The 135331-nt window shown below is 40.7% G+C and overlaps 5 protein-coding genes and 1 long non-coding RNA gene across 12 annotated transcripts in view; 4 read left to right on the plus strand and 2 right to left on the minus strand.

The window, feature by feature from the left end:
- Poglut2 (protein O-glucosyltransferase 2) overlaps window positions 1-9404 on the plus strand; it is an 11395-nt gene extending 1991 nt beyond the window's left edge. Inside the window, exons 3-10 of the mRNA XM_050159148.1 lie at window positions 332-537; window positions 714-791; window positions 2877-3049; window positions 3170-3407; window positions 5253-5462; window positions 6042-6131; window positions 8329-8436; window positions 9174-9404. Coding sequence (XP_050015105.1) covers window positions 332-537; window positions 714-791; window positions 2877-3049; window positions 3170-3407; window positions 5253-5462; window positions 6042-6131; window positions 8329-8436; window positions 9174-9191 — 1121 coding nt within the window. The 3' untranslated portion in view covers window positions 9192-9404. The remainder of the gene's footprint in view (window positions 1-331; window positions 538-713; window positions 792-2876; window positions 3050-3169; window positions 3408-5252; window positions 5463-6041; window positions 6132-8328; window positions 8437-9173) is intronic.
- A 4311-nt stretch (window positions 9405-13715) lies between these two features.
- Window positions 13716-22951, plus strand: Tex30 (testis expressed 30). Of its 4 annotated transcripts, XM_050159353.1 has the most exons (7): window positions 13757-13845; window positions 14681-14811; window positions 17517-17590; window positions 17981-18211; window positions 20909-20960; window positions 21569-21774; window positions 22501-22951. In XM_050159353.1, the coding sequence occupies exons 3-7, from the start codon at window positions 17576-17578 to the stop codon at window positions 22672-22674; spliced, it is 678 nt and encodes a 225-aa protein (XP_050015310.1). In that variant the 5' UTR covers window positions 13757-13845; window positions 14681-14811; window positions 17517-17575; the 3' UTR covers window positions 22675-22951. The 4 variants fall into 4 exon arrangements, with proteins under 4 accessions (XP_050015309.1, XP_050015312.1, XP_050015310.1 ...); XM_050159352.1 differs by lacking the exon at window positions 14681-14811 and having other exon boundaries at window positions 13716-13845; XM_050159354.1 differs by lacking the exon at window positions 14681-14811 and having other exon boundaries at window positions 13768-13845; window positions 17503-17590.
- Window positions 22952-31059: 8108 nt separating this feature from the next.
- Ccdc168 (coiled-coil domain containing 168) lies at window positions 31060-53606 on the plus strand. The gene is given in 5 exon segments (XM_050159169.1): window positions 31060-31290; window positions 31412-31448; window positions 31958-32000; window positions 36087-44094; window positions 44155-53606. Coding segments are annotated over 5 exon segments (17757 nt in total). The 3' UTR covers window positions 53593-53606.
- A 4742-nt stretch (window positions 53607-58348) lies between these two features.
- LOC126511832 (uncharacterized) lies at window positions 58349-59612 on the minus strand. Its single transcript, XR_007594788.1, has 2 exons — window positions 59466-59612; window positions 58349-58922 (listed from the first exon to the last, which is right to left on the minus strand). It is a non-coding gene; the product is annotated as an uncharacterized lncRNA (long non-coding RNA).
- A 163-nt stretch (window positions 59613-59775) lies between these two features.
- Window positions 59776-120876, plus strand: Tpp2 (tripeptidyl peptidase 2). 3 transcript variants are annotated; one of them, XM_050159207.1, is made up of 30 exons: window positions 59778-60016; window positions 67562-67690; window positions 73830-73925; window positions 75844-75948; window positions 77918-78042; window positions 78887-79050; window positions 80786-80940; window positions 81788-81864; window positions 84942-85069; window positions 85763-85862; window positions 88515-88663; window positions 90011-90126; window positions 90522-90690; window positions 91114-91271; window positions 91703-91779; window positions 93938-94044; window positions 95819-95973; window positions 97371-97487; window positions 97697-97797; window positions 98685-98781; window positions 99687-99824; window positions 101129-101373; window positions 101588-101666; window positions 103597-103635; window positions 108976-109127; window positions 111226-111322; window positions 112269-112399; window positions 116080-116287; window positions 118913-119032; window positions 119780-120876. In XM_050159207.1, exons 1-30 carry the CDS (start codon window positions 59852-59854, stop codon window positions 119867-119869), a joined length of 3789 nt encoding a protein of 1262 aa, XP_050015164.1. In that variant the 5' UTR covers window positions 59778-59851; the 3' UTR covers window positions 119870-120876. The 3 variants fall into 3 exon arrangements, with proteins under 3 accessions (XP_050015166.1, XP_050015164.1, XP_050015165.1); XM_050159208.1 differs by lacking the exon at window positions 103597-103635; XM_050159209.1 differs by lacking the exons at window positions 118913-119032; window positions 119780-120876 and having other exon boundaries at window positions 59776-60016; window positions 112269-112410; window positions 116080-116249.
- A 4345-nt stretch (window positions 120877-125221) lies between these two features.
- Mettl21c (methyltransferase 21C, AARS1 lysine) overlaps window positions 125222-135331 on the minus strand; it is a 24941-nt gene continuing 14831 nt past the window's right edge. Inside the window, exons 2-5 of one of the 2 annotated variants that reach the window (XM_050159393.1) lie at window positions 134072-134162; window positions 131559-131710; window positions 128060-128177; window positions 125222-127627 (exon numbers count right to left, since the gene is read on the minus strand). In XM_050159393.1, the coding sequence (XP_050015350.1) occupies window positions 127233-127627; window positions 128060-128177; window positions 131559-131710; window positions 134072-134162 (756 nt within the window). In that variant the 3' untranslated portion in view covers window positions 125222-127232. The remainder of the gene's footprint in view (window positions 127628-128059; window positions 128178-131558; window positions 131711-134071; window positions 134163-135331) is intronic. The other variant, XM_050159392.1, reaches the window with a different exon arrangement.

Raw genomic sequence — 135331 nt, forward strand, 5'->3', positions numbered from 1 at the left:
GCCACCTGGAACTCTAGCTTCAGGGAAGAGGGTATCTGTCCAAAGGCACCTGCATCCATAGACACATAATTTGTAATAATAAGTGTTTTGCCATTAGAAAGGTTTTTATTTATTTATTTATTGGATTTTCGAGACTGGGTTTCTCCGTAGCTTTTGGTTCCTGTCCTGGAACTAGCTCTTGTAGACCAGCCTGGCCTCGAACTCACAGAGATCCGCCTGCCTCTGCCTCCCTAGTGCTGGGATTAAAGGCGTGCGCCACCACCGCCCGGCTAGAGGGGTTTTTAACGCATAATGTGCAACGAGATTTTATGTGTTGTTTATGCACAAACAGGGCCAGTTTATCATGAGAACTGTGACTGCCCTTTGGAAGACAGCGCCGCCTGGCTACGGGAGATGAACTGTCCAGAAAACATCACCCAGATTCAGAAAGATCTGGCACATTTCCCTACTGTTGATCCTGAGAAGATTGCAGCAGAAATCCCAAAACGATTCGGACAGAGGCAGAGCCTGTGTCACTATACCTTAAAGGACAATAAGGTACAGTATGCTCAAAGTGTGCTTGTTTTTCTGGACTCTGTATGTCTTGAGCATCTGCTTACACATGGCTACTTTGGTTAAACATCATCCTATGTACAGCTTTTCACAAGTCTTCTCTTCAGCGACGTCTGCTGGGGCTCTTACACTCACATAGTAAATGTCCAATTCTCTTCTAGGTTTATATCAAGACTCACGGTGAGCATGTCGGCTTTAGGATTTTCATGGATGCCATACTGCTCTCATTGACTAGGAAGGTTAGTAGGTCTTCTCCGCATTATGATAGACAATGTCAATCTATATTTTGCAGTTTGATTTTTCAGGCATCATTAACATCAATATTAGGGGTGTTCTATTCTGGAGCCTTCTATTCTGCTATCCTAAAGTTCTGGTTTGTTTTTTGTTGTATTTTTTTTCTTGGAACATGTGTTAGTTATTAAGGGCTGCTATAGTAGCTTAAAACAGCAGAGAATAATTTCTGAGGCCACGAGTCTGAAATCAAATTGTTGAAGGGTCATACTCCTAAGACTCTGGCAGTCCTTCTCGCCTCTTCCTAGCTTCCGGTGATCCTCTAGTCTTGGCCTTCCCTTCTCTGCCTCTTGTCACATGGCCTTCTGCCCTCAAGAATCTGAGTCTCGAGGCCAGCCTAGTCTAGAAGAGCTAGTTCCAGGACAGGAGAAACCCTGTCTCGAAAATCCGAAAAAAAAAAAAAAAAAAAAAGAATCTGAGTCTCTGCATCTCCTCCCATCCCTCTTCCTTCTTCTCTCCCAAAGATGCCAATCGCATTGGTTTAACAGTTTGTTAGGGGCCAGCCTCGACAAAAATACCTTTCTCCAGAGTGGAGGAATGGGAATTTAGAAACATAGTGAAGAGGGCTGGAGAGATGGCTCAGAGGTTAAGAGCACTGGCTGCTCTTCCAGAGGTCCTGAGTTCAACTCCCAGCAACCACATGGTGGCTCACAACCATCTGTAATGAGATCTGGCACTGTATCCTGGGAAGTGTATATATAATAAATAAATAAATTTAAAAAAAAGAAATATAGTAAAGAATATGAAGACGTGAACGAAAATGATAAAACGCAGAAACATATAGGATACTATCGGGAGGGAATTTCTCAGTGAGTACTGAAAATTCACCCGTCTCTGACTTCCAACTGGCTAATATACCCCTGACCCCAAAAGGTAGGAAACGACTAAAGCAAACGACTGTATTAACATACGAATTAAAAGTCACTGGCTACATTCACCACTAGACCAAACACTCTGTAGGCAAACCACTCCCTGGGTGGAATCCCAAGAGATTTCCATTAAGGGAACTGTTGGGAACCTTAGACTTTTGTTTTAGGTAGGAACCAACTACTTTCCTGCTTCAGGAACTGGAGGTCTGGCAAGTAGCCACACCTGTTGACAACAGCCTTGAGGCGGAACTCTGATTTACTCCTAGGTGAGACCTTTGTTTGAGTTAGAAGCACAGTAACCTTGAATGAACCTGAAACAAGTTCCTAACTCTCTGACTTTTGGCCTCTATGGGCCTCTACTACAGCCAACAGACATTCTTGTGGAGCCTCATCTAAACTAATTAAATCAACAATGTCTGATTTCCAAATAAGGTCATTCTAAGGCACTGGGGTTTAGGACTTAAGCATGTCTTGTGGGGCTAAGACAACCTATAGCAATGGCACTTGGAAAGAAAATGTCTCAGCCTTAAGAGTTGTGTTTCCCAACAACTCTCCCTCCCTCCCTCCCTCCACTCTCCTCTCTCTTATTCCCCCCCCCCATATCATTAGAGTCTCTTGGCAGTATTGGAACAATAGAAAAATTAACTTTGCCAGCTTCTTGGTTTTATAGTAAGTCTACAGGCCAACATGGACACCACAGAAAGCAAACTGAAGCTATTTATCCACGTGACCATTTTCTGACCAGTTTTCTGTTCATTTAATCTGAAGTCATTGTCCTTGCCTACAGTTGGAAAGATAGGCATTTTAGTTGTACACTGACTAATTTTGTTAAATCAACATACCGAATGATGGGTTTCATTGTGACATTTTCGTATATGTGCATCGTGTGCTTATAGGTACGCACAGTAAATGCCTCTGTCCTTTCCTTTCTCCATTTTTAGAAGCAGTGTCTTGCCCAGGCTGGCCCTGAACTCATTGTGTAACCCAGACTGGCCTCACATTAACTGTATAGCACACTGGCCTCCAGTTCATGTTCCTCCGGCCGCCTCTGTATTACAACTGCGAGGATTACAGAGAAGCACCATCTACTGTTGTTAACCGATGAGTGTGTGATCGTGTGCCCTACAAATACTGTGAATAAGCTCTTGTCCTCCCCACCCCCAGGTGAGAATGCCAGATGTGGAGTTTTTTGTCAACCTGGGGGACTGGCCTTTGGAAAAAAAGAAATCAAATCCGAACATCCAGCCCATCTTTTCTTGGTGTGGCTCCACAGACTCCAGGGATATCGTGATGCCTACCTACGACCTGACTGACTCTGTCCTCGAAACCATGGGCCGGTGAGACATGGTCAGGGTGGACCCCGGGCCTTGGTTTGCTCGCTTTAGGGAGTCCTTTTCTGTCTGATCGCGTGAATTGACAGTTTGGGAGGAAGACATGTTCCGCTTCCTGTCTTTTAGAGTCAGTCTGGACATGATGTCGGTGCAAGCTAACACGGGGCCTCCCTGGGAAAGGAAGAACGCCACAGCTGTCTGGAGGGGCCGTGACAGCCGCAAAGAGAGACTGGAGCTGGTCAAACTCAGCAGGAAACACCCAGAGCTCATCGACGCTGCTTTCACCAATTTCTTCTTCTTTAAGCATGACGAGAGCCTGTATGGGCCCATTGTGAAACACATTTCGTTTTTCGATTTCTTCAAGGTATGACATCATCCGCGGGATCCCTTTCTGCTTCCCAATTTTATATGTATAAATGACACCTTGGGGAAGGGAACTAGAGTCTACAAGTTCCAGGGGATGAGGAAGTGTCACAAAACACAATGAGTACCGAGACGTGGGAAAGGGGCCTGAATCTGGGTTCACCACATAACATTGATGCTGAGTAAGCATTAGTGGAATTTAAGAGCCTGCCAAAAAGCTATATTGTGGGGCTGGAGAGATGGCTCAGAGGTTAAGAACATTGCCTGCTCTTCCAAAGGTCCTGAGTTCAATTCACAGCAACCACAGGGTGGCTCACAACCATCTGTAATGAGGTCTGGTGCCCTCTTCTGGCCTGCAGGCGTATACACAGACAGAATATTGTATACATAACAAATATTAAAAAAAAAAAAAGCTATATTGTTTCCCAGCCATCCCTTAAGATAAATGCATGTTGGGTCAAATGTATGCAAGTCACTTTAGAAATACGTCTTCCCCCAAATGACAGCATCATAAGAAGATATAAGACAGGTAACCAGGTGAAACCCATCCACATGCTCTGGGCCTTCGGGAGATGGCAAGTGGTTTTCTGTGCCTTGGGTGTAGATTCCCCACGAAAAGAAGCTGCCAGAAAGAGGGTTACTCCCTGGGAAACGTGTGTTCATGCCTGTTTCTGTGTTCATAGGTGCGTGTGTGTGTGTGTGTGCGTATAAATACCAAAAGATCTTGACTGTCATTCCTCAGCAGCTATACACCCTGAGTTTTATTTTGTTTTTTAAAGATTTATTTATTAATTAGGTATACAGGGTTCTTCCTGCACATATCCCTGTAGGCCAGAAGAGGACACCAGATCTCATTACAGATAGTTGTGAGCCACCATGTGGTTGCTGGGAATTGAACTCAGAACCTCTGGAAGAACAGTCAGTGCTCTTAACCTCTGAGCCATCTCTCTAGCCCCAGCACCCTGAGTTTTTATACAGGGTTTCTTCCTAGGCCCGGAGTGTGTCGAGTAAGCTAGACTGGTAGGCCCACAGGCTCCAGAGACCCACCTGTGTCTCCCTCCCTAGCGCTGACATTACAAGCTTGCGCCACCATCCCAGCTGTTGTCCAGAGGTGCTGGTCATCCTCTGGTCCTCATGCTTTCAAGACAAGCACTTTACAGCCTGTGCCTTCTCCCAGCCCCAGAGGCAGGATTTCATCGCTTGGTTTTATTCTTGGCCTGGTGAATGTTCCACCTCTAGGGCTATTGGTTTTCATAGTTCTGCGCATAATATTATCCATAGATGTCCCTAACCCACAACTTATTAAGTCACTTACTATATATATGTAGCCCTGACGTATCCTAAAAATACTGTTGACGTGGCACAGAACATGCTGTCATAGATGCACGTGTTAATGAACAAAGTAGCAGAGTATTTGCAAAAACCACACCGCTACCTTTCCTTATGGTGTAGCCTCAGGGCGTCCATATTATTAATTAGCTAGCTGCTTCACTGTTAGATCTGTAGCTGTTTTATATCTGGGCAGTGGTGGTGGTGTACGCCTTTAATCCCAGCACTCCGGAGTCAGGGGCGCGTGGATCTCTGTGAGTTCAAGGCCAGCCTGGTCTCTACAAGAGCTAGTTCCAGGACAGGCTCCAAAGCTACATAGATCTGTAGCCGTGTTTGGGAAATTTGGGCCTGTATCAAATGAATCTTTCGCTCTAGGTCAACATAGTATATGATAAGAACACTCATTAAATGTTAATGGGAAAGTCTGTCTGAGGATGGCAAAGTGATGCATAGGACGGGGAAGACAAAAGTAGAAATGGGAACAGAGTGAAGTCTCTTATACGCTCTTGCTTTGCAGCACAAGTATCAAATAAACATCGACGGTACCGTGGCCGCCTACCGCTTGCCCTACCTCCTGGTAGGCGACAGCGTGGTTCTCAAGCAGGACTCCATCTACTACGAACACTTTTACAACGAACTGCAGCCCTGGAAGCACTACATTCCGGTCAAAAGCAACCTGAGCGACCTGCTGGAGAAGCTGAAGTGGGCAAAAGATCATGATGCCGAGGTAAGGCCATTCTCTGAGCAGGCTTGCTCCTCCTTGCAGAACCGCCGCATGGGAGGGTTGGAAACAAGCCTGAAGTCTCATGCTTAGATACAGCTTCTACCTATACATGGGGTGCTGCCTGAGCAAGGGTCGTCCGCAGGTCCCCTCAAGGGGAATGTAACCACAACACTTTAGATTAGCTGACCATTCTGCTGAACTCCGGTGTTGACAGTATGGGGGCATAAGCAGCGTGCATCTGGCAATAGATGTCAGTAACCACTAAGCGTGAGGCTTAGTGTCTGCTGAAAACTGAAGGGAGCGAGAACACGCAACTCTGTCCTTGATAAGTTATTGTTATTTTGCTGGCGTCTAGTGCCTCTTACCAAGGCAGGCTTATCTCTAAGGCTTCCCACATGACAACTTGGACTTCAAATCTTGCAAACCTCTCTGGGTTGAACAAACGTACACTGTGAAATGTGCCTTTGCTACTTAGGGCTACTCCCAAAGATAAGTTTTCTGTCTCATCTTCCTGTGTGGTCTGAAGGTCTGTTTGCGTGTAGGAGTCAGCTCCGTTAAAGGGTGTTCTTTTAATTCCCACAGGCAAAGAAGATAGCAAAAACAGGACAAGAATTTGCAAGAAATAATCTAATGGGTGATGATATATTCTGTTATTACTTCAAACTTTTACAGGTTAGTATTTTCACTCACTCACACACACACATACACACACACTCACACACACCTTTCATATTGCTTGTGACTAGATATGTTAGATAAGTTATAGTCAAGCAATAGTTCATGTAAAATTGTCTAAAAGTATATTAATATAAAGGCATATGTGTGCCACGTTAATAAGAATTAGACACAAATACTAAGCAAGAAGTATCTGAAGCTTGGAGTGTAGCTTAACTATACCGCACACATCTATTATGTATGAGGCATTGGGTTGAGTTCCAGGTACTGTAAGGGAAAATTTAAAAAAAACAATGTTGAATACTAACAATGTAACAGCATCAAGTGAAAAGCTTTGATATTAGGCCTGAGGGCCTAGGCTCAGGGGGTGGGGCTTGAGCAGGAAAAGGCCTATGGCCTGACAGGTTGAGAGTTCAAGGGGTCTATGACCGTACTCCCTCAAACAATCCCAGGCTCATCTAATTTGAGGGTTAGGCAGGGTCAAACCTCTTTAGTACTTGCGTGGGGGAACTGCTTGACAATACTGGGTACTGTAGGTAACCAAGCAGTAAAACCATGAAAAGGTCTTCATTAAACAAAGTACAAAGCGTAATCTTGGCTCCAAATAACATACCCTTTCTAGAAAATTATTTTCATGGACCAGAAGTTTATAAATTGTTATTGCAACAAATCTGATGATTTAAAAGGCTTGTCTTAAAAAAGAATGCGGAAGTAAACGATAACAGTGGAGCTGAATTGAGATTCTTATCTTAGAAGTACAAATATCGAACATCATATCCTAGGCTCTGCTACAGAGGAAAGTTGGACTGTCTCTGGTTTGTACTGGTCTATCTTATAACCTTCCATAGAGGGTAGTCAAGGGATTCAGAGAGAGTAAAGCCAGTGAGCTAGACTAGGGGGTTACAGCCTGAACATCTACAGATCCATTGGGTTGTGCCATTTACTTGGCTAATGTGTGGCATCCACGCCTAGCACAGTGCCCGTTGCCGAGTAGGAATATAATCAAGAAAGGTGATGACTCAGACTTGTGCAGCCTTGGTGGGAAAGGAAGAAGTGGACTGTGTTCTTCTAGGGAGGCTTCTGTGCAACGTTATCTTCACTTAAAGCAGAAGGTAGTTACAAAGAAATATTTAGTCATACAAATTTGCGATTTCGGGCTAGAGAGATGGCTCAGCAGTTAAGAGCACGTACTGTTCTTGCTGAGAACCCATCACCCATGTCGGACAGATCATAACAGCCTGTAACTCTTAGCTTGAGGACACCTGACCCCTTGGCCTCTGTGGGCATCCATACTCATACACATACTCACACTCAGACGCATAATTAAAAACAAAGCAATGTGGGGTTTTTTGTTTTGTTTTTTTGTTTGTTTGTTTGTTTGTTTTTCGAGACAGGGTTTCTCTGTAGCTTTGGTGCCTGTCTTGGAACTAGCTCTTGTAGACCAGGCTGGCCTTGAACTCCCAGAGATCCGCCTGCCTCTGCCTCCCGAGTGCTGGGATTAAAGGCGTGCGCCACCATCGCCCGGCTGCAATGTTTTTTTTTTTTATATATGTGAATATGCTAGATGTAGTGGTGCACACCTGTAATCCTAGCACTCAGGAGATGAAGACGGAGGATTGCTGCAAGTTTGATACCGGTGTGATCTACATATCAATGGGCCAACAGTAGTGATATCCTGTCTCAAAAACTACAAAACTAGATAGGGCTGAATGATAGCTCCCAGCAGCCCTGTGGGGATCTATTTGTGGCAGGACTTATCTGTATTCCCAGCATTGGGAATACAGAGACAAGAAGAGGCTCATGGCTAGCCAATCTAGTCCATCAGTGAGCCCCAGGTTCAGTGACCCTCCCTGCCCCTAAAAATAATGTGGAGAGAGACTAAGAGAGACATTTGATGTCCTCCTGTGACTTTCACATTACACACACACACACACTCACACACACACACACTCACACACACACACACTCACAGAGTTGTCTGTCTCATAAGGGGTACATTTGGAATGGGCAGCCAGTGTTCACTATACAATCAGGAATGTATTGGGCATTTAGGATAGATGAGGAGGCCACTGTAGGTAACAGTTAAGTAATATGCATTAAAAGAATGCTTTACTTGTAAGTTCATGTGTGTCTCCTTCGGGGAATATACTTGAAGAGCTGCTTACGGAATGCTTTTCACATTGCTGTTGGACAGGGCTATGCCAACCTACAAGTGAACAAGCCCCAAATCCGAGAGGGTATGCAGCGGGTCGAGCCACAGTCTGAGGATGACCTCTTCCCTTGCACGTGCCATAGGAGAAAGGTAACAAGACGAATCTTCTGTCTCCAGTGGCGTGACAGAGCCGGTCTGTGTGATAGCTTCACCGCCTGTTCCGAATGCACAAGTTCCGAATGCTGCTCTTTAAACTTTTGGTGGCTTATTGTGGGCCTGGTGGGGACTCTGTACACCGTGGCCGTCTAGGAGGAGAAATTCTGGTTCTTTGCAGTTTTGTGTGTCTGTTTTGAGAAATGACTCGCCACTAACTCACTGGCCCCCGCGGTGGTACATCAATCTATGCTACTTCCTGTCTGTGCTGTATGAGTCACCAGAGCCAGTGATGAAACGGATTCAACGCCACGCCACACGGTTTCTCTTGGCTCTGCAAGAGATGAGGCCATTTCATTTCCTTTCTATTTCTTATGTGATTTAGTTAGAATTGGTACCAGATCATCATCTTCCCCCAACTATTGGAAGTTTGAGTCGTTCTCTGTCTAGGCCATCTCTTCACACGCAGTATCTGTAACACAGGTGTAGCGGTGACACAGACCCCTGGGTATTGAAGATCTCCATCACTCACTCCCATGAAGCCGAGTGTGATTTTATACCTGGTGGGTGATTCTGGCCATTCAGAAATAGTCCTGAGTCCTTAAGACACCTAAAAGAAAATTTGGAGTTTTGTGTGTGTGTGTGTGTGTGTGTGTGTGTTTCAGTTGTCTGGTGTGAGTATTCTTGATTCTAAGATTTCTTAGTGGCTCTTAAATTTTTCTTCTTAATTACAGACCAAAGATGAACTCTGATGCGCAAAATATCTTCTATTCAAACGATGGTGCTCCAAAGACACTTCTTAACTGTAAAAGAAGATTATTTTTAAGTATTAGTCAGAAAACAGTGTAAAATCTATCGGTGACTGTTTGTGTTCTCAGAGTGTTTCTTCTTAAATGCAGTATTCCCATGACTGCCTTTTACAAAACATTTTTAAATTTTTTATAATAAAACCACCTTTATTGTAAGGGCCTATTTTGCGCCAATTATTAACTCTGAGTAGAAGAAGGAAAGTCTGGGCCCTTGATTCTGAACCAGACAGACCTCCAAAACCAGAACAAAACCCACCTAACTGTGGTGGTTCATGCCCGTAGTTCCAGCACTCTGGAGACTGAGGCAAGAGAACCGCCATGAGTTCAAGACCAGTCTGAGTTGCACGTCAGGCTCGCCCGGAAGACGTGTGACTCTCTCCCTTAAAATACCAACCACCCTTGTCTCTTTTGAACTGCTTCATCTTGGAGTGGCTATTCATTCAGTCACGGCCAAACCCCACAGCAATAAAACATGGTAGAACTGCCTTTTATCTGGCCTCTGCCTCAGCTGTAGTCAGATCTGCTAACCACCAACCAACATGAACCCTGTCACCGTCCACCCAATGCTTGCTTCCTTCCTGCCCTGGAATTTGCATTGGGAAGCCAGGATCCGTTCTTCTTTGTCCAGCTCATTTCAGAAAAGTCGCGCCCCTGTCACCATCCTTTGCCGTAATCGCCTGTAAACTCTCCCTTCCACCCCAGATTTAAGCATCTTGAGTACAGAGACCGTTCTTTTTCGGGTCTGACAGACTTCGCTGGACCTGGAAGGGGCAACAGATTTAAATGGGTAAAGGAATAATTACTTTAAAATGCAATTAATGTAGCAGCTGGAGGCCAGGCATACTAGTACTTGCCTTTAGTCCCACCACACATGTTTCTCCTCTAATTAGACAAGTGCCACCCACATCCTAACAGTCAATCTCCAAGTCTACTGATTTAAATGTTGTTCTCATTGAAAACTGCCCTGGCAGAATCTCCAGAATGTTTGACCTTATGCCAGGGTATGGCCCGACCAAGTTAAACCATCACTAATGGGAATTCTCACAATGCATGTTTATCGAGCACCTACTATGTCTTCAGATAGTGTATTAAGGTCCAAAGATAGATTTGGGAATAGTTTCTGTCTCTTCTTGAAAAAGAATGGAAACTTAAAATCAATAAAATAATTAAGTATGGGCTGGAGAGATGGCTCAGTGGTTAAGAGCTTGGCTTGTTCTTCCAAAGGTCCTGAGTTCAATTCCCAGCAACTACATGGTAGCTCACAGCCATCTGTCATGAGAGTTGGTGCCCTCTTTGGGCCTGCACTGTATACATAATAAATAAATCTTTTTTAAAAAATAATTAAGTATGGGTTGTGGCTAAAAGTGGTATCACAGGAATGCCTAGAAGAGTCTACTTAGCACTAATCTACATATGCTAATTGATATTGACTGTTGCTATAAATTATGATAAGCCACTGCTAAAAAATTAAAAATTTACTAATTTATTAAAGTTTATCAACCAGAAGAACTTTAAATAGCAATTTTTTCGGGTATCTATTGGAACTGTTCATTTTTTTAAAATATTTTTTAAATTTTTTTATGGTTTATTTATCTTTATTTTATGTGCATTGGTGTGAAGGTATCAGATCCGCTGCAACTGGATCTTTAGACAGTTGTGAGCTGCCATGTGGGTGCTGGGAATTGAACCCAGGTCCTTTGGAAGAGCAGTCAGTGCTCTTAACCACTGAGCCATCTCTCCAGCCCCCATATTCTATTTTCCTGGTTTTGTTGCATTCACTTTTTCATGAACTACAGTAATAGCATTTTGATTTTGAAGCAGTGTAAAAAGCCATGATCATTATTTATTTGGTCATGCTGAATTAATTGGTACGGTAATTGATTTAGATGTTCAATTTTTTTCTAATTTTTTACTTCTTGAGACTTTTATACCATGTGGTTATTTAATTTGCTTTAACTTCTTTTCTTTTTTAAGACATGGTCTTAGTAGGTAATCATGGTTGGCTTGGAATTCACTATGTATAGCAAAATGACTTCAAACTCATAGAGATCTACCTGTCTCTGCCCCCTGAGTGCTGGGATTAAAGAAGTGGGCCACCATGCCTGGCTTTGACTTAGAACATTTTAAACTACCCACAGAGCAAATCTGGCCCACTACCCATGTTTGTAAAGCTTCTAAGATAAGAATAATTTCAAGAAAATATATATTCCAGTACATGCAGAACTCAAATTTTGGTCCATAAATAAGGTTTTATATTAGTTTCCTATTCTGTGAAGAGGAAAAAAAAAACTATCACATACTTAGTCATCTAAAACAATGTACATGTGTTGTTACAATTCTGGAAGTCGCAGTCTGAGATGAATTTCCCTGGGCTAATGTTTAAGGGGTGGGGCACTTGCCTTTTTTTCTTCTAATGCTGCCTTCGTAACATTTCTTGCCTTGGGAACCCTCCCTCCAGCTTCCTAGCCTGCAGCCGGACATCTTAAAGTCTTGCTCTGCTTCTCTCAACACAGCTCTGCAGCCTCTGAACACTGCAACAGTCTGGTTCACAATACACCACATGTCCGTGGACTGGTAAATCGATCCATACAGCTCTTGCATTGGGATTCAGTGATAAGTTGGTAGGAAGAAGCAGAGTACCCTTGCACGTGCTACGTGCAAGGTGACAGATGAAAGATCTCATTCCGTGACTCGATTTACATGAATTTTACATCCAGAAAAGGTAAGTCTATACACACAAATCATGTTAGGGGTTCTCTGGTGTCCAAGGTGGGAAAGGGGAGTGGCAAGTTTCTTCTAGAAATGAAGATATGGACTTAGAACTTGATGGACGGCTGCAAATGACTGTATAGTTACCGGACATCACCAAATTGTGCACTTGAATTGAAACTCAGGGCAGACACAGAAAGCCAATAAAGCATAGCTAGAATAGCAGACATGAACTAGCAATGTAGCTTAGTGGTAGCGTGTCTGCATGGACAAAGCCTGGGGTTCCATCCCCCACAACCCAAAGAAGTGAGGAGAGAGGCTTGGGGCGGGGGAGGAAGGAAAGGAATGGATGGAGAGAAGGAAGGAAGAGAGATTAGCAGACAGCAAGGAAGTGTTAACTGAAAGTATTAAGACTCTAACTTGAGAAAGCCCTTGTGATAAGCAATTTCAGCCAATTGCTTCTTAGTATGTACTGTGCCAGGAAAGAGGGCCGTTGAGGAACCTGTCTGACTCCATTTTAAAGGCAGGAGCCATTATGCTGTATTTTTTTAAAATAAGTTTCTTTTTACTGTGAGAGTTGAGTAGCTCTGTTCCTGGAACCTGACCTTCTCCACCCCATGACCTTGATATATTTTTGAGCGTACCAGGACCGTGACCCTCCGTGACCCCTCCTAATCACTTGGTGATCACATATTTTTAAAGGTTTTTTTTTTCCATTTTGTTCCTTGTTTTTTTTAATTCCCATATTGCTCCATTGTCTCCCCTCTGTAAAACTACTCACTGGCCAGCTCTTGGGTGCAGCCTAATAAAAATCAAGTTTGCCTCAAATTGGGCTCAGATTGTGGTAGTGTTTTTATTCTCGAAGTTGGGATTAACCTAGGTACCAAAATCACTGTGCCTGAGGGGGATTCATTCAGGAAACATTTGCCTGGCATTATCCTATACCAGGAGTTTCGGTCAAATTACACACACACACACACACACACACACACACACACACACCACTAAACTATCTTTTCATTAAGGAAGTTTAAACTGAAAAAAAAAAAAAAGACAGAAAAAGACGTGAGTGAAGACCTAAGTAAAAGGGGCAATCTGATGAGTTGGAACAGGTTAGGGTGAGGAGTCTGAAGAAGGAGGTGTGGAGGTACTGGGTGGTCGGTCCTAAAGCCTCAGGATCATCCAGCTGCTGTGAGGGCACAAAGTTGGTAGCGGCACAGCCTTCGGGTGACCGTTTAGGCAGTCAGTGTTAGCGGGGGAGCCTTAGCCTAGTCTGGCACAGGTGAGGAGCATCCAATCTTTCGACTCTGTTTAGACTTTCCCATCTACAAAGCTCACATTGACCCACGCAGTCAAGCTGCCAAAAGGAAAGCAAGTCGCAGTAATACCACCAATAATAAATTAATTAGGAAATATATTTTAAGTGCACGATTTTGTCTGGGGTCGCACGCATAGCTGTCCTGTGCGCATGCGGCAGCGGGGTGGACGCGCCTGAAAGCCTAGCGGTAAGGAATCCCCGGCGGGGCGAGGGGAAAGGGCTAGTCCGGGCTGACACCACGTCTGACCGAAGGATGAACGGACCGGAAGAAGCCGAGGCGGCGACCCGAGCGGCTTTCCCGCGCTGCTCGGCTGCACCAGCGCCCCGACTCCCGCTCCCAGCTCCCCGCCTACAGGAGGCGGGGCCGAGCTCCGGGCGTCGAGAAAACTCTCCTTCCCGGCGTGCCGCGCGCGCATCCCACGAGCCGAGGGAGGCGGAGCCTGCGTACGCGTGCGCAGGAGCGGGCGGCGCTGAAGGGGGGGTGGCGAGGCGGTCGCTTCGAGCGTGTTAGTTCGCTCCCCGGAGAGAGTGAGGGCGGTTGGCGTCCGGCCGTGTCTCGTGCGCTCGCTGGTAAGCGCGGCGGCGGCGGCGGGAAGCGGGGGCAGCGGGGCCGCGCCGGGCGGGCCGCCCCTCGGGGGCTGTCCGTCGGGGGCCGCCCGAGGCGTCGGAGGAAGCCGGCCGCCGTCGGGCAGCAAGCCCCGGGAGGGCGGACACGGGGTGGGTACGGCGGCGGCGGGCAGGAGGGGGGCCGGGCCGCGGAGACTCGTCCGTCCGTGGGCTGCCGCGGGTGACCGGGAGCCGAGCCTCCCCGCCAGACGTGAGGGGCTCCCGCGGGAGGGCGCCTGCCCGGCCCCCCGGGGCTTCACGTCCGTTGAGCGAATCCACGACCATTCCCGTCGACCCCTGACCTCGGGTTTGGAGTATTATTTTTTTTTTTTTTTCTTTCTCGTTTGGTGAGTCGACCTCCGGTAAGACTCCCAGTTTTGTTCGACCGGTGACAGCCGACGTATTTGCTGCAGACGTAACAGACAATACTTAATTTTTTTTTTTAAACTGGAAGTCAGGTGGCCCGAGTGTTTTGACGGCTGAGTGGAAGGTAGGACCAAAAAAAAAAACAAACACGGCCTCGGAGTATAAGGAGCCCCTCCCCCCCCCAACTCTCCCCCTTGCTGATCAACGACGTTTGGAACCGGTACCCCGTCAACCGCATTTAAGGGTCAGCATTCGGTTGTCACCTTGCATCTACCGGGTTGGTAGCTGTTTTCTCCATCTGCTGGCTGTGGACGTTGAGGCGGAGCCGGGCTTCGGTCCTCCCTTATCCTTCCAGAAAAAAAAAAAAAAAATGCTAGCGATAAAATCGACACTCATCACTTGCTTTGAGCTGTTACCCTCGGGACGTTTTCAGGGTTACTGAAGCAGGCTAGAGCAAACGTGTGCAACAGTCGTGAAGAACAAGTTCATCGTGAACTCCGGAGGAGCGCAGAGTTTGTCCTTAAAAAACCCCAGGTTGCTCTGGAAGAGCCTTCTAGGTGGATGGTAAATGGAAAACCTGCTTCTAATTTTACTGATTTCTGAAATGTCATCGAAATTACAGGGAAGGATGTTTGGTTTTTTTGTTGTTTTGTTTTGTTTTGTGTTTGGTGTTTTTGAGACAGGGTCTTTTCTCAGCCTGGTCTCAAACTTGCAGTGATTTTTTTTTTTTTCCACGTACTGAGATTATAGGCATACCCACCCAACCTGGCTGCCCCTCTTTTTTATTTTTATTTATTTATTTATTTATTTTGGACACTGGGATAGAAACCTTGGGAAATAGAGAAGTTGAATAATGAACTCTTAAGAAGCAGTGGCTAAACCAGCAGTGAGGGACGCAATAAAACTCGTCAACTGGTGTGAATAAATCATACCGTTCAGAACACACAGAAACTGGCAGCACCAGATAGAGTTGGAAGTGCGTTGATGTGGGCAGAGGTGGAAGACTTAGGAAGTGTTAGGTTAAATTTTTTTAAGGAGCAGTCCTATATTTAGATTCCTTTTCCCCTTTCACACTCTTGAGTGCTTATGTCCCCCATGATTAGAAGACAGAAAGGAGGCTTATTTTGACAAAAATAAGGGGTTTTTTTTTTTGGGGGGGGGGAGGCAGGTTTTGGTGCAGGCCTTTAATCCCAGCCCTTCGGAAGCAGAGGCAGATGGCTCTCTGTGAGTTTGAGACCAGCATAGCCTACCAAGCTAGTTCCAGGACAGCCAGAGCTGTTTACACAGAGAAACCCTGACTCAAAATAACAAAACAAAACAAAACAAAAAAAAAACAATTTTTTTTTAACTAGAGAATCCAAGACAGGCATTTGTAAAGATATATTTATGAAAATGAGGGCCAAAGCCATAATTTCTTCATCTACTTTTTTCAACTTCTAAAACTTTAGTATCCAGATTAATAACTTCCAGACCCAAGACAGTGGGGCTGGGATGAACAAGGCAATGAGGAAACACACGCGCGCCAGCACACACACACACACACACACACACATACACACACCAGTTAATGGTTGCTCCTGGCAAATAGTAAGGAATTTAATGGTAAATTAAATGCAAAGAGACCTCACTATTTACATTTTTATTTTTTTTTAATTTTATACTGGGAGCTTGGGAGATGTTCTGACTGATAAAATACCAGTTGTAAAAGCTGGGAATATTGTTGTTTGATCCCCAGCATCCATTTAGAAACCAGGCCTAAACTGGATGAACCCAGAGTAACTAAAGCTTATTGGCTAGCCAACCAGCTTACCCAAATTGATGAGCTCCAAATTGAATGAGAGACCTTATCTTGATAAATAAGAGTAGCAGAAGACACCTGATGTGTACTTCTGGCTGACACGTGCAGGCACACGCATATGTGCGCTTGCACATACACACATGCAACACAAAAAATTGATAGATGTACGTGCTGCCTATTATTAAAATGAAAAGTATTTTTTTTAATTATGAACAGATTTGATGTAGCATTTCCCCGCCTGTGAAATTTTCTTACAAATATACCTATAAGTAGATATACCTGTAAGTATAATATCACCTAGAAAGAGTCACAGGAAGCAAGTAATACCGGTTTCCTTGAGAGGAGTTCTGAGTGCAAGGCAAAAGTGGAATGAGTCAATATATTCTTGGTGTCTTGTGAGCTTTGAGCAATATTACTATGTACCTAGTTAATAAACAAGTGCCAGTGAAGGCCTATGGATGATAATGGAAATTCTGGTGCAAAATGATGTGCTGAAAAATGAAAGCTCTCTTAAAATGCAAGGGACTGGGTACTGAACAGCAGTCACAAAAACTACAGTGGCTTGCACCCATTCATGCTTAATGGTTCTTCAGATCAGTTGTGATTTAGACTGATTTCCAGGCTTTAATTTGACTTCAGAATTGCTTAAGCTGTCTTCATTATGGAATTTTTGCTGAAAATGAAAAACTTCCTGGGATAGTTTTTCTCTATGGTTCAGGGTGAAATTCAGTGCTAAATTTCTAGAAATTTGCCATAGCTCAACACTGAAGTGGCACTTTGAAATGTTCCAGTAGCCAAACCCAAAGCCAGTAGGATCACATGACAAAGACTGTGGTTACATACTTCTGTTGCAAAGGGGGAATGAAATGATGAAAATGATTTCATAGCTGCAGGGAAATTAAAAATGGTCGAGATTATATGGAAAAAGGAATAATGAAGAAAATTATTTAGTACATATATAGAAAGTAAGTTGGAGTAAGAATGAATATTCTTTTTGGTTTTTTGAGACAGGGTTTCTCTGTGTAGCCCTGGCTGTCCTGGAACTAGCTCTTGTAGACCAGGCTGGCCTCGAACTCAGAGATCCGCCTGCCTCTGCCTCCCTAGTGCTGGGATTAAAGGCATGTGTCACCAACACCCAGCAAGAATGAAGATTCTTACAAATATATATTCTTATAAATATATTTCAAAAATATTTTTGTAAAGGTACAGCATCCTATTTGGAGTGAACTATTCTAAGGCCTCTGCATCAAAGTATCCCATTTGATTTATGTCTGCCAGCTCCTGTAATTAGTTTTGAGTACCCATAAAACTCTTGAAAGTGATACAAGAGTAAGTAATAAATATAGATACCAGTTTGTAGAAAACTAGTTTCTGGTTGTGTTTATTTCAGCTTTTGAATGTGCTCATTCATAGTTTGGGGGTCATTCCCATGTCTGACAACTCACCTTTCACAACAGAATCTTCTTTTCAGGGAGATGTCATTTGCTTCTTGGATGTAATGCACTTTGTGTTTATTATCCAACAGTGAAAATGAGTCATACGGAGGTAAGATAGTATCATGTGTTCTGTATCTTCAGATTAAACTTTTGGGGAGATGGGTTAATCATCAGTTCTGTGTAATAGTCTTATTTTCAGTTTGCATGGTGAGAGGCAGTACAGAATTAGAGTTGGGGAGTAAAAGCTATGTAACCTTGAGCAAGTTACTTAATCTGTTGTGCCTTATCTGGGAAGTAGCAATAGTACTTCCTTGTAGAATTATAAGGAATGCTTACAAGAGTTGATGCATAGCACTTAAAGCACCTGACAGTAAACAGTTCTTAAATATATCAGGACTTGTTTGGAGGCCATGAGTCTTACAAAACAAATACGTGTATTTATTCATTTGTCTAAATAGTCAAGGAAATAATTTGATCCTTTTATTCTCTTGAATTTTAGGTTAAATTAAAAATACCTTTTGGAAATAAATTACTGGATGCCGTTTGTTTGGTACCTAACAAGAACATAGCATATGGAATAATTCTTACACATGGAGCATCAGGAGATATGAATCTTCCTCATTTGATGTCACTGGCATCCCATCTTGCATCTCATGGGTTTTTTTGCCTAAGATTTACTTGCAAAGGCCTTAATATTGTACATAGAATTAAGGCATATAAAGCAGTTTTGGTAAGAAAAATATATTTACTTGTAATAAGGTTCTGCTTAAAATTCTTCATAAATTTAAGGTATTTTGTTATCTAATTTTTAGATAAAAATAATTTCTAATTTCCTTAGAAACGTGGCAGTGCACATAGGCTATTAGTGTTCATGTTTCTCTTTTTGTCATCGGTTTGTTTTCATGGAGATGAAGGCTCACATCGTCAGTGTTCCCTCATGCTGCTGCCAAAGAAGCTATGTAGAATTTTCTCACTGGGAAATGTGATCTTAGAATATAGTTGTGCCGATCTAGGTTATTAAACCTACTGTACTATTATGCATATACAAATATACCACCATTCTATGCTAGTATTTTCATCAGATTTGAAACTTCTACTAGCTTTTAAAATACAATTCTTTATCAAGTTAACTGTTTACCACTCTAGTTGGAGACACGCACTTGGGAGAGGGGAAACCTAAAAATGAGGTGGACTAAAGGCTCGTGCAGTTGCTCACTTTATTTAGAGTTTCAGACAATTTCAGAGTTAAGAATCGCATGAGTAAGGTGTTCGGTTACAAGGACAAGCCACATATGGCAAAAATAGGTTTTTCCATCTAGCGGCATAGAAGTAACAGCTGAAGTAAACTCCCTCCTAGCCAGTACAGCTGGGAGGAGCATAAAAACCCATTCCAGGAACAATTTTGTGTTTTGAAGAAACTGAGGTTACAAGAATCTAATCTTATTTTCTTGGCATTTTCTCACAAGCACTCAGAATTCTCATTTGACTCCATTCTTGGACTATGTTCCAACTTCTCCCCATTTTTATTTTAATAAAATAATATTAAATAGGATAATAAAATAATATTAATAATAGGATATTCAGAGTGGTTTTGATTTGAGATGTTTTAGGTAAATCTAACTGTCATTTGATTCATAAATTTATAAATTGTTAAATATCCTGTAAACAAACAATTTATAATAGAATGGTGGGAACATTGGAATTTTCTGCCACCAACAACAGAGATTCAAACTGGCCAGTACTATTAGTTACACTATCATATTGATCAGGAAATTATGAAGAATAGCTTGGAAGGAGGCCCATATGATTGTTTACATTGGGTCCTGCCTTTATTTACTAATTGAACTGGAACAATAAGGTAAGCAATATTTTATGGCCCTTATGGTGCAAATAATCCAAAGGATTATCCTCTTGTGCTGTAATAGCTGTAGGAGACAATTTAGTGGGGAAAATGAGTTTGAAGGCAGTGAAAGAATCCACTTGATAGATAAATGCTTTTTTGGTCTGGATTCAAATAGCTGTAGGTTCCTCCTTTGCTCTGGAAATAATGTGTGAGGACTGTCCAATGCCGTCTTTCCTTCTAGAGTCTTAATAGATTAGTTAGTGTGGAATTAGGTAAGAATTTTGATTTTGCTGAAATTGGCACAGGAAGTACCAAGCGACAGCTCATGAGGCCAGGGAGACGTCGATGGAGGAATTACTTTTCCCACCCGTGCCTGGGTTGTAAAGTTAGCTTTTACATGGGATCTCCTAAATTCTCACAAAAAGTAGAGACAATTCAAGATTAAATCAATTATCATATTCCTCACCCCATACTTCAAGGTCATTTTTCATACAATGGAGATAAGTGTTTAAAGGAGGATCCAGTAAGGGGGCTGAGGCAACAATTCCTGGCATAGGTGTCACCATTTCTGTTTTTTATTTTATTTATTTATTTTTACTGCACAGGGAAATTTCCCTTCTTGCCTCTATCAATTTTAAGGTCTAACTATTAAGGAATTATTTATCATGATTAATAAGTATTTTAATAACAGTTGAAATCAATGCCCAGGTGACCCCAAATTAAACAAGGATCTTTTACTCCTTGCTAAATGCCTTTATAATATTTTAGACTCTATCCCATACTACTTCATGTAAAATTCCTTCTTCTGAAAACCAGGATTATAATCATAACCAACTTGCAAGCAATCTAGTAGTTGTGATTTTGATACTTGTGGTCATTATTTCTTTAAGAAATTACGCACAATTTGGCATACAGCAAAGGCTTCCCTAGTTTCTGCTCCGTTTGGCTCTCTCATGGCTGAATTCAGGTCCTTCCCTGTTCGGGTGCCACTTGTTTACCACTATGGAGGTGGTGAGACCTGGGAGAAAGGAGCCAATAAATTTTAGACAGGCGAAAGCCTCGTGCAGTAACCAACTTTGTTTAGAGCATCAGATGATTTATATTCTGCATGTTAAGAAAAGTCGAATCATGTAAGATGTTCAATCACAAGAACAAGACACGTTGCAAAAACATGTATTTCAATAGAGGCGTGTGAATAACCACAGCTGAAGTAAATTCACTCCTGTCTGCTGCACCTGGGAGACCATAAAAACACAGGCCAAGAACAATTCTGATTTGAAGAAACTGAGGTCACAGTACTCGTTTTCTTTGAGTTTTCTCACAAGCACTCAGAATTCTCACATAACTCCATTCTTGGACTGTGTCCTAACAGTTTACTGCTTAAATATTTTTATGAAGGCAAATTGATTTTCCCTGACATATTAGCTGACATAAGGATTAATAGTGAACACATGACAAGAAGAGGAAAGAACTGTATCTTCGGTAAATTATGTCTTTGCATAAATTTGTATATATCAGTAATGACAAGAATATCCAGGGGAGTATGACATGAAAGGAACTGATCATTTGTTTTGATTTATCTAGAATTACCTAAAGACCTCAGGAGAGTACAAACTTGCTGGTGTTTTTCTTGGAGGTAAGTGTTAGTAATAACTTCATTATCAATATTAAGACTGATAGCAGGAGGTTAATTTAAGAATTTGTTTTAGCTGGGTGATAGCACACAACTTCAATTCCCACACTTGAGGCAGAGGCAAGCGAATCTCTGATTTGGGGGCCAAGCTAATTGATCTACAGAGTGAGTTTCAAGACAGCTAGGGCTGTTAAACAGAGAAACCCTGTCTTCAAAACAAAACAAATTATTTTGTTTTGATACATAACCTTGATACTTTATTAAGCTTTATATGCTTAAGGCATTTATGTGTTTAAATATAAAATAAGATTCTCTTACTCACTACATTTTATTACTCTTGCAAATGATTCATTGAGAGTTTCTTCACCTTTTAAGTATTGAGAAAAATAATTGTTTCTTTTTAAAATTTGGGGTAAGCTACATCCATTTTTAGCTTTTCATAAAGCTATAAGATTCCATTAAAAGCATTAGAATTTATTGCTTGCTGCTCTTTTTTGAGTTGTGATTTTTTTTCCCTCTGTAAGTATGAAGAACAGCAAAACTAATTTTACCATACCATTGCTACTATTGTATGTAAATATTTATTTCTAATTGAACTTAATTGGTTTTAGGTCGTTCGATGGGCTCAAGAGCAGCTGCTTCTGTAATGTGTCACACTGAGCTAGATGACACTGATGATTTTGTTCGAGGTCTCATTTGTATTTCTTACCCACTGCACCATCCAAAGCAGCAGCAGAAACTCAGGGACGAAGATCTCTTTCGTATAAAGGATCCTGTACTGTTTGTGTCAGGTTCAGCAGATGAAATGTGTGAAAAGGTGAATTGGAACTCTGTATTTGTATGAGTAAACTATATTAGAGGCAAGATTATTGCCTGCCATATTCAGCTTCTGGACCTGGTGACCCACACCCTTAATCCCAAACTCAGGAGACAGAGGCTGGTGGATCTCTGTTAGTTCAAGACCAGCCTTGAATATAGGGAGTTCCAGGTCGGCTGGGGCTATATCCACCCTGTCAGAAACAAGACAAAAAATGCTTATGTCTAGTTGTGTGTCTTTGTTCCCTGTAGCTTTGTAGCACATAAAACTAAAAGCATACTAATAAAATAGATCTCCCTAGAAAGGGATTTGGTAAATAGATTTCATCCTTATTTGAAGAATTAGTAATATCTGATTGTTATGATTTGGGAGATACCAGGGTATACATTTGGTTTATCATTTCAGCTTTGTGGCAGATTGTTATTGTCTCTCAAGTAAGCGTTAGCAGAATTCATATATCCCTGAATATTAGCTAAGTATTATGGACTACTGTTTTCCAGAACACACAGTTTTCTTGGGAGAAAGATTTTTGGGAAAACATTTGAATAACTCTGACCTGCCTACAAGTTTTCCTTGTCAGCAATGCTTGGTGTACTGTGTTATAGGGCTGACACTGCTGTAGTGCCTCGCTGTGTACTGCATTGTCTCTGAAGCTGCACTAGAGCAGGTGTGTAGTGAGGCCTCTGGAGGGAGTGCCCATCCAATCTTCTTCTTTTTCCTCTTTAGAACTTGCTGGAGAAGGTGGCGCAGAAGATGCAAGCTCCCAGTAAAATCCACTGGATTGAGAAGGCAAATCACTCCATGGCAGTGAAAGGACGGTCAACAAATGATGTCTTCAAAGAAATAAATACACAGATCTTGTTTTGGATCCAAGAAATCACTGAAATGGACAAGAAATAATTGTCTTTAAAAGCCATGTTATTTTGAATAAAAGTATGGTTAATTTGATAAAGAACAGTATACCTCTCAGCATTGTGAGATATATTTCAGACTAATGTTCTTTAATGTTGCCCTATTTTTGAAACATGGTATTGTGGAAATATCCTTTACAAGATGTCTTTTGAAAGCACTGTTATAGTTATATGAAGATAATGTACAAATATTGAAGGTTGTTTATAATTTATTTTCATTAGTATAGTTAAGTTTTGAAAAATTAAACATTTGCATTTTGTTAAAATGGTGCTTTGTCTTACTCTGAAATACTAAGAAAATGCTTCTCAAAAGAGAAAAAAGTGCTGGAGATATGGCTCAGTCCTAAAGGGCTTGTTATACAAGCATGAGTGCTTAAGTTTTTTAAAAGTTTGTTTTAATTTACTTACCTGGGGGAGGGGTGCAGGGGTCAAAGGTGAACTTGGGGCAGTTCTTTCCTTTCAAGCTTGGTGGCCAATGCCCTTCCCCTTAGCCATTTTGCCAGTCCCTGAATACAATTCCTATTACCGATGTAAAGAAGTGGGCACAACAGCATGCCCCTGTATACCTAGCTCTGGGATTAGATGGCCAGCCTCTCTGACCAAACCAGAATATTCTAAGGTCAGAAGCAGTGTCTTAAAGGCGGATGTGTTGGAATACTTGTTGATCAGAGGACTTGAAACCCTGGGCTCAACATAGTCAAAAGAAGCGGAAGGAACAATCGTGGAGGTGCAGTTCACACAACCCTGACTGACCTTAGAGTGAAGTAGCAACTTTGATAAAAAGTGTACTAAAGGTAAAGCTTTAGTAGTTCGTTGGCAAAAAATGAGTAAAATACTTGAGAGTTTCCAACATAGTTTATGAAATCAATAGATGATTCATTAAAGAGAAAAATGAAAATAGCTAAGTAGTTTGACTAATGTGTGCTCTATCCAGGCAGAATTAGGGGTTCTTAGGAAGTACATAAAATGAGACTAATGCTAAATTTGTAAATAATTTTAAAATAAATGATTCTATGCTAAATTCTCTTAGTAGCTTGCCTACTGCTCTTTCTAGGCACCAAACCTCGAAATGCCCATGTCCGTCATTCCTCCTACCCTGGTAGAGTAGATCAGTTTTATTTATTTCATTTTCCCACCATAGTTATGGCATTAAAAAAAATGAAAACCTAAATAACTTAGGTCATTTACATTATAGTAGAAAATCATATATAACTACTATTTCAAATTTTGGTTATCAGTATATATAATATTTGTTGATTAACTCACTTCCTGAACAAGATTTAAAGTTTTTTTTTTTTCCTTTGCTTTTTTCTAGACATGTTTTCTCTGTCTTGGAACTAACTTGTAGACCACACTGACCTTAACTCAGATCTGTCTGCTTCTGCCTCCCAAGTGCTGGGCATTTAAGGTGTGCCACACCACTTTGCCCAGCAAGATTTAAGTTTTTTAAATTGGTAAACAGAATGAATATTTAAATTTTTAAAATACTACAGGTGTAAAAACATTGTAAGCCCAAAACCAAGCTATCAGAATATAACTCGGTCCATTAGCAACTAACTAAAGTTCACTGACAAATAATACAAATTATAATTTAGTTAGAGCTAGTGATGTAGCTCAGTGGTAGAGCTCTTGCCTAGCGTGGATGAGGCCCTAGGTTCAGGCTGCACAGGAAAATTATAATAGGGGAAGAACGGACAGTACAAAAGGAAACAAAACCATCAGAATATAGAAGTGTAAGGATAAGGTGGGTTTAAAAGGTTAGTAATGAGGCTATGAAACTTCTTAAACTATAGGTAGGATATAGGCAACTGTACCCGACACAAGCTAGAGTTAATCTGGAAGAAAGGAAATACTGGGAAAATGCCTCCAGAAGATCCAGCTGTAAGGCATTTTCTTAATTAGTGATTATGGAGGAGGGCCCAGCATATTGTGGGTTTTACCACCACTAGGCTGATGGGTGCTGGGATGTGGGATATAGATGAAATGAAGAAGGAAGAAAGAAAAGTCTACTGAGCAAGCCAGGATCACGCCAGGAAGCATCACCCCTCTATGTCCTCTGCGTCAGTTCCTGCCCTGACTTCCCTCGGTGATGGACTATTAACCTGAAGTGTAAACTGAAATAAACCCTTTCCTCCCCAACCTTCTTTTGGTTCTGGTGTTTCATCACAGCAGGAGTAACCCTAAGACAGTAATCCAAGATACTACTTTAAACAGGAATAAAAATCATTCAAAAATGAATACCCCTAAGTTGTATATAAGAAACAACTATGCTGCTTTATGTAATTACTTGCCATTTGAAAGCCATGAACCTAATTATGATTGATAAAAAATTTGTAATTTAGCAATGAGCCATAGGTCTAGAGCTGAAATGAATATTGAAGGAAAGCTCCTGTAGCTTTGCAGCATTTAGTTGGAAAGTATACAGTCCCTTGTAGTTTGAACATTTTTTTTATTGAGCTACATATTTTTCTCTCCTCCCATCCTCTCCCCTCCCCTTCTATCTCTCGCATGCTCCCAATTTACTGAGGAGATCTTGTCTTTTTCTATTTCCCATGTAGATTAGATCCATGTATGTCTCTCTTAGGGTCCTCATTGTTGTCTAAGTTCTCTGGGATTGTGATTTGTGGACTGATTTTCTTTTGTTGTGTTTAAAAAACACTTATGAATGAGTACATGCGATAATTGTCTTTCTGGGTCTGGGTTACCTCACTCAATATGATGTTTTCTAGCTCCATCCATTTGCCTGCAAATTTCAAGGTGTCATTTTTTTTCCTGCTGTGTAGTACTCCATTATGTAAATGTACCACATTTTCCTTATCTATTCTTCAGTCAAGGGGCATTTAGGTTGTTTCCAGTTTCTGGCTGTGACAAACAGTGCTGCTATGAACATAGTTGAGCACATGCCCTTGTGGTACGATTGAGCATCCTTTGGGTATATACCCAAAAGTGGTATTGCTTGATCTTGAGGTAGGTTGTTTCCTAATTTTCTGAGAAATTGCCATACTGATATCCAAAGTGGCTGTACCAGTTTGCACTCGCATCAGCAATGGACGAGTGTTAACTTTACCCCACATCCTCTCCAGAATAAACTGTCATCAGTGTCTTTGATCTTGGCCATTCTTACAGGTGCAAGATAGAATCTCAGAGTTGTTTTGATTCGCATTTCTCTGCTGACTAAGGATGTTGATCATTTCCTTAAGTGTCTTTGAGCCTTTTTAGAGTCCTCTGTTGAGAGTTCTCTGTTTAGGTCTCTCCTTCTCTCTGCCTTTTGGTTAGTTTGGATAAACGTTTGTCTATTTTGTTGATTTCCTCAAAGAACCAACTCTTTGCCTTATTGATTCTTTGTGTTGTTTTCTTTGTTCCTATTTTGTTTTTTTCCAGGTTCTTTATGAAGGCATTTAGTGCTAGGAACTTTCCTCTTAACACTGGTTTTGTTGTGTCCCATAAACTTGGGTACGTTGTATGGTCATTTTCATTGAATTTTAGGAAGTCTTTAATTTCTCCCTTTATTTCTTCCTCGACCCATTGATGCTTCAGGTGAGCATTGTTTAATTTCCATGTGTTTATGGGCTTTCTGGAATTAGTGCTGCTGTTGAAACTCTAATTTTAAGCCATGGTGATGTGACAAGATACATGGGGTTATTCTTTTTTTTTTGTATCTGTTGCGGTTTGCTTTGTTACCTAGTATGTAGTGTTTTTGAGAAGGTTCCATGAGGTGTTGAGAAGGTATATTTTTTTATGTTTGGATGGAATGTTCTATAGATGTCTGTTAAGTCCATTTCAGTCATAACACCTGTAAGTTCCTTTATTTCTTGTTCAGTTCTGTCTGACAGACCTGTCCATTGGTGAGAGTGGGGTGTTGAAGTCTCCCACTGTTAGTGTGTGGGGTTTAATGTGTGTTTAAGCTTTAGAAGTGTTTCTTTTACAAATGTGAGTGCCCTTGTATTTGGGACACACATGTTCAGTATTGAGGTTTCAACTTGTTGGATTTTACTATGACTAATATGAAATGTCTCTTACGACTGATTTTAGTTTGAAGTCTATTTTGTTAGATATTAGGATAGCTACACCAGCTTGTTTCCTAGGTCCATTTGATTACTCTAAGGCGATGTCTGTCTTTGAGGTTGAGGTGTGTTTCTTGTATGCAGCAGAGGATGGATTCTGTTTTTGTATCAAATCTGTTAGCCTGTATCTTTTTATAGATGAGTCTATTTATATTAAAGGATATTAATTACCAGTGATTGCTAGTTCCTGTTATTTTAGTTTTTGTTGTTGGTAGTGTTATTGTGTCTCTTTTTCTCTTCTTTGGTATTTGCTGCTTGATCATCTATTTCCTGTGTTTTGAGGACGTAGCCAACTTCACTGGGTTGCAATTTCCCTTCTAGTACTTTCTGTAGGGCTGGGTGTGTGGCTAGGTATTGGTTAAATCTGGTTCTGTCATGGAATATCTTGTTTTGTCCATCTATGGTGATTGAAAGTTTTGCTGTGTATAGTATTCTGGGCTGCATCTGTGGTCTCTTAATGTCTGCATAAAGCTCTACTAGGACCTTCTGGCTTTCATTGTTTGCACTGAGAAGTAAGGTGTAATTCGGATAGGTCTACCTTTACATGTTACTTGACCTTTTTCCTTTGCAGCTCTTAATATTCTTTTCTTTATGCTGTATGTTTAGTGTTTTGATTATTATGTGGTGAGGGGGCATTTTTTTATCCAGTCTATTTGGTGTTCTCTAAGTTTCTTGTATCTTCATATGCACATCTTTTTTAGGTGGGAAAGTTTTCTTCTATAACCTTGTTGAATATATTTTCTGTGTTTTTGAGTTGGACTTCTAATTTTTTTTAGGTTTGGTCTTTTCATGGTGTTCCATATTTCCTGGATATTTTGTGTTAAGCTTTTGCTAGATTTAATGTTTCTTTGACCTGTTTCCTCTATCGAATCTTCAGCACTTGAGATTCTCTCTTCCATCTCTTGTATACTGCTGTTTATGCTTGCATTTGTGGTTCCTGATCTTTTCCTCATAATTTCAATTTCTATAATTCCCTTGGTTTGTGTTTTCTTTATTGTCTCTATTTCTGTTTTCAAGTCTTGAACAGTTTCTTTCACTGTTGATTGTTTTTTGTTTTGTTTTGTTTTTTGTTTTCTTTAAGGGATTTGTTGATTTCTTCCAATTTTTTGTTTGTCCTTTCCTCCATTTCTTTGAGGAAATTTTTCATTTCCTTTTTAAGGGCCTCAAACATTCTCCTAAAGTTATTTTTTAGGTCATTTTATTCTGCTTCATCTATATTTGGTTGCTCAAGTCTTACTGTTTTAAGACCACTAGTTTTTATTGGTGGTCTGTTGCTCTGCAATCCCGGGCATTTTCGGGCCTGCTCTCAGGGAGGTTGGTTGCTTGGGCCTGCTCCAGCAGAGGTTACTGGCTCAGGACTGCTCTGAAGGAAGTTGCTGGCTAGGGCCTGCTCCCTTGAAGTTTGCTGATTCATGCCTGGTCGTGCAGAAGTTTCTGTCTTGAGCCTGCTCTCTCAGTGGTGGCTTCTGTGGAGGTCACTGGCTCATGCTTATTCCTGTGGAGGTTGCTGCCTCAGGCCTGTTTCCACTGAAGTCACTGGCTCAGGCCCATTCCAGTGGAGATCGCTCAATTCAGACAATCTTAAGGATGAACTAGAAAGTTATATCCCATCAAACTGAAAAATTGCAGTGATTTTCCTCCTTCCTTGGATCAATGTTAGCTTCTTTGGTTTATTCATTGGGGCTGTAGCTCTTCCAGGTGTACACTCTTTTATTTTTATGTGAGTGTTATACTGCAACTAGGCATTCCAGGAAGAAACAGTTCTGTTCCGGATACTGTTAACAAAACCAAAATGTCTTCTTTGTCTATTTTAATGGTATTTTTTCCAATTTTTTCTTCAGGTTCACCCTGGGATCCCACATTCATCCTGAGCTGTGCTCCCTATGATGTCATCTGCTTCACTGTTTTCCAGAATCGTTTTGACAATAAAGATCAGGATTTTCTTAACTCAACCTCAATCTGAAATGGTGATCCTGCCTCCAGGAATCTCAAAACAGTCTCTTCCAGTAAACAATTACTTAGGGAGTGAAAAAAAAAAACAAAACCCTAGAAGCTGTTCCAAGCCTGTTTGGTTTGTATATAAGTATTTGTCAGTGAAGTACCTGCTAGGGATTCAGTCCCATAAAACTTGGGAACAGAGGATAATACTAAAATGAATTCCCTTTGAGTTACTTAGCATTAAGAGAATTAGAGAAAATTTGCCATCAAGAGAAATCAAGTTATTTGTTCAATTGCTTTGAATTTTACCAGAAAATCTACCACCACCACCACCACCCCAAAAACCTAAAGACTTAAATATCTAGGGAAAGGGATTCTTTCTAAAGTCACTGCCACAGCTGGGTGGTGGTGGTGCATGCTTTTATTGCCAGAACTCTGGAGGCAGAGGCAGGCTGGTCTCTGTGAGGTCAAGGCCAAGCTGGTCTACAAGAGCTAGTTCCAGGATAGCCAGGGCTGTTACACAGAGAATCCCTGTCTCAAATCGCCCTCTCTCCCCCACCGCCCAGAAAAAAAAAAAAATCACCCCTGCTGTGCTCGTGTAGAGGGAGAGAGTGAAAGCATACTTGAGGAATAGTGATTACAAAGGTTTCTTCAAGGATGGAATTCCTGCCATACACTCTGCAAAGTCAAAATACAAGATCAGAATGAACCCAAGGTAAACCCAAACATCTTTATTCTAATCAGAGGACAGAAGACTAGCAAATCCATTTAGGATGTGTTTCCCAGGATTGAGGAAAGTAAGAGCCCAGTAATTTTGATGTCCTCAGAGGAGGCCTGAGTAAATGTCTTTTTCCTCAACTCACCTTGAGTAAATAAAACCCAAGGAGTATTAATTACATCACCAGGGGAAAGAGGCCACACAGCCACAAATTGTGTTCTCACTGTCCTGTGACTAAAACTGTATTTGTTTAGGAAACTTCCAGGCCTATCTGCTTAGATTATCAGTCAAGATCTGCCTCTGACCTCCCTTAATTCTGATCTTAGGACAGCAAAAGGAAACTCACCCACAGGTCATTCAAAAGTCGGACTTTGGTTTTGAATGTATGAATAAGATTGTGAACGGGAAACTTGAAAACAGACTCTTGTAGCAAAAAGAAATGTTCCAAGAAGCCGGATCAACAGAAACAGTTTCTCATATGTTCTACACATTGGCAACAGTACATACTTGAACTAAAAAGCTATGTGGAATATGTCAAACTCAGGATAACTAGGGAAAACAGGTTTTTTTTTTTTTTTTTTTATGTCAAACTCAGGATAACTAGGGAAAACAGGTTTTTTTTTTTTAGTTGTTTCTGTTTTTGATACAAGATCTTACTATTAGCCCTTGGGGTCCTGGAACTCGCTATGTACTCAGGATAGTCCTTGAACTAACAGAGATCTGCCTGCCTCTGCCTCTTGAGTACTAGAATTAAAGGCAGATGCCATCATACCTCGCTACAACATCCAGTGTTTTTACTTGTTACACCTGTCAGTTAGCAATTACTCTAAGGCAGGGCTATAGTTTCTTGACTGCAAGGAAGCATAAAATACACTACTGTTGAGAAGAAGAGAAATTATTAAATGGACTTCTAACTTCAATTCTATTTGACATATTTTTCATTAGGGTAGATATTCAACTGTGTCAAGAGGTTGTGTCAAGAGTTTTGATTAAACTGATAGAACATTATTTGTTGAATTTAAAAATATATAAACTGAGTGTGGTAGTTCAAGCCTGTAATCCCAGTACTTGGAAGGCTCAGGCAAGGGATTTCCACGAGTTCCTAGGCAGCTTAGGCTGTATAAAGAGTTCAAGGCTTCGCTGTGTTATAGAAGATCCTATCTCAAGAAAAATAAAAGATTAACTACATAACAATGCCAACAGAGGTAGCACACACCTATGCTGGAGCTGGAGGATCTCTAGTTCAAAGACAGTCTGGACTACATAGGAGTCATTGGAGTTCTAGGCTAGCACAGGCTATGTAGTACAAGGCTTTGCCAATATACATATATACTCCAACACTAGTACCTAGTATGTAAGTAGCCTACATACTTCCCACACTAGTACCATACTTGGACTGTACATGTTTCACTCATGACCTTTTGCCACTGTAGGAGTGGCTGTGAGCTCAGTAAACACCCACTGTGACACGTACCTTACTTTACTCAGTCCCCAGGGCAAGCACTGCGCCATTGGGCACAGGCACTGCAGGGCTGTTTTATTTTTTCTGATAGAGCTTTGCATGTATGCACGTATGAGCTAGATGGACAAAGCAGCATTTTGTATCTGAGAGGCTTCTGAAATCAAGGCCGGATAAATGAGATCACAGGCCATTATGTCAAAAATATACCATTTCTTTAAACACATATCGAAGCCTATCTTAGATGGGAATACATTTTGCAAAATATGCGACTTTCTAAACTACTGGATTTTAAACAATGTTTGGATAGTAACCCTTATGATAATTTTTCTGGGAGTTACTTTTGAGATAGTCCTCCTAAGAACTTTTGAATTTTTTAAGAAGAAGCTTGAGCTATGGGAAAATGGTAGTTCGTGTTCTCAGAAGGTAAGAAATGATTGACCATTCTCTCCTATTTTTCAAAAGCACACATAATAATTTATAAAAAAATACATTTAACTTTCATGGTCGAACTATTTCTCTAACATTTTGATATTCTCCCTTGAAGCAGAATGAAGATATTTTCTCCAAAAAAATGACATATGGTAAGTATCACACAATTTCTTTGTGTGTGTGTGTGTGTCTGTGTGTCTGTCTGTGTGTGTGGTTTTTGTTTGTTTGTTTTTTAAATATTTATTTCTTTATTATGCATACAATATTCTGTCTGTGTGTCTGCCTGCAGGCCAGAAGAGGGCACCAGACCCCATTACAGATGGTTGTGAGCCACCATGTGGTTGCTGGGAATTGAACTCAGGACCTTTGGAAGAGCAGGCAATGCTCTTAACCTCTGAGCCATCTCTCCAGCTTTGTTTTTGTTTTTGTTTTGTTTTGTTTTGTTTTTTGAGATGGTTTCTCTGTGTAGTCTTGGTCTTGGCTGTCCTGGAACTAGCTCTGGAGATCAGGCTGGTCCCAAACTCATAGAGATTTGCCTGCTTCTGCCTATCAAGTGCTGGAATTAAAAGCATGAGCCAGGACTGCCCAGTTTACATTTTCATCTTTTGATATTAAACGTATTTAGCCAGATACTGATACTGTAACTTTTGTTCCCGTGTAGCTATGGAGAGCTGGTCGATTTCCCACACAACTTCCATGGAAAGGTGAGAAACAATATAACTTGTTTACATTCTATTCAAACTTGTACTGATTTCTGAAGCCCAGAAAAGCCTCTTCCTCAAAGGAAGGCACAGTACACGACAATTTGCTCCAATGTAGTTTTTAAGTGGCTGCCTTGTTCCAAGCTGTGAGAAGGGCTTTTCATATATTGGCAAAATTATCCTTGAAAAGTAGATAAAGCTTATAAAGTTTAACTCAGGTTCTTATGATAAAATGCCCCCACTGCTCACAAAGAAATAGTAACCACCATTTCTTATAATTCACTCGGTACAAATAAAAAAAAATACCGTCTTCTGTGGATGGAGCCAACAGTGAAGTGGGCCCTGTAAATCTGAGAGGTTCTCTGAAAGTCCGAATGTAATTCAGGATCTGTCAGACACCAACATCATCATTGCTCTTTGTTGCTATCTTAATTATTTCAACTAGAACTCATCCAGTGATGATTATCTATGCAGAGGGTGCTGTTGGATGCTAGGGTACAAACGCTTGAGCTAGTGTCTGATCTCAGACAAGTAGCTAAAGGGTACCAGCTAGTTCTTTTTTATAAGTTGAATTCTCTTGCTTTAGGGATAGCTGTTGTTAATTTCTCTCAAAAAATGACTGCAAGCTCTTTGTCCGGGTTCACTGTCTTCCCATAGTTTGTCAGTCTCATCATTATTAAAAGGTATTGTACTTTCTGCTGGGTCTATTCCTGCTAATTGATGAAATCTCAATTTTCCTTTTAGAATTATCTCAGAGACCTTTCCCACATAAGTTTTTAATTTTTTACTCAATTGTGTGGTGAAAAGGTCCATTCTAAGATATCTTCCCTCAGCACTAAATTTCTTGTAGGGGGTCATTGGGAGGGCAATATGAGCAGAATGCAGTTCAGATTCAGATCCACATGACTCGCATGTGCCTTCTGTAAATTTTCTTCACTCAAAGCCAATTCTCTCTTTGCATCAGCTGATCATTGTGGGAGTTTGTGTGTTTCCAGCTGCCAAGACTCCTGAAATAACCACACAGACACTATATTATTTATTTACAATACTGTTGTATTTTATTTAAGCTATTGACCAATAGCTTTAACATATTTCTGGCTAACTCTTATATCCTAAAAAAAACCCATCTCGATTAATCTGTGTATCTGCACGTGGCTGAGGTTTACCGGCAAAGTTTTGGCATGTCTGTCTCTGGAGGTGGCTCCATGACTTCTCCTTGACTCCACTATCTTTCTCCCAGTATTTAGTTTAATTTTCCCTGCCTAGCTCTACTCTTTTGCCCTATCGCAGGCCAAGACAGTTTCTTTATTAACCAATGGTATTCAAAGCATAGACAGGGGAATCCCATATCATATCATATTCCCTGGAACTATTTAAGTTCTTGTCACCATATAAAATTTTATTTAAATTAATAGGTCATGAGGACCTATCCCAATAGTGGGCCATAGCTTGGAAATGTTTCCTAGCAATCTTTGGAAGTCATTAAGAGTCTGCAATTGATCTCTCCTAATTTGCAACTTTTGGGGTCTAATTTTTTTTTTTTTTGGTTTTTCAAGACAGGGTTTCGCTGTGGTTTAGGAGCCTGTCCTGGAACTAGCCCTTGTAGACCAGGCTGGTCTCAAACTCACAGAGATCCGCCTGCCTCTGCCTCCCGAGTGCTGGGATTAAAGACGTGCGCCACCACCGCCCGGCTGGGGTCTAATTTTTTGTAAACCTATTTTATGCCATAAATAATTCATAGAATCTTCTGTTTATATTTTTTCAGGAGCAATTTGTAATACCCAACAAGGCAAAAATTTTTTACTTCTTCAAATATTTTTTTCTAAAGTGTCTACATTTGAATCAGATAGCAAGATGTTGTCCACGTTATGGTAAACTATAGTTGCTTTTAAAAAAGATTGTTTCTAGGAATGCCCTGTCAATAATTTCTTTTAAGGTGATCTTGTTTTCCACAATTATAACATTTGACATTTTGATTTTTCCTCGCATCTCTAGAAATAACTTCTCCTATCCAGGCATCATGACGTTCATCATGCTCATGATAATTGTGTCTCGGATCCGTCCTTCCAAAGGTGTTGACCCTGCCTTTAACAGGCTAATTATCCTTTTGAATAGAAAATTGGCATTTTCAAAAGCCAGAGATTCAATTATTATTTTTCAAACTTCTGAATTCTATTCAGAATCATTCTATTTACTGCTGAAGTCAGTCTTTGTAATAAATCTGTAAAGGCTTCCTTTGAGCCCTGTATATCTTTAAAATGACTCAATTTTATTTCCTATTTCTCTAGTTCTGTCCCAAGTATTCAAGGCTGCTGTGCATCATAAATTCAGGGTGTGGTCATCATAAACAGCCTGCCTTTCTGTCGTAGCCTAGTCTGCTTCTCCAATAATTTGATATTGGGAGTTTCCATACCTCTAGCTTTACTTTGTTGATCAATAATCTTAGCCTCTTACCTGAACCAGTCACTCCACTGTAATTGAGGCTCTAAAACACCGTTAGTCAACTCTATCCAGTCTTTAGGGATAATTCTATTACAAACCGACCATGAGTTTGATATTTGCTTCACAAAAGGTGAATGCATGCCATTTGAGATGATTGCTTCCTTGAATCTCTTTAAATATAACACTGCCATAAGATTCCAGTTAGCTGTAACAGAATCTCTGCCATTTGTAAATTGTTGTAAGGTTATTAGATAGATATATTAAGGTTGGTTGTGTGAAAACCTTAGGCTATTCCTCTCTGTTCTTATAATGCAATGCTGAAATTGGTTCTCCACTAAATTCTTCTGTCTGTATTTGAATATCTCTTGGATCTGTTTTATTAACTTTTTCTAAGGCCTGTATCTTAGCACTCTTATTAACCAGCTTTTTAGTGATAAGACAAAAATGACAAAGCTGATAATGTTTACATCTGACATTACATAAATTCCACCTAGATACCCTCTCATTTAACTGTTTCGTTTTCAAACTGTGCAGCATAGTATCATCCGGAGGTCCAAATCCTTCCACTGTAATGGTATTTCCCATTTGTAATATTGGGGGAAAAAAAACTCTCTCTTTTAACTAATTCCTCCCTTTAAGGAGTCCTAATTGTCTTACCAAATCTCCTGACAATGTTGATGAGGATATGAAGCTGATTCTTGCTGCACAGAACAGCGAAAGCCTGACTGGGTTTCAGGGCAGCTGCCTAGTTTGACAGCAGCCCGAGAAGGGGGATCAGGGAGAGCCTGCTACCCATGGTGGAGAGAGAGAGAGAGGGAGGGAGAGAAGAGAGCCCAGGGTGGCCTTGAACTTCCAGAGATCCATCTCTGCCTCTGCCTTCCAAATCTTGGGCTTCAGGGTGTATGACACCACTGCCTGGTCTCTAGTTGCTTACTTTTACTCTCTGATCATCAGGTAAGCTTTATTTATCAAAACATAAATAAAATATCACTGTAGTACTTCCCCCAAATGTAGCTTTTTTTCTTCCTCACAAATAGGTAGCAAGATTGACTATAGAAAACTACACTTGATATTATAGGATATTCTTCTGTTATACCTATAAAATTTCCATAAGACTGTTTATTTAAAAAATTATGTAAAGAGTAGAAATGTATTCTTTTTTTCTTTTCTTTTTTTTTTTTTTTTTTTTTAGTTTTTCGAGACAGGGTTTCTCTGTAGCTTTGGAGCCTGTCCTGGCACTAGCTCTTGTAGACCAGGCTGGCCTCGAACTCACAGAGATCCGCCTGCCTCTGCCTCCCGAGTGCTGGGATTAAAGGCGTGCGCCACCACCGCCTGGCTAAAAATGTATTCTTCATAAAAGTATATCACCTTTATTCATTGGGTCATTGCTGCTAAAAACAATTTTAGAGAGATTGAGGGAGAAATTATCTTAAATGTTTTTCTTCACTTTATCAACTGATTGGTCTACTACAGGAAATGCTGAGGTGGTGGCTTCCTTGGCATTGTGGATGGTACGTTCACCTTCATCTTTGTGTTTGTAAACAGACCTGGTTTCATCTATGATAGATTTTTCTTAAGTCTAGAGTAAGACCCTATAACATGCTTATTTTAAATTGCAACTCACAAGGACTGTTTTCTTATCTCCAGAGTTGAAACCTTTTCAAGAAGCATGCCAAGCAATCCTCCATCGGAGGAGATTAGATATAACACCATAGAAAGGACCATTTCATCCGATGAATGGGAACATCAAAGAAGCCATTTTTGTGAAAGTCACGCATCTTCAGGTGGGACCAATACACCTTTGTCAATGTTTCACTCAAAAGTAAAGGACATTTTCTCGAATTCCTTTCCCAGAAAAGATCCACCAAGTAAATATCAAACAGAACAATTTCCCCCCAATAATTTACATTCAACAATGAAAACCAGCGGCCCCAAAACTTCCCTTCCTGATGCTCTTAATTTGCAACGTACTTTGAGATTTACAAGAGCTAAGGATCTCCACGTGGCACCATCCCCTCCTGTTCATTTCTTTCTTTCTAGTGGGCAAATTAGACGAGTGGAAGAAAATATAAGAAGGAAAATCTCTATGAACCCCAAAGCTAGATCATGGAGAGGAGCTGAAGGTCTGCACCCCAGAGCTCAGAAGCCTTCAACTCATTCTTGTTATTCACATAATGAAGGGGTTATTCCCGGTGAAGCACGAACTACTTTCCCAGACCAAAGTGCTGTGAGGAATCAATTGATTCATGAAGCACAGTGTACTAGCCAAACCCAACAATTCATTCATGACCAGGATTCAGACAGCAGCCAACCTGCTTTCTCTGAGCCTGCATTCTTTCCGAGACCGCCGTTTTCTAGCAGTGCACAAAACTCTGTCCAGGCCCAACAAATAGCCCATGAAAATAAGGGCCACAGTTTCAATCACACCCTACGTATTGTTGAAACAGAATATTCAACCAAGGGCATAGAGTCTGCTGAACATTTCCGCGAGACTCAAAGTTTTGTGTGTTTTAAGGACCAAAGCAAGAGGAACAATTTAGGTAAAGGGCAAAATAGTGTTTTCCAGAATGCTGAATCTTTGTCTTTAAATTCAAGTTTATTGGCTGAAGCTGTGGCACAACACAAGACAGCTTCATTGGAATCAAAGCAGTGTGATGCGTACGGTTCCGTGCCTCTCTCACCTCCCATCACAAGGCAGAGAAACGGGAGAAAGACGCCAGACAGTGAAAGAAAACCCGGTCTTAGAGCTCTGCCTCCCAAAGCAAAGCAAACCTCTCCTTCCCGGGTGTTTCCGATCGGAGTGTGTCGGACTTCAGAAAACAAGATAGCGTTGAGATGCGGGAAGAAGAAAAGAGCGCATCAGAGGAAAATAATGTCAGCAATAGCTTCCCATCTCATCTCTGCCTCGACGCTTATCACTCCGCATGATAAAAAGTATTTCCCAACATGTCCAGTGGCCGTTATTCCAGACCTCGTAAAATGTGAACATTTTCTGCAGAAGTCACTAGATACAGAAAAAGTCAACGACACAAATTCTAATGGTACAGTAAGGCTGGGCACCATTGAAAACACAGAACACTCTTTCATGGTCAACACTCCTCAACTGGTGGCTCCTTGTTTATTTGACCTGAACATTCCAATACGTGAGGGGCTTTCGGGAGTGCTATCAGAATCTGCACAGAGAGATGCTTCCTTTCCCCAAATAGAATCAGACAGAGAAATGAAAGTACAGAAGGACGTCAAAAATACAGAGAATAGAGAGAAATCAGCAGTCGGTACCCCAGGCATACAAAAGTGCTTTTCAAATGATGGTGGACAGAACGCCAAAAATTCAGGGGAAATCATTCTGAACTTCCCAGGTGTCAATTTACTTATTTCACTGGGATCCCAAAAGCATGAGGAAAATGAATTCAAAGATATCAATGTCCGAGTGGTTATGGGAAGCAGAGATCTGAAGGAAGAGAAACCACTGACGGCTAATATTAGAGACTATGGTAACCCAAGTGAGAGCGAGAAGCCGGAATGCGACACCAGAAGCAATGAAACAAACAGACATCAGGAGGAAGGGATGTCAGATACCTACCATAATACCACGCAGGCGACCATTTCTCAATTCTTTGATATGGAAATGGGTAACAAATTGAAAGCCAACGCAGGCACAGCGACAATAAATTGTAGCCATACTGCACTCCAGCAAGAGGAACTACTAGATGGAAAGAAAATACAGGAAGTAAAGCACATTGATAAGCGCCCCGGCCTTAGAAAACCCCAAGAGTGGTGGGACAGTGAGGAAAAGGAAAACAGAGGAACAGTTGGACCTCTGCTAGAAGCCTTCAGAGTCGGCATCCGTCTGGAGCCAAAGGACGAATGTGCCCAGTTGGAAATGGGACCGATCCAATCAGGAAAAAGAAAAATGCAAAGGCCAAAGAAAGAAGTCCAGTCACAGACAACTTCTACAGAGACAGTGTGGGAAACTGGCCCATGTCCCTCGACAAATCCACTCCAAGTTGAGCAAGTAAAGCAAAGGACAGACAAACCTCCAGACAGAGACAAGGCTGCAAGTCCCGGGCACCCAGCTTTAATGCCAGAAAACTCACCTGCTGCTGAGGGTTTAATTGAAACTGCCGGACACAAGACCCCATTCTGGGGAAAGCCCACACAGACACCCGATGGTCATATTACAGAAGACAAAGAAAACTTGAAAGGGGACTTACGTGCAGTTGCCACAGGACCGTTCAAAGTCCGAAAAAAGTCATCAGGGCCAAGAAATGGACTCGGTGTCAAGAACAAAATTATTAAAGTGAAAAAACCTGCCTTTTCCTCGAGGCGTTCTGTCACTGCACGTGACACCCTGAACCATAAGAGAAAAGTGGGAGACAGCTTTGAAAGACTCATTAAACGAACACTGCGTGATGGAACACTGGCACCTGTGCGTCTGAATGTTCACCCTCCGGGGTCTAGTATTCACAGTAATAAAACAAGTATCAAGAGAACACCCCCAAAAACACAAGTTGAAAAGAAAGAAAAGAACCTGGATTCCCTTCATAAAGAAAGCAAAACTGTAGACACTCTCGACGTTCAGTTGTGCCACGGTGTGAAGTTGGTGGAGCGAGTCCTGCCGGAGACAGTGGCTCACGTTAAGGGGGACCACAGACGTGATGCACATCCAGTGAAGGAGAGGAAGATGGAGAAGGGATGGTTTCAAGGAGCGTCTTCCACTGAAGCAATTAGGGAATCGGTTGACTCACTGAGAATGGACTCGTCCTGTGTTGCAAATACAAACACTGGTACATCTATGCAAGCCGAGCTCCGGTATAGTGCAGAATTAGAGTTGGGTCCTCCACCATCGGGAGAATTACTGACGGGAGACCCCCTGATCCAATCAAGAGAAAGGAATGTTCCAAGTAGGAAGAATGACACAAGGGAAATCAGTTGTGGTTTTACCCAAAAAGCTTTCTCGTGCTCTTTAAATTACCGCATGTCTGTGTTGACTCATTCTAACAAGAAGAGAAACCCAACAAGATTCACAAATAAGAGCGCCGTGAGGCTCATGCATGTGAAGAAGGTGAAACCACCAGCCTCCAGAACACTCAGTACCACAGGCAATAAGAAGAATCTAAAATTGGACCTTAAGACCAAATTAAAAAGGATTAACCACGCTAAATCAGTTTTTCTTGAAAGCCAAAACACTCTTTGCTTATTCATCGGTAGAAGATTGCAAGGAGGGTTCTGTCGTGCCCAGCTCAAGCAAGGAGAACTAGCAAGCAAAATAGGCGTTGATAGTGTTGCTGAGAGTAGAACATTCTACAACAGAGAGCAAAAACGCCAAGAGAAACAAGAACCTTTTGTACAGGCAGCTCCGCAGCATGACCAACACCAGTGGGCTGCGGCCAACCAGAGGAACGACACTCTTCCAGATGAGCCAGACCCGTCACCGATCTCTTTAAGTCAAGAGCAACCTGCTAACCGTCAGGGTGTAAAGAGCCAAAAAGATTCCCTGAAAAGTGCTTCGGAGGACAGCCTACAAATGGCTCCCATCCAAGCTGAAGGATTTCGGCAAACTACCAGAACAGAAAATGGTGGAAACTTCCCTGTGGTTCCTAAAAATTTCTCTCTTGAGGCAGGGAATTCTTCATCTGGTGAATTGACAGACACAGCAGACAATGATTTAGAATCTGATGAAGAGTCTGAACAGGAACTAGATTTGTATCCTGTGGGGAAAGAGGCAGAGTCATCCAGAAGTCTGCAGGTGACGTTCCTACAGTCTTCTGATTCTGATACTAGATCCTTTGCTTCTAGACGGAAAGAGAAGAAATACGCACTAAGAAGATCAAAGAAGCAGACAACAGTGAGTCGTAAATACAGAAAGATGAGGGAAATAAAGACCTCAGATTCACAGACAGTTAACTTCAGATACATCAACAAACTAAACCACATGGAGATGAACGATCCCCAGCAGAGGGGTAGCATAGCAAGTGTCTGCTTGGAAACCATTCACTCTAAGGTATACATTTTGTTTAACAAAAAAAGGAGAAAGTCAAAATCACGGGCAGGTAAACAGAAAATAAGAAGACTTGGTTGTATGCAGCAAACGCGAGAGAAATCCCCAGATGGAGGAAACGCACAGTCTCTGGCTTCTGCTGACTTAAGCAGTTCCTCTAGCATGAAGAGCAATGAAGAGAAAGGGGAAGAGGAACCAGAACGTTTCCTGGTCACACAGAAGAGCCTTCCCCTTATACTTGATGTGCATCAAGAAAAAGACCATGACCTTGTTAAGTCAGATACCCAACTGAACCAAGTAGGAGCAATAATTACTCAGGTACAACCACAGACACCTACAGAAGTGACTTCTTGTTCTACTCTATGCGCCATCCCTGTTGAATTTCAATTAGGAAACCTAGAGGACAGTGTATTATCTGAAAGAGACAGGGACCTGTCTGGTGACAGACGACACAAGGGACAGGCTGCTGACGGTGAGAAGGAGGCACAGGGGTCACCTGCCTCACACACAAATCCAAAGCAGAGCGGGGGAAAGAATTGTGACGCCGCCCAAATGAACAGCAGGCATCAAGAGAAAAAACTTGCAGCCGAAACATCCTCCTTGACAAATGTCACACTGGATATTAATACGAGCAGCAAGGTAGACTCAGAAAAAGGCACACCAGGTGAAAAGACACCCTGTTCGATACAATGGAATCTAGAGAAAAGAAAGGTTCCTTTAGATGACATCAAAGAAAATGATTTTCAGGATAAAGAAGAAAAGGAAAATGATGATGACGCATTATTAAAGCCATTCTCACAGTATAGTCGAGATTTTGTATTGTGTCCACATCAAAGCAGGGATCCTAACTCTCAGAAATTAAGAGAACAAAGAGAGAAGAACATTCTGTTCGTTGTAGAACAGGACATTCCGCAGCAAAGTCAGCCAGCAGATCTAACCCAAAGAGAATGTGCTGTGTGCATATCAAGTCCAAAGGGGCCTACCATACAACCAGAGGAATCACGAATAGATGAAGTTAGCACCGATAGAGCAAAATATGACATCCCTGCTGATGGAACGCACGTTCACAAACGGTACAGTTGGGATGGATTGGAAAGAGAAGGGCTTAAAAATGATCTACAAGCAACCATCACAGAGTCTTCGAATCTCTTACCCCCTGAGGTACTAAGATCCAAAAGGAAAAGCAAGGTATCTACAGGCAAAGCCTTACAAGGTAAAATGTGGTCAACTGGTGTAACTATGAAAAGGAGGAAAGCATTTGCCTCAAAGACATTGACTATTCCACAGTGTGGTCATAGAAACAATCTTCTTCCAAAAACCTGGAAATCACTGATTTCTGAATTACTAATACAGTCTGCTCTCTTGCCTGATACTCTTAATATAATAATATCAAAAAATTCAACAGCAGAGAAAAATAAAAGACCACTAACCCAGGAACTGGCAGCAACAATGCTAGGGTCTTTGAGCTTCTCCACACCTACATCAAAAGAGAGAGAGAATTCAGAAACCTTGGACAAGGGAAATGAAATGATTAACAGCTCTCTAACTGTGAGTACCCCGCAAAGCAACACGGTGAGTGTAATGCCTCCACTTCTAAATACAGAGGGATCTGAGACTGGCTCCATACCCTGTGATGCCACCCGTGACGAAGGGCCCAGGAGAAAATGTGACTACGCTATTTCTGAACAAAAAACATGGGCTGAAAAGGACTTCACATCTTTGGAACCTTCACAGGAGCCCAGCCCTGTGTCATCTGAATCCAAATGCGAGGACGGCACATTAGAGTTTTCAGACAAAAAATATATAAGTCCCAAGGCAAGGCAAGCTTCAAGGCTGCTTCATATTGCAAGGCATTATACGAGAGTCCATAGAAAGAATAGGCACCATATGGGGAAACACCAGTTGAAAAGGGATAAATGTATGGAGGAAGCGCTGCTTTATGCTGTTGAAGATGCGGAGAGTTGTCCACTCAAACTCCCAACTGATGAACTTTCACTTGATACAGCAGCAGGAGCTGCTTTTTCTAGTAGAATACCTCAAAGATCTAACGCCAAGGAAAAGACAGAGTTACAAGCAAGCTTATCCACAACTTTCTTGAGACCTTTCGACTTTTTCATATCTGTTTTATCCGACTGTAAAAGCCAGGTGGACACAGGAAAATTGTCAGAAAATGAAATTACGTTGAATAGGAGATGTTCAGCCACGAAGAAAGAGAAGATATCAGTTTCGAAGATAATTAAAATCGATGGACACTTTATCACAAACCATAAGAAATTTAAAGTAAGAGCAAAAATGAAAGCAGTGTGGCTCAGTGAAAACACAACTGGTGTAATTCAAAACATCATCCGCTTTCTATTAACTAACTCTAATGTGGGAAATGTGTTCAAAACAGAGATAGGTTCGGGAGTATCAAAGTCTGCCCATACACGGCCAACGCATGGGGCATCACCGGCTGAAGGCACAGCAGAGTGTGATGATTCTGTTGCCAAAGTTGGTTCCAGCTTTTTAAAGGATGCTAAAGTGCATGTCGGGCAACGCGGGGGAGAGAAGCAGGAAGTGCTAACAGAACCTGCTCCATTTTATACGAAAAACTTAACAGCAAGTGCCCGTGTCATGAAGAAACCCAGTCTCGAGGAGCCAAAGGGAATACTTTTCAGAGAACCTTTGCCACAAACAAGGCAAACTTATGAGGCCAATTCAGAAAGTAATGTAAAAATGGAGACCAACAGCAAACAAGTAAGCCTCAAAGAAGCACTCACATATACGGAGAAACCTCACAATTGTCCCGAAGTCAGTGAATCAACCGGGACCACTACCAAACACGGAGTAAGGAACACTCACCAGTCTTCTTCCAAAGAAAAGTCTTCCTTTTATTTGACAGGAACTGTCACTTCTATTGACAGGCATTTAATTGCTTCCAAAGAATGTAAAAGGCATGTGGGCAGCATCAGAGCGCCCAACCTGTCAATGTATAAAGGTATACCTTCACAGATGAAGTCCGTGGAGTCACAGTCACCTCCTGAATACCATGCTGCTGTAAACATAAAGAAGACCCAGGATTCTAGAACCTTAGAGATAAAAGTAGATAATGGTGAGGTCAATACAGATACGAAATCCACCTACATGTGTATGCCAACTCAACAAGTAAATATGGAGTCCTCACAGCACGTATGGGATATGTGTGAGAAATCTTCGGAAGGAAACGGCCTGGACAAAGCCCAGATGAAGAGGAAAGAAGAGTTTGCACAGCCGCCATTTGGAGCAGATCAAAAGAGACAACCCGGTCCGGTCAAGTCAGACGTGCGTTCTGCCAACACGGTGCACTGCCAGGATATGCTTCGGAAGGCGGGTATTTATTTGATAGATCAAGAAGGAAATGTGAAAGTCGGGGAAGAGTTTACCCAAGAGGTTGTTCTTCCCTCTAATACCCACACTCTTCAGGTGGAAAAGCAGCGCAGTGAGGTAAAAACAGATTGGAAAACCAAGTCCAAGGCTTTTGCCCTGCCAAGGAAACAGAAAACGCTTAATGTCTTAGGACCTACGTGGAGCTCTGATGCCAGCGACACTACCTATCCTGAAACCACAAGACAGAAAGATGAGGCAAAAATAGCAAATGTGAAAATCGCTGTGGGTGCCAAACAAACAAAGCTGAAGGCAGAGAAAACATCGGTCCGTCTACTTCTCACTGTGGGTGCCAAACAAACAAAGCTGAAGGCAGAGAAAACATCGGTCCGTCTACTTCTCAGACGTGGCGACAGTGGCGATAAAAAAGACCTGGGGCGTGGCATGCCGCGCCAGCACCGGAACGCAATAGGGCTGAGGAGAAATGGACAAAACCTGGTTCTAAAAGCCAATTTGAGCTTGGGATGCTTTGTATCCCCAGTTACAAAGCTTACCAGTGTAAAACTGGAGGAAGGCAAGTTGGGAGGAAGAGAAAACATTCTTCCACGGGACATTATGGAGACACCATCCAACCAAAGGCGAAAGTCAGGATCAGGATGTGTTGATGTACCTAGGAAAGTAGAAGAAAATATGAAAGACGAGCATGATGACTGCGCTTTCAAGGACATTCACCGACAATTTATACAACAATTTTGGGTTAAGTCAGAAGAAACAAAAGAGCATCACTCTTGCAAATTCGACAATTTCCAAAGAAAGACAAACTCTGAGTTAACTTCCCAGAAAGATGAAACTGATAACATTGGGCTAGCTACCTCCAGAAGCAGAGGAGGAACAAAAGTCTCCACTGGCCCACAAGACACTCTACAACAGGGCTATCCACTGAAGCAAGGGGTGATTCTTCAGACGATGAAGGAATTTCCTCGTTTTGGAATGACAAACAAATTCATAAAAAAACAAGACACCAAAACATCAAGTCCACAGATGATAGGAGAAATAATGGAAAACCCATTAGATACAAACGAATCATTGCTTATTCCGAGACTTGTGGTACAGCAACAAAATATGTTCACAGACCCTCTTCCAGGATCCATTCCCTCCCAGGTACCATGCCAACCTCATACTGAAGAGCCAAAGGAAAACATGAAAAAAAGTGACAAACTATTCAAGAATTCAACCCCGCAGCTGAAGAAAGTCTCAAATGCAGAATATATTTCCGATATGGATCACGTTTCAAGAAGTATTGAAAAACTCCTCTTGCTTATTAAAGAACAGGGAAAGAGGAGAAAAAGAAGTAGAGGGGGTAACCATTTTGAAAAGGCAGAAGACATAAAAGCAACAATGATGAATCCCACTCCGTTTCCAAATAATTCACCACCCAGAACACAGTTTATCAACACAATGAACAGTGGTGTGTTCGGGCAAAGAGATGGGACAGAACCAAGCAGGGGTGTGGCCACATTGTGGACTCAGCAAAGGTGGTGTGTACAAGGGACAAGCCTGGACTACACGCAGGAGCTGACGTCTAAAGTTATATGTCACAACAAAAGAAGAGCAGCTTGCATGGAAGGCATCCTGTGTCACAAAACAATCAAAATGAAGCTGAGGAAGACAACCTCTAGAAAGTTCCTCAGCGTCACCAGATATGGAGCCCACAGCGACAGAAAGGAGCGAAGACACAGCATTAAGACCGAGAAGGAGCTCCCCCAGGGGAAAACTGTGGCAGACTTACTGTGGAAGGATTTTTGTGCTTCCGGCTACACTGTGTCTCAAATTAAAAAGCTTCAAGAAGTAAAAGAGGGGAAAGGCAAATCCCGAAGGCCGTTGAACGGAACTAATATGTTATCTATGCAGCCCACTGATAACAATTCAACATCAAGCACCATCAGAAAATCAGTACAGTATACTACTATGAAGCAAAAAGAACACCAAGTACTTTTACTAGATATTACCCCACAGAATAAAGATCAGTTAATGCCTGACCAACAAGTGGAGAAGCCTAGATATATCAACTGGAGTGTCCATTTAGAAAAAGAAGCATACCGTGTCGTGTTTCCAGAGACTGAAGACACTAATTCCAGTAGGCTTGCGGCTCAAAGACCCAGAGCAGATACAGAATGTGAATTCTCAACTGCGCAAAGAGTAGAGCAAGGAGTTAGGAAAGACTCCATCAAACACGCACTTTCAGCTCCACCCAGAAGAGGAGGACCCGAGCAGATGAATAGTTCAAGTTCCAAAGAACATGATGTATTTCTCGTGGAACTGGATACTTTCCAGAAAGAGACATGCAAGCTGCAAGAATTGTTTAAACGAGAGTCTTGGCCAGCAGGCTTGGAGAATGTCCCCTGCCCCTTTAGGGAACCCTTTCACTTGGAAAGCGCAAAGGTAGCTAAGGAAGTGGGTACGGATCATAAAATTAACAATATTTCCCATCTATTTGGATTAAGAGAAACTGACCCAGAACTAGGTTCCAAAGCACAGGCGTTTCTCTGCACGGATCTAGAGAATCTATACCAAACAGGTACAGTTCTGAGAGGCCATGCAAAGTCAGGTCACAGGCCTCGAATCCTTCTGAATTCTGTCCCTTGCCACAAGAGGGCTCCTCGTCACTCAAAACCAAGCTCTAGTACGACAAGGAAGGACAGCGGTGCCAGTGCCATAGGTGCCAAGATGAATCTCAAGGGCAAAGGAAAAGCCGAACCAACTGCCAGTCCACTAAAACTAAACAGACAGAAAGTGGAGATTTCAAAAAAAATCAGGGCAAAACAACTGACTATTTTTGCCCAGAACAAAGAACAAATTATGGAATTTTTTTTATCTTGCGTATTATACAAACTTCAGACTGAAAACGCACAGAAAGAAATCTCAGCAGAAGCAGCACTAGAGTCAAAGATTTTTAACCCGGCGCTAGAAAAAGCAGCAAGTGCAGGTAAGATTCTAGGAGGTCACTCTCCAAGTTCAGAAGGAGTTAACCTGCATGCTAAGGGTGGAGCTGAGCATCCAGAGGATGAGTGCGAGCCTATTCCAGCATCTGGCACTCACAGCTTGAGGGGTACGCATCAGATTACATCACCACAGGTAGAGAAAGAATTAAAAACAGTAGACAGTCTGGACTCTCATGCTTTAAATGCAGAAAAGGAAGAACATAACGACAGGACAAAGGAACAAAACCGTTACCGCCTGTCATTTTCCCTCAAGAGTTTGGAAGAACATCTATCATGTTCCCGATATGATTCCTATGTCCAGCCACATTTAGAACCTCACACAAAGGAAGCATTGTTAAAAGTAGGCAATGTGTCAAGCAAGGTAAAGGGACCAGATTTGTCATCTGAAGCTCAAGAAAGTACTGGGAGTGAATGTCAACCTGCGTGGATTTTGCCCTCAGTTATTCTAGAGCAAACAAAAGAACAAGATCCAGAGCTGCCTTTGGAGTCAGGCAGTAAAACTATAAACTGTCCAAGCCTTTTGCCATCAAAAAAATTATCTGCTGGGGTACAGAGAAGTAAGTCAGTGTCAAATGATAGCTCATGCATGCCAACAGTCAGCGAAAAGGAACTGTTACTTAGAGCATGTCAAAAGAAGCAAAAGGTGTGTCTGTCTAAGCTGTTCTTACACTGCTTTTCACTAAGCTTGAAGTTTTTGCATGAAAAACAGAAGGGTAACATAGAATACAGAGCTATGAATGACACAATACACCCTGAAAGAAAAACCCTAAACTCGAAGAAATTGGTACGTCCCAATGATTATACCCCAAGCAATAACTCAGAGCTACATTGTTACAAGAAAGAGAAAATGATATGGATAAAACATGGAAAGGATAAGCCAGGCTCCGTTGTAATAAAAGCACGTGATTCCATCCCTTTACCTCACTTAAACTTGAATAAAGAGACAAGTGATATAAGACAAGAAAAACATAACTCACAGGGAGAGAAGAATGACATAAAAGGAGCGGACATGCAGAGAATAATGGTCTCCAACATTACCTTCAAGACAGAGGAATTATCACTGTCTTATCCTTTCAGTGGAAAGAAGTTAACTCTACTGTTTGACAGTATAGAGCGACAGGGGAAGGTACGAGAAGGGTCGAGTAAATCAGACACGAAACTGAAGAACTCTTGTATTTCGTTACCACCTCTGTTGCATCCTAATTTGAATTCAAGAACAAAAGCCAAAAAACATAAGTCAGAGCAACTAAAGTGCTGCCTCCCACCTCTAAAGCCGCTGCTGTCGTTGAACGACAGAAAAGTGCCATTTTCAAAGGCATTTAGTAGAGATAAGTTATGCAAGTTGACAGAATTAAAGTGTGCTCCACAGAGGAAAGAATATAGAAATAATATCGTACATTTGAAAGATAGACTAAGCCTCATGGATATTGCTCAAAAGGGAAAGACACCCCCTTTTAAATACTTACCACAAGGAAAGGCAAAACGATGGAACAATAAAGAACCAACCCAGGAAGAAGGAAAAAATACAGTCAGAGAAGATGTGAGAGCCAAAGAGATCCCCAAATTAATAAATCAAAGTGTAAAGAAATTAGCACGATCCCATGCCCTCAGTATCAAGGAGTTGCAGAGAGAAACCCAGGAAGGAAAACTTGTCGATCAGATAAACACAGTTGTTGCATTGTCTATCTCACGATTACAACTCAATACGTTTTCAGATACACAAATAGTTGATAGAGAAGTTTACAGTGAGATAAACGCATTGGAGGAACACGCAGCACAGGAAGAAAAGGAAGGTCGGGAAAAGAATGGGACTGTAAACAACATAGTGCGTGCCGGGGATATATATTCAAAGGCGAAGAAATCGCCTACTTTACCTGTGCAGAATTTGAGTGACCTTCAGGGGAAAACTAGAGAGCAAGGGGGAGAGGTTAAAGAAGATGGAAGTAAGCCAGGTGTAACATTAACTCAGAAGTCGTCTAAGACTTCTGTTGCTACGTCTCCCCAACCTACCCTTACTGTGAGCGCCAGAATCAAGAAAGATTGTACAACAGTGTTAACAAGATCCTCTGTCTCCTTGGGATACGTCCAGAACCCATTAGTTTCGGAAGGAGGCATTCACAAACAGCAAATTGCTGGGGATACTTCAATTAGTCTACAAAATGAAAAACAGCCCACATCAGAGGAGAAGGAAGAAGCCGGAATGCAAATAGCAAAGATCATAACAACTCACACGTATCAAGAAACAATGGTGCAGGAACTGAAAGACAAGCAAGTCTTAGATCTGACTAAATCCTCTTCTTTGTTGCCAGATCAGTCTCATCCCAAACTGTCTGAGAAATTAGAATTCAGTGACACAAAACTAAGGCTTAGAAATTAGGCTTTGCAGAGGTCCTCAACCAAAGAAGAAACAGTACCTAGAGAGGCCATTGTTGGTGACACCATGAAAGATGTAAAAAAACAGCATGCATCTCCGAGAGAACAGACATATCACAAAGAAATAATAGACAGGCAAGGAGTCAATGTAACTTTGAGATTACACAAATTACTTCTGTCCCAGAAGCTCTACAGAACAGAACTCCATATACATATCAATGTGCCCAAACCAAAAGAACAAGATTTAAGAAAAATGCGTACTTCTCAACCTTCTCCAACCAATATTTCCTTGTGTAAAGGTGTGCAAGTAGATGAAGAAAGGCTAAGAAGTAAACTATCTTCCCCAGATGCAGAGAAAATAGTTGACAAAGAGGCCGTGTGTGGTCCTGTCAGAAAAGGAAAACAATATAAAAAACGGATAAAAATCACAGCAGGCTTGCCAGCTGGGGTGCATTGCAAAAGGACAAAGGTCTCACCAATTCCATATCTCCTTAACACCAAGGAAATTGTCCTGAATATGAAGTTTCTGGAGAAGAAAGTACACAACGGTAAAAGTGAGCTGGCTGTGGTTGCAACACGATCTTTCCTGTCCTTGCCACCACACCCTTCTGAGTATTCACAGGACAAAACACAGAGAGGCACAGCAAGAGGTACAGGACCCTCTTACCCACAGGGAAATTTCCAAGAAGCAGCAGATGCCCAGGAACCAGCAACCAAAGAGTCAGCTGCGGTTGAGAGTGACTGTATTGTTAAGACAACAGAATATAATGTGCGAGAGAAGTCAAAGTCCGTGACCAGGGTCAATCAAATAAGTGAGCATCCACAAGTTGAAATGGAAAATGAGTCAGACCCCCAAGATCATCAAATTTATCTCACGAGATTAGGTACCATTACAAAGGAAAAAATGCTGCACATGTCCTTCGAAGAGCAAAAGGGTCAGCCAGAAAAATGTGAAAAGGAAACTTCAACTAAAATTGGACATTGGGAGAAGGAAAATGAACTCAAAGATAATTTAAGTAACAAAACAAGTCCTAAGTTTTCAGTTTCTCCAACAAAAATATCACTCAAGGAAGCCCTGGTCACAAGTGATAACCTCGTGTGCTCAAAACGATCGGTGGCAGAGAGAAAACGGGAAACTGGTTCAGGTAGCTTCATGACATCAGAGAAAGGTAGACGGAGTAATGCTTCACTAAGCAAAATGTTAACTCCAGCAAAGATGTCTCAAAATAAGGAAGAACAGAATGTTAACCTGGAAGAACAAGCCATGCCTCAGTCCAAGTGTGGACAGATGATAAAGTCAAAGTCCTCCCCTCCTAATGGTCCAGTTCACAGCAAAAATCAGAGGATACCTTTACAAACAGATGTGGACAAGAAAACCTCAGTGAGTATCCACCTGCAAACGCAGTCAAGGGTACACATGAGTACTACAGAGTTTAATGCCACAAGAAGGAAAGAAGATTCCCTCTCAATTGTTCCGGAACAAGAGCAATGTGATGGAGCATTGCCTCCAAAGTCCCATGAGTCTCCGCTGCAATCTGAACACCTGGAAGAAACAAACACAGCCTCCAATGAAACTCTGAAGCAGACAAAACCAGATGTGGACAGCAACAATTCTGCGAGTCAGAAAGAAGGGGCGTTAAAAGCGGGTGGGAGCAGAGGGGTAGCCCTAGAAGAGGACGGAAGCGAAATGCAGCAGAGCTGTATTGTCCAGAGGGAGAACAAAGCCAGGGAGCCCACCAGCAGCCCTACAAGCCTTGCTCTTCCTCCAGCAACAGAGGAGCCCGAGATCGAGACTCAGGTAGGCACTTGCAGAGAGAATGGCTACCCACCCCAGGAAAAGCTTAAAAGGGAATTAGAGCTATCTACTGCAAAGCAAAACATTCAAGGACAAAAACTGCTTCAAACCCGCATGTCCAGTTCATTGTATGTTTATATTCCTGATGGTCCTGAAAGCCAGAAAAGCAGATTCGCAGAAACAAATCTGAAAAGAGAACTGAAACCCAAATATTTAACCATGAGAATCCCAAAGCACCCAATTTCAAAGACACTTGGTATCATAGGATGTGGTAGTTCAAGCAGGCAGAGGAAATTAAAATATGCCTTCAAGAAACCCAAAGCCATGGTTCCAAGTAGTCAACGTGCGGCAGGGATCACCGTCAGCAGCCTTTGTCTTTTCATGATAAGTCCACCTCACAATGAAGGAACAGTAGAATTGGAAACAAACCCAAGAAGGGAAAAGAGAGCCTGTCATTCTGAATTCCAGAAGAAATTATCAGATGCTAGAGACACGAAGGATGTCTTGACACGTGTAAAAGAACTAAGTAAGCTAAGTATGCATTTAGATTCTAAAGCAAGTGAGATAAAATTGAGTCAGATACCAGACATCGTGACCATATCTTGCCAGAAGTGTAACTCCCAGCCCCAAAGGACTACTTCAGAAGGTGACAGTTGCAGGCTTTACCTAAAACATGTAAAAATAAATTTTACGTCTCCAAAAGCTGGTACCATACACGATAACTTAGAAAACAATTACCGAAGAGATTTTCCTCCTGTTAGCTGTGTAAAGACAATGTATGTTTCAAATAGCAGCGAGGTCATGACAGAAGCAAAGGGCGTCAAAAAGCAAGAAAGTGTAACATCACCAGAAACTCAGAGTCACATTCTCCAGAAGTTCTCAGAGAAAGGAAGGGACAAATTTCTTTTGCACTTTGAAACAAAAGCACTGGAGATAAAAACAAACAACCTTCCCAGAACTGCAGCCCAATCTTATGCAATGGCCAGTGCCCAAGATAAATCAAAACCCCTATTTACGTGTATCCATTCTGCCACCAAAGAACAGAAACGAACAAACAGAGTTGTAGTACTTTTTGATGAAAAATCTTTTTGCAAAATCGACTGTGATCTGCAATGCAAATACCTCCGCTCAGTCCCTAGGCCTTCTGTCCCTGTGGTCTCTAAAGCAAATGTACTTCCCAAACACACGTACAAGTTAGATGTGGGTTCAGGCTCGGAATGTAAAACAGCAGAAGACAGAGAAGAAAGTAGTAGTCTTTTGTTGGACACGGACCTATTACAACATGTTCCTTTCCAAAAGAAAAACCCACAAGAAAGTTCGTTCTTCACCAGAAAATTCCAGGAGCCACACCATGCGCTTGCCTTTTCTGCTGCTCTACAAGGCACAAAACCGAATGATACGATGATTCCTTCAGAGTTAAAATTACAGATGACACCGGAAAAGAATAAACAGTGTCATTTATGCTTTCAAGAGACCCGTTTATACAAGCATTATATTATTTCAGGAACTCAGCAAAACACTGCTAATTTAGCCAGTTCACATTCATCTTGGATTTCTGATGACTGCACCAATGACGGTCCCCTAAATACTGAGACTTCAAGTGACCTGGCAGAATGTCCAGCTTCTGACCTGGCGGAAAGTCCAGCTTCTGACCTGGCGGAATATCCAGCCTCTGACCTGGCAGAATGTCCAGCCACTGACCTGGCGGAATGTCCAGCCACTGACCTGGCAGAATGTCCATCTTCTGAAGAAAGTGACAGTGAGGAATGTGTGTTTATAGGAAACAATTTTTACTTAATTAAGGGTTCACAAAAGTTTCTGTTTGAGGTACCCAAAGCAATTTCATTGGCGGATCTTCACGGAGTGGATGGAGCAACTCTTTTGAAATCGGTTTACCGTGACGATCCAAATGACCATCATACTAGAACCCAGAGAAAACACACCTCCCCTGTGACACAACCTTACTATCAGTCTGGAAATAGTAGAAAACACAGGTTAAACTCCAAGAAGCAGTCTCCTGATGGGCTGTGTCACGGCCCATCCAGTATTGTGGAAATAGAGTCGACAACATCTTCCATAACATTCAGTAAAGACAAGCACCAGGCCAGGACCACATGGAGCAGAACAAGCTACTCTTTAGCCTCCTCAGCAACTGAGCCAAATACTAAATTGCATCTTGCAAAAAAATATGGCAAGTTTCATGTGTACCCACAAGTCAAAGAAAGAAGGAAGGCTAAATCTCATTTGTGGAGAAAGTTCAATATCTTTCAGCGTTCAAAATATAGTCCTTCACACAGTGGAGAGAAGCACACAAGGAGGAAGAGTTTGTATCATTATGAATCAGAAGAATCAAACCCATCAACCCATCGGATGCCAGAGCCAACTGCTCATCAGCAGAATATCAAATTCTATCCAGAAAGAAGAGAAAACCAGCCCTTTTTTTATGCCTGTGTACCAGCAGATTCAGTGGATGTTATCCCCCAAACCATTCGCTGGCTTATCCCCTCCAAAATCTTACAGGAAAGCAACTTCCATATTCCTCAAGTGGCAAGTATTTCAAAATCTTGGAATCTATGCAGTTCATCCAAAAAGCTGTTGGGATTGCTTGCAGGGGCCTTTAATATAGTCCGTCATGGTTGATAGCAATTGTACGTGGATTCTTCTGAATTACAATTCTGCTTGCTACTGAGACATTCAATGAAAATAAAACAGCAGAATGTCATATTTCCTTGAGATGTGTTTACTCAACTTCTCTGCTTTATGTCTTGGTAGTTCCTGGAGGCTGGGGGAGGGGCATGGCTCTGTTCCATCCTACCGGGTAAGAGCTCTCCCTTCTGTTGACATTGCTTTTTCACAATCCTAATGGGAGAGTCCCACAGACCAGAAGTCTCTTTCCCACTCTACCCTTATGACTGAAGGGTGAGTGGGAGGAACGCTTGATTGTGAAAAAGGTAGCTGAGCTGAAAAGGAGATAAAGACGGCCCTTTGAGATAGCACTAAGAGGTCCACACTGTCAGACAGCACAAGACCCACAGCAAGGACAGAGTTCTGTCCAATGAGTTTAACAGCCAAGCTGAATACCTTTTTATAATAGAGAACTCTGAACACTCAAACACAAAGACCAGTGCCCATTAACTACATTGCAGACCAACAGCCTTTGGTGGAAACTATCCATATCTCACCAATGCCTCCACCATTAAGATTTTGGAACAAATCCTAGATACATCATTTGGTTCATAAATATTTTTATTATGTATTTGCATAAGGGCTTTTGTTTAGGGAGTGGGGCCCCTTTGTTCCAGCCACCCAGCTAGCTTACACCAGAAATAATCACACAGAAACTGTATTAATTAAAACACTGCTTGGCCATTAGCTCTAGCCTCTTATTGGCTAACTCTCTCATCTTGATTTAACCCATTTCTATTAATCTGTGTATCACCACGAGATTGTGGCTTACTAGGAAAGATTTAGCATGTCTGACCTGGCGTCTCCATGGCGACTCTCTCTCTGTCTCTCTCTCTGTCTCTCTCTCTCCCTCTGCTTTCTTTCTCCCAAAATTCAGTTCTGTCTTCTCTGTCTACCTAAGTTCTACCCTATCAGGCCAAGCAGTTTCTTTATTAATTAACCAATGAAAGCAACACATAAACAGAAGGCTTTTCAGATGACCACAATGTCATTTCACATCTAAAAATAACAGAACCTGTGTCTTAAAATCCAACCAAATTAAAGAAGTGACACATTTAAAAGAAAATATTTGCTTCAAACGACTACCTGTTACTTTTGGTGATACAAATCAGAGCTGTAATCTTGAGTTTAATTTCTAGTCATAAACGATAGGGAAGAAAGCGCACTGAGTGATTAGTTGCATTGTGGTTGCTATTCTCGGTTGTCATCTTGACTACATTTGGAAATAATTAAAACCCAAGTGGTTGGGTACACCTTTGAGGCATTTTTTTTCCTTAATTAAACCGTTATAAATGGGAAGTCTCATTTTTAAGATGGATCTTTTGAGGTAGGAAGATACGTTTAATCTGGGCCACACCTTCTCCTGGCAGCCTATATAAAGGGCATAGAAAGAAGCTTGCTCTCTTTGGATGCTTGCTCTTACCTTGCTGGTAAGTTCATTCCTTCATTGGCATTAAAAATTAACTTCTTGGTGATTCCAGTGTATACTGAAATCCCGTCTCAGGGACGGAGCAAATCTGGAGTCCTCTGTTGGTAGAAAGCCATTGTTGGACTAGCTGGACTACAGCCTGTAAGCCAATATAATAAACCCTTTCTAAAGAAAGAAAGAAAGAAAGAAGAAAGAAAGAAAGAAAGAAGAAAGAAAAAGAAAGAAAGAGAAAGAAAGATAGAATGATAGATAGATTCATTCTATTAGTTCTGTTCTTCTAGAGAAATCTTACTAGTACATGCATGATGTAGAATTGCCACAAAACTTAAAATATTGCAAAAAATTGAAAACAAAATTAGACACTAAAGACTGTATTTAGTCATAGAAAAATCACATTCCAATTTTTATAAAGATGATTGAAGCTCATAAGAATATCATCTTAGTTACCTGCTTGATGTATTTTTTTTCTATAGTTTTTCATGGTTAGTTTTAATTATCACTTTGACACAATCTAGAATCACCTGACAGGGCAAAATCTCAGTGAGAAATTTCCTAGATAAGGTTAGGTCACGGGATTGTCTTGATCACATTAGTTGATATGGGAAAAAGCAGCCTACTATGGGTGGCACCATTCCCTAGGGCTAGACCCTGGACTGAATACAATGGGGAGACTGAGCTGACACTGGCAATCATGCGTGCATGTCTTCCTCATTCTTGACTGTGGATGTGACATGACCAGAGGCTTTAAATTTCAGCTGCCTTGTTTTCCTAACAGTTCTGGACTATTACCTGAAACTGTGAGACAACCCCTTCTTTCCCCAAATTGCTGTTGCCAGGATGTTTTATCACGGCAACAGCCAGGGAAACTGAGAAACATCTATGCCATTAGTTACAGTGAATACATACATATTCTTCTGCGTGCAGTCTTATGAGAAGACTATACCCTTCTGTATTTCTCAGCTTGTGGCTCACACAAAATTTGACGGGTAAAGCGTCTTCCACAGCCCACTTCCCCCAAGCTGCAGCTTTCTCCCGTGTTTCTTTTCCATCACTCAAGTAAGCAAGATTCTCCTGAGTGAAGTGAAGTGTTATGTAGTCTAAAATCACATCCACACCTCTGGCAGAGGCATCAGCCTATGCTGTACACGTGACTTTGAGTCCAGCGGGAAAGAAGGTTGAGCTGTTGTATCCTAGATCATCATACTCACTGAGGAATACTTGACAAAGACTTTGGAGCGTCAAAGAAATCCCTCATCTCCCAGGAACCAGTTCCCTTGAGATCTCTACTGCAATCAGTCCTGGGCTGTGAGCCATCCACAGGGAGGTGTGGATTTGCAGCAAAGGTGGGCGACTTCAAAGCCTGGAGGGCCAGGGGGTGTTAAGTGCTTAGTCTCTACCTCTTTGAGGGAATCTGGTTATGAAATGTTCTGTAAATCATAAGGTGCAGAAATACTGTGGTGCAATGAGCTTGCATTGTCATGTGGGCAGGGGTTGGGAGAAAGCACAATACATCTGACTCAGCACTTCCTGCTTGAAACAATCCTCCCTGGGAATTGCTGGGCATCCAGTCTCTTACTTAACCTCACACAGCAAGATAGATGCTTTGGTTTAATGACCTCCTTGGCACAGCCTTCTCTTCCTCCTCTCACATCTTAAGTCTTATTTTGTTTACCGGTATTTTCATTGTTTCTCCTCACCCAAAATATTCTCTACTTATTTCCTTTCTCTATCCAATGTTCAGGTTGTCAAGTAGCACAAACTAACTCAACACCAAACAAACAAACAAACAAACAAAAACCCCTCTATCTAGGAATGCCATTGCACCAAAGGAAGAAAAAAATGTAAACGTGTGTATAAATGTGCAATACTACGGATAAATAATAGGTTTTGAGTTGAGTTAAAGTGGCTTCAGCTCTACATAAAATAGAGGGCTTCCAGCTATATTACAGCGCCACAGGCTGTTTTAGCACGATTTCCAGATGTTTCACATCTGGAACAATTTCTAAACTTAACTTCCTGAAAAAACGTGCCTATGATGGAAGGGCATGTCTCTTCTCCTCTGCACCTCCTATTTCATGACCGGGTCTTCCATTTTTTAAATGGGGGAGCCATGTAACCTGAATATTGTCTTTTATTACCTACAGGGGTAGTAGCCTTGGAAGCATACAGAATGAACAAACTGAAATACTTTAACATTTAAAAACGGAACTCCAATATTCTGTACCATAGAAAAAAATTTACAACAATAATAAGTTTTTTTTTTTGTGTGTGAGACAGAGTCTGGTTGTATAGCCCAGACTGGACTCCAGTTCAAAATCCTTTTGTTTCTACCTTCTACGAGCAAGGATTGTAGGTGTCACAACCAGGGACCACATTACATAAATAAATGTTAGTCTTTCAAACATACTCAAGGTCTCCTATGTGGATCAAGTGCTGGGGGATGGTCAGGATAACAACAGCATGTAGTGCTCTCTGGGGTGTTTTGTACTTAATTTTCAACATTTCATTATATCCCTCTTATCTCCAATTTATGCAAAGGTTATAGCCAAAGATGACATTTGTCATGGGTGGTTGGTTCAACAAAATGGGAGTAGTTGTACTCCCAGATCTTCTTNCTCTGGTTGGTGGGCACAACACAGTAGGCTAGATAGTACTGCAGGCAGACCATGAAGACAACTTAATTTCAGCAGAGAGTTGTTTTGTAACCCGGGGCCTCCAGTCACTTCCTCTATATGAAATGAAGTGGTGGCCAAGGCTCCCGTGAAGCTGCACATCAGTTCCTTCTGCCACTGCTGCATGCTCAGGACTGAAAGCCCCTGGAGAGTTTGTCATTCTCTTTCCTCTGCTGTTCAAATACTTAAGTGCTTTCCAATTCTGTCCTAAAGGTACTGAATCATGGTTGGGAATGAAGATAACATTGACCTTGCTGCCTTTCCCTCACCAGCAAGAGCAAACTCTCCGGGCCTTATAGAATGAACAATGAAGGCAATCAGCAGGAACTGCTGCCGACACCAGAGCAAAGTTCGAGGAGTCACTGGGAGGACTGTGGTTTGAAAAGTGACATATAAGGTATTCCATGCATCTGTCTCTTGCGCTGGAGTCCACAGAAATGCAAAGGGCCCGTGATTGCATAGGAAAAAGATTATTTTCCTCTTTGAAATTGTTTCTTTTTAATTATGAAAGTAGTTAACAACTACATACTGCTGTTTTGTTATCTGTGTGGTTTAGATATATTCAAATGTCACTTGCACTTGCTTTCTGATTTAGAAATCACGGTAGGCTTTATATTTATTTATTTATTTATTAGTTTTTCGAGACAGGATTTCTCTGTAGCTTTGGAGCCTGTCCTGGAACTAGCTCTTGTAGACCAGGCTAGGCTTTATTTTTTTATTTTTATTTTTTTGCTTTATAAATAATACCATTCAAAATTTCCACCTCCTCTCCCCCTCCCATTTCCCTCCCACTCACCCTTCCTCTCCGTCTCCAGTCCTAAGAGAAGTCAGGGTTCCCTGCCCTGTGGGAGCTCCAAGGCCCTCCCCGCCTCCATCCAGGTCTAGGAAGCTTTGCATTCAAATAGTCTAGGCTCCCAAAAAGCCGGTACATGCAGTAGAATCAAATCCCAGTGCCATTATCATTGGCTCCTCAGTCAGCCCTCATTGTCAGCCACATTCAGAGTCCGGTTTGACCACATGCTCCATCAGTCCCAGTCCAGCTGGCCTTGGTGAGCTTCCATTAGATCAGTCATACCGTCTCAGTGGGTGGACGAACCCCTCGCGGTCGTGACTTCCTTGCTCATCTTCTCCCGGTAGGCTTTATTTTTTTTTTAAGACTTTATTTATTAGCCTTGACGCCGACTCTTGTTATTTGATGCAAAACAAAGCACATACATAATTATTTGCATGTGAAGCTGTCAACAACAATTGGGTTGTCATAAATTGTATTTAATAGCTGTGAGAGGGTTTTACAAGATTGTCAGTGGGGCAATTAAGATTATCCTGGTAGGTATAGGCACAGCCAGCTCATTCAGAAACCACAGAACGCAGAAGCTGGTCACCCTCACTGGATATCTTAATGGGGGGAAAAAAAAGCACTATGGTTTAAGGACAGCGCTGAACCTGAAGGAGAAAACAGGAACGTCGATGCAGAAAAGCAGGCAGAAATTTTTCAGGAATCCCGGAGGCCAAGAGCAGGCCCCGAAGACAAGAGGGGCCCATTTGGGTCCCGTGCTTTGTTTCAAGATCACTGGCGACAGAATCGCCGACAAACCTCTTCCTGTTGACTAAGGCGCTGCCTCTCCCCACTCCATCCATCCACCTTAACCCCCCCCCCCCCCCCCCCCCCCCCCCCCCCCCCCCCCCCCCCCCCCCCCCCCAGAAAGCAGCAGCCACAGAGCCCGCACCGCTCAATCCGAGGCCTCCGAGCCCGAAGCAACCGGCGGGGATCCCGCTGCTAGGGCGGGCGGCCCGTTCTTCCGACGGCGTCTCCCAGCCAGTGACAGCTCGGACGCCGAGCCCCGGGCTCTCCGGGCTCCAGCCGGAAGCGTTCAGACTCCACCCCTGCGCCGCAGCCCAGCTACACGCCTACGTAGCGCCTCTCAGCGGCGCCGTTAGCTGACGTGGCGACACGTCATTGGCTCTGCCGCTCTGCCCGCACGCGATTGGGTCCCGGAGGCACGGCCCCGCCCCCTCCCCGCCTCGGGCCCGCCTCGCCGGCTGTCCCCGCGCCGCTGGTCCGCGAGCAGCCTGGCGGTTTGCCTTTTCCTCGCCCGTCCTCTAGACCGCGTCCATGGCCACCGCCGCGACCGAGGAGCCCTTCCCTTTCCACGGTCTTCTGCCGAAGAAGGAGACCGGGGCCGCCTCCTTCCTGTGCCGCTACCCGGAGTATGACGGGCGCGGGGTGCTCATCGCCGTCCTGGACACGGGGGTCGATCCCGGGGCGCCGGGCATGCAGGTGAGGCGGCGCCGAGGGCCCGGGACCGGAAGGGCCGAGCCGGAGGACGGGGCCGGACAGCTCCGGGCCACCGCAGGACCCTGTTCCTGCTCCACACAAAAGCGGCGTGGTCGGCGTGGCTGATCGGGATCGGGGGCCGCGGGGAAGCCCTGCTGGTCATCCGGGCGAGCAAGGCCCCACACCTCGTCAGGGTCCTCGCCCGGTCTCACCGAGCCAGGATTTTACAGTTTTTAACCTTGGGAGTGCGGGGAGTGGGGGGGGGGGTGATACTGATGGGGCAGCAGTTAGGGATGTGGTTACAGATTGGTTTTGGCAAGACCAGCAAAGCGGGGTTCCCAGAAGACGACTCGGTCCGCTTCCGGAATGGTTTCTTCTGAGACTTTGGTATTTTTAAGTTATCTGCTGTGTATTTGAAATCTGGGTTAGACTTTTACATAAGGCACAACAAATTGTTAGGGGCGAACTTTTCAGGCCTTAAGAAAATAGACTTTTTAAACGCCTCAGAATATAAAAAAAAATATACTTTAGCTAGGATTTCCTTAAATGACTTTATTTTCCTTTCTGCAAGTTAGAAGTCTTTAGGGGAGGGACCTTACAGAAAGTTGATGTTAAAACAATGCCTCTGATTAAAATGCATTCTGTTTTTAAAGTAAACTAACCTTTTGCTAAAACCTACTAATAAGTACTTTTCCAGCCGTTGTTGAATATCTTCCCTGACTAACTTATTGCCTCCTTTTCGGTCCTGTGTCTGTATATCTATCAGATAGATGATTAGATTGCATAGATAATATATTAACTTCTTCCTAACAAAGGAGGAATGCTTAGTACTTTATTCCTAGACCATGGTTCCCCCCCCCCCCATCATTGTGCAAGGGATGGGAAGGAAGCCTGTGTGACCACTCCATGGATCTCTGGGGAGTCCTGATCCGGAGGGTTTGTTGCTTCTTCCTTTCTCTGGAGCACATCTGGTGGTGGTCCTGTCTGACCGAGCCCCTGATTTAGAAGCTCAGGTAATGAGTTCCCTCCAGGTGACCACCGTTGTTCTTTTATGAATGGTAATTGCTAAGGCCTGGTGACGGCATTGCCACATAGAGGGTTTGGCACACAGTGGAAACACTGCCCATTACACAGCAGTGTGTGCTTGCTTGTTGTAGGGTGCGTGGGAGAACAGCCAGGGTAAGTGGCTGGCTGGATCTTTTGTTAGAGGTCAGGCGGTTTTGGAGTCGACCTGCTCAGTGGGCATTTGTGGGATTACCAGCTCTGTTTATCAAAGTATTTTGTTTCTGTAAAGGAACGATTTTTACCCTGTAGAATTACTTGACAATTGAGAAAATCAATAAAGTGCTGAAGAAAAGTTTTAAATACTATCTTAAAGTCCTAAATAACAATAAATGTCTAATGGGAGGAGTTTATGATAGGTCTATACTTACAGATTATCTGAAGAGAAAATAATGTTGGATATTTACATACAACATAAATACTCAATAAAATATTAAAACCAGATGAGAATATAAGATCATCAAGCATTAATGCTCAGATTCTAAATATGATCGGCTTTTTTTTTAATTCAGCAAGGAGCTTAGCACATGAGTGACTTCAGTTGTTTCCTTACCTGATGAATTAATTTTGTAGCTGTGTGTATACATCATCAAGGTAAGAAAGAAAATAGAAATTAAAAAAAAAAAAGAATAGAAGAGGGGGCTGACCTGGCCATTTGGGATGCCAAATGGGATCTCAGTAAAGGACTCGAGACAAAAATGAGAACTTTGAGGGACAGAGCCAGTTGTCTCCTCCTTCGTTAACTTCCGTAGGCCAAGTCCTTTTTCTTCTGGGTGTCTTCAGAGTAGAGGGCAGGGCCGGGTGTGCCAACAGATTGAGGAGAGTAATCCTTCCGTTGATGACGAAATGTTCCCTTAGAAAGCATTCAGGCACCTGGTTGGTACCCACTGTGCCATTAAATAAAGTCCTGGAAGCTGTGGGTGTTTCAAAGATTGAGCGGTAGGACGGTGGGAAGACAGAGATTGTGGATGTGTTTCATGACAAGATAAAACTTGGTCGAGGCCGTCTACAAAAGCAATTGTAGATGCCACCGTTAGCTCTCCACTGATCTATCTTCACTTTCCCAAACTTATCCACCAGAAGCAATCCTAGAATCATGTATTTGTTCAAAACCAAGTCAGTTTGCTTTTGAGTAAATCTCCAAAAATTCTATTGCAAGCCTTTCCCCCCCCCCCCCCCAACTTTGACCTTTGGGCGTAGCCTCAGCACCACCTTTCATTCCGTGCTTCCCTCTTGAACGTTTGATTTCCATCTCTTCTAGGCACCTAGATGTTGCAGGTCCTAATGCTTGCCTTTGCCTGTGGTCCTTAATTTGCCCAAAAGCTTCCTATAGTCACCTGCAAACTCCTGCTTCACCCTTTAAGACATTACTGATTTCCTTCAGCTTTTGCCAGGTATTTAGCTCTACTGCTAAGGTCTGTGGCTGTAGACGTGAGTAAGGCCGGTAACTTCCGGCTAACAGTGATTTTCGTTTTTCTCCCTTTTGTTCTCTTCTCAAGTTGTAAGTGTTCCTAATAGTGCTTACATTTTTCCTGGTTACAATTCTTGGAAAGCGTATATCAAATTTATTTGGTATCAAATCTGCTAGTAATAATAAGCATTTTGTTGAAAAAGACGTGCATGCATAATAGGGAACTGTCCTCTTAGAAAAAAACAATTTGAGATAAATAAATACAAATAACTCCATGAAAGTTTTTTGTATGTTTGGTATTAATGATAAATAATTGATACAGGGTTTCTCTGTGTAATAGCTCTGGCTGTCCTGTACACCAGGCTGGTCTCAAACTCACAGAGATCTGCTTGCCTCTGCCACCCAAGTGCTGGAATTAAAGGTGTGTGCCACTACCACCCGGCTCAAATAAAGTATTTTTAGTGTGCTCATTCACTAAAATATTAATAAGTAACCCAACATATATAATTGGTTTTATTTTAGTCTTAGTGACTGTCATTTACTTGGGTTTAGTTTCTGCGAGCTGAGCTTTGTGTTCTCAGGGCATTTCTTGACTACTTCCTTAAACTCTTACTGTCTTGGATTATTATCTCTACTCCTTTGTTATCTCAACTGATAATAAGCTATCTAAAAGCAGGAATCCTTATAAATTGATCATGCTCTCGGAATAAAAGCTACTGAGTAGTAATCACATACTTAAATGTACATTTTCAATTTCTTCTGTTGAAATTTCAAGTAAATACTATTTTTTCTTTGTTTAGTGAACGTTTGTTTTTGAAGGTTAGCAAGCCTTTCGCCTCTTGTTCTGGTCTTTACAAATGGTTAGTGAATGGCTCCTGCCCATACCATTTTCTGCTCTATAATAGCTACAGTGGAGAAATGAGCAACTTGTATTCCTGACATTTAGGGGGAAATGGTAGGCGATTTCTTTTTATTTAGTTAGTATCCAGGAAATGTTTCCCAGTCTCCCCCTCAAGGTTATTACTGTGACTTTCCCCATTATTCCATTTTCCAGGCTTGCCAGCCCTTGACCACGCACCTCTCCTTCCTTAAAGACGGACTGCATATTTCCTCTGTTACTAGTCTACTGCAAAATTCTCATATGAGTTTGCCTTTATATTTTTTTCAGCCCCAAATTCTTTTGTCTCCTAGAAAATCTCCAATAGAGTGAACAAAAATGTGTATTTTGTATATTTGTCTGCTCCTCTCTCCCTTTTTCTCTTCTCTATCTGTCTGTCTCTGTGTGTTTGGGGGGGGTGAGAGACAGAGAGAGACCACGAGCACTTATACGTAAAACGTAACAGAAATCATACATGGTAAACAAATCACTAAATCTCTTTGGCTTTTTCTCTTCTCACATACTGATAATGAGATTTTGTTTTACTAGTTTGATCATGATTTTCATTGTGACTTTTTTTTTTTTTCTAAATTGTCATATTGATTGAACTTTCTGGTTATCAGCCTTCTTCTAGTATAAATATCCAAGAAAGCTTATAGATTGCTGTTCAAACAAAACAAAACAAAAACCCTAAGTGTGACAGGCCCTTTGGAACTTCACACTTTTCCAAGGCAGCATGACAAAGTACTGCATGTGATCCACAGCTGTACCTGCTTGGCCCTATCAAGAAAAAATGCGCCTTGTTTTCTCTAAGAGTCACTGCTTCTTTGAGTATATGGTAAATACAAAACTTTGCATATACTATAGAGGAAATACTTTGTGTTGGGGAAAAGATTCATGATAGTCAAATGATTTAATAGTAATGGCCACAACCCTAGTCCTAAAGATTTATGAGTTTTCCAGGTAGAAGAAAAGTCTGAAGACTTTGTGCTTGTTACATTCTTGACATTTGTTATTTTCTTCTTTCTTTCTCTTTTTTACAGACCTTGTGTTTTCATGCCTAATTCCTGTTGATGTGTGTATGTGTGTGTGAGAGGGAGAGAGCGCGCAAGAGAATATATACGTGTGTGTGTATACACACACACACTAATAGAGTTTTAACTAGTGTATATGTTCATTGTACAAAATGGTGGGTTTCCTTATGGCATTTTTATACGTGTGTATCTCAACAGACAATAATAAATGGGAAAGTGAATTAGCTCTTAGAAGAAGTAGGAAGGGCTTGTGAGGTGGCTCCGTGCTAAAGGTGCCTGCTGCCAGTCCTGACAACTTGGGTTGAGTTGCCGTGTCCCTGTATGGTGGAAAGAGAGAACCAACTCCTAGACATTGCCATCTGACTTCCTGTGGCATGTTTGTACTCAACACAGAAACCCTTACACACAAAATAAATGAGATTTGATTTAAAAAAATACAACATCCAATAAATATATGAAAACTTTAGCATCATTAGCCATCAGGGCAACAAAGTCAATGCTATATTGAGATTCCAGCTTAACCAAGGCAGAATTTCTATCATTAAGAAACTAACAGATACTGGTGAGGATGAGGTTAAGGATGGTAGTAAGATTCTTGAATACCGTTGGTAGAAGTATATATTAGATCATTTACTATAAAAATTAGTATTGAGTTTCTTTAAGTATAGGCATGCTCCATAAGTATATATTGAACACAATGACTTGGTTTTGCAAAACTAGCTCCAACAAACCTTATCAATTATTCGTCTGTAAAAATGTTCTACTACAGTTTCCTGTAGCAGTAGTGTTGTGGATCACATGAAAATTTATGGCTAGTAAAGAAACATATCTTAACTAAGTTATTAGAGCCGATGCTAAGTTGGATCATTAAGTCATAAAAAATGTTACTACCCAGCCATCACTGTTGTTGTTGGGTGTCTGTTTGCAACTTGAATGGAGAGACCACCTGTCTCGGTGGAGTGTGTACTCTAACAGGAGACACTGATGAGAAGTCGCCTCGTGTGTTGTGGAAAGCTGGGCTGTGTCCCACGAGGTGAACAGTGTGCAGTATGAAGTTGAGGGTGGGGAACACGAAAGAGTCATCTGGGAAGGTTTCTGAAGGGCAATAACTTACTAGAAAACTGAAATGCACAGTCGAGTGCTCTTATACAGCTGGAGAGAGAAAGAGTCTAAGGAAGAGGGTTTTGTGAAACAATCGAGGCAGAAATGGTCAACATTGTATGGGAAGTAGTGCCACAGAGCATCATGTGTTCTGAGTGCACTATGAATCTGGAGGGAGAGGAGTAATAAAATACAGTCTGTCTGCACAGTGCATAGGGGCCCACTGTGGAAGGAGTGCATTAAGAACATGGCTTATGTAAGGGTCTTCAGTGTTTTTCACTCATAACCGACCTCTCTCTTCCTGTGAACTTTTACACAACCCCAGGTATATAGGCAAATAAAATAAGTATACAAATCAAGCATTTACTGATAAGTCATAAAGAAGTTTATTTTAGGAGCTGGAGATATGGCTCAGTGATTACACTATTCCTGCGTCTTTGCAAGTGAATTCAGTTCCCAAGCTCACAACATTTGACTCCAGTTCTGAGCATCTATCATCCTCTTCTGCCCTCTGAGGGCACCAGGCACACATGTGGTGCATATACATCTATTTAGGCAAACACATAAGTGAAATAAATCTTTTTAAAAATTATTTAAAAAATTTGGTTGCATATAAAAGCATTTACTAAAAGCAAATGCACATACTCAATGAGATGAATAAGCTTGTTTAACACAGCCCAATTTAAAGATAAACTAATTTGATATTTACATGCCGAGGAGTGGTGGAGAGAAAATATGAAAAGCTGTGATTTCTGGAATTAAGCCATTAGGTTTCTCTGAGAGTAGAAGATTTCATGCAGTAAAAATACAGCAGTTCATAGAACAGAGCCTTGGGTGTTTCAACCAAGTGTTCAATGAGATTTGTAGTATGATGGCCTGCACAGTAAAAGTATGCATGTTGAATATTCAACACCAAAACCGCAGTGCCCATACAATTCAGCTGGCCTAAGTGCTGCCACATATTTAGTTGAATTAAGTTTTGGTTGTCGCACACCCAGTATCCTTTTACTGTTGCCATGTTTGTGTGTGTGTGTGTGTGTGTGTGTGTGATTCCACACATTAAGTTACAGGACCTCCATAAAGAATGAGTTTCAACTCAATTTAAGAGGCTGATGTGTACATTCCGAAAGGAAGAGGTGATAAAAAGTAGAAAAATGGATTTGCATTCCATTGTAGAGGAAGTACTTCCTGATAGCTGTGGTGCAAGACATAAATGCGATAGTCAGAAAGGTCTGTGTTCATGGCTTGGGCAACTGGTGGAGGGTGATACTTAGAAGGACAACATTGGGAGCGAAACAAATATGGGGATGTTTAACCTTTGAACTTGGGATTTACGAAATTTGAAGTACTGGTTCAACATTGAGTAATAAAATGCTACTGTTTCCTACCCAGCCCAGAGCATACTTTTCTTCAGATATTTGCTCACACGTTGCCTCCTCAGCAAGGCCTTCCTTGACCAACCAAGTTAGAATGGATAAATCAGTACTTCTTATTTCCTGTCTTTAGCTTAATTTCTCAGTATTTTATATCTTCCTTGTCTACTTCCTCACCCTGCTATATGTAAGATAAAGAATTTTTGTGTACTGACAGCTGCTTTATCCAATACCCAAAAGATTGCAAATATTAAAGAAATATATGAAATCAATTAAAGGGTTGTATATTGTTTCCATGACTTAATTTTTTCTTTAGTGTTTATTTATACTTTTCTCTCTTTTTTTTTAAAGATTTATTTATTTATTTATTATGTATACAGTATTCTCAGTATTCTGTCTGCATGTATGCCTAGAGGTCAGAAGAGGGCACCAGATCTCACTATAGATGGTTGTGAGCCACCATGTGGTTGTTGGGAATTGAACTCAGGACCTTTGGAAGAGCAGCCTGTGCTCTTAACCACTGAGCCATCTCTCCAGCACCTATACTTTTCTCTTAATTATATTATTTTTAATATAAATGAAAAATTCCATAGGCAATTATATATATATTATATAGTGTGTACATACATGGATTTATATTACTTTCTTTAAAAACAAAATCTAACTCATTTTCTTTGTCTCAATTATTAGGTTACAACTGATGGAAAACCAAAAATCATTGACATCATTGATACCACAGGAAGTGGTGATGTGAATACTGCTACAGAAGTAGAGCCAAAAGATGGGGAAATTGTTGGTCTTTCTGGAAGAGTGCTTAAGGTTGGAACATTTCTCTTCTTATTGAATGGGTTTTTTAGTTTGTTGGTACTTTTCCCCTCTTCCTTCATTTGTAATGTTGCTTCAAAACATCTTAATATTTTTAAACTTAAATTGGCACTAGAGTAGTATTTTCCTGTTACTTATAAAGTGAATTATCCCAAAACCCTTAGGATAAAATAAGGAGACGTTCCATTACTGTCTTCTAAGAACATAGGTTGTCATGTTGATGGATGCTTATGGTAAGTATTGGATCCCCAGCTATTGGATATCCTCCACAGAAGTAATAAGCCAAATCAAACCGAATTAATAAGACCAGGTTTTAATCTGAGCAAAGCAACTCCTGGGTAGTCTTGGAAGGAAGGAGAAACTATGGGTCATTTCTGGATATAAAGACCTATCTATACTCGTGGTCTTGAGCATCTCAGGGGGAGGGGCCTCCCCCTTGGGTTTCTCGGGCATGGGGTCTGGAATGTGACGATTGGGTTCAGGTGGAGTTTCCCAACAGCTTATAGTTGTGAATTTCTCATAAAGTTGTAAATTGTTGACCATGGTTGTGGTTTCATTTAAAGGCTTAGCTAGTGAGTGTTGGGAAGTTGGCTGTTCCATGGACATAAATTGGTTTATTTGTTTGGTTGTTTTATTTTGTTCTTTTTGTGACAGGGTCTCTTTATGTCGTCTTTGCAGTCCTGGAACTCTAGGTAGACCAGGCTGTTCCCAGTTCTGCCTGTTTTGCCTCCCAAGTGCTGGGGTTAAAGGCTGTACCACTACCCCTTGTTTCTTTGCCACATGGCCCTCTTGACAGAGTTGTTTTATAGTGAGCATGGCAGCTGTCTTCTCTCAGGACAAGAGTCTAAGAGAATAATCACAGTGAAAGTCATGGATTTTTACAAGTGATAGTCCATCTCTTCATTGTATTCTGTTCATTGGAAATCAGGCAGTAATCAGCAGACACCTGGAAGAGGTATCTCTTGACAGCATGTATACTGTAAGGTGTGGGTCATGAGGGCCATCTTAGAAGTTATTTGTTCAGTAAAGCACTTGTAATTGGGATTTTTTTTTAAATTGAGGTCAACAAATGGTTTTAACTTTTGAAGAGAAAAAAAAGAGAAAGTAACCACCTACATAGTTTTTTGCCTTCATCACTTTTTCAGTGAACCTGACCATGAAGAAATATTTAGGCCCTAAAACTTACCAACTTAAAAGACTGGCTTTGCTTTATTTTGTTCTTGGTAAAAAGGAATGTGTAAACTAAGCATGAGACAATGGATATAAAACAAGCATAGAGCTATTTATGAGTTACTGGTTAATCCATTTAGAGGATGGCAAAAGAATTGAGAATGATTTTTACTTTTAGTCTTTTTTTTTTTTTTTTTGACAAGACTTCACTGTAGCTTTGGAGCCTGTTCTAGAACTAGCTCTTGTAGACCAGGCTGGCCTCGAACTCACAGAGATCTGCCTGCCTCTGCCTCCTGAGTTCTGGGATTAAAGGAGTGAGCCACCACCGCCCGGCTATATTTAATCTTTTAGAAGAAGCAGACTTAGTTTGAAGTACATTGATTTACTCTACGACAGTAGATCACACTTCTAGTGAGCCCTGCAGATTTAGACCTACATAATTATTCTTAGTTGCTTATTTTTAGATAACTATAATAACCTAAGCCTTCAATAAGCTGTATGAACAACTATTGTCACTAGTGCTCAAAGATAGAAGTTTTATGTAATATATCATTCCTTAATAAATAAGGTAAAGCAATTAAGACTTGATAGTCTTGCCTGTTGCTCACATGAAGACTGTTCTCCAGAGTGTGTTATCGCTTCATTTGCTATGAACGTTCTCCAGGGAGTTGACCTCTTGACCAGCCTCCTAGTCCACTCAGGGGGAGATACTGATAGGTTAAGTTTGGATAGCTTGTGGAATAGGATGGTGGAAACCAATTGCTCTTCATACAGATTGTGTACCAATCTTTCCCTTCTCCATCCATGCATAAAATGTACTTACAGAGGTATTGAGAATTTTTTTTTCTTTTTGGTTTTTTGAGACAGGGTTTCTCTGTGTAGCTTTGGTGCTTGTCCTGATACCAGGCTGGCCTTGAACTCGTAGAGATCCTCCTGCCTCTGCCTCCTGAGTGCTGGGATTAAAGGCACTACCACCACTTGGCTGAGATGTTTTGTAGTGTCAAGAAGGAGTAATTATTAGTCACTGGTACCGTGGTTACTTGGCTCTCCTTACCTCTTCAGGACACCATTTTCTGAAAGTAGTACAATAAGTTCCTTTGACTTAGCCATGTGTTATAGTGAAGTAAACATCTGTCTTGATATCTGCTATCTACTCCTTCTTCCAAATAGCTCATTAACAGCCATCCGAGCCTCATTCTTCTTGTTTAAGAGCAAGTACAGGTAATACTTTGGTAGCTGTTGTTTTCGGATGATAGTCCTCTACAATCTTTACTTCTTTCTGCCATGTCATAACCTGTTTCAACTTTTGTGATAATCTTTGTTTGTGCAGATAAATAAAATGCAGTATTTAGTTTCCTCTACTTTTCAGCTTTTCATGGATGCCCTCATTTCTGTATCTGCTCTTGGTGTTTGCAAGATTTGAGATTAACTGGTCTTTATTGTTGTTGAATATGGCGATAATGGGTTCAGTTTCATTGCTAAGCCATATGATAAGATTTCTATACAGCACATTCTATTTGCTCTGTGTATTGAACTGTTGCAGTTTGGGACTGTTGAGTAGGAGTTGTTTTGAAAGCATTATGCATATTTCCTGTGTGTGTGTGAGAATGTCTCCAGGATGTGTGCCAGAAGAATTGCTGAGTCATGGAGATACAGCTTTACTAGGTCATTACTAATGTCTTTACCTTCTATTTGAGACTGACTGGCCTTGTACTCTCCTGATTTTCTTGCCTCCACATCCCAAGTGCTGGGATTATAGGTGTGCACCATCGTGACTGGCCAGCTTTTAACTTCAAATACTTGGAATTTTCAGAACTTAAAAAAAAAATCTTTAAAAAGGATGGGAATCTCAGTATATCATGTTGTAAGTTTAATTTGCACTTGTTTAATGAGATCAGCCATTTTTTCACAGATTTGGGCTTTTGGATTTCGTATGAAATATTAAACATTCATTTACCCTTTTCATTTTTGTTTTGTTTGATTTTAATGCTACTGAACTGTGCATTGTATTCTTATTAGTTTGTAGCATTCTTTTATATATCCATTTTCTATTTTAAATTGATATTTTCAGTTTTTACGTATACGTATGTACTTAGTGAAAACTCAAAGCTCTAAAATTAATTAAATGTATGGCTGAATATGACAGTATTCTCAGTATACCTAGAAAGTTGTGTTTTTTCTTATTTGTTTTAGAGAATTTGACTGGAATTTTTTTAATATTTAGTTTGAAGTTGGAGGAGTCTCATTTTTTTCATAAGAAAACCTAGTATGCCTACATCACACATTAACATTCCTTTAGTTCCCCAGTAATTCTCATGTCTTTCTTTTAACTTGGCTACCTTCAAAGTTTGTTAGCAGTCCTGTCTATCCTGAAGCTCACAGGAGACATTTGAGCCAAGAGAAAGCCATGAACTTATGTGAGACATGGCGGGTGGAGGGGAGAAAGAGACTTTCTGGGTTGTGAAATTTGTCTATGACGGTGTCGTGTTAGCAGTCCAAAGGTTAGCTCACCTTAAAGTCTTACTTCTTAGTTCTCTTTGTCCTGTGGTTTTCCAGTCGTTCTCGACTCAGTTCTCAATACATGCTGTTCTCACTTTACCACATTGAAGTTGAACCTTTTAAAAATAATCTATATTTAGACTCAAAAATCGAAAACTTTTATGAAAAGGTTAATACAGGCATACAGAAGTGTGACTAGATTTAGTATAACCAAAGCAAAAAGTGTGTGTGACTTTATAGGCATGTGCTGTGAAGCCGGCAAGACTGAAACAACTCAGGGTGCTGTTTGCTTCATTAAGAAAAATGTCCCATTTGTTAGGCAACCTCTTTTAAGAGTTTTCGAAATGAACTATAATTTATAATAATGAGATTATGTACTCCAGACAGGGATTTTGAGTCCCAGGCAAAGTGGGTTTACATACAAAACAATATATCCTGTCTTTAAAAAATGAGACAAAGTTGATCTCCATGGAGACCTGGAGAGATAGCTCAGTAGATGAAGTATCTGCTATTTGAGCATGAAGACCTGAATTCAGATCCCCAGCACCAATCTAAAATTGCAGTGTGGTAGCCTTCAGCAGGAACTTCAGCACTTCAAGGTAGAATCAGTAGGATCTCTGGACTTCAGTGACCAGCTGTCTTAGCTTCTGATTACTGAGAGACCCTGTCTCAAAAAACAGGATGGGGAGCAGTAGAGAAATTCTACATCAACCTTTGCCCTCCATGTACTTCATATGTACAACATGTGCATACTCTCACACATATACATCACACCTGTAAGAAAGATGATTGTAATTACTATCTGTAGTTTAAACCGTTTTAAATATTTCTTTGCTAAAGATATCACACATAACTTCAAAATGTATACTATTTAAATAGAAAAAATGACATTCCATAATTGCCTAAGTTAATGTAGCATGACTTTTATTCTCTTTGAGTTTTTTGTATATAATTTTTATAGCTAGTCTACCTTTAAAGGAAGGTAGATAATACTAATTTTTGAGATATATGTACTTCTATGACCCTGTGGAATTTTTGTTTTATTTATAGATAAATATAAATTGACCACAGGATTATTTTCATTGATTTTTATATATATGCTAACTAATGTGATTAAATATGTTGAATAGCTTTTGAGTTTTGCTTTTCTTTATTAGTTGGCATCTCATGACCTTTTGAACATTTTCACTTGTCACTCACCAGTTTATAGAGGTACATGTACAGTGGACTCTTGTGTTGCCTGCTAGTGGCACTTTGTTGCAACATTTTGTCACTGTTTTTGTTATGTCAAGGCATTTTAAGAATATGAAGAATGTTTTTACTGACAATGGATGAGATTTAATATACAGCCAGTTGACTCTCAAATTGTTAGTTAAAACATAGGCCTTGAATAATAGTTTTCATATGTCTAATATGATGAAATTTTCACCCAAAAGTTTTCTATGTAGGAAATAATTGCTATGAATCGTGGGAATGAGTTGGAGAAAGAGGCTATAAGTGAGACAAGTGAGGATTTTTTGTTGTATTTGTTTTTGTTTTTGAGACAGGGTCTCTGAGTATTACTGACTGTCCTGGAGTTTATTATATAGACCAGGCAGGCCTCAAACTCAAAGAGATCTACCTACCTTTGCTTCCGGCTGTGGGATTAAACGCATGGGACAGCCAGATGTGCATTGGCAGTTCAACTTCGTATTTAGCACAAAGCTAACAGCTGTTTTTCATAATTAGGATGAATCAGAATAGATTCTGATATTTTAAGTTGCTTGATATTCATTGCATTTTATGATTCCTAGGAATCATAAGGTAGTTATGATCCCCAGCTTCACTGTTGAAGATAGACATGAGTGGTGGAGCAGCCTGCCTGCCTACTGCAGATCCCAGCTTTCATATAAATCAAGGTCTAGAACAACAGACAGGCTTCATCTTGGAGAAGCAGAAATTGTCAGCCAACAGAGAGAGCACGAGAACAGTCATTCTCAAGGGAAACTGCTGATGTATCTTGGCATTTGCCATTTCATAATGCCCTTTTGTGGTTAGATGGCCTTGAGGCTGATGCTAAGGTGGCAGGTATTTTCCCACACACGCACTAAAAGGGCCTGCATCCTCAAAAGACCTTGGCTCTGCTATTTCATGTACCATGATTTGGGAAGAGAAGAGGGTAAATGACGTGCACGAGGATGTCACCCACACAAACATTCATAGCCGCTTCTCTACGGCACGTGTGTTAGAACTGCAGTGCTGCCACCTCACTTCCCCTCTCCGTGGAGTGCTTGCTTGCTTATCAACCTCTCTGAAACTGTGTTACATTGCTTCCGAGACCCCATCACCATCCCCAAAATACAGTCATAAGGTTAGGATTATGGGATATATTTTCCTTGCACACAAGAGGAAATAAATGTACCCCCCCCATTAGTGGTGTATCATTGGCATTGAGAAGTGAATGAGCAATTTGTTTTACCTACAGATTCCTGCGAGCTGGACAAATCCTTCAGGAAAATATCATATTGGCATTAAAAATGGATATGACTTCTATCCAAAGGCTCTCAAGGAAAGAATACAGGTAATGAGAAACCCCCACAATCAGTTGCTTGCACATATTACATGCTTAGATTCCTACTTGAAGAAAAAGGATTTTTTTTTTTTAATTTAAATTTTGCTCTTGTAAATGTCATGAGGTCTTAAATCTCCTAGGGACTTGGACTCTGAAAGACTGTTCAAGAGTATGTGTTTTACTTAAAGTCATTCTTAGTCTTGGGTGCACGGGCTAGTTAGTTTAAGGAAGAATAAAGCAAAACTAAACTAGAACTCAGGTTTTGGGGTTCTTATGGGTAGATGACATAAACTGAGCTTGAGATTTTTTTAAGAACTTTCTTAAAGAGTAGATCTCTTTATTCTTGTTCTTGTGTCCTCTAAGAAAATTTGCCCCATTTATCTTGTTGTCTAGTCTTCTTGCTCCTGGTTTGTCACCATTTAATACTGTTCTGCTTATCAGATCTAAAGCTTTTGAAGTATGTGTATAAGAGGCACACGTTGGGCTGGAGAGATCACACAACAGCTTAGCTTACTGTCTTTGCATCGAGCCCAGGCTCAGTTCCCAACACCCACCTCAGATGACCCATGAAATTTTTGAAAAATGGAATTTATGCCCTGGCAATGCTGAAGCATGCATGGCTGCCTGTATATGGCGGTTTTGTTGAACTTGTTCATATTGGGTCTCATGGTCTGAGCTGAGGAGGACGACTGACCAGGTCTCTTCTTCAAGAGGGCACCAGATCTCATCACAGTTGGTTATGAGGATTACCATGTGGTTGCTGGGAATTGAACTCAGGACCTTTGGAAGAGCAGGCAGTGCTCTTAACCACAGATGTCTTATTACTACTTGTAACTCTAGTTCTAGGGGATCTGATGCCTTCTGCTGGCTTATGGGCATCAGCATGCACACAGTTCACGTAAATTCACGCATACACATACATGAATAAAATAAAACATGTCTGTAGTTAGAGAAAGAAGAGCTGAGTGTGGCTAGGAATTTGCTTTAAAGAGTTGCTGTCAAGTGACAATTTCTGTGATGATGCAAATGTTTGAAGAGGTCAATGTGGGTTACTCTGTTGCACAGTGCCATTACCGAACACTGCTGTGACACTGATTGCTGATGTGAGTCCAGTACTTCAGCTGTAAAGCAAGGTGTAGGATTGACAGTAATCCTGATGCAGATGTGGGTGCTGGCATCTGATCACAGAAATTCTTCCTTCCAGATCCATGAGCCAACATTTACCTTAATGCACATAGTTTTGATTGAATATAAACACACAGATGTCAGGGCCTTTTTATTTGTGTATTATGTTCAGTCAGCTTTTATAAGGAACAAATTGACATGTGAATATAGATCATAAAGTTGAAGTGGACTCTTCATAGATAATCCAGTTTACTAGATTACTGAAAGGATTCTTTTATCTAGAAAACTTTAGTTAGGAGATACTGTGTGGTGAAGAATGGATAACGGTTAGGACCGATGTCAGAAGCCTGGAACCCTGTCCAATTGAAGAGGGTGAGGCATTCTGGACAGGGATGATTGAGGACGCCTGCCCTTCCCAGTGAAGCTGCAGTCTTTCCTTAGTCATGACTTTGTCCTTGCCTCTCTGCATTTCCTAACTTTGTACAGGTCCAGGGGTGGGTGTCTTCTACTCTAGTACTAGACAGGGTTCCTGGTGTTGCATACTACATTGTGGAGAAGGGCGGGTATAAATTGGGAAATAACTGTATAAAAATATTTTGTGTGACTTGATAAACTTGTTCTCCTAACCAACTTCATTAATTGATTTTCTTTATTACCTTCACTAGAAATGGTTTTGGTAAGCCTTTGTTTCAGAATTTTGTAATATCTGAACTGCTGGCAGGGTGTAACCATAACCATATAGGTTTGTTTACCAGACTAGTTTGTCTGCCTGATTGTGAGATCAATTTTTTTGCCTTTGCAGAAAGAACGGAAAGAAAAAATCTGGGATCCTGTTCACAGAGTTGCGCTTGCAGAAGCTTGTAGGAAACAAGAAGAATTTGATATTGCCAATAATGGCTCTTCCCAAGTTGGTGCTACTCACTTTTATTTTAATGTTTCAAAGACCTATATTAGTCCTCTAAAGGATTCAGTAGACTGCATTTATAGGGTTCCTTCCTTGACAGTTTTTTCTCAGTGGGTTAAAGTTACCAGTTCTAACATTATTATTTATGCTGTACCAATTTGCATATATATTATGAATATTTTAAAACATAGACATGAATCTTTACCAGCTACACATGGACATTCCTCTGTGCCTCTTCCTAGCCACTCTCTCATTTGTCCTCCCCAAGACATCATCATCCTGTCCTCTAACACTGTAGAATGATTTTCCTCTTTGAAGTTTGTATGATGAAGCCATACAGAGCTTCTATGCAGTCTGTTGCTGAGATTGTTAGGCTATCTGCTGTGCCCTAGGTATTACACACAGGTCATTACACTTTGTGATATTCTATGTTTATGGGTGTAATACAGTTTGTTCATTTTGCAGATTGGTACTGGCTTTGGTTTTTGAGTGTTAAGAATAGTGTCGTTTTGGAGCTAAGGAAATGGCTCAGAGTTAAGAACACTTGGTGCTTTCAAGGAGGACCCAGAGTTAGTTTGTATCTCTGGTTCCAGGAGATCCAGTGCATTCTGGCCTCCACAGGCATCAGGTGGTGCATCCAAAGCACTCAGACGTAAAATTGAAATAAGTCTTTTTGTTGATGTTTGTTTTCGAGACAGGGGTTCTCAGTGTAGCTTGGCTGTTCTGGAACTTGCGGTTCTGGATCTCTGAGACCAGGCTGGTTTCAAACTCACAGAGATGTGACTTGTCTCTGCCTCCTGAATGGTGGTATTCTAGGTACAAAATAAATCCTTCAAAAAAGAAAAATATCATTTAAAACATTGTTGAGTATAGCTTTTTGTAAATCATAATGATAATGCCTGTTTATATTCCCACCAGAGGCATGTAAGTATACCCATTAATTTTTTAAATTTTATTATTATTTTTATGTGTGTATGAGTGTTTGCCTATACATGATGTTCTCTAAGGCCAGAGGAGGGCAGTTATTTGTCTGGAATGGAAGTTACACAGTTATGCATCGCTGTGTGGGTGAAAGTAAACCTTGGTCCTCTGCAAGCGTAACACTGCTCTTAACCATTGAGCCTCCTGCTTCATTTTTAGTCAGTTTATAAGTGAAAATAATGTCTTTGTGGGTTTTTGTTTGCTTTTATGCTTTTTCTTTAAGAAGAAAACCTAAAATATATTTATTTATCAAAGGTGTTACACTTTAGAATCACAGCATTGAAAATGCGAACAATCTCCTCAGTGTTTTTAATTTCTCAGTGTTACTCCGAGATTCAGGGACAAAAATAGGTATTCCCAGATTATTCTCATAGTTTTCAAAATTATAATATTTTAAACAGTTCTAACCATCGTCATAGTATAATTTGAATAGTGACAATTTTTGTTTAAAGAATAAAATACAGTGAAGTTTAATAATTCTTATAAAGAACTACACCCTGTGGAAATATTCAGTGAAAACGTAATTTAAAATTCAGGTCTCCCAGTAATGTAACAGTTTTTCATGGAATCAGAGGTAGACACTGATTTAGGGGATTACATTGCATTGTTTTTATTTATTATGAACATGGTATGCTAAGTGCAGCAGATTTGGACGGCCCATGCATAAGTGCCATAGGAAAGCTTTTATTATGCCATCCCCGGAACAAGTCACAAAGAAGTGTTTACCCCTTTTTATTCTTTTATTATGAATATATACATTTTCTTAATAAAAAGTGGAGTTCTGGACTGAGGTAGAGCACTTGCCTTACATACTCAAGGCCCTAGACTCAGTCTCCAACACTGCAGAAGCATTGTTTTCTTACTATGTTTTTCCGAAGTGAAGTGATTTTTTTTTTCTATCTGTTCAACACTGTCTTTGATCATACATATGTTAATACAACTCTCTCACACACAGAAATAGTCTAATATTAATCTGTTTTCTGATTAATAGGGCAATAAGCTAATCAAGGAAGAGCTGCAAAGTCAAGTGGAATTACTTAATTCTTTTGAGAAAAAGTACAGCGATCCCGGCCCTGTGTATGACTGTCTGGTGTGGCATGACGGTGAGACCTGGAGGTAATCTCGAGTGTTTGGTGGATCTTCTTTTTTAAAAATGTTTTTATCTACCTGTCAGGCCATCTGGGGCTGTATAATAAAACCCTCTTAAAATGCACACACATACACAAACAAACATAATAACAAAGGGTTGATCTTTATATAACATTTGTGACATTTTAATTAGATAGATTTAAACAGACTAATAATGTGTTTAAAATAATTTTAACAGTAATAAAATGGGTAAGCAGCAGGTAGGAAGAGAATCATAAAATAAGGTGGAAATTTTGTTTTGTTAAAAAAAAATGTTCTCAGCCGGACGGTAATCCCAGCACTCGGGAGGCAGAGGCAGGCGGATCTCTGTGAGTTCGAGGCCAGCCTGGTCTACAAGAGCTAGTTCCAGGACAGGAACCAAAAAGCTACTGAATAACTCTGTCTCAAAAATTAAAAACAAAAAAATGTTCTCCTAAAGCTGTATGTGATTACAGTTTGAAGTTTTTAGCCATTTGGTAGCAGGAAGCTGTGGTGGCTGCTGGAGTCACAACACCAGCACTGAAATTGGCTGTCCTTTGTGTCTGAGCCGGCCTAAACTAGTCCACACTCCACCCCAGCTTCAGTTTTCATTTCTCACCTGCCCAGATAGTTTTCAATGCCATCTGTGACCATCAGTGTCCTGGTTTTAGCACTGGATTCTGGAGGTTTCTGTCATAAGCTTAACTGCTCAGTCTGAAACGAAGGAATGTAGGTTTGGAATTGAGTGGTGGGAGAAGTAAGCGGTGAGAAGATGACTGAGAAACTGCATTGTGTGATCTTTAGAGCAAGAGCGGAAGGGTAAATTTTAATACCTGTTTCTCCTTCTCAACAGAGCCTGTGTTGATTCCAATGAAAACGGAGACTTGAGTAAATGTACTGTGTTGAGAAACTACAAAGAGGCCCAAGAATACGGCTCTTTTGGCACAGCTGAGATGTTGAATTACTCTGTTAATATTTATGATGATGGAAACCTGCTTTCCATTGTGACCAGTGGAGGTATAATCTGGTTTATGAGATTTACTAGTGAGAGATAGCCGTACAGTGGCTGAATGATAAATCCTTGCAGGTTAGAGTGAGGTGCTGGTGAATTCTATTGAAGTTTCTATTGAAGGACCAAGCCTAGAAACTTTGACGAGATTTGACTCTCTTATCTTTTAAAGTTATGACTGTGTAGAGATAGTTCATAAATAAAGTAAAATCTTAACATCAGAAAAGCCATTAATAAATATGAAGTGATTTTACTTGCAAATATTAACCCTTGAGGAATTCACCCATAAGTACAAAGACTTCTCATTATAGTATTCTGTGTAAGGACATATAAGTTGACTGCTCAATAGTGTACTACTAGATAATGGTCCAAGAGAGATTTTAATACTTGTATTATGATATAAAATATTACATAATCAAATTAATATATACAAATGTCAAATATGAGTTTTAGTGAAAATATATCTATCATAAAACACTTGTATAAAATGGAAGGGCGTGCAAATAATACTGTAGATAGGCTTGGGTGTTTTATGCTGAGGACATAGAAACAAGAGGAAAGAGGATGCTCAGGCCTTCAGGGTGGGCTGCTGAGGAGACAGAAAGAGAATGTGGTAAGGTGGGACTGTGTTGACAAAGACCGCAGACGCCAGGATTCAGAAGGAAGATACTGAGGACTGAATGAAATCAGAATATGGTAAACATAGAAAGATGTCATAAGGAAATGCATTATTTTGTGTGCTAACATTAGAAAAACTAATAACCTTTTCCTTTCTCCCAAGTTAACTACTGTCTTGATTTTCATTACTACATTCCTTATTACTTTGTACCATATGGGGGTGTTTGTGTTGAATCAGAACTGACAAAAATATTCTCAATTTTCACATGGTTTATTTTTTTCCAATTATATAAATGGAATTAGCCTAGTTTTTATATGAGACTTTAATTCAGTCTTACTGTAAGCTTCATTTTGATTCATATTAGTTCACATTAATTTATGTCAATTCTGTGGATTGATATGTTAAATATCCATTTACTTTTAGTGAACCCTAAGCTATTTGGAATTTTGAATTATATAAATAATGCAGGCATGAACATTTTTCTGAATGCCTTGGTGAACATGTTTGCAAATGTCTGTTGGGTACTGGGGCAAAAGCAAGACTACTAAATCCAGAAGAATCCCAGTGTTCAAATTTCTCAAACAAGTATATTCTAAACTATTGTCAACCTTCAATATCTTAGTTATGTTTAAAGATATGGAGAGATACTTCATTGTGACAATAAGGTGTAACCCCAAGATGACCAATGAAGTGAAACATGTTTTCATATTTGTATGTCTTATGGACATCCTTTTTGTGGAATGTTTTTTCAAATTTTGCTTGGTGAACAGGTATTTCTACTCCTTTTTCTACTTTCTTTGTTGGGTTTGCAAGATTTTTTTAAAAATATACTTTGGATACAGGTTACTTGTGGGTTCTATGTATTGCAAATATTGGCTGTCTTCTATGGCTTACATTTTTTACTTACTATAAACAAGGTGGGGTCCAGTGTAGAGAAACAAATATATGTAATTTAAGTTGATTTTGTGTGAATGGTAGGAATATATTTGAGATAATATTAGATATGTGATCAGGTTGTGTTTTTGTTAAATTATTTTTGTCATAATATACATGTTGAAATGGTTAAGATTTTAGTATGTGATGATTTTTTTCATCTTATGCACACACTCTGTTTCTGTCCATAGGAGCTCATGGAACCCATGTAGCAAGTATCGCCGCTGGGCATTTTCCAGAGGAGCCTGAACGGAATGGAGTTGCTCCTGGTGCTCAAATTCTGTCCATTAAGATTGGTGATACAAGGCTAAGCACCATGGAAACAGGCACAGGCCTCATCAGAGCTGTGAGTGTCTGGAAGTTCTTGATATAGGTTAATAATTTAGGGACTTATAAACATATATAATGGGACTGGAAAGAAGGCTCAGAAGTTGAGAGCACTGGCTGCTCTTCCAGAGGTCCTGAGTTCAATTCCCAGCAACCACATAGTGGCTCACAACCATCTGTAATGAGATCTGGTTCCCTCTTCTGGCCTACAGGCATACATGCAGGCAGAATACTGCATACATAATAAATAAATAAATAAATAAATAAATAAATAAATAAATAAGAAGCCTACATAATGTTTTTAAAGTACTCTTGGTTTATCAGGAGTATATTTAAACAGAATTTTGTGTACAGAACAGTGTTTATAGAAACAAACCAATGCTGATTAATTCAGTTTGAAGTTAAAAATTACCATGAAGAACTTTCTTGGCTTAAGAAACCTTTTGTAGAAAAAATATTTTATACTCTTTGTTGTAAATCTCTTAGCAAACTTTTCAAGATAGGTTTTAAAAAATATTTGGCTTGCTCCAATATTCTAAAAGGAATAAATTAAACCCTTTGTAAAATTAAAATTCTGTATGATTCACTTTGTCATGTAACTTACGTGCCTTTAAATCTATTCAGAATCAATGCCTCTCCCATTTCCTTCTATGATTCCTGCAGTCCAAAGAGAATATTTTCACTTTTAATTGATGCTTTATTAACTCTTTTCTCTTGTTACCTATGACTTTAATTACAGTATGCCTAGTTAAATACCTCATAAATTAGGATGCAATTAGTTTAAACACTGGGATTATAAACCTTATTTACTGGGTAATCTGTTTCTACAAATGACTTCCTAAACTAGATTCTTAATCTTTTAATAGATGATAGAAGTAATAAATCATAAGTGTGATCTTGTCAACTACAGCTATGGAGAAGCAACTCATTGGCCAAATTCTGGGTAAGTCTTCTTTGTCAGATCTCATATCTTAGAACCTACTAATTAAGAGCATCAGTAGTTTAAGTAAGGGAATTGCAATTACAGTAAACTATACCTATGATGGACAGGTAATTGTGTTTTGTAAGTCAGACTCTCACTCCCATGTCACGTCTTTAATGCCAGGTCCAATCACTGTCCCTTGCCAAACCATTCCTAGCATGGGTAGCTAGGGTTGCTCCTCTGTATGGTGCTTCTGACACTCCCAACCTGCCTAACTCTCTGGCATTGGTCCATGCTTCCACATTTTCCTTTCCAGCCACTTTGGATTTATTGGGCCATCCATCACCAAAATAGCTCATTTACAGATGTTCTGGGACTTGTCAGGGGTGCTTACCTGACAGGGGCCCGGATGTGCTCAAACCTTGCTGTTCCTTAACCACCAAGCTTACTGTTGTTACACATACTGGCTCCAGTTGCTAAGCTTCCCTGTCTCCTCCATCCATACTACTTTCTCTCCTGCACCCCCTTCTTTCTTGTAATGATGTGACAAAACTTTTCCTCGGGAGATAAAATACATACATCTACTCACCTGGTAGGAATCCCACAACAGACCGAAGTACGGACACCACCAAAGTCCAGCTTGGTGACCTGTTGAATGAGAGGCCGTTTGTTTCCTGGCTGCTCAGGCCCGAAATAACCACTCAGAAACTGCTTGGCCCATTAGCTCTAGCTTCTTATTGGTTAACACTTAAATCTTAATTTAACCATTTCTAGTCATCTGTGTATCTCCACATGGCTGTGGCTTTCTGGGTAAAATTCCGTCCAGCTCTGGCAGGGCTGCATGGCTTATACTTGACTCCGCCCTACTTTCTCACAGCATTCAATTTAGTTTTCTTCCCTAGCTAAGTTCTGCCCTGCTATACATTCCTTAATGGTAATCACAGCAGACAGAGGGTCCCACATCAGTGACCCAGTGAGTTTTATTGGGGTTACTTAGAGGACTATGGGAGAGGTTACTTGTAGGAGAAGTGACTCAAAGACAACTGCGTCATCAAAGCCTACTCCAGCGTGGGTGACCTCTCACAAAGTGGGCCACTTGTTCATTCCCAGCAGCTCAGATCTGAAATAATCACATGAAACTATATTATTTAAATCACTACTTGGCCATTCGCTTAGGTGTATTGCTTGCTAGCTCTTAAATCTTTGGTTAACCCATTTCTATTAATCTGTGTATGGCCATGTGGCTGTGGCTTACAGCAATGTTCTGGCGCATCTGTCCCTGGCATGGCTGCATGGCTTCTCTGACTCCGCCTGTTCTCACTCTATATATATCTCTTCTAGCCTGGTTATATTCTGTTAAGCCATTGGCCAAAAGCAGATTCCTTATTCACTAACCAATAAAAGCAGCACACATATAGAAGGACTTCCCACACAAGCGGGGAACCTAGAGCACACTGCACAGCCTGCATGCAGCTCAGCAGGTTGGAGCCTGTCCTTTCCAGGTGCCTCAGCTGGTTTCTGCTTCTTGCAGGCAGCTGGTAGTCTCAGAGACTTCTTTGCAACTTAGCTTTTGTGAGAGTCTTGATTGCAGCTTAGCTTCTCTCCTCTAAGATGGGCTCTCAGCTTTATTGCTCACTCTGGCAGGGAGGGGCCTTGTGAATCTATTCAGTTTCAGGGACTTGCTGAACCAGTATTGAGTTGTTTACTTTCCTGCTTAAGGAGCTTCCCTGCAGGATGAAATATTGCAGTCTCAGAGGAAACTGTTACACAACATCTGTCATCCCTGTCATTTCCTCTACTGCAGTACCGTGCTGGCCTTAACCTGTTTACCTTAGCGCCTTCCCTTTATATTAATATATAGCTGAGATACTGAGAGCATTTCCTTAGTGATCAACATTTCCATCACTCCCATCACCAAAGTATTAGTATCTGCCAGTTATCTGGTACCTGATTATTTAGGGTCCCTTCACAAGGGAAGCTGTAACAATCTAGAGGCTTGTTTCTTCAAGGTAATTGGATTTCTTATGAAATATTGTTTTATTGCCCTTTTAATATGGTCCCTGTCAGTTTTAGCCATTTCTTTAAGGTGCAGTCTTGCGCGTTCTGTCGTCTCATTATCTTCTTCATTACTTTTCTCCTTTGTCAGTAACCCATTAAATTCTCCCTCCCTCCCCCTTCGTGTGTGTGTGTGTGTGTGTGTGTCCCACTTGTGTCACAGTGTCCATGGAGTTCAGAAGAGGGCAGTAGAACCCTGGAGCAGTCAGTCGGAGCACAGTGATGAGTGTTTTGGTAACTGAACTTGAATCTCCTGTTAGATGTCACACATTGGGTTTTTCAGGACCCTTTCGAGCTAGACCTTCTTTAATTTCCATTTTCTTCATCTCAGGAAAACATTCTTGTTTGCTATCAATCTCTGACTAGATTTCTTTGACTTTCAAATTCTTAGGTTTTTCTTCTAGTCTCTCCCCCCATTTAACTTTTCACTAGAAATACTAAGTGGCTTTTTTACTCAAATAATCCCAGGTCAGAATACATGTAGGAGTCACTTTGGTGTTTTGTTTGGTTTTTATTTTTCTCTCAACACTACTACTTCACAGACCCTCTTGATATTGTGGATTTTGGTGTGTGTCCCCACCCCCCCATATTTGGTTTTGTTTGCTTACTCTTTTATTTTTCTTGAGACAGTGTTCCAATATGTAGCCTTGGGTGTCTAGCCTAGGAGTCTCTTTGTAGACCAGATATGGCCTTGAATTCACAAAACTACTCCTCTGCCTGCCTCTCGAGGGTTGCAATTAAAGCTGCGTGCCACCAACCAGGCTTTTCCTTAAGTTTTTCTTTTATTTAATACAACTTGCAAATTCACTGAAACTCAACTAGGGTATATCACTTGGAGTGGCATTGTGTCTTACTAAAAGCCTACCTGCTAATGTGTCTGTAATCATTTAACTGAGTGAATCTGATCCCTCATTTACAGCTACTGTCAGTTACACAGTTTGGAATCATTATAATTTGTTTTGTTATAAATTAAATGTGGAATAGATGTATTTGCTCAAAGGAATTCTTTGGTTTTTTTTTTTTTTTTTTTTTTTTTTTTTTAGGAGAATCTGTGAAGTAATTAATGAAGCAGTCTGGAAACATAATACAATTTATGTTTCGAGTGCTGGAAATAATGGTCCATGCCTCTCCACAGTGGGCTGTCCAGGTGGAACTACGTCCAGTGTGATAGGTTAGTCAGCTTTACTAAACATTTCAGAAAAAAAGTTGGTGTAAATACACGCAGAACAGGAGATTGAAGGAGGAAGATCACAGGCTTGATGTCAGCCCATGATACTGGAGAGACCCCGTCCCCCAGAAATACATAAATTAAACAATAAATCACAGTCACAGTGTAATCAAGTATTGTATTCTACATATAAAACACTGGAGGCCTTTTTAATATGGACCCTGTCACAGGTATGTTCAGTCATTTTACACTGTGACAGGATGTTTTCTTCTATAAAGTCAGGTTGCCTTCATAATGTTTTGAGTAAACTTAAAATGGACTGCAAGTGTTGTGTGGAATGTGGGTGAGACATAGACCCTAAATATGTTGTTAGGAAGGTCTGAGGAACTGTGTTATCTAGGGATTTAGGAGAAGTGCTGTAATAGAAACGCATGCACACTTTTAGGGCACATAATAATCATGGAAGTTTTTTTTATATGTATAAAAGTAGTGTCCTGAGTACTTAGTTTATATTTTATAAACTTAATTTGTTTCTTTATTGAATGTTCTTCCCTTTCCGTCTGAGAGGGGGTGGTGGAGAGAGAGAGAATAGATAGTAAGCAGTTTTCTCACATGCATAATGATTATACTGGCAAAAACTAGTATACATGTAAAAACATTGTCTTTCCTTTTGTTAATGGTGAATCTATCCTATAGGTGTTGGGGCTTATGTTTCTCCTGATATGATGGTTGCAGAGTATTCGCTGAGAGAGAAATTACCTGCGAATCAGTACACGTGGTCTTCTCGAGGCCCAAGGTAAGTACAAGTAGTTCTTGGAAGTAATACATGTATTTGATTAAACTTTATAAAGTGGGAGAAGAGGAGGTTGAAGATAATAAATAGTAATAGCCTTTTTTTTTTTCAGCAAGTTTGATGTTTAAACTGGTGAAACGTGCTGTACTTTTGTAAAGAATCACAGTAACAGATCTTATATTAATTTTGAAGTTATAATCTGATACCATCTATCTTTTAGGCTGGGTCTTCCATATCAGTTAATCAAGTCAGTCCTCTATGTACATGCCCTCAGGCCAACCTACACTAGACCGCTCCTCATTAAGACGCCAGCCAACAAAACCAACCACAGAAAATAGTTTTCCAAATTGTTGATGCTTCATTAAACTCAATTTTAGAATAGCAGTTTAAACATTTAGAAGTGCTTTATGATTAACTGTTGTACAAGGATAGTGGGAAATTAGCTTAACAAAAAAAGTTACATTTTACCTTTTTGTAGTTAGGTTCTTCCAGTTGTTAAAGACCTAGTGCTTATTGTGATTGTTGGTTGATACTGCAGATGTTATAAACAAGAATGTGGAAATTATCCGCAGATCTTCACATAAATTATCTAATTGATGGGTGACATTTTGAAGATTGTACTTTTATTCTTGAGAGGATATGATCAGACACTGTTGTCTGTCTCTCGGTAATGTAACATTAATGTTTTTACACATTAATTGACACTTAGTCTAGTCATATTTCAGATAGGCTCTGAAAGTGCTGCCCCCAACCCGTCGTACCAGTTAAGCTAGGTACAGTGTGTCTGCTTTCTGTGGAACAGAAATCAAATCACCCTATAATTCTTAGCCAGGAGTTTAAAAAAAAATCACTCCCTTAGGGCAAGAATCATAATAGGAGATCCAACAGCCGCTGTGCAGTTGTACTAAAGAGTTCTACAGTAGCCCGGAATGGAATATAACAAAGGGATAAACTCACAGGGTAGCAATCCAGCAGCAGAGCCAGTCACGCATTTTGTCCGCTCTTATAGTACCTGAGATGATGTCCAGAGCGGTTCGATATCTTAAAGGCTATTGGCTGAAGGATTTCCCACAACACCTCCCCTTTTTGTCTAAATAAGAGAGTTCTAGCCTAATTTTTTTTTAAAAAAAAAAAACTATATACAGTAAGATCAAATATCAACTATTGTTTTTGGAAAAGATGAGGCAAAACATACATAAGATTTAGAATTACAACCAGGCATGAACAACATCAAATAGGAAACCTATGCTAAATGTTTCAATAATTATCCTATTCTAAGAAGTCTTATATTAAAAATGGCTTGGCTAAGTCATAAGAGGAAAGTAACTATGACTCTCTAGTCTTCAACCCCATTAAAGACATGAGAAGGGAAATAATATAACCTGAGTAAATAGGAAGTGCAATCAGGCAACTTCTAAAAGGCGCAAGAAATGACAGAGATAAACTGTGCAATCACCCAAAGTCATTTGCAGTGTTGGGGAAACCAACTTTGGCTAAGGTTGCCAGTATCTGACAGACCATTTTCAGAGGCAGGAAAAATTTGAAAACCTGTCTGACCCTGTCTGGCAAGCTTTGGCAGTCTTTTTGCTTGTATCCTGCTTGTCCAGCTTGGACACCATACATTTTGTCAGTAGTCAAGGCCGGGGCAGTTCTTTGCCTAAAGGCAGTTTTACCAAGAAGAAAAGAAGCTCCAAATGGAGTATCTTTGGTGCCCAATAGATCGGTGCTGCCAGGAGCAGCTATCATCACAATGGCGTCATACCAACCAGGCGGAGTCATTGTTGTGGTTCTCCATCTTCTTCCTGGAAACTTCAAAGATTACTGTAGGAAAATTTATTGTTCATTGTGGAAAAGTTAAACATTATTCATATAGACATTCAATGAAAGGTACCATAAAGACAAAATAGGTATATCTTTATTTGAGACAGGGCATAGAGCTGTGCTGGGTGTTACTGTGGTCTTACAGCTAGTAGGATAAGTGGTCAGAAGTGTTTACGAACACACAGGAGTTAAATCTCCAGGCCCCACATTTGGGAGAGAGCGTCCGTCATCCAGTATGTTGTCCTCCAACCTACACAGGCATGCCATGACACCAGCATGCCTCCTGTATCCTCTCTGTCCCTCTCTCTCTCTCCTCTCTCTCATCTTTCTTTCTCCCTGTCCCTCCATTTCTTTCTTTGACACACACACATATACACACATACACACACACACACACACACACACACACACACGCACGCACGCACGCAGTTTGATTTTAAAATTCTTTAATGTGGCTCTTAGAAAATTTTAAATTACATCTAAGGCTCATGTTATGTTTCTGTTGGACAAGGGGAAAATTTACTGATAGAGGTAAAAGAAATACCCTCATCAAGGAGTTAGAGCACTCAAATAGCTGGCACATTTGACTTTCTCACATAAACAGATACATACACACAGACATTTCACTTAAAGGAAAAAGTGTGTAGTGAGAAATGAGCTGTGTTTGAACATTTTCCTCCCACTGCTATCCCATAATAATATCTTTGTCTTTTTTTTTTTTCCTTTTTGGAATGACTGCAAATATCGTATCATTTTGGACTGTAATTATGACTTTAAATATTGTGCATATCCAGCTATCCTCACTCTACATAAACCTCTCTGCTTTCTTTTTAGTGCTGATGGGGCCCTCGGTGTGAGCATCAGTGCACCAGGAGGTGCCATTGCTTCTGTGCCTAACTGGACATTGAGGGGGACTCAGCTAATGAATGGGACATCAATGTCTTCCCCCAATGCCTGTGGGGGCATTGCCCTGGTACTTTCAGGTAAGAGAATTATTTACTACTCTCTTCTTTATTGTATACCATGTTTTCTGCAGTGCTTTGGTGAGAGTATGGATAGAATTGTTGATGTCCAGGACACAAAATAAGGAATAAGGAAGAAAATGGTACAAGGAATAATAGTCCTTTGAGTGGGTATTGAATCATCCAGAAAATGTAATATATCGACTGTGATTGATGATTATCAAGTAAGAGTTTAGTTTTGGGGCTAAATCTGTCCGTAGAATATAAAAAGTGACTTTGCTGATACGGAGCTAATTGCAAGAGGTAGACTGTAAACAAATTCAAAATCTTTATTCGACTCGATCAGCTGAAGAATGTTATTCAGTATTAAATGGGGCATCACCAAGCCACTGCCACAAAGTGTCCCTCTTTTCAAGTCTTACCTTCCACCTGCCTCTGTCTCTTATAACTCCCTCCCCTCCCTGATACGGAGAGCCGCACTGGGAAGAAATCGTCTGCCTCCATGTCTCAGTCAGTGCTACATCACCTGCCAGCGTGAGTCAGACCTAGGACAGATCCTGGTCTCTACTCATTTCTCGTTCATCAAACTCACCAGATATTTCAAGACTGCATGTCTTCTCTCTGAATATTCAGCTCTCTCTACCTGCAAATCCTTTATACCATGGTTTGGATCTGAAAACTCATGTGTTCTACAGGACTCACCTACCGTTCTTCTGGATTCTCATGGACACAATTATAGCTTCCTTAGTTTGCATCATAGACTACCTGTTTGTTTTGTTTGCATATTGCAATATTTTATGGATAACATATTTGATGAGTTCTGAGAGGACAAACATAGTATATCGTATTTCTCCTTTAACAATGAGTAATAGGCTGGCAGATTGTTGACCATAGCCTTCTATGTTCAAAATCTGACTATACACTGTAATCGTCTGGTACCTGGTCATTAAAGATTCTGAGCTGTAGTGAGACCTGTTTGGTGTTTTTGATGTGGTTTGCTTAAGTTCCACTGCTAATCATAAAGTATAATCTGGTTGAAAATTTCTTTCCCAACCATAGTGCTGAAAGTACAGTATTTTAAAGAAAGTGCCGTTGAATGCATCTAACATGTCTGCCTGGTGCAGTCATGCCATCTCTACATAGCCTGCATTGCTATGACTGCAGAGTGGCAGGCAACGGATTTTTCTCTAAGTATTTGTGTGACGCAAGCAATTTAAATCAACTGTTTGTTAATTTTTAAGAAAACATTAAGAAGTGAATGTTAAAAAAAGATTTAGCAGAAGAGGGTACATGTTATCTCGGTGAAGGGGGGGTTTCAACTAGTGAGTTCATTAACATTAATTTCTTAGTTTTGTTTTTTAATTTTAGGTCTGAAAGCAAATAATGTTGACTATACGGTTCACTCAGTCAGAAGAGCTCTAGAAAATACTGCAGTAAAAGCTGAAAATATAGAAGTATTTGCCCAAGGACATGGAATTATTCAGGTATTGTTGTCTGTGTAAAAAGTAACGATAAACCATCAAGATAATGCTGTATAGATTGCTCTACGGTGCTAATTTAGCCTGTCTAAACTATGGAGCTGGCCATCGTCGATCTATCAGACAGAGGGCACAAAGAGACTTAGTAGGCAAGAGAGAGTAGCTGCACTGAAATAAAGAAACATGAGGGCATGTAGAGATTGGTCAGCAGAAGTTAGTGAGGGGAACAACTGTAAATGCAACTACAGTGTCAAGTCGTGATTAGAATGGTATTTTTTTAAAAGCATCTTAGCTGTGGAGATTAGTTTAGAGAACTGAATATAAAAATTAGCTTTGCTGCTAATTAAATTGATTCTTAATTTGTAATAAAATATTTTTCTTGACCATTTATTCTTTTTTAGGTTGACAAAGCCTATGACTACCTCATTCAGAATACATCATTTGCTAACAGATTAGGTTTTACAGTTACAGTTGGAAATAACCGTGGCATCTACCTCCGAGATCCTGTTCAGGTGGCTGCTCCTTCAGATCATGGTGTTGGCATTGAGCCTGTATTTCCAGAGAACACAGGTAAGTAGCAGGCTGGCAGTAAGCAGAAGCATTCATATTTGTGACCTGAGTGAATGGTAAATGGCTGGGGTGGCAGGGACAGTGCAGCTCTGCGGTGTATAGTTAAAGCTGCCATCGCATGCACGGCAGCTTATTTTACTCAGACGCTCTTCTCTGCGTGCAGCAATAGGAAACATCCACTAATCTCCTGTTTTAAGGGTTAGCAGTGTTGGATGAAAACACATATGAATCGTGGAAGGAAACTAAAATATAAGGAAGGCGCTGTGCTTTTATTTAAGTTGTAATCCGGATGTCATGTCTAATGCATTGCCCAGCTGACCAAACCGAATCGCTAAACTTTCTTGATGGAACATAGAGCTTTTAAAATGGTTCCCAGGAACAGGGGGAAATGTCAATTTTATTTTATTTTATTTTTTATTCCAGAAAACTCTGAGAAAATATCCCTCCAGCTTCATTTAGCTCTAACTTCAAATTCGTCTTGGGTCCAGTGCCCTAGCCATCTGGAGCTCATGAACCAGTGTCGACACATAAACATACGCGTGGACCCCAGGGGGTTAAGAGAAGGCTTGCATTATACAGAGGTATATTGTCATCTTTTCTTTGTCCATTTAAGGAGTTAATGTTGCATCCTTCTGTGAAGAAGGCTGGGGGAGACATAGATAGCAAAGCCTTTTTGACCAGGCCTCTCTACTTTGTTAAACATAGCTAAACCTGTACTGTAGTTAGCTTTACTGTTTAGACAAAATAAACATGGCATTTGTAAGTAAATCATAACATCTTTCTGCTTCCAAAGTATTTATAATAGTAGTTTTGTTTTGTAGTAGAGAGTAATTAAAATGCATTTTTTTTTAAAAAAATTGATGCCCATTAATTTCAGTCATGGTTTGCTTATGTGAGTATTTGGACTTTGTGTTATATTTTAATATTAGATTATTCTATGCTTGCATTATACCTTTCTTACTTTTTTGCAACTTTGTTCATGGATGCTGAAACTTTGTGTTCTTTCTTCAAGGTCTGTGGCTATGACATAGCATCTCCTAATGCAGGCCCTCTATTCAGAGTTCCAATCACTGCAGTTATAGCAGCAAAGTAAGTAACTGTTCAACTTACTATTGCATTTACATTGTTAATGCCCATATGTGATACAGTGTAGACTTTTGGAGGATCATTAGCCCAGAAGCTAATACTAGAAAGATGATAAGACAGAAGCAGGTAACTGGGTTGTGCTCCTTTCTAGATGGCATATAGTTAGCTACGCTGTTTGTATTAATTATGAGTAGTTGAGAGCCCTGGCATCTGCCCACACTTCACTGAAATGTTTTTATCCAGACGGTGTACCAGTGACTCCATATTGCCCAGCTGAGTCTGCCTTCATTTTGCCTGTTGTTTTATTACTCAGTAGTGATTCTTCATTTTCTTCCACTCCATGTGGCTTTACTTTGCTGTGTCTGATTATGCTCTTCTGATTTTTCTAGTTGCTTTCTATATAATGAGTCTTTCTTTGTTCTACCAGCAAGCTCTGAAATAATGACATGGAGACTTGTAATTAATTATGAAAAAGCTTGGTCTTACCTTAGGCTTGTTCTTAACTACCTCTTATAACTTAAATTAACCCATTTATATATTAATCTACTTTCTGTCACGTGCATTACTTCTCTTCCATCTTACACCTGCTGTTTCCTGTCCTCGTGTCTCCTGTGCACGCAGGTTCTCCTCTTCCTTCTCTCCCTGGAAATCCTGCCTATACTACCTGCATAGCTATTGGCTGTTCAGCTTTTTATCACACCAATCACAGCAAATACAACTTAATACAGTGTGCAAGTATCCCACAACAATCTCTTGTTTCCAGAATTATTCTTTTATCCTTCTTGGAATCATGGAATTCAGCTTGATAATGTTCCTTCCTGCTTCAAACACAGCAAGGGCACCCACTCCTTAAGGATTTAAGGATCAGGTTTAGGTTCCTTAAAAAGCCCACAATATACACAACTTACAATTATAGTCCCAGACAGCTTCCTGTCACTGACTCTACCAAATTGCACATTTTTAGCCAGCTCCCTGACCTGGTTTCCTCAGTTTTTATGCATCTGTACTGTTGGTTCCTTTGCCTCATTTTCCTGTCTGTTAAATAACCCGACTGTGTCTGGGCATCCTAGGTGAAGGGAGTTCCTTCTCTGTGCTCATTAACACCTCTTACCAGCTCCTGGACAGTCTTTGGCTGATGTGTTCCAAGGTTTTAAAATTTAATTTACATTGTTTGATTGTGAGTCCCCTGTGGATATAAACTGTTTTACACATTCTAAATTTAGTACTGTTTGGGGGGTTGTTTGAGTCAATTATGGAATAGGCCTCAGCCAGTGAGGTCTATAGCATAAAATTGAAGAGATTAAATTTAAAACATGGGAAAATTGTATCTTAGTTAAATTCTCAATTATATATTTTGTATACGTCCAGTGGGACTTTAGAAAAGACTTTCAATAGTATGCAGTTGAGGAAGTTCCCCAGGTTCACTTTTAGGCTCTAAAACCTTCTCTCTTTTCCCCTAACAATTCCTTTCTGAAGCTTGCTGTGTTAAATGGTTTTTCTCTCCCCATCAGTTTTTATAGATCAGAGGGTCATGTTTTACTCATTGACATATTTCTAGCTACACATCACAGTGCCTCATACATAGTAGGTACTCATTTCTTCTTGGTAAAATTGAGGACAATGTGACTGCAGATGTATTTTATGTATATAGTTACACATTTGATGCTTAGGTTTCTTTGATTTCTTATGAAAGTAGTTTGTCTTTGGAGCATTTTGAAACATAACAGGGGCTTAGTTTACTATCTGTTTCACCTGTACATCTGTGAGACTGTTACTGACACAAATATAATTCGATTTTAATATTTAGAAATCACTAGTTGAGTATCAGGAAATGACAAAATCCTGTGAGTTTTGTAAACTTCCTTTAAAAAACAGGCGAGAGCCTAAGCATTTTGCTGTTTTTGTTGAAGGTATAGAAGTAGGTTAGGCTCATCTGTGTGCTGCTGTCAGGGTAGGTCTGCTGCTGTGTTACATGAGGAAGGAGTATTGTGCTTACTGTTTATCACCAACTTAGTGCAAGCTCGATCCAGGGTTTACTTCTAGCGAACTGTACTCTTGCATATGTTAGGAACATCTAGAGTGCCAATGACTTTATTGTTTACACGTAGCTTTACTGTTAGAGTATCATGTTTAATATATATATATATATTTTAATTTTCAGAGTAAATGAGTCATCACATTATGATCTAGCCTTTACAGATGTACATTTTAAACCTGGCCAGATTCGAAGACATTTTGTTGAGGTTCCTGAGGGTGCAACCTGGGCTGGTAAGTAAAATGTGACTGTGACCTTTTTATTTTGTTAATGTATTTGAGAATTTGAACGCTGGTAATAATGCAGTATTGCTGTGTTGATTTCCTTGTAAGGGTTCTCAGGAGTTACTCCCAACTGTTACCTTTTTGTATTCTGTGTCTATGCTGGGCCCTTAGAGGAAGACTGTTTGCCTTTTCTCCTATAGAATACCTTGTCTAAACTCTGACTGACTTATTGAGAAAGCAGTAGTGTGAAATATCTTTACTGATACTATCTATAAGAATAGATGGTTATAGAGTGCTTCCTCTATGTTAGGTCAGTCTTTGTACTCTTAAGAGTTTGGTGCACTCAATGACAGAAAGCTATTTGGGGCTGTTATTGTGAGTTGTCATTGTGGGCTATTTTAAGACCAAGTTGTGGCATGGCTTAGTACTGCAGTATTTACATAAGGCCCCTTGGGGTTGTATAGCTCAAGGCTTTGATAAAATTCAGTAATAGTACTAAAGAATAAAAAACCTTACCCACACAAATTACTCTTGTTTTTTGCCCAGCCTTTGCAGTTTACTGAGTCTGTTTTCTTTAATTAAAAAGAAGAAAAAAACATTGTTTAGTGATAAATCTGTAAATATAATTCCCTTAGGATTTATTTAGTTGGTATTTATTGAAAACATTCCAGGGTTGGGTGGAGGTTATTATTATAAAACATTATTGAATGAGATAGAATGAACATGTTTCCACATCATTTCAAAGTGTTAGATTACAAATGTTCTGGTGGTTTCTATTTCAGATCGTTCAAAATATTGTCAGAATGCCATATATGTACTCAGAGCAATGGATTGATTTCCCCTCTGTGCCCCCTTGTCTGTAAGAAATAAAATGAACCGATCCTTGCTTCAGTACCCTGGATCAGAACAAGTGTTCTTTAAATAATCTTCCTCCTGATTTTGGCTTACCTCTAGCCTTGCAGTAAAGTAAAGCTAAGCAGTTGTGGTTCTGATGACGATACTTTGGAGAAACTTAGGAATACATATAAGAGGAAAAGAATAGGAAGAGAATTTAGACATGATAAATAGGGATTGCTAAAATTATAATCTGTTCGAGACCAGCCTGGTCTACAAGAGCTAGTTCTAGGACATTCTCCAAAACCACAGAGAAACCCTGTCTCGAAAAAAGCAAAAATAAATAAATAAATAAATAAATAAATAAATAAAAATTATAATCCGTTTATTGGGAATTAGTTTGTTTTCTGACTAAAATAAGAGAAAAGAGAGATTTTAAAGGCTCTGGTTAGGATAATTGTGTGTAGATCAAGAAGTAACTTTGTTTTTTCCTAGTGTCTGAAGTTCAGATTGCTGTTCACTTAATGATGGTTTATTTCTTAGAGATTATCATGTATACACATACTTTTTTTGAAGAAGCTTGCAGCTTTCATTTGAAAATACCATTTTAGGGAGTGGAGAGAAGTATGGTTAAGAGCACTTGCTGCTCTTCCAGAGAGACCTGGGTTTGATTCCCAGAACCCACATGGAGGCTTCAGACCATTTGTAGTTCCAGTTCCAGCGTAGCTGTGACTTCAGGCCTCTGCAGGACCAGACATGCACATGATGTGCAGAGTAATGTACATGCGTACAAAACCTACATATATCAAATAAAAATATGTCTATAGATGATAAAGAAAATATCGTTCTATTTGTATTATTCCCTAAAAAGTAAAAGTTATTAAAAAAACATTTTGTGATCATTTTAATTCTTAACCAGTTTAAAATTTACTTTCTTTCTTCATTTTAGAAGTTACAGTGTGTTCATGTTCTTCTGAGGTATCAGCAAAGTTTGTTCTTCATGCAGTACAGCTTGTGAAGCAGAGAGCATATCGAAGTCATGAGTTTTATAAGTTTTGTTCCCTTCCAGAAAAAGGAACACTGATTGAAGCCTTTCCTGTCCTGGTAAGTTTGACAGGTTCAGATTCAGAGCACTCCCTTTTCTTTTGACATGGGCTAAGACTTTGTAGTTTGTGCCTAGAGTATTGTAAGAGATTCTTGTTTTGTTCATACCTCACAGATGAGGTAGGATGAAAGGTAGTTTAATGAAGAATACTGGAAACCAGGGCTGGAGAAATGGCTTGGGAGTTAAGAGTTCTTGCTGCTCTTGTAGAGTACTTTGCTTCGGTTCACAACACCCACATGGCAAGCAACTTAGAACCACATGTCATGCCAGTTCCCTCTCTGACCACCTCACACTGGGCAAGCACCTCATGCAAGTGCAACACTCATATACATCAAATAAACAACCTTAAAGAAAAGAGTACTGAAAACCAAGGCAGTTATCATGGTGCTTAACAGTGAATCCTAGGATTTAGGAGGCAGAGGTAAGGAGATCACTGAGTGTTCCAGACCAGCCTGATTTACATAGTGAGAATCTATGCCAATAAATAAAATGTAAGCTGTATTTCAAAAGTGAATTTTACTCCTCTACTCTCTCCTCTTAAAGTTCTATGAAGGAACCCAGGTCTGTGCATCTCAGGCAAGTGCTCTATAACTGAGCTGTACCCCAACCAATATTCCTGTTTCTTTGAACTCAGATACTTCAAAGAAAAGTTGTAGTCATGGGCTTCTTTATATCTGGACCTTCATTTTGCATTGTTAGCACATAGTGCTGCCTGCAGATTGTTTCCTCATGTGAGCCTTTTCTACAGTGATCTTACTAATGTCCTCCTGTTGTGTCTCTGAAGTGGTTTGATTTCCAGATAAAACTGTTGTCAGGTCTGTTTTCCCCCATATTAGGAATGACTGGTCTTCCTTCATGGCGGGTAGGGAAATGTGCTGCTGTGCTGCTGTGCTTGCTCGTCTGGGTTTTCTTCTCCTGCTCTCCACTGTCTCTGTTAGGTTTCTGTGGGGCAGTGTTAGCATGTATTCATCTCTTTAAATGTACTGGTACAGCAGTGCTAGAATACACTTTTTAATTTTTTTCATAAGAGAAGGATGTGACTATAACTTGCTACTTCAGTTGGCTGTGAAAACAATATTCATTCATGCCTATTGAGTATGCCTTATAAATTTTATATAAATATTCTTTCTCATCATTAATGTAAATATCTTTAAATTGGTCCTAGGTTTTTTTTTAACTAATAATGATTTAAAAAGTGTTGAATTATTAATAACTATTTAAATGCCTTATCTATACTCACCCGTGCAATTATAATTTGTTGAATGCCTAGCATAAATGATAAAATCTTTAGTTTTCTTGCTGCAAATAAAAATTTTGTTTTGAAACAGGTAATATTTGGTGGAATGAAGAATTAGAAAACAGATTTATTCTTTAACATTCTTGTTTTTATTTGCAGGGTGGAAAAGCAATTGAATTTTGTATTGCTCGTTGGTGGGCAAGTCTTAGTGATGTCAATATTGATTATACCATATCATTCCATGGAATAGTGTGTACTGCGCCACAGTTAAACATTGTAAGTATTATAACATTTTTAGTGTAATTTGTGTTATGAAAAATAATTTCTGTGGTAGGTGTAAACCTTACTGGGGAACTAATTAAAAATCAAATAAATCTATATATATTCGTCCATGAGTATTTAAATATTTGCGCTACATAAACTTATTTTAGAGTCAAAGTATTGTCTTAACATTTGAAAAATTAATTTTTAAATATCTTTTATAGCATGCATCTGAAGGAATCAATCGTTTCGATGTTCAGTCCTCCTTAAAGTATGAAGATCTGGCTCCTTGCATTACTTTGAAGAGCTGGGTCCAAACACTGCGGTATCTATCACTGTTTTAAGAGTTACAAAAGCTGAATGTTAATAGGAACAGTGTGAGGTTTTTGGGCTGTTTTGTTTGTTTTCTTTCTAATTTTTTATCTATGTGCTGCTAGCGATAAAAAAATTCAGTTTGATTTTGCAGCCTAGGAATCCTCTTGGGATTGCTTTGTAGCCTCGCTGATCCATTGGCGCTGCTGACACTGTATGTTGGCCACCATTGTTGACGTAAATAATCAGCTGAGACTGAGGCAGGAGAGCAGCAAGTCCCAGGCTAACCTGGAGAAGTTAGGGAGACCCTGTCTCTTCTTAACTGTAACACCCTCAGTTTAATCTCAGCTATTAGAGCAAAGCAAGGTAACAGTGCCCAGTTTTTATTTTGTGAATGTATGGTTCACTGCTGGTAAAAATTCAATATCAGAAAATCCCATTGACGGTAGAAGAACTGTGTCTCCTGAGTGTATGTGCCATAACTCCTGTGGACGCAGGAACGTGCAGTCTCGGTGTTCTGCTCTAATACCCAGGCAGCGTCATCTCCTCAGGACAGGGCTACCTGTAGCCTTGGCATAGGACGTGGCCACCCACACTTACGCAGCAGCACCAGCAGGAGAGGGTGGTGGGAGGGTCTGGATCGGAGCTGTTCTTTCCCTGGTGATGGTCGTCACCACCCGAGTGCTGGGGCTTTGTAACGTTTTTGAATGGTTTTGATGATAACTTTTGTAATATTGCAGCGATTTAGTCAATATGGAGTACATATTCATAATTAAAATATATGGTTTACTAAAAAAGGCAGTTTCAAGAGTAATCTTCTCAGCTGGCATAATTAACTGCTTCTCTGTATTGCTACATGAAGTCTTGAATTAATTCAGTGATGCAGTTGCCTTATTACAGCCCAGTAATTGCAAAAACCAGACCTTTAGGATCAAGAGATGTTTTGCCAAATAATCGTCAACTTTATGAGATGGTTCTGACATATACCTTTCATCAGGTAAGTGTTTTCTAGTAAAATACACCTGTACAGGAAACTTTGATTTTATAGTCTATGAGATCACAGATGGAAAGACTTTTTTTTTTTTTTTTTTTTTGGTCGATATGACAAACAGCAGGAATAAGAATAGGAATAAGAATAAAGGAAGGAGTTGTTACTCTGCCACACTGTTGAGAGGGTTTGGCCTGTGCTCCCTTGGCCTTTCTGTTTCTGGCCTGTAGTCAGGTAATACACAATGGCATCAGGAACATTTAACGGAGGCTGCTCGACTCACAGAGGACAGGAAGCAGAGAGGAGGGGACCAGAAACTAAAAATTAGGGCATGCCTGTTGCCACCCAACTTTGTCCAGCGAGGCCTTACCTCCTAGAATTTCAACCATCTACAATACAGCATCCCCAGCTGGGTACCAAACATTGAGCATATATGGGAGTTACTGTATATCCTGACTACAACAATGCTCCATGGATGACACCTGGCCTGAGGCCCGCTGTGAAGAATCAGTAGAGAACGTAATTGAGACCATTGTCAATGTTGGATCCAGGGGATTTCTACAGTGAATGAGATTTCAGTTCATTTTGTTTACTTTGTTGAAACATTATATAAATTTAGTTTTCATGCAACAGAATGGTAGGTTAGGGCTAGATTTGAATTTTATAAAGAGATTAGAGTATATATGTTGGAACTATATATATTTGTTAGGAATGAGTGAGTGTGTGTGTGTGTAGGAAGAGCACTAGGTTTGTATTTTTTAAAGTTTACAAAAGTTATTTTCTTTAATGCCAAGATAGTAGCTATCCTGTACTTTTATAAGAATGTATTTTGAATACTTTTTAATGAAACAGTATAATGGTATTATAAACTATATATAAACCATGACAAGTAATTGTTCTTTTTTTCTTAATAGCCTAAGAGTGGAGAAGTAACACCTAGTTGTCCACTTCTTTGTGAATTGTTATATGAGTCAGAATTTGACAGCCAACTCTGGATTATTTTTGACCAGAACAAAAGACAAATGGGCTCAGGCGATGCCTATCCACATCAGGTATAAGTTGTAAAAAGAATTAATAAATCCCAAATTTCTTGTTAAGTTAAAACACTGGAAAAGTTTTTAAAGATATAATTTGCACACAATCTTTTTACACCTACAGAAATCTCTTTTGCTCTGGTAGTCATTAAGGGACCAGCTTGACAACTTTTCTGCCATACGCTAGAGGATGTTGCTTACAAACACTGCCACAGAGTATTTTTAGTGGAGAAGGAGGGACTGCGGCCAGCACAGACTCAGCATGCACTCTGTCATGAGATTAGACCTGTCGTCCCGATATAGCTCTTGTTGTACTTCTCCCTCCTACCCACGGCTTCTGCCTATTTAAAGAGAGATCGCACATGAGGAGTGTGAGACTGTAAAGGGGTCCCAGGTCTGAGTGGAGCTCTGGGGTTACTAAGGCATTGACGTGGTGGTTTCAGTGTATTAATGCCAGCAGCTCTGAAACTGTACTGAGCATTGAACTGCATGCCAGGCACTGTGCTTTCCACAGCCACTGAATGGAAACAGAATCTCTTGGCATGTGACTACTTGGAAATTTCGTCTCTAACTCAAATTGTATTTGAAGAAATGGGATATTTTTCCTGAAATGTTTGTGATTTTTTTTTTTTTTTTGCTGAATAGTGAAAATAATTAATGGAAGTTGTTGCATTTGGTCATTTAAGGAGTTATCCCAGTTTTCCCCATCAAACAAACAGCGGTCTCATCGCTATAGAATGGAATGTTGCAAGGCATACTTGAGTTACCTCTCCTGTCTTGTCAGAAGACACTGCTTCTGCAGAGTACAGCATCCCTATTCCGTGAACATGATAGCTTGGCCAAATGTAGCTTTCTATTCCTTAATTTCTATTGGCTTTCTGTTTCCCCTGCTTGTCATAAAGAGATGTGACACTTCACGGTTAAAATTCAAAGTTTACATATACATGAATGTATATTTTAGAAAATCTGCAGCAACTCAATTTCACTTTTGACAATTTTTGTTTCTGATGACCCATGAACAGAAATATTGCTTTTCTTAGTCGTGTATAATATTGGTTATGTGAGGGTGTGGCTGTCCTGTGGTGGAAAGAATGAGAACACTGGGGTCAGACATTGCCTGAGCTCCTTCATTCTTTACTCTGTGTGACTCTGGGCAAGCCTCTTGATATCCCTGATCCTGCGGGCTCGCTAGCACCTAGACATTTTTGTATAGATGATGTCTTGTACCTTGTGCACATTCTGTAAATGGAAATGTCTCTTTTATCCTTTTATTGTCATTTTATTAAACTAAACTTACTTTTTCCAAATATTTTCTTTTTCAGTATTCTTTGAAACTGGAGAAAGGAGATTATACAATTCGACTACAGATTCGTCATGAGCAAATCAGTGATTTGGATCGTCTTAAAGATCTTCCGTTTATTGTTTCTCATAGGTTGTCTAATACTTTGAGCTTAGATATTCATGAAAATCATAGCCTTGCACTTCTAGGAAAGAAGAAATCAAGCAGTTTGACGTTACCACCTAAATATAACCAGCCATTCTTTGTTACTTCCTTACCTGATGATAAGTAAGTGATGACGTTGATGAGTGACGTTGTGGTTCATGTTAGTCTAAATTTATAGTTTACTAGCGTTTTAGTCTGAAGTGATTTTTCAGTTTTATTTTTGAAAATTTGTACATGGGAAATATTTCAGTATGGAATTATTTTGATGGTTTTCCTCTAAGTATTTTTGTGAAACTTTTTCTTTTGTTGCTTTTTCCCTTTTTAATTTTCTCATTAGAATACCTAAAGGGGCAGGACCCGGATGCTACCTTGCAGGCTCCTTGACACTGTCAAAGACTGAGCTTGGGAAGAAAGCTGTAAGTACTAGTGTTGTAACTGAAAGTACCTGTTAACCTTGCCCGTCTCTTTGAAGATGGCCTTAAAAGGCACGCTTCAAATGGGTAAAGGAGACAGCGGGGGGAGGGGGGGAGTGCAGGGTAATTGTTGCTTTTTCTTGTGCTATTAGTGAAGGTGGATTAATATTTGGTGCTTATTTAAATGTGTCATTGAGAAACAGTTTATATTCTTTCCCATAAGCCTATACAGCATGTCCTAAACCTATTCTGACTCAGTACCTAATCTTCCTGAGATCCAGGTCATAATTGGCTGAACTAAATGTAAAATTACAGCATAACTTACAATTTTGATCAACATATTGTAGAGATTGGAAGAGTCAGATTCTCTTCAGCTGTTTATAAAAACCAATCTGAGGAATTTTTGCCAATGGATATTGGCTGTCATGTTTGTGCAGACTTGTTGAGATCTTGTATAATTATGTGGGCAGATGTAATTTTTCTTTTGGTACTGTGTTTTATAGTTTTAAAAAGATGCTTTTTGTTTCTGATTTAGAGATAACTGCTATTTCAACCTTATGGGCATTTGTTTCAGGTTTTCCCATCTGTTTTCATTACAGATTTGTCACCCAGAATGATGTGTATGTGGATCTGTCACCTTTATGGCCTGTGGGTCATTTATTGTAGACCCAGTTAGAGTTGTCATTCTTACATCTTTGCATTTCTCATTAGCGTTAGTTCAAACCAAACTTTGCAAGGCTGTTTAACCTAATACTAGGGTCTATACATGCTGTTGTCAGATGAGCTCATCTCGTTTATCTTGACATTTATTTGTATTGCTTGTCATCGTTCAATCAAGGCCATCTATTCACAGCTTTTGAAGCTTGATTTGGGGAGTTTGTGCTTAGAAAAGGCTGTACCTTAGTGTCGCTCAGGCTGCATTTCAGTGTACTCCTCACACATGCCTAGCTCAGTGTCATTGGAAGTCAGCCCCACTTGATCCTGGGCTTTGTTCTTGAACTGATTCAAGAAATCCTCATAGCCAGGTGTTGTGGTGCATGCTTTTAATCCCAGCACTCAGGAAGCAGAGACAGGCGAGCCTCTGAGCTCAAGGCCAGTGTGGTCTACAAAGTGAGTTCCAGGACAACCAGGAATACACAGATAAACCCTGTCTTGACAGAAAGAAAGAGAGAAATCCTCAGACCTTACTGTAGATTTAGCTCCTTCTGTGGGACTGCAACTGGATTTTTCAACCAGATAATAGATGGCTCATCTTAGAAGTCTACTTCTCATGGAAAGTATAACAAAAGAGAGTTATTGACAGAAGTATTCTTACAACAATTCAGAAAATAGTACTTCCTGACGATACTCTTAGAGACAATTTTGAAATTATAAGTACGTGGAATTGACTTTACCTATCTAACTATAGTTAGGAAGGTTGTTTATAAGAAGACAACAATAATCTAAAGTTATTGAGTTAGTAGAATTACCATTGACTTTTTCATTTAAACTTTCCTCAGCATTTTACACTTCTTACATTTTGGTAGTTGGAAAGAAAGTATGATTTTACTTCACTTTGCCTTTCATTTAAACCCTAAGTGCTGCAGGTTTTTGTTTTGTTTTTTAGAGAATTCCATAGGCTTATGTGATGGTCATGACCTCCTGTATACGGTCAGATTCTGCAGACTGTCAGCTAATCTTAAATGTTTTTTTTTAATGTTTTAATGCTAATGCAGTTTGATCACAAAACTTTTTAAATAAAAGCTGAAATGGCATATGAGTGCATTTTTACTGCTTTCCTTTAAGCACGCCATTTTGGTCACAGATCTGATCCTTCTGAGTACTGTGACAAGTACAGATGAAATGTTAAGTTGGAAGAAAGTAGGCAGAGGTGGTATCTCCATCCTGTGTAGATTATGCATGTTTTCTTACAGAATGTCGTTCTAACTCCCAGGGGCAGTCTGCAGCAAAACGACAAGGAAAATTTAAAAAGGTACTGATCGTCAGTTCTTAAAAATGATATCTTAAAGCCTTATTTACGTAGTAGTTAAACTTTTTTCTCTCACTATTATAAATCTTTATTTTTAAAGAATCTTTTTCTTAGTTTCTTTTCTTTACAATCTGCAGTATAGTTCTGTGAGTTAATACCCACGAGCAGTATTGACATAGTGCTTTCCTATAAAAGGTTTTGTAAATCATAACCCCTATTTTTCCAGTGGTATAGACAGTTTTTATTGCTTCATATTTCTTGCTATAGATAGGATGTTAAGTTAAAAAGCTTGAAGTTTTGCATATCCAAAACCATAAAGAGATGAATGTGATAATATAGCAATAGAGAACAAAGTAATTAATGATATTTTTAAATCTAGGGCTGGCTACGTGGCTCTGTAGGTAAAGGTATCCGCTGACAAATCTGACAACCTGAGCCTAATCTCTAGGACTCATGATGGAAAGTTGTCATCTAATCTCTGTGTATGTACCATGAGACTTGCCTGCACACACACACATATACACACTTACATTTTAAAATGTAAGAAAAATGTAAAAAGCCTATTAAAATCTAAAAGCCATATTTAAAAATATGGCTTTGTTAATAAACTAGTCCCTGCTTTTGCATCTATCCTGGTTATGGAAGAACAGACACAGAAAGGATTTAAAAAAAAAGTGAAAATAACAAATAAGAATGTCTAATGAAAGTGAAGTCTGTAATACAAATGCAGACATATTTGATGCTGTGCATGGTTCTACTTGGTTTCCTGTAGAATAGAGAGTCTGTATATTGACTGCTGGAGCCACAGTTAACTTACAGATTTCTATTCCAAGTACAGAGAAAGGGACACATTTGAGGAAGAGCCACTGACATGGTTAGCATTGCAGTGGTCTCTTTATGTAAGAAGTATTCCTACCAGATGATTAGTTGTGCTTTAAAGTACTGAAATGTCTTCCAAAATGCCTTGTTGTGTATTGATATGTTAAGCCCTGGTGCACCGTGAAGAATCTTGTAGTTAAGGACCTGAAGACCAGTATTTCTCAAATGGATGTTTTGACCTGTTTGGGCACCATCTAAACATATTTAATGGATCATAACCCATCATTTAAAAAAATCTTGTGTATCAATGTGTGTTTCTTTGAGTTGCCATAAAGACAGCTTGAAAAAGTTTCTGAGGAACTCACAAAATAGAAACTATCAAAAAGAGGTTAAGCATTACTTTTCTTCCACACTTCTAGTTTTTTTTTTTTCCAGTTGGTCTGCACAGTTTTGTTGGGCTAAGGTTGTGCACGTTGTGAGAGATAATACTGGAGCACGAGACTTTTTACTGGAGGCTGACTAAAGCTTGGGTAACAAATGTGGGAACTACAGTTACTTCTCCCATTCCTTCCTATCAGCACAAGTACCTGGCACATTACAGCTCTGTATAAAAGACCTATAAAGTTACAAAGAGAAAAACTTACACTTATAATGTAATTAGATACTTTTAATAAATCACAAATGGCATCAATGCTATTAATCTTTAAAATAGTTGAACTTGCATAAAGCTTTTAATTTAGCAACTAAATTAATACATTAAGCACTCAAGAAACTGAGCCTTTTGAACCAGATCTAAATGATGCTGTATTATGTTGTTCACTGAGCAATTATTGATATTATGGGTAACATTAAGTTTCTGAAAAATATTCTTCAATTTGAACATTATTAAAATACTTTAAGGATAGCTTAGAATTTTTTTTAGCTTTAATACTAAATTTCTCCTATTGGAACTCTTTATTACTTTTCTACTATGAATATTCTTCTTGACTATTATTAAAACATGATCACAGTTATTCATGATTTAAGGTATAAAATCATTGCTATTAAATTAACTTTACATTAGTTTCTTAACAAGTGAGTTGGAGCTGGGTGGTGGTGGCGCACGCCTTTAATCCCAGCACTCAGGAGGAACAGGCAGTGGATCTCTGTGAGTTCGAGGCCAGCCTGGTCTAAAGAGTGAGATCTAGGACAGGATCTAAAGCTACAGAGAAGAGCACAGAGAAACCTTGTCTCAAAAAAAAAACAACAACAACAGGGCTGGAGAGATGGCTCAGAGGTTAAGAGCACTGCCTGCTCTTCCAAAGGTCATGAGTTCAATTCCCAGCAACCACATGGTGGCTCACAACCATCTGTAATGAGGCCTGGTGCCCTCTTCTGGCCTACAGAAAGAATATTGTATACATAATAAACAAATAAAAAAAAAACAACAAAGTGAGTTGGGGAAAAAATGCTGTTAAAAAAGAGTATATGATCATAGTGACACAAATTAAAACAACTCCATTTTCCTTTTGATTAGGGTTTTAAAGTACTGCATTTATAATTTTAATAATAGAAAATTCTTGTCATGAAGTATTTTATAGGGTCTTACTAATATTGTAGTGGTTACTGATTTTTTCTAAGATCCTAAACTTTCTGCTCTTACATTTTTAGTGATTGTTTACTCTAAGAGCATTTGTTTTTATAGTTGTTGTTTATTGTATATTAACACATACTCACATTAAATTCTATTTTCTGTCTTCTGTACTAAAATAGTAATAGCAAATGCCTTACCTTTAAAATTCAGAGAAGAAATTGCCTTCTAAAACAGATTTTTCTGCCTAGAAGTATTTCCCTCTTTCTAGCCTGGGAAGCTAAACGGTACACAATGCAGTTAGAATGAATCAGGCAAGTGGTGATCCACAGTCTGTGTAACACACAGAAGAACTTGATTCCAAAGCAATAAAACCATATTTACATAGATATTGGAGACTACTTTTATCTTTGCTTCTTGGACAGTTTTGCTAAACACACGACACTGGAGCTGTTTCAATGAGAATTTGTTGCTAGGGTTTTGGCTCAGCTTTTTCAAATACCCTTTTGCTTTATCCAGGGCAATGCCCACCCAGGAAAGTGACCTGCAAACAGTGGAGAAGAAAGCTGAGCATGGTGGAACATGCCCATAATTCCAGCGTTGTCAGGGGTTGAGAGGAAGGACTCTGAGACAAAATCATGAATTGAAAGCCAGCCTGGCTCCCATTGCAGTCTCAAAAATACAAGCAGGGTTGGTGTTGAGGGAAAAGGAATGGATAAGTCGCAGCATCCTAAAAGAGCAAGCCCAGCAGTAGACCTTGCTCTGACTCCCTTAACTCAGAAAGTACAACAGGCTGCAGATGGGTTTCTGTGGCTTCCTCATTTCATGAAGAGATAGTGGCTAATATTGTGTGTTGAAGTGATGGTAGAGCTAGACCAGTCATCCCTCACACACTGTCGCATCACCATATACCCCAGAGTCCCGAGTGTCAGAGTCTCCTTAACATGGAAATGTTTACACAGTGCATAGACCTAAAAGTCCTATTTAGGGGAGTAGGATTTTAAAATACTTTTGGCTCATGCTATTTCTGTAATAATGTGGGAGGGCAGTCTATGTCCTTTGGTAAGATAAATTTGTTTCAATACTAGAAACTTAAGATGAGTGGAGATATTAACTTAGCAGCAGTTCAATATAAACCTGAAAATAGAACATGAGAAGTGGACTTAGTAAATAATGACTTAATTAAGGACAGTCAGTTTGTTGCCAGAAACTAAGTTTAGCTATTTGGTTACATTTCCCAAGCAGTGTATTTTTATAGGAGAGGTTTATATGCCATAGATAAACTTAAGATACATTACTCTACTATTCTCAAAGCAGAACTTTCTCAAAGAACTCTAGGCTTATTTCCTTGTTCTCTGCCTCTTCTTTGATCTTTGTCCCAGGACACTACTGTTGCCAAGATTATCAACAGGCTCCTTGCAGCCAGCTTTTCTGGTCATTCTCTTCTTAGTCTGCATTAGCAGTCTATCCCTTTTTTTTTTTTTTAAATTCACTTATTTTGTGTAGGAAGTGGTGTGTGTGCGTGCGTGTGCGTGTGAGTCTGTGTGTGTGTGTGTCTGTGTGCGTGTGTGTGTCTGTGTGTGTGTGTCTGTGTGCGTGTGTGTGTCTGTGTGTGTGTGTCTGTGTGTGTACATCTAGCAGCAGTCAGCTCTCTCCTCGCACATGGTGGGCCCGGAACCACGCTCAGGCTGCCATGCTCAGTAACAAGCCCTGCACTCTCTCAGTCATCTTGCCATCCCTGATCTTTCATTCTTCGTGGTCTTCCTCAAGGTTTTCAAAATCCCAGATTCCTTTTGTTTTGTCCCAGTCTTAGAGCATCTTTGGGCAAAGCAGGAGTAGAAAATCTATTCTCTTCCAGTCTCTTAACCCTGCTGATCTTACTCATGTCCTGACTTTATGCACTATTGGCAAACATTGTTGGCTCTGCCTTCAAAGAATATCTCAAATCTGTCCATTTTCTCTTGTTTTCACAGCCTATTAGTCAGTTCTATACAATCTAGGAATTCCTAGGCTTGTTTTCTGACTTATTTTTCTAACTCTAGTTTTCCATTCTGTGGTCTGTTCCCAAGACTTATAACATCAAGTATTATAAAAATAAAAATATAAGCCCACATTTAATATATTAAAGTCATTAAAAAGCAAAAAGTCTTAAGATAGTTGATAAACTTCTATATATTTAAAATGAGACCTTTATTTTTTGCCATGTTCCACCAAGCTCTACTCAGCATGTATGTACCCCACTTTATCAGTTTACGTAACTGCTCCCATAGGCTGGTTCAGATTTGTGTTTCTTGTTCACCTTCCACTTCAGATGCTAATCCCTGGGGTGGAGGGACTTCTTCCTCTCTCTGGTTAGGTTATTGAGATTCATTCATGTTTGTCATTTAGATTCACTGACTTTTCCATAACGGCTTTGTCTGCATGGTTTCGCTGTCTTACCCGATAGTTACTCTATCCTTTGTTTGGTTTTCATGTGTGTTCTGTGTCACTATCAGAAACTGCTTACTTGTGTGTTTATTGTCTGACTAACTCTTGGTAGAGCATGTATTTGTAAGTGCAGGAATGGTATTTCTCTACTCTGCCCTCTTACAAGGAGAAAAAAAAATTGTTTTAGTTTTAACTTTACTCCTCTGTTCAGATTTAATTGTGAAAGGACAGAATACACTGTCCTTATTGTATCAAGTTCAACTAAGAAGGCTAAAGACACTAATAGAGTTCTTACCTCTTTTACTTTAAAGGAATGGATAAAAACCTCAGTACTTTTGAAGTGTGTGGGGCAGGAGGGGATCCAGTATGTGGATTGGTATTTGTGCTGGTTTGGGACCCTTCAGATCTGGAATACGGTGTACTACAACTCAGGCACAACCCCTATTACAATGTTCTCAGCTACTGACAATGGTTTTAAAGTGTGTGAAGTGAAGCGTGTGAACCTAAGGCTTCTCTCACCTTCCTAGGATGTGATCCCTGTGCACTACTATCTGATACCTCCACCAACAAAGACGAAGAATGGCAGCAAAGATAAAGAAAAGGACTCAGAGAAGGAGAAAGATCTGAAAGAAGAGTTCACTGAAGCATTGAGAGATCTTAAAATTCAGTGGATGACAAAGTAGGTTGTCTTCAGTGGATTCCAATCCTGAGTCTTTCTCAACTAGTGTGTTTTAGTATAGACTTTATTCAAAACTGTTGACTGGATGATAGGATTGTAGGATTGTAAACTTTTTGGATGATAGGATTGTAGGATTGTAAACTTTTTTCTGCATTTATACTTTATAATTATATTTTTACAATGAAATATGTAATTTTTTATTTTAATTTGCCTCAGAGAATTTTATTGAAGGGCATAAAGAAAGAAAAAGTAACTTTTTCTTCTCTCCAAAATTCACCATTCCTTTATCTGCTCTCTGAGCATGTAGCAGTGTGAATGCTTATGTGTCTTACTTTTCCAGGTAATTTTAGTGTTGGGCACTTCCTGTGTCATTTCATAGTTTAGAGTTCTCTTTTTAGTGACTATAATTCATTGTCCTATGAATACAGTATAATATATTTAATAATTTATTTAGAATATATGCTTAAAATTTTTCTCTATCATTTTGTGATTACCCTTTTATATATGCAGCTTTAACTTTGTTTTTTTATCTGTTTGGTTTTAATTTTTTTGAGACAGTGTTTCCTTTATCCCAGGCTGGTCTCAATTCTCTAGTTGAGCAAGAATGACCTTGAATCCTCATCATCCTGCCTCTGCCTCCCAAAGGCTGGAATAGCAGTCTTATATCAGCACACCCGGCCTAATGGAGATATTTTAAAATTTCTCTGAGATAGTATAGTCTAATTGTTAGTTTAGATGTCTTTAAAGTTGCCTTGATATGTTTCTCAAATGGTTTTTGCTATGAATGTAATGTCTAGACGTGATGGCTAAAGCTGCTGTTGTCGGCGGGTGAGCTGTTAGATGTTAGGTTAGCTGTTGTTTCAGCCGAACATGTGCTTTGCCCATTCTTCATGGGAATGTTAGGCCTTTATTACCATGTTATTTATTAGCATCATTATTATTCATGTTAAACTTTTTAACATGGAAGCACTTATCAGCTGGTTTCCCTTAGTTTATCCCTTGGCGTTTAGCTCACAATGTACACTTAAAACTTGGTTCTGTGTGGTTAAATCAGTTGTTTGGGTTTTTTCCATTGTAGCTTTATTTTGCTGGTTTTCTGGAGGAGTCCTCCCTAGCAGACTTTGTGTATAAATCCCTGTGGATACGTGGCCTAGGAGGGAACAAAAGCCTTTATAATGCGAACAGAGTTCCCAAGGACTAAACCATTCCAGCACCAGTCCATATTCATCCATGCTGTTGTGTTTAAACTGAGGGTATCTTCCCAGACGTCAGTCACCCGTGTCTGCCTTGGACTGATGTAGAACACTGTAACTAGTAGACAATACAGTTTCTTCAGAGTTGCAAAGATGGGCTTCTCTCATGAGAGCCTGAGTCTGCCATCCAGTGAAACTGGTGAACAGTTTTAAGAAAAACCTCCCAAACCTCCGGAAGTGGTTCTAAAGGAAACCGCAAACAGAATCTTCTAATCAGGAATATTTGTAAAATATGGTGGATGGGAAAAACAGCTCAATAAAGTACATACTTCACCAGCATTAAGGTTGGCACAAAGTTGTAATCCTAGCGCTGAGGAGGTGGAAACAGATATTATTCCTGGGGCTTACTAGCCAAATGACCTAGCCTAATCAGCAAGTTTAATTTAGTGGGATACCTTGTCTCAAATGATACAGGGTGCTTGAGAAATAACTCTAAGATTGAATGATGGCTTTTCACACACATGTACATTCACATTTCTGAAGAATTCTAAGTAATTTTCAGATAGGTATATTATTTGTAACTAGTCCTTATTAATAATTATAAAGTATTTTAATGTCTAGGACTGTGAAGCAATATTTAAAATTTTTTGTTTTAAAGAAACATGCTGGGGGCTGGAGAGATGGCTCAGAGGTTAAGAGCATTGCCTGCTCTTCCAAAGGTCCTGAGTTCAATTCCCAGCAACCACATGGTGGCTCACAACCATCTGTAATGGGGTATGGTGCCCTCTTCTGGCCTGCAGGCATACACACAGAAAGAATATTGTATACATAATAAATAAACATTTAAAAAAAAAAAAAGAAAGAAACATGCTTTTAATTAAAAATCACTAATTTGTCTCTCTTAGGCTCGATTCTAGTGACATTTACAATGAATTGAAAGAAACATACCCTGCTTACCTTCCTCTGTATGTTGCACGGCTTCACCAATTGGATGCTGAAAAGGTTGGATATACTCATTTTTTTTATTTGTTTTTTTGCATATTAGTATCTAAAAGTTTGTATTTTTGAATAAAGGTGCATCTCTCTCTGTCTTGTCTTCCTGCCTACTGAAAATGAATTTCCTACGATTGGATATGTTGTTAAAATAGTTACAAGAGCTGGCCACTACTGAGTTCAGTAGTAGTAATGATGGCAGTACGTATGTGTAGAAACCATGAAACGACGGTGTTTTATTGGTCAGTAAAATTGTAGCACAGGAAAAAGCATAAGGTCTGATTTTTGGTCTTATAGATGAGTTGTCTTGGACAGCTGGAAATCTATAATACCTCAGTAACTACTTTGCTTCTAAAGATTTATGATGATTCCAGATTGTCTAACATGGACTGTGGGCCATCTCTTATTACCTACCGTTCATGGAAGTAGGGAAATGCCAGCTGTGACCTGGTGAAACCCATGAAGGCTTAGAGTGAACTCGAAAAGAGTTTCTAAAGGAGGCCTCTCAGAGACCGTCCGTGATGGTCAGAGTTTGAGTCCTGATCATGATCTTTGTTTCGTTTAGTCTTATTTTCTCATTCTAGCGTTTGTTTATAAAGAATTTGCTTATGAATGAGGGTTTGGGGATGTTTTTCCCTGTTTTTTCATGTGGCATGGTATAAAATAGAGATTATTATCTCTAAAATCAATGGTATGATAGAAGGGACTTTTCCTTGTTAAAAACCCCACATTGTGGTGAACTTTATATGTTTGCTTTGTTTTCAGTTTTGAACTACAGATTGTAAGTTAGGTATTGTTACATCTGAACCCACTTTCCAGGGCTACTGTAATTGTAAAAATCAGATTAAACGATAGCATGGAGCTCTAGCCCTAGAAGGAAATGACAGAGTGCTGGGACAGTAGAAATGAAAATGCCGTGATGCAGTGACTGATAGACTCCTTTATCTTCTCCCAGGAGCGAATGAAAAGGCTTAATGAAATTGTTGATGCTGCCAATGCTGTTATTTCTCACATCGACCAAACTGCTCTGGCAGTTTACATTGCAATGAAGACCGACCCCAGGCCTGATGCCGCTACTATAAAAAAGTACCTAACCAGTAAATAATCTTTCTTGCATCTCATTTCTTAGTTACTTGTTTAAAACTTAGGGACTGCTATTGAAGTTTTTTTTTTTTCTGTTGTAGCATACATACAGTTAGGATTCACAGTTTTTTCATACTCCTTTTTTTCCCAGTATGCAGGAGCAGAGGCATATGAGTGAAGGCCAGCCAGGTTTACCCAGTGAGATCCTGTCTCAAAAGAGAGAGAGAGACAGACAGACAGACAGACAGACAGAATTGCTGTTGTATGGTTTTGAAAACGATACTGGTGTTTTCTATGTAATCTGATAAGAATTTTAATTTTTTGCTTAGGCATTAAAGTATAGGATTCAGATCATTCCTAGAATTTAGCTATGATGACTATGATCAAGTAACCAGTTTTGATTTAGAAGATATTTATAAACAAGTTATCATTAAGAAGGACATGAAGAAATTAAGACTTTCCAATATAAAAACTATTCTAAAGCAAAAAATTAAATTGGAAGATAGAACTGGGTACTTAGGAGACAAAGGCAGTTGGATCTCTGTGAGACTATATAGTTCTTCAAAACAAAACAGTAGCCGGGCGAAGGTGGAGCACGCCTTTAATCCCAGCACTCGGGAGGCAGAGGCAGGCAGATCTCTGTGGGTTCGAAGCCAGCTGATCTATAGAGTGAGTTCCAGGCCATCTAGGTTATTACACAAAAAAAAACCCTGTTTCGAAAAATAAATTGGCAAGCCGGGCGGTGGTGGCACACGTCTTTAATCCCAGCACTCGGGAGGCAGAGGCAGGCGGATCTCTGTGAGTTCGAGACCAGCCTGGTCTACAAGAGCTATTAGTTCCAGGACAGGCTCCAAAACCACAGAGAAACCCTGTCCCAATAAATAAATAAATAAATAAATAAACAAACAAACAAACAAATAAATAAATAAATTGGCAGAAAGGATGAAATATAGAAAATATATTTAATTTTTAAAAGCCTATAGGAAGAAAGCTTGCTAGTGTTCTGAATGGGCAATGCTTCATAGCTTAATAAGGTGTTCAGGCTGAAGAGTACTAAGGTAGGAGAGAGAAACAATATTTCCATGTACCTGACTTATTGCATTAGAAGATGCTAAAACTTTCAGTAAAGAGTCATGCTGGTAACTCAATCCATTCTTGGCAAGAATAGAGCACATGTGTCAGTAACAACTTCCTTCTGAATTCTGTACCTCCCCTCCCCCTCGAGCAAGCCTTGGATAGGTGGAACCAGTCAGTTGGGTTTGACATGGGTCATGCCCTCATGATACAGTCTGTTGCAGAGCACTGTCTCCTTCACAAGCTAGGGCTAATGGTTGTACCGGGCTCTTAGAGTGTCCCTAAAGCAGACATCTGGACAGTGACAGAAGAACAGTGCAGTGAGTGAGCAGGAGAGCGGACGTCTGCTGTTCTCAGCCTGGAGTCCAGACAGGAGAGTAGTGAAGCTCTTTCTGGAGTCAGAAGATTACAGAGATTAGAATTAAACTGAGAAGGACGCCAAACCCTAAACTTCTTAAAATGTTTAAAACTGGAACCTGGAAGAAATGTATTTGTGTTTTAGCATGATATACCGAGGGAGGAAGGTATGTGGGATACCAAATTAATGAGTCTTGCCAAATATTGTGTCATTAAATGAACAATATTTGTGAGGTGTCCTATGGCCCATCAAGTTCTGCATTTATTTATCTGTCAAGATATAGGCCAACTACTGAACTTGGTGACTAAAGCTGTTTACAAGGACTATAAAATAAAGAGGTACCTGAACTTGAGGGGTAGGAGGAGAATATGGTACTGCTGCCACTCTTGGTTCAGGCTGACGGTTGAAAATGGTAAAGGGGTAGATGGGAACGCTGAGAATAAGCACTCTGCTCCACATCAAGCACGCCCTTCCTGTGCTTGTAACTCTCCAGTCAGCTCGACATAGTTCAGAAATCAAAAGGGAAACCATTGTTCTTGGTAATAAACTAAGGTGTGTTATGGACTTAGCTTCATTTTCAGTCCAGATGACGTTGAACATATCTTCTTAGATGACCTCACAGAATCAGATGGTCTTGGAAGCCTGAGAGCATCCTAGTCCTGAGCAGTATGTTCGCTCCTTCATTTTATGCTCCCTTTATTCTTCCGGGGAGGTGCTCAAGTTAGTAACTCACTTCCAGTGTGCAGAACTAGTAAGCCCCAGAGGCCCAAGTTACTAAACTGGTAATTATGTTCTGATTCTTGTCATTCCCAGGAGATTTACACATTGCATATTTTACTATGTGTCCTTCAGAGTTAGTCTTCTTAAACAGATGATCCCATAGTCAGGTTGCCTTGTGGCATTGTCTCAGCACGTTTAATTGTTTTTATACATCCCTGACATGAATTGGACGTAACGCCACAGTTAAGGTCAGTAACCTGCTCTGGAGTGGAGGTTATGTGCTGAACAGTAATGGATGACTGTCTAGTCTGTGCCAGCATGGACCTAGGCACCTGCAGAACTTCTGTAGGAAAAAACAAAGATGCCTTCCCAGGACAAGGCAGTTTACTCTAGAGACTGAGCCCAGATTGCAGAGCCAGACTGCTAAGCTTAGAATTCTATATTAGTTATAGGTGGGAAGGCCTTGGTCCTGCCTCAAAGTGTGCCAGACTTTGTTGACTCCCCATGGGAAGCCTTACCCTCCCTAAGAAGTGGATGGGAGTGGGGTAGGGAGAAGGGGGGGTGCACTAGGAGAGGAGGGAGTGGGGACTGGGATTGGTGTGTAAAGTGAGAAAAGACTGTTTCAGACAAACAAACAAACCTGCTCAGGTCTGTCAGAGCAGCGCTCCTTGACCCTGCTGTTCACATCAGTTCCTGCCTCTGGGCTCCTGAAAAACTGTGCTGTGGAAACCTCTGCCAAATAAACCCTCTCTTCCCCCTCCCCCGCCTCAGAAAAGAATCCTCCATCTGCTACTACTAACTGGAGGTCCTGATCAAGACCTGACTCTCTTTGAGTTTCAGTTTCCACCTACACAAAATAGGAGGATCTTATTCATAGAATTGGTTTGGGGTTTATTTTGTATTGTGAATGGGTGCACACGTCATAATGTACCTGTGGAGGTCAAAGGAGAACTTAAAGGAAATAGTTCTCTCCTCTACCATGCTGGTTCCCATAATGGATTCAGGTCATCAGATTTGGTAGCAAATACTGTTACTGAGCCGTTGTACTGACCCCATAAAATTGTTTTGACTATAAATGAATTCATATGCTAAAGTGATAAAGCAGCTATTGGTGCATTCAGAGTAAACTTGATATTTGTTTGCTTAATTTATACATAATATGCTCATGACTACAAAAACCTTTCTATACATTACATAGCACAGCATGTATAATTACTATATTTCTTAATGCAAAGGTTTAAAAGCTGTGTAGCTGATAGAACAGCTAGTGAGTAGTCTTTCAACTCTGTTGCTATGGCATCCTGCTTCAGCCAAGTATAGTTGCCCTAACTGATTTCATCTGTGTGTACTGCAGTAGCTTGTGATGCTTACTAATAAGAATCTCATTTGATGTATAACACAGATTTATCTACATGGATGTGCTACATTTATGCATGCTAAGTCTTAGAGAAAAAGAATGCATGTACTTCAAATAAGACCATCTCTTGGAAACCCTTTAACTGACATATGAAACACATGATTTCCTCTCTAGTGATATGGACAAGCAGAAGTCCACACTGGTAGATGCCCTGTGCAGGAAAGGGTGTGCTCTGGCAGACCACTTGCTTCACGCACAGCCACATGATGGGGCGGCAGCCGGAGATGCAGAAGCAAAGGAAGAGGAGGGAGAAAGTACCTTGGACTCTTTGTCAGAAACCTTTTGGGAAACTACAAAGTGGACAGATCTTTTTGACACTAAGGTAACTTCCCCTTCTGCTGTTGGTGTTGGTATGTCGCCTCCACCCTCGTCCCGCAAGGATGACGCGACCACCGGAGCTCTTCTTGCTGACAGTTTATTCAGGACCTTATTCACTTTCTCTCTCTCTTCTCTCTCTTTCCCTCTCTCCTTCCTCTCTCACCCCTCTCTCTCCCAGCCCTTAAGTAGGCATGGGCTGCCAATCCCGGATTGCCAGGTGGGCATTGCCCATAGGCCCACGCATATGCAAGCAGCTGATGATCATTGCGTGATCAGGCATAAGTCAGACTTTAGCCACAGGAGTTGATTATACATCTCCATCAGGTGTGATTCCATGCAGCTCGCTACATTGGTACAGCTCTCAGTGGTTGTCTCTCAGGCCTGCTTGTGCTTTGCCTACCAAAAAGAAGATAAAGGCTCTACTCCACAGAAGATTCATTTAGTACCTTGCATTTGTCCTACATGTTTTAAAGTGTTTAACAATTATTTTGAAAACGTTTTGAGGGCAATTGTAGTAGCCTTTTAAGACAGTTATATATGAAGCCAAAACTGTTATCTTGTAGCAATTCTTCCTCTTTCCCTGCCTCTTACTATGCTAGTTTTCAAGGTGACATGTGCTCCCTAGTGGAGCTGTCACTATTCATTTTCCTCAAAGCTCCGACTTCTACATAGCTCGGATTTTAGAGACCAGTTTTAAAAATGTGTGAAAAAGCAAAGTTGATTTGGGGTTCTAAAAAAATGTTAAATCCCTTTTGTCTCTAGTAGAGATTATTTAACCATATGTTTTTATTAATCTTCCTTGAGAAGGAAAAGTAGATGAGTTCTCCTTATCCAGACAAAGCCATTGTTGTAATTATTAATCACTGGTTCTCAGGATTTAGCCATGGTAATTATTAATTTAAAAAAAAAAAAAAACCTAGGGAAAGTGCTTTCTGTGTGATTCCAGTTTCCCCATAGAACAGAAGGTCTCAGTAGTATTTAGGAAACTAAAGCTAGAAGAATTTTGCAAGGTATAAGAATTAGGACATGAAATTGAGTTTGACTCTTGCCTCTGCCATTTTTGTCAGTTCCTGAGCGCTGGTGCCTGTTTCTTACCAGTGGCTATCTACCTTTGGATGTTGGGAATAAGTATTAAGTTGATGGGAAGTTGTCAGCGGTATTGCTGTTGACTGCTATTGAAGGTCTGCTGTGTGGGAAACACTACTTCCTGCTGGAAACATGAAGATAACGAGGATCTAGTCTCTGTCTTCGAGAAATATCGTTAGGCATACTTCTGTCTTCATAGTGACACTGAGAATACTGGCCGGTTTGCGCTGTTAACTGAACTTGTTCTGTATTTTTGGTTTTGTTTGTTTGTTTGTTTCCCGAGACAGGGTTTCATTGTGTAACAGCCCCAGCTGTCCTGGAACTAATTCTCTAGACCAGGCTGGCCTCCAACTCAGAGAGATTCACTTGACTTTGCTTTCCAAGTTCTAGGATTAAAGGTGTGTGCCACCACCGCCTGGCTAACTGAACATTTTTTAATACTTGGCTTGGCCTTAAAGAACAAATCACCGTAACAGGATTTCTTTTCTTTTCTATTTTTCTATTCATTTATTTATTTTTTGTTTTTTTTTCGAGACAGGGTTTCTCTGTAGCTTTGGAGCCTGTCCTGGAACTCGTGTAGGCCAGGCTGACCTCAAACTCACAAACTCATAGAGATCCACCTGCCTCTGCCTCCCAAATGCTGGGACTAAAGGCATGCACCACCACCGCCCGGCAGGATTTCTTTCTTTGAGAATGGTTACCACACTCCATAGTTCAAGCAAAATGTAGAAGGAAACAGCCTGACATACCAGTTTCCAGTTTCAGAAGGAGCATGCTTATATAAAACTTCTCCAAGCCGGGCGGTGGTGGCGCACGCCTTTAATCCCAGCACTCGGGAGGCAGAGGCAGGCGGATCTCTGTGAGTTCGAGGCCAGCCTGGTCTACGAGAGCTAGTTCTAGGACAGGCTCCAAAGCTACAGAGAAACCCTGTCTCGAAAAAAAAAAAAACTTCTCCTTTACAATTTTAGTGATTTGTAGTGACCATTTTTATTTCTTTGTTTTCTGTAGTTATGTTAACTATGATTTATTTTGCACAAAGAAATGATTTAGTAAAAGTAGATTTTTAGTAGCATATGACTTCTCATCATTTACTTACTCTACACTGTTATGTAGTTATTTGCCCTTACAAGGCACTTCTTCGTCTTCTTTTTTAATTTCCCTGATGCGCCCTATTCAGCTTAAAAGCAATAGGCTTCCGGGGACTGGGAAGATGGCTCAGTCAGTAAATTGCCTGCCACACAAGTGTGAGGACCTGAGTTCAATTTCTGGCACAATGTGAAAAAAACCAAGCACCGTGACATGTTCCCTTAATCCAGAGCAGGGGTGGGCCGAAGTAGGATGATCTGTGGGCCTAGCAATCTAGCCAAATCAGCATTAATATGTGGAAAAATTGAGAAAGATAGCATGTTGGCCTCTGACTCTGCGCATGTGTTCCTACACACACACGGCTGTTCTTCTGTGAAAGTCTTATTTCATTGTTAAAGCTATATGCCTTGAAGTAGAAATACTCCATTGACCATTTTTACTTTGTTTTATATCATAGGTTTTAACATTTGCATACAAGCATGCATTAGTAAATAAGATGTATGGGAGAGGCCTTAAGTTTGCAACTAAACTTGTAGAAGAAAAACCAACAAAAGAAAACTGGAAAAATTGTATTCAAGTAAGTGATGTCTGAATTATACTGTGTAGCATTTCCATATCGCATAGTGACAAGAGCGCTGGGAAAAAACACCTGTGCTCGTTATAAACTTACGCATTTCATTGCGGCCAGTTGTTACCATTACTAAAGCAATATGAAATGTATAATAAATGCATAAGAGACCACTTTTAGCCATCCAAATTTCTAAACCATTTTCACTGCTGTTCAGAGACCTATTAGCCTTGAATGTTTTCAACAAGGTCAAAAATGAATTAATTACTCTCATTAGTTAGAAGACAATGTTTTCCTTTTGGAAGGAAGCATTCCTTCTCAATGTGTGTTGACTTGGCTGTTTGTAAGATGGTTCAATTTGTGAAGTTTATGTTTGAATTTTTGTCTGAGATGATTTTCATTTTTGTTAGTTTACCATATATCACATATACAGAGGAAAACTAGTTGGAATTTTCTCTACAAGTTAGTTTGAGATATGAAGAAAATTATTTTAATGTCACCTTGTTTTCTGTCATCAGTCAGTCCAAATAGTAAGACAGTTTCAGTCCTTTGGATCTTGACTAGGTTAAGAGAACTGTGTTGTTTCTATGTGATTGTACTCCTGAATAGGATTGGTTGTTAAGGACATCAGTCTGGATGCATAGACTGATAGAAGGAAGGTTCTGGCTGTGTGTTGTTACTGTATTATTACTAAATTGTTCTGAATTTTGGACGTTGCACGGCCATCTCATGTGCTAATGCTCTGTTTTATTGTAGCTAATGAAGTTACTTGGATGGACCCATTGTGCGTCTTTCACTGAAAACTGGCTTCCCATCATGTATCCTCCTGATTATTGTGTGTTCTAAATAAGAACCAAGACTTTACATTTCCAAAAAGAAGATTTTATAGTGAACAAATGTGTGGCATTTTTAGTCTAACTAATGCATGTTTTCATCCACTATCCAATACTGATCATTAAAACTATGTGTATTTATCAGAGAACTCCCTGGCGTGTGACTTACTACATGTAAATCTAGAGCTCTGCCATCATGTTGTTTCCCTACGGCCTCCCCACTTGGTGAGGGCAGGGCATATCCTAGTTGGTGCGCTGCCTACATGCATGAGAAGTGTTCATCTGTGAATTCTAACTGTAAAACTGTTGAACCCTATTTGTTTTATAAATCAAAAGGTTAAAACATGTTTAATTTTTTCTTTTTCTAATTATATAAAGGCCTTAAAAAGCTGTAATAGGAGTAGCTAAATTATTTATTTGACTCAAAATTAAGAGAATGTCATTTCCAGACTTTTTCCTAATGAGGAAATTAGTGGGAGGCAGGGTCGCATTACCATGGCAACTGAGGGAGGACACCTGTTACAGAAATCTTCACCACGGAGTCATAACAGACAAGTTATTTTTCCAGCATCCTCAAGTGCACAGCATCAGAATGCATTAAAATTTCATGTGTTGGTGTCAGACAGCTGAATCTATCAGTTATTGTAAAGATACACACGGTATGTTCATAACCTTGAAATCATGTAAAACACATGACTATATGTGCAAAACCACAGGCCCAGTACATGATTTGCACTCTGATACCTTAATTTTTTTATAAATAATAAAAGTAAATATTGAAGCTCCTTATAAAGTTGGTCTTAATCTTTTTTAATAAATTTGGTGTTAGAACAGTTTATTTAATCTATTGGCCAAAAAGTAAGGTAATATATTTTAATAAATTTTCTTATGGGTTTGCAATTATTTGAATATATTTCTAATGCTTATCATGTGTTTAAGTCCTGTGTATGTTTAACTTTTTTACTTTTATCTTTTTGTCTAGTATTCCTGCCTCCATAAAATAAACAGACAGAAACATAATTTTAAAAAGTCTGTAGTTAATCTAATAGAAAAGTGTGTGTGTGTGTATGTGTGTGTACACTTGTGTGTGTGCACGCGCATGGATTGTGTGAGCTTCATCTACTGTCTATCATTTATAATTTTTTTAATCTGATAAAAACATTAGAGCCTTATGAAAAATGCAAATGTGCTTTAAAATATTTCGCATACAGTTTCTGCACGATCTGGCGTCTTTAACATCTGTCCTGGCAGCCACACGCATGACCTCTCACACCATTGTATGTATTTTCACCTGGACACACGCAGGCGCTTACAGCAGTCTTAGCTCAGTGGCAGAACTGAAAGGCTCAGAGGGCAGTTTCCAAAGGTCAATACAGAGTGACCTTTTATTAATTTCAGAATCTATTTTACTACTGGGTCCTGCTCCTACCTGTGAAGTACCTCAGGTAGGGGAGAGGTCCGTAAACTATTACCAGTGAGCTATTCTTGTAAATAGTTTCATTGTGCAGGTCTGTAACTGGGACAGTCAAGGTGTACCTGCTGTTTTGTCCCGATTATACTGTGCTTCCTAAGAACAGATGAACTCAAACTCTAGACTAGAACATGTCCTCAACCCTACCCCCACCACACGTGAAAAAGGAAACTGTAAGGAAAGATGCAAGGATGAGGTAGTGACGGAAAGTCTTTGTGGCAAACGCCTGGTTTCTTTTCACTGTAAACTAAAGGACAGGGAAAAGATAACATACCAAAGAAAAAACATTAGAGCTGCAGAGTGTGTACTAGGGATTACTTCCTGAGCCTCTTTCCAATCATAAGCAATTTGTCGTCATGGGATTCCTATTTCTTCTATTACCTGTATTCAAGAATTACATGTTTTTCACCTTTGGAGAGGCCAGCCGTGTCCTTAGACACACAGACTCAAACCTCTTTTGTGGTGCCCGTTACCCTCGTGATTTGGCCAGAGGCTGGTAATGTGTCTTTGCAGCCACTCAAAAGCCCTTCAGCTGATCACTGTGCATTCAAAAATTGCTTATTCGAATTACCTGCAGCTTGTGTGTCATGTTTTCTTCTCTGTATATCTTTGAATAGGCCAGGACTTGAAAATACCAGTGTCTCCATCCTCTCCATGTGGGATGTAAAGTAAGAAGCATACAGGTAGGGAGGTGAGTGAGAGAGAGCATTCCCCAAGACCTCTCAAATGGAATTTCTTTTCAACAAGTAAGAAAGTAGTAAATAAACTAGAGTCTGAACATGAAAGCCAAAGAAAGAAAGATATGAGTATTGCTCTATCAGGGAACACAGATAAAAACACTCCCCTTGACAGAATCCGGAACCTCTGGATCTACTAGTTAGGGGATGATGGGAGCTTTGCTCTTAGAAAGTACTGGGTGCTCGCTGGCATACAAAAGTGCTGGTTTAATTTCATGTAGAAGCCCCACTTGTGTGAGCATTCTTGACCAGCTAGCAACTGTGTGGTCTCTGCAGTCCTTGTCCATCCCGTGGCTAATGGCAGTCCTGCAGTGAGTTCAGTGTATGTGCATCGAGGAAGACCGCCAGCTCTTAGCAAACACGCACAGGACATAGAGGGGATATGATAATTGCCTTTGGACTCATGTATGTGAATTTGCAAGTTAATACATAGCCCATGCCAGCAATGATTCCTTGAGTAGACTACCTCAAAACTCAGCTTCCAGCAGCAGTTTGTGTTGTAATTTGACTGATGTAGTCTAGGCTTGCCCTAGCTGATTCCAAGTCTGAGGCATCAGAGTGTATGATTTACAACAACAAGAGCATATGGGAACAGCAGATGGAAATAGACCTCCTCCCCCCCCCCAAAAAAAAGAAACAGACCTTTGAGGGGTCTCTGCTAAGATACTAGAAACATCATGTTGTGAGACAATGAAATTCGTGTACTTAATTTTTAAAATTTGTGTTTTAAAGCTGGGCAGTGGTGGTCCATGCCTTTAATCCCAGCACTTAAGAGTCACTGTGAATCTGTGACCAGCCTGATCTACAGAGTGAGTTTCAGGACAGCCAAGGCTACAAAGAAAAACCCTGTCTTGAAAAACCAAACGAAACAAACAAAACAAATGTGTTTATCCAGTTACATCTCGTACTTTGGGACAAACTGAACTTGGAGATGAAAAAATTTTTCTGCGATTTGCTTCAAATTTGCTGCAGTGGAAAAGTGAGTGGAGGTCTGAAGGACAAGAAAGGTTTTCAAGGAGTTGAACTCCTGTGGGGGTAGAGGCCAGGGGGCTGTTCTGTGTCTGCTGTCCTGTTTGAGCTATGGTGGCCCTGTGATAAACTGTACTGGACACCAGGCAGCAGTTTGTCTACTTAATATAGTCAGACCATTCTTTCTAAAAGTATCTATCTTAACCCTGGAAATACACATAAGATACATTTGTAAGTCCAAGATGATACTTAGAAAACAGGATCCAATTGCTGTGATTTTATTTCTCTGCATTATATACTTCAAAGGTAGAACATTTGAGAAGAAACTGGGCTCCCTTTGAATTTTCTTAACTTTTCAATATGTTTATTTGTGTGGCATGTGCACAGACCCAGAGGTCAAAGGGAAACTTGTGGGAGTTGACTCTCATCTGCCTGTGGAGTCTGGAGATTGGACTCAGGCAAGCTTGTTTATTTCCTGAGCCATGTCACCAAGCCCTAGCACAACCTGTTACTGCCTTTTTCTTTTCATTTTATTTCTTTTTTTGTTGTTGTTGTTGTTTTGTTTTTTGAGACAGGGTTTCTCAGTAGCTATGGAGCCAGTCCTGAAACTTGCTCTGTAGATCAGGCTGACCTCAAACTCACAGAGATCCACCTGCCTCTGCCTCCCAGGTGTTGGGATTAAAGGCGTGCGCCACCCTTGCCACCTGGCATAACCTGATTTTAAAACAAATCATTTCTCCATTTGCAGTCAATCTCCATTCCTACTTTGTCCCTAAACAAGCCATGGCCTGCTTTGAATCACTACTCTTGAGTTTTCTGCCCGTTCTCGAAGTGGAATGACAAAATTCGAAATCTCTTCAGGCTTCCTTAGTGCCGTATTCTTGAGTTTAATGCACACGTTAGGCTGGCCCTGTGGTGCACTTCATGACCGATTAATACTTTAAAAAAAAAAAAAAAAGCTTCATTCTGTTTATCTGCCCACATGGGTGTTTGTACTGAGGGATTTAAAAAAAGGAAATATTTTGGAAAAATTGCTGTTTATTGGCCTTTTTGTTAATATAAGAAACTTTCAAATTGATTTCTAACATAACTATAATGATTGCATGTCTTGCTTGCAAAGTGATGGGTTTTATGGGGGTTGGGTTTGTTGTGATGGTGGTGGTGGTTTTGTTTTTTCTCCTTCTCTGTTACTTTTAAACTGGATAGTGGTTTGTTATCTTTGTGGTTTTAATCTGTATTCCCACAATAAATAATATGCTTATTAGACATGTGGTGCTTCTTTGGTGAAGCCTCTTCCAGATTTTGTCCTCTCCTTGCCTTCTGGCTTTTCTTGAAGTCCTGGTAGAAGGCGACTGTGTCTCAGCCAGAGTCCTTGGCCCCTGCTCCATCAGTTTGATAAAGCAGCCCGTGTGGTCTGAGAATCAACTCTCTGAATTCCTAGGACGCTAGTAATTGCGGACCCTTGGGTCTTCTCTGTCTCATTCATGGGAACTGTGTCATTGCTAATACATCCTTGCTCCCAGTGAGATGTTTTTGGAGCCGCACTGACCATACCTAATCAGTTTTTGTTGCCGTACCATCAGCTGTTGGCCGTAGAGCAGGGTTGTAGTGATGGGAAACGCTCAGGTGCTCTAAGTCCTCAGGAGTTGATTTGGATCTACCTTGAACAGCATTTTGCCAGGTCCAGGCGGCCCCTGACAGTTCCACAGAGCCTGGGCAGTGAGGTGAAACAGCCATTGCTCTAGGACGGTCCAGCACCCCCGCTTTCCCAGGTCCCCCGAAGATGAAGGACGCCTCCCCCACCACCAGGTCAGCAAGAAGTTGTCTTGAGAACACAGTGTCCTCATCCCTGCCTCACCTTTCTTAACTCTTCATCTTTTTATAATAACTAATAAGGGAGGGCTGTTAGTATTCAGGCAACTGTACTGGTCTGACCTTGGGGTTCTGGGATGAATCTTCAGCTGCAGCCACTAAGAGCACCGCACCTGCTGTGAACATTTATTCTGTTCCCATTTAAATGGGCCCTGCCCACCTTCCATCTTTCTGTTCTCTGCTTCTCTCTCTCTCTCTCTCTCTCTCTCTCTCTCTCTCTCGCTCTCGCTCTTGCTCTCGCTCTTGCTCTCTCTCCGTTCCCAGAGGAGGCTGGTCTCCTCTCTCCCCTTCATAAAAAAAAAAAAAAATTTCCACATGAGCTCTGTCACATGGCGTCCATCTTTCTCATGCCGTTTTTTTTTAATTATCGCACCAAGATTACAAAGATTTTGACCCTTTTGTGTTTTACATTGTGTTTTACATTTTAGTTACTAGCACTTATATTTCAGTCTCTATTGCGATTTGTTTGGACTGTGGAATTGGATAAGATCCAAGAGTGTGCTATAGGGCTGTGTACAGGGTGTTTATTCTTGCATCTGTGACTTAGAAAGGACTTTCCCATTGAGTGACCCTCGTACCTTTTTCAGAATTGGTTGAGTATGTGTGGGAGTGTATTTCTGAACTTTATTTTGTTTCATTGACCCCAGCACCATCCTGGCTATCCACAGCTTTATCATACTCAGGCACTGACATTCACACTGAGAAACCAGTGATTTCCAGATGGACTTCCACCCTTACTCAACAGGGAAGTAACAACAAGTATTCTCAAACAAATACCCTGTGTTTGCCGCCCTGTCCTTTCCTGCGTGGTTTCTTCTGTGAGACTTGATCCTGTAATTCCTGCATCCAAAAGCAGAGTACTGCAGAAAGTTTTCTTCCTTTCTAGGAAAGCATAGCTAATGCACTGGCCACGATTAGTTGTTTTTATTTATTTAGTCAAAGTAGAAGATACAGAAGTGTGTGTATGTGTGTGTGATAATGGTTGTCAGAACGTTGTTTTTCCTTTCTCAAAAGAAAAACTTTAGGGGGCAAGCGTGCATGTCCATCTCTGTGCACATTTGTGTGGGAGCCCGAGGGGACACTGGGTATCTTCCTCCATCACTGTCTACCTTGTATTTGAGACAAGGTCAATGATTGGGATAAGACTTGCTATCCAGCAAGCACCAGGGATCTTCCTGTGTCTTCCATCACTGGGATTGCAGGAGTATAGCGCTTGTGCCCAGCTTTTTATATGGTTCTGAAGGATTGAATCCAGATCTTCACACTTATGTGGCAAACACATTACTAACGATACGTATTTTTTCATTTTTATGATGTCTTATGAACAAATAATTGCATTCTTTTCTAATGTGGTAAGAATTTTAATAAGAAATTTGTGGGGGGAAAACAGGCAATATAGAAGTCTAATGGAAGCCGGGAGGTGATGGCACACGCCTTTAATCCCAGCACTTGGGAGGCAGAGGCAGGCGGATCTCTGGGAGTTCGAGACCAGCCTGGTCTACAAGAGCTAGTTCCAGGACAGGCTCCAAAACCACAGAGAAACCCTGTCTCGAAAAACAAACAAACAAAAAGAAGTCTAATGGGAAATTTTACATGTAGTTGAGGTAAAGTAATTATAAATTCTCTAGAGAAATTTTCATTTAGATAAATACGTGTCTGAGTGTGCACAGGTATGTGTCAGTGCGTGTACCTGTGGTGCTTAGAGTCCAGAAGAGGGCATCAGATTCCTTAGGGCTGTAAAGAGTTGTTGGGCGCTGAGATCTGTACTCCCATCCACATGGCCGCATCACCATGAAGCATCACAATGAAGTGCTCTCAACTTCATTCCGGGAGATTCCGTGTTTGCACCTTTAGTCAGTGTTACCATCTCTCTGCTACAGCCCATATACGTGTCCTAGCCGCAGTATGCCAATCACTGTGGCCCAAACCTGTAATCAGGAGACTAAGGCCAGTGTGTGTATCTATTTCAATAAGTTGCCCTGGGCTACACAGAGCCTGTTAAGTTGCACGTCAGTAATTATGACAAAAGCATATTGGCACACATGAAGTCCAGGCAGTATAGTAGAAACAAGTAGGAAGAACCCACTTGTTCATTAACTTCTTTGTGTAAAATATACTCAGCACTTAACTAAGGCTCTTGGGAAGTTAGCAAGACAGCTTTCATGTTCCTGTGTTGCTCTCTGTAGATACTTAGACTGACCACGTTTTATCATCTTGGAAAGGTGTCGAATTGAGTTGCACTTTATCCTAGCTATACCAATATGGTAGAGTGTGCCTCCTGTGAGCTCACGAGACACTGGTACTTTGAAAGGCAGGCCCTTTACATATCAGTCCCATTTTAGTATCCCTTTAAAAAGTTTCACTGATGACTCCGAATGTTCAGCCACGAGAGTGGTATCAAAAACTTGCTTGAACTTCTCTAAAAAGTCATAGTCAGTGCTGAACCTGAATTTGTTTGCCCAGAGCACCACAGTGCCTGGCTGGGAAAGGTGCACCATGGTAGCCAGAAGCTTATCGAGAAAGTAGTGGTGGTAGACCACGTCAGAGGCCAGGATGTAATCGTAATAAAAGTTTGACTTAGGGAACTTCTGGTCCAGGTCTTCCCCCCATACCAGTTCCTTCACTTCAGGTAGATGAGCTGCGCGTTCCAGTGTGTTTTTTAAAAGATTGTATTGAAGATTCCCTAGGACATCAGGCAGATCTGTTGCTGTGACTCGGGCTCCTAAAAGAAAGAAATGGTAATGCAACCACAATTTCCTTTACTAGAAGACAGACTAAACCATGCATCTCCAAACCATGCCTTGGGATAGGCTGAGCGAGCTGATATTATTTAAGCTGGGCAATTTTCTCCTGTATTCCTGACCTGTGTTCTCTGTGCACCACATTTGATGTCAATAGCGCCCCAATTTGAACCTCCACCCCCCACTCATGAATGTCAAAGGGATTTGGTTTCATACCTTTGGACTCTCAACTTTCCTTGCCTAAAAACTACATGAATTGAAGTAGCTGACTAGCTTCTCCAAGACTGGTATCTCTGAATAACTAATGACGCCTGTCATGTGACATGTGGGAATGAGCCATCCCCTGTCAGCAGTAAGAGATCAGTATTGTCACAGAAGAGATTTCTTTGGAATGGGAACAAGAAGACACATACCTAAAAGACTGGACACGGTGGAAACAAGCCCTGGTCCAGCACCGATTTCAAGTATTTTAGCATCTTGGAGATTTAATTCTTCAGTATGGTCTTCCAAATACTGGCACAAAACTGTAGCCTAAAAGTAACAACAATTTCCGTTTGGGAATTGGGTCATTAGAAGCCAGGAGCAGACCACTGTACACTTTTATAGTTGAACATTATGGTGTAACTCCAAATATTTTCAGCTTAATACGTGTTCTCTAAGAACCAAGATAGCCAGCTACTGAGGCTCAGATCTGTAAGCACAACACTGAGGAACTTGAGCCAGCCCAAGCTACTGTGTGACTCTTGTCTCTTTCCTACATCCAAAAAGAAAGAGAAAAATGTATGGATATTATAGTTCTAGCTAAGGAACTGGAGAAATAGGTTAGTCTTTTTTTTTTTTTTTTTTTTTTTTTTTTTGAGACAGGGTTTCTCTGCGGCTTTGGAGCCTGTCCTGGAACTAGCTCTGAAGACCAGGCTGGTCTCGAACTCACAGAGATCCGCCTGCCTCTGCCTCCCTGGTGCTGGGATTAAAGGCGTGCGCCACCTACGCCCGGCTGAAATAGGTTAGTCTTGTTGTCTGTGTCAGACCTGACTGATCTCAAAGGAGAAAGAAGGAAAAGGAAGAGAAAGTTGTTCCACTCTTAGAATAAAAGAGAACCGTGTACTGAAAAATAGCAATTCCTGCCAGCTTTGTCATGTTGGGTCTCTAAGTGCTCTAAGGTAAGTTAAATAAATTTGAGCACCTTTCCCCCAGTTCTCTCATCAAAATTCAGATTAATAAGGACTGTGGCTGGTGGCTCACAACCATCTGTAATGGGGTCTGGTGCCCTCTTCTGGCCTGCAGACATACACACAGACATAATATTGTATACATAATAAATAAATAAATATTTTAAAAAAAAAGGACTGTGGCCTTGGACAGCTGGCCAATTTGGAGTCCTCCCTCCCCCTCCCTCTACCCTTCTTCCTCTTAGCTGATAAACATGGTCAGAATGGTACTTCTTCATGTATTTAGAGTAGCTGGTTAAAGACGCAGATCTGTAGCTTCCGTGGGTCTGGAGGAGTCCTGATGATGCCAGTCTGGACTACAATGAGGGCAAATTAGTTTCTGTGAATGCCGTCAAGTGTCCTTTCCAGTGTTCATTTATTCTTTTGTTTCTACTTCCCCAAAGTTTTCCACAATGAGCTATCTCATTGATTCACCAAAGAAGTGTTATTTGCATCAGCTGGGCATGGTGGCACACACCTTTGTTCCCAACACTTAGGAGGCAGAGGCAAGAGGATCCCTGTGAATTTAAGGCTGGTCTGGCCCAGGTAGTGAGCCCCAGGACTGCCAGAACCTCCCCCGCCCCCAACCCCATATGTGTGAATGGAACGCCAGCTAGCAATGCAAGTATGTGCAAGAGAGTAACAAACCCATGCGGACACACACACACACACAGGCCAGGATTGCAGTGTGGAGCTTGGAGATGCAAAGCAGCTGAGCTCAATAGTTTGCACTCTACTTTCAATCTGGGCTAGGCAGGAGATTATTGGCTAGGGAATTGCTCAACACCCGCTTTCGTCGTTGCAGTTCATAAGGTGAACAGCGCAGTAACCCTGTTCACCTCCATTGTATCCCGAGCCCCTGTCGAACAGATATCTGCAAGGATACTAGCAGTTACCTAGGCTTCTAAGGCACACTGGTGGCAGGGGCTCAGGCTTGTAAACCAGTTACAAAATACTGTGGTTTACGTGGCCTACAAGTGGTACAGGGCCGACTAGAGACCACCGGGAACTCAGTACAGCCTTCCTCCTGTGGGAAGAGGTGCACCAGCTGAAGCAAGATCCAAGTGGCCTGCCAGGTGAGAGTCATAGATGCCAGAGAGCAGCAAGGCGAGGAAGGGGGCTTTGGTTGGCAAGGAGAAGTTCGTGTGTGGACCTTCAGTATTGAGTATCACCTAGAGTGGCCCAGAAGACATATTCTGTGTGATTTTGTGAAGATGGCCGAGGCCAGCCTCCCTCTGAGGACACTCTGCCCTCCCATAAGTATCCTTTTGACATTTCAAACCCCCAGTTCTACCCCTCCAAGCAAACTCTGGAGTAACCTCTTTTCATGGACAGCTGCACCGTAAATCACACAGGAAGTGCCATTTTCCCACTTGGAGATCCCAAGAGAGGCCAGTTTGGTGCACGACAGGCCGAGGCCTTTCTTTTCTCAGTGTTTCCCATCACTATAGTTACCTGCTTGTCTGATGTAATAGGAAAGGATTCAGACTTTGGGTCAGGGAAAAAAACCTTTGCTGGAATAAAGTCATAGCCATGTATAAATAGCAAAAGAACCCCCAGAAGACCTAACTTCTCCCACCTGCTACAATCTTCAGGACCACCTGCACAGTCCTCTCTCTTCCTGGGACCCTCTTCATGACTGCTCAGTGCTCCACAGAGCCACCGTCATGGCTTTCCAGCTTAGAGCCCCTTACCATATAATATGTATTCTTAGACGGCTCTTAGGAAATAATAGTCATAACCTTCCTTTTACCCTTAGCCAGTCTTCAATCAAAATATGCATTTCAGTAAGATCTCAGTATGACTCCAAAGTCTGAGAAATTCTGTGGACCCTTTCCAACCTCCCGGGCAGGCTTGCATTGGGAAGACTGGTCATACTAGACCCCAGAGCACCCCAGAGTTAAGGTTTATACAGCCTATGAACTTACTGAGCCCTTGTCTTCTCAGCTGTGAGGTAGGACTAACCAGAGCTAATGGGGGCCTAGGTGCAGTGCCTCCTTAATCTGAACAAGCATGTCAGCAACCCCTTGTTACCATAAGTTCACATTCGAAATAAGGAAACCGAAGAAAAATGGACAAATGACCGCCCAACCCGAAGATAATGGACTTCCGTCTGTTTTCACTACTGTTCCTCACAAGCATGGGGAGTGAGAGGGAACCGGCTGCTGAGTGCTTCCTCTGAAGTCTCTGCAATTTACCTTGTGAAATAAGTCTGGGATTAATTAATGGCTGAGAATGAGGGAACCCCAAAGATGCCTGTTGCCAATTCTAAACTAAAAATTCTTGTTTTTTTTTTTTTTTTTCATGTAATAGTTGTATGAGTGTTAACATCCCATTTCCAATGTGGTCTACTTACATGTCTTGAAATAGTTCAGTAAATATCGTTTAGGAATGGGGTGTGTAGCTCAATGATGGTGCACGTGTCTGTAAGGATAGGAAGAAGGAAGAGAAAGGATGGGCAGGGAGCAAGAGGAGGAGGGAGATACCGGAAAGGGAGAGGAGGATTTTGTTTCAAAGCCAGTGCCCCTGGGAGAAATGCATGTCTGCAGCATCCAAACACAACCCAAACCCCTGGGGGACCAGGCTGTTAGTCATCAGTCGGAAAAGCACGGAGGTGGGAAGGCCAGTTGTCCTAGACAACACAGATGTATAAAACGTTTTCTCGCCAGAAAGCCCGAGCACAAACAGATGTAGAGCTTCTCACCCCTGGCCACACCACCGTGCCAAAGCTCTCAATGGATTCCTGGATGACGATCTTCTTGCCCGCGAACCGATAATGCTCTTGCGTGTAGCTGGCAAAGTCTGTAGGAACAAATTTCTCGATGCTACGAAGAGATGACTCTATCTTGTCGGACTCTGTGAAGCAGAAAAAAAATCAGATGGATCAGTATGATAAAAACAGACAAAACTTTCTCTGGAAGGCCACCGCCAACAGCTATTGACTGTGTATAGAACACAAAACTGAATTATAACTGCGGTGATGGGGACTGGAATTCACACGTGACAATGATAATATGGCAAAATGACAAAGGATGCCCCTTAGGAGGCATCTCCTAGGGAGATCCTTCATTAGGGGAAAACAAGAAAGACCTGTTCCACCGTCTTTTGCCACCCAAAGAAACCAATGTTATCTGGTTGTATGCGAAGTAAGGAGCCTGAGCGAGCTTTCTGCACTTGGCGGAACTAGATAAAACACATCTGGCTATTTTTAGGTCTTGGGGTGAGGTAGTGTTCCCACATGTTGGCAGGAGCACGTTCTCTTAAATGCACAACTGCCCCTCAAAAGGCCCAGGGTACCCACAGTTGAATCGGTTCTCCAAGCCTAGAGAAGGCTGTTAGCTGAACTCCAGATATTAAGTTACAACTGCTTTAAATACTCCTTCAGCCCCGTGGACCATGAGAGCAGGTCTCAGATGTCCTATAAAATGAGGAAGAGAGCACCTGACGGGTCTGGTACCATGTGACCCTGTGATCAGAAATCTTCACAGGCTTTCCAGAGTTTGAGAAGAGCAGTGAGGCAAAGAGTCAGGAAGGAGGATGAGGATGCTGAGCCCATGAACTGTTGGCCAAGGACCAACAATTGTGGCGCCAATAGAGAGAGATTCTGCCTTGGAGTAGAGGGAACAGGGGTGGCCCTTGTCTTTGTGTCCTGAGATAAGACTAGGTTTTGACAGAAGGAGTAGAATCCGGGCTCTAGGAAATCAATGGGGAAACAATCAATGAACATTTGATGTCCGTCAGAGCACCCACTAAAGGTGGAAGAGGAAGGAGGTGAGCTTGGAAAAAACCCTATTCAGTGGAGGCGGGCCCTACAGCGACTTCTGGTGAAAGTGATTGTTGCATAGGATTTTAAAAACAAGCCTATAGACTCAAAGGTTATGTGTCTATATGCGGTTTCATTTATTTTCTAGAAGTTTGTTCTCTTTTACGATGGTATTAGCGTGGGATATATTAGGGACAATTCTGAGCACAGCGAGGGTGACTGGGTCATTTGTAAATTAACCCAGGGGAAGCCTTTGGTTCCTCTGATGATCCCATGATTGTGAACAAGCAGACAGTTCTGATTCCCAACACTCAGAGAAGCGAGTGCAGTGGCCCGAAAGCTGAGTTTCAGCTGAGTTTTCAGGACTCTACTCATCAAGAGCCAGCAACACAGTCCTGGGGGCCTCCCGGCCACCGTAGACTCGCAAGGGGCAGCCCCACAGCCCTCAAAGGGATCTGACAGATAAGCCCCGTCTTTGGGAATGATCGAGAAGGTCCTAGATTCCTACACAGGACTGTGAGCTGCTGCTGAACCTGCTTCAGACAAATAGGAGGCCAAGGAATACAATGGGGGATGTTTCACGCCCAGTCCCTACAGATTCACAGGGCTTGACAAGCACTCTATAAATACACCCGCCTTGGGTGGTGTGTGCTCCTGCGACAGAGGAGATGGAAGTAACACGGAAAGCACGGGTGACATGTGGCAAATGAGTAGAGGTGAGATTTAAGTAGTTTTTACATTCGTTTATTTCATGTATACGGGCATTTGGCCTTTGTGTATACAGATATGTCTGTGTACCATGTGGGTGTAGGGCATGGTACAGTTTCTGCAGAGGCCATAGAAGGCATCAAATCTCCAGAACTGGAGTTAAGATGGTTATGAGCATATAAATAGTTCTATGTAAGACCACCTGAAGGTCTATAAAGAGAAAAAATGTCTGTATTACACTTTAAATATTGATCACTTTAAACATCAGATTTTAGAGACTTTTGTAGTTTTTGAAAACAATATAGGAAAGATACCACCCTTTTTGGCAGAGGTAAAACATTTTTTGTTTTACTTTAAATAGTAGTTTTAAATGACTCATGACATCCTTGGTTATGTCTATTGCTTATTTGCTTCTGAATCTATGCCCAGATGTAATTCTAAACTTCCACATAGCTCTAAGGGGAAACTACCCTTGACAACGAGCCACCACAGGAGAAATTCGCCAAAAATGCACCTGAGTTAAAAGCAAAACCAGATCTGAATTTTCATCTGCTCTTGCTTCAAACATTCAGTTCTCTCAGACCTGTACAGATGACAAAACATGGTGGAAATGGTAAGTTAACAATGAAAACTAGAAGGTTGGCATAAAGATACATTCTTCTGCTACTCCCTATGATAGTTTAAAGAATCCTAGAGTTTAGAGGAAATGCAAATTCTTGTGGCCGGGAAATGCTGTCAGGGCTCACCTCCCGAGGGTCCTGCAAAGCCATCCTCCTGTGGAGTCCCCAGACACAAGGGCTGTTGTCCTGTGCGCAGACACTGGTCCATCGCCAGAACCTTCAGAGAGGGAAAAAGACACTTCAAACTCAGCCTTGCAGGGTCCAAGAAGGCAGAGCTTGTTGCCTTAGCATCTGCTGAGTGGAGAAAGAGCCTCTGCTTTTCAGCTTGGCTCCTCAGGGAGAAAAAGGTGGCCACCCACGGGGTGAGAGGAGGCACCTATGCTCACGGAGAAATACAAACCAGAGCCGATGCACCTGTCAGGACCTAGCGCTGTGCGGCTCAGCGCTGCGTTCTGGAGTTTTAAATATTTCAAATACGTTTGGAATAGGATTTCATGATGAAAGCCCGCCCAACACTGGGTGCCACTGGAGACACTGTGGGTTAATGGAACCGTGGATAAAAAACCCAGCTTGAACCAGACTCTGCGGCTGTGTTGGAACATGGCGGCGGGAAACGCTGTACAGCTGGGAGACTGACCTGGCTCCTCACTTTCAATGCTTGGCACCTCTTTCATACCCTCACTCACTCACAGGAAAATTGATTTGCAACAAGAGAACTGTAGTTGCACCGACAGGCACAAAAGCCGCAGGCCTGTTGGACCTGAAAGGGTCAGGGCACTTGATGTTTGTGGGCGACAAAGCAGACACAGCCATTTGGAGCTCAGTGAGATAAAAACAGAAACGGTACCAGCACCAGGATGGCTTATCCATTCATCAGCTTCAAAATCACGATACTCCCATTGCTCTCCGTCCTCCCTGGGAGGCTGAGGCAAAAGGATCACAAGTTCAAGGCCAGCCTTGCAACAGAGAGAGGCTCTGTGTCAAAATAGAAAGTTTGAGATGTAGCTGAGTGGTAAAGCGCTTGACTAGCATGCACCAAGCCTGTCTTCAGTCCAGTTAAGATGGGGTTGGGGGAGAGAATGGGGACAGAGGTGAAGTTTGATGGCGAAAGAGCCGGAAGTTTGAGTGGGACATTCAGCCGCAGTCCACACTGTGTCCGGGAGGCTGCCTAGGTCCCCTGTGGCTTTCCTGAAATGACGCCCAGTGCTTAGTGTGTGTTAAGTCCACATTGTAATGGTTTCCCGGCAAGCCTCTGTGATTTTCATTGTCTGCGTTTACGATCCCGAGTTTACTGCCATGCGCGAGAGCGTTCCCATCCTGCTGTTGCAGGTGGTCACCAGGCATCACTACTGACCTCGCTTCCATTCAACCCTTCTAGCCCATGAT

Source organism: Alexandromys fortis, unplaced genomic scaffold (genome assembly GCF_014885135.2).
Source record: "Alexandromys fortis isolate MF-2015 unplaced genomic scaffold, M_Fortis_MF-2015_v1.1 scaffold_65, whole genome shotgun sequence".
NCBI lineage: Eukaryota > Metazoa > Chordata > Mammalia > Rodentia > Cricetidae > Alexandromys > Alexandromys fortis.

Coding starts and splice junctions, on each gene's coding strand:
- Tex30 (XM_050159352.1), top strand. Junction 20,961..21,568: donor TGCTGGTGTTTTTCTTGGAG/GTAAGTGTTAGT, acceptor AATTGGTTTTAG/GTCGTTCGATGGGCTCAAGA. Junction 21,775..22,500: donor CAGATGAAATGTGTGAAAAG/GTGAATTGGAAC, acceptor TTTCCTCTTTAG/AACTTGCTGGAGAAGGTGGC.
- Tpp2 (XM_050159207.1), top strand. CDS start 59,852: ATGGCCACCGCCGCGACCGAGGAGCCCTTCCCTTTCCACGGTCTTCTG. Junction 91,780..93,937: donor ACTGCAGTTATAGCAGCAAA/GTAAGTAACTGT, acceptor TTTAATTTTCAG/AGTAAATGAGTCATCACATT. Junction 94,045..95,818: donor TGAGGGTGCAACCTGGGCTG/GTAAGTAAAATG, acceptor TCTTCATTTTAG/AAGTTACAGTGTGTTCATGT.